Source organism: Drepanopeziza brunnea (assembly GCF_022702325.1).
Source record: "Drepanopeziza brunnea f. sp. 'multigermtubi' strain 214-2 chromosome Unknown ctg1, whole genome shotgun sequence".
Taxonomy (NCBI): domain Eukaryota; kingdom Fungi; phylum Ascomycota; class Leotiomycetes; order Helotiales; family Drepanopezizaceae; genus Drepanopeziza; species Drepanopeziza brunnea.
In genome coordinates this window covers 3,391,701-3,526,397 of record NW_027094064.1, presented here as the reverse complement: position 1 = coordinate 3,526,397, position 134,697 = coordinate 3,391,701, and the positions used below count along the sequence as shown (strand labels likewise).

Below are 134,697 nucleotides of genomic sequence, written 5' to 3'. Positions count from 1 at the left end.
TCCCACGAGTACATGACTATGGCCGCGTTTGAGGTTTTCGAAATAATTTTCGAGGGAATGGCGGATGAGACATCGTCTTCGAAACTTCCTCGCCTTCTAGAAGTCATTTCAGAGCTCCGACCATCTCAAAACGATTCGCAGCTGCTCCCCCCATGGATCGCTGTAATTTCCAGAGGGTATGATGTTTCTGCGCAGATTGAGCCAGAGGAGACTTTTCAAAAACTCCCAGAGTTGTTCAGCATGATTTCTGGATTCTTAGCGTCGCCCGCGCACAACATTCGAGTCTCCGCGTCCGAATGTCTTGTTTCTTTCATGGCGAACTGCATACCAGACTCTGTTCTACTGGACCCCTCGATATTCGATGAGAAGGTTTTGGAAAAGCTAGCGAAGGCAGCGATGGATCTACTGAGCGTCAAATACCAGTCGGCATGGATGGAGACGTTCAATGTCATGGGTGCCATGTTCGACGGCCTGCGATGGCGAGCAGACCCGATTCTGGCCGATGTTGTCAGGACGATCGGCGAGCTTCGTGGAAACGAGTCATTCACCGGCAAGGCAGAGGCAAATGAAATCATTGGCAAGGCCATTCGAGCGATGGGCCCTGAGCGCGTTCTCGAGATCCTGCCCCTGAATCTCGCTAAGCCAAGAGCTGGACAACCAGGACGTGCTTGGATGTTACCTATTCTACGAGACTTCGTTAGCAATACCAACCTCCAACACTTCAGATCCGAGTGCGTTCCTCTCAGTGAGGTCATGTTCTCGAGGGTTCTTGCTCATGGCGAAGCTGAGAAGACCATGGAGATTAAGCTGTTCGAGACGGTTGTGCAGCAGATATGGGCAATTTTGCCAGGGTATTGCGATTTGCCTCTGGATCTAACCGAAGCTTTCGATCAGTCATTTGCCGAGTTATTGGCGAACTTGCTGTACCAACAAGCTGATTTGCGTACCGATATCTGTAAGGGTCTCCAATTATTGGTAGACTCCAACCATGCCATTGTTGCAATTGAGGAAGAGGAGGATCTCGTGCTACAAAGCCGAGTCTCCAAGGCCACGGCTCAAAAGAATCTTGACCACCTATCAAAATTTGCCAGCAACATGCTCTCAGTACTGTTCAATGTCTACAGCAAGACCTTGCCACATCACAGAGGATATATTCTGAGATCTATAAATTCATACCTGAGTATTGTACCATCTGCTGAGCTCATGAATACTTTCGAGTCACTCACAAAGATGCTCGAGAATTCTCTCACGGAAGGTGGAGTACAGACACAGGCCGAAAAACAGAAGCAGAAGCAGCAAAATTCTGCAGATAAGATGCCCCCTACAAGTCACACTCTCATGGATTTGGTCATTACAATCTCGATATACCTACCCAGAGAAAGTTTCGTCCCTCTTTTCAACATCGCCTCCGTAATTATTTCAAAGGATGACGATCCTCAACTGCAGAAGAAGGCCTACAAGCTCATTCCTCGACTTGCTGAATCCCCCGTAGGCCAAGAAGCTCTCAGCGAACGAAATGAAGAGCTCCAACAACTTCTCGTAAACAGCGCTGAACAAGTTTCCGCTCCAGCCAAGCGAGACAGACTCACTGCAATCTCAACTCTCATTCCCTTCCTCCCCAACGACTCGCTCCACTTTATCCCTGGTATCCTCGCCGAAGTCGTCATCTCGTGCAAGGAAGTCAACGAGAAAGCCCGCACAGCCGCTTTCGATCTCCTCGTCCTCATGGGCGAGAAGATCGCCAACGCAACCGGTGCCATGATCCAAAATGACAAGGTAGCACATATGCCCGACGACACGCCTCCCGTTCCCGCCACCCTCGAAGAATACTTCACCATGGTCGGCGCTGGTCTCGGAGGTAGCACGCCGCACATGAACTCGGCTTGTATCACAGCCCTGACCCGAATCCTCTACCATTTCCGTGAATCGCTCCAACAAGAAACAATCGCAGGTCTTGTCGAGACGATGGACCTCTTCCTCACATCCAACAACCGTGAGATCGTACGCAGCGTGCTTGGTTTCGTGAAAGTCTGCATCATCAGTTTGCCCACCGACATGATGGTACCCAGACTCCAGACTCTTGTGCCGAACCTGATGGTATGGAGTCACGAACACAAAGCCCATTTCAGAGCCAAGGTCAAGCACATCCTGGAGCGCATGATCCGCCGCTTTGGCGTTGAAATCGTGAACAAGTACTGCCCCGAAGAAGACAAGAAGCTCATCTCCAACATCCGCAAGACCAAGGAGCGCAACAAGCGTCACAAGGACGCCGCGAAAGCTGCAGGCGAGGGAAACGACGACGAATGTGTAAAGAGAAAGGGGCGCTTCGAGTCCGAGTACGACGAGGCGTTACATGGCAGCGATAACGATTCAGATGGCTCGGATGTCTCTGACAATGAAGTCTTGGGCAAGAGCAGGAAAGCCGCTAAGAAGGGCGGCAACACCTACATCGTGGAAGATGAGGACGAGCCGCTTGATCTTCTAGATCGGAAAGCACTTGCCAACATCTCGTCTACCAAACCGCTTAAACAGCGAGCCATGGTTAGAACGAAGGCGAGGATGGATTTGGATGGCAAACTGTTGCTTGGTGGCGATAGCGACGATGAGGATGACCCGATGGTTCTTATCGCCCCTGGCGAGAAAGTGGATGAGGACGAAGGGGGTGTGGGTGCTTACGTGAAGGCTATCAAGGGACGGGATGCGGTGCAGAGGGGACGTGGTGGCAGACTTAAGTTCTCGAATAAAAGGGCCAAGGATGAGGATGAGGAGATGGACCTTGACGAAGACGAGGTCAAGGCTATCAAGAAGACTATCGGAGGGAGCTCGAGGGGTAGTCTCACGGGTCGAGGAAGAGGAGGCGATAGGGGGAGAGGAGGTCGTGGTGGGATTACGAATGGGAGAAGAGGGCTGGGTGAGGAGAAGAGACATGGGGATGGTAGTGGGTTCTCGAGAGGTGGCTCGAGAGGGGGCTCGAGAGAAGGTAGAGCAGGTGGTCGGGTCATGAAATCACCCAGGGGACGAGGTCGGAGGTAAAACTTGGCTCAGTTACTGGGTAGGAGTAACACATGGCGTTAAAATAAAAGGAGCTTTTCACATAAAACTGGATCTTCCATTTTTCTTATTCATACGACGATGACGCGGACGTAGAACATACAATGAGGATTAGTTGTCGGCTTGCTTGGTAGACTGCACAGTCTGCTCGGTAGGTAAACACTGTAGCACAAAGCTTCCAGGTCATATCGCACCCCATAACTCATTATATTCGTGGCTATCCGAAGTTCCGTGAATCCATGATCTGATTAAGAAAAGTTGGGACTCCTCCTCCCGGGCCTTTCTCGACTTCCGCCTCGAAAGCTTTTCTCCTGCTTGATATAAGCCACTTATGGTCCTGTCTTCCATCAACTGGCGGGACTCGGGGCGATGGCTCAGCGGCTTAGCCGCTCTGCTCCAACCTCCAAGTTCCTGACCAGTTGGTGTAGATTCGCGTGAGACTTTGCCATACCGGAAAACCTATTAAATTAGGTTTGTAAGCTGGAACCTTATATCATCTCCCCTATCCGATGATATGAGCTTCCAGTTGAGTTTTGCCTTTTCTTTTTTTTTACAATTATTTTTCAATTCTTTGAGGGGTTGGGGGGGATTGTTTTTGGTTTTTTTCTTCTATCTTTTACAAGTTTAGAAGTTTAGGGGCCGATAAGTTCGTGTTGCTTTCTGGACGTGATCCAACCATCCCATGCTCACCTCTACCAAACATCACGAGATGCGATCGCATTCAATGCTTGTTTATATTTTGCGACTGCTCATTCGTCTGTCCAGGTTGTCGGAGCTCGCCTGCTCATCTACTTATCTACCTACTACTTATCGTAAAGCTGCGGAGGAGACTCTCTTGGAAAGTCTTTCTAATGTTCGTTACTTCTTACTTTTACCGCAATCAATTTTTATGAGCCTGCTTGCTGTTGCTTTCTTGTATTCATGTCAATCAATAGCTGAGAAGGTCTTGTTTGTTTACAAGGTGGGTTGGATTGTTCATTACCGTACATTCACATTTCTTCCCCCTTTCGAATTGAGCCCCCACCCTCCCCCCCTCCCCCGCTACGGCGAGCTCCATCGAAGCCCTCAACCAGACCAGGGATACTGTTGATTCCGACAGACGCCGCCGCCGGCTGTGGCCCGGTCTTGAATTGAGATATCTAAAGACTAAAGAGAAGAGAAGTCTCCTTTCTTCCGTTCGATATCTGTCCTTTTTCAATTCTCTGCTTTTTCCTCCCGTCTTTTTGTTTACGGGTGGTCGTTGTAGGTAGTCGGCTACAGCTTATGCCAACCGAGAAAGTCGGTCTCGTTGCCCCCATCCGCCTCGTTGATATCATTTCACTCGGATTCTTCCCGATATTTCTGCCTGGCATCCGCTGAATAGATATTCAAAGATCAATAAGAGCTGCCAGCGATCAATCCGAGGCTTTCTCCCCCACCATTTACGATGGCGCCGAGCGCAGTGTTGTCACCAGAACCCGCGGTACCAAACTCCGCCACCTGCTCCCTCTCCTCAGTTACAACCACCTACGACGATACCCTCCGCTTCTACCTTAACGGCACACGAGTAATCCTTGGCGAATTCGACCCCGAAACCACCCTGCTCGAATACCTGCGTGGCATCGGCCTCACAGGCACCAAGCTAGGATGCGCAGAGGGAGGATGCGGAGCCTGCACTGTGGTGGTTTCGCAATACAACCCTACGACAAAGAAAATTTACCATGCCAGCGTAAACGCCTGTCTCGCACCGCTGGTCAGTGTGGACGGCAAGCATGTCATTACGATCGAGGGTATTGGGAACACAAAGAGGCCGCATCCCACACAAGAGCGCATCGCGAGGGGAAATGGTAGCCAGTGTGGATTCTGCACCCCTGGAATCGTCATGAGTCTCTATGCTTTGCTGAGAAACGACTCGAATCCTTCTGAGCACGATGTGGAAGAGGCTTTCGATGGGAATCTGTGCAGATGTACCGGGTACCGCCCTATTCTAGACGCTGCGCAGACATTTAGCGCAAACAAGTCTTGTGGGAAGGCGAAGGCGAATGGTGGTGGTAGTGGGTGCTGTATGGACAAGGGGAGCGGAGCTGGAGCATGCTGTAAGGATGGGTTCAAGGACGACCAGCCTATCAAGCGCTTCACGCCTCCCGGATTCATCGAGTACAACCCAGACACCGAGCTTATTTTCCCACCTTCTCTTACCAGGCACGAGTTCAGACCTTTGGCGCTTGGCAACAAGAGGAAGAAGTGGTATCGGCCTGTCACTTTGGAACAGCTTTTGGAAATCAAAAGCGTCTACCCCTCTGCGAAGATCATAGGCGGCTCTACCGAAACTCAAATCGAGATCAAGTTCAAGGGCATGCAGTATACAGCTTCCGTATTTGTTGGTGATATCCCTGAGTTGCGGCAGTTCACATTCAATGATGATCACTTAGAGATAGGTGGTAATGTCATCCTTACCGATTTGGAGGCCATTGCTCTTAAAGCTGTCGAGCACTATGGCCCAGTGAGAGGCCAGGTTTTCGCTGCAATCCATAAGCAGCTGAAGTACTTTGCTGGTCGTCAAATCAGAAATGTTGGAACGCCAGCTGGTAATCTTGCGACTGCCTCTCCAATCTCGGATCTCAACCCTGTCTTCGTGGCATCTAATGCCACTATATTGGCTAAGTCCCAAGGAGAGGAGACTGAAATCCCGATGTCGCAGTTCTTCAAGGGGTACCGGACGACTGCGCTGCCCCCAACTGCAATCATCGCGAGCATTCGGATCCCTGTGACAAGTGAGAAAGGCGAGTTTTTCCAGGCATACAAGCAGTCGAAGCGCAAAGACGATGATATTGCCATTGTCAATGCTGCCCTTCGGGTTTCGCTTAGCGATTCACATGTAGTAGAGAGTGCCGTTCTCGCTTATGGCGGCATGGCTCCTACAACTGTCGCTGCTGAGAATGCTGGAGCTTACCTCGTGGGTAAGTCTTTCACAGATCCGGCAACGCTTGAGGGAACCATGAATGCGCTGGAACAAGATTTTGATCTCCGCTTTGGCGTTCCAGGTGGCATGGCCACCTATCGCAAGTCTCTCGCTCTTGGTTTTTTCTATCGCTTTTACCAGGAAGTCCTCTCCAAGCTCGACGTCAAAGGTGCGAAGTTGGATCAAGAGGTTATTGCCGAGATTGAGAGATCAATCTCGATGGGCAAGGAGGATGGTGCCGCGACTATCGCGTACCAGCAAAATATACTTGGAAAGGCAAATCCTCATGTTGCGGCTTTGAAGCAGACCACAGGAGAAGCTCAGTACACCGACGACATCCCCGTCCAGAAGAATGAGCTGTATGGCTGCCTCGTCCTATCTACTAAAGCACACGCCAAGATCCTTTCTGTTGATTCAGATTTGGCATTACAGGCTCCTGGTGTCGTAAATTATGTAGATCATACAGACATGCCATCGCCTGAGGCGAATTACTGGGGTGCGCCTGTCTGCGATGAACCATTCTTCGCGGTCGATGAGGTCTTCACTGCTGGCCAACCGATCGGAATCGTGCTTGCTGACAGTGCTGCGCATGCGTCGGCGGGAGCTAGACTTGTGAAGGTTGAGTATGAGGAGTTGCCTGCTATCTTCACCATTGAGGAGGCTATCGAAAAGGAGAGCTTCTTTCAACATTACCGGTACATTAATAAGGGAAACACGGAGGAGGCGTTTGAGAAAGCGGACCATGTATTTACGGGAGTGACCAGGATGGGTGGACAGGAGCATTTCTACCTTGAGACGAATGCCGTCGTTGCCGTGCCGAAACCTGAGGATGGTGAGATGGAGATCTTTGCAAGTACTCAGAACCCTACCGAGACGTGAGCCTTACTTCTGATTGCATATGGTCACTGCTAACATGCACCAGACAAACCTATGTAGCCCAGGTCTGCGACGTTGCTGCTAACAAAGTCGTTTCAAGGGTCAAGCGTCTTGGTGGTGGCTTTGGGGGCAAGGAGACTCGATCTATCCAGCTTACTGGAATTGTGGCTCTTGCTGCCAAGAAAGCTGGTCGCCCTGTTCGTTGCATGCTGAACCGTGACGAGGATATGGTCACGTCTGGTCAGAGACATCCATTCCTCTCCCGCTGGAAGGTTGCGGTCAACAAAGATGGTAAGCTCCAAGCTTTGGATGCTGATGTCTTTTGCAATGGTGGCTGGACTCAAGATCTCAGTGCCGCTGTGTGCGATAGAGCGCTCTCTCATATTGACGGATGCTATCTCATTCCCAACGTCCATGTTCGAGGTAGACTTGCAAAGACGAACACTATGAGTAATACGGCGTTCAGAGGCTTTGGTGGACCACAGGGTATCTTCATCGCCGAGTCATTCATGGAGGAAGTTTCGGATCGTTTGAATATACCCGTGGAGAAGTTACGAGAGATCAACTTCTACAAGCCAGATGAGAAGACGCATTTCAATCAGGTGTGTTACTTTCAACTTCTGCAGCGACTCAATGCGTACTAAGTTGCTTTGACAGAGTCTGAAGGATTGGCACGTTCCCATCATGTACCAGCAAGTCAAGCAAGAGTCGAACTACGCTGAACGGCGAGAGGCCGTCACCAAGTTCAATGCAGAACACAAGTGGAAGAAGCGAGGTCTTGCTCTCATTCCTACCAAATTCGGTATCTCATTCACAGCGCTCTTCCTCAATCAGGCTGGTGCTCTAGTCCACATCTACCACGACGGCTCGGTCCTCGTGGCACATGGTGGAACGGAAATGGGTCAAGGTCTACACACCAAGATGACAATGATCGCTGCCGAAGCTTTGGGTGTACCATTGCAGGATGTGTTTATCTCGGAGACAGCCACCAATACCGTGGCAAATACCTCCTCGACCGCAGCTTCCGCATCATCTGATCTCAATGGTTATGCGATTTTTAACGCCTGCGCCCAGCTCAACGAGCGCCTTGCCCCATACCGCGAGAAATTTGGCAAAGATGCCTCAATGAGCAAGCTCGCCAGCGCCGCTTACTTCGATCGTGTAAACCTCTCTGCGAACGGTTTTTACAAGACGCCCGATATTGGCTATACGTGGGGCCCGAACACAGGCATGATGTTCTACTACTTTACGCAGGGTGTTTCGGCAGCAGAAGTCGAAGTCGACACGCTAACTGGCGACTGGACCTGCCTACGCGCAGATATCAAGATGGATATCGGCCGCTCTATCAACCCGTCTATCGACTACGGACAGATCGAGGGCGCGTTCGTGCAGGGCATGGGCCTCTTCACGACAGAAGAGAGCCTCTGGTTTCGCAATGGACCTATGGCCGGCCAGCTCGCCACGAGGGGGCCTGGTGCCTACAAGATCCCCGGCTTCCGCGACATCCCGCAGGAGTTCAACGTCAGCCTGCTTAAGGACGTCGAGTGGGAGAATCTGCGGACGGTGCAGCGGAGCCGTGGGGTAGGCGAGCCGCCGCTGTTCATGGGGAGCGCGGTGTTCTTTGCCATCCGCGATGCGTTGAAGGCGGCGAGAGCGCAATATGGGGTCAAGGCTACGGTGGGGAGCGATGAGAAGGTAAATGGCGAGGGGGAGCCGGATGGGCTGCTACGGTTAGAGAGTCCGGCGACGCCGGAGAGGATTCGGGTGAGTTGTGTTGATCCTATCATTAAGCGAGCGTTGGTCAAGCCGAGGGAGGGGGAGAAGAGCTTCTTTATTTCGATTTAGTACTAGGAAGGGGGTGTACAAGGAAGGGGGTGTAGGTACTTTTACGCGGGATTCGGGTGTTGAGTGTTGCGTGTTAGGTGGGATTTTACTTATCGTTGAATGAACTATATTCATATTACACTCACCGATCTTTTTTGGGGGGGAGGAAGGGGGGATCTGAGTTGAGTATAGCATAAACCTATTAATTCCAAGGTGGCGAGCCCGCTTGCTTGAAGCTATTGATATAGAGAAGATCGATCACAAAGACCAAAACAAGATGATTGAGGTGTCTGTCTGTGGCTGGGTGGTCCTCCCTACCCTAGTCTAGACCTAGACCTAGAATTCGGTACGGATACGGACACAGACAGACATGGACAGCTCGATAGACGTCATACAAGGCCTCTCAAATGAGTAGAGCAGATGTCGCCGTGATGGATATATTATTTCAAGTCTAGGTATAGGTATATCTTATCTGATGGCAGGTTTATTTACAGTATGTCTGTCTGTCTGACCCTGGAAGGACCTTGGAAGGGACGTGGCAATTTTTCAATTTTTTTTTTCCCAATACGGAGCTGCTTGCCTGCACATACATATATACACACACACATACATACATGCATACATGCATGCATCAAACGGTAAATAAAGTAAAGCTAAGCCCAAATAAACGACATTTTCAAGCCAAGAGGCTTGCTTGCTCCGGCTGTAATTTTTTTAGATTCAGAGTACGCATTTACTTTTACTTGTATTTCATTGGAATTAAGTCAATTTCACTTGGATTGCATTTGATTGAAACTCCTGTGTGAGGGAGTGAGTAAAATACAAAAAAAGTAATACAAATTTCCATATCATTTCCAAACCCTCGCCTCGAATAACAACAACACCAACACGCTGCGGAGAAGATAACCCCCATCTCTTATCATGAACCTTGCTTTGCGCCTGGTCAGCTCTCATCCGTTCAGCCCCTCGGGCCATTTTCAGTCCTCTGTTTGGCCTCCTCCGACTTCCGGGCTGCAGCTGCATCACTAATCGACAGCCTCGGCCTCGAGTTTGCCGCTGGCTTACAACGTTGAAGACGGAATCTTCACGATCCTATCCTAGCATGGGCTACTAAGTGGCCGGAATATTGCTACCCCCCCAGTCCCCTTTTACTCTCGCCCGTATGCAGAATATTGTCTCGGCCACAAGTGAGCACTTCGGTAATTTTGGACGATAGTGTAGGTAGGCTGCAAGCTGAAAACAGACAAGATGTGCCGTTTCGCATCGGTCAGGATTCAGCAGTGCTTTCCTTCGATCCAGCTATTGGATTATTTCCGAGTCCTGACGAGGTTGCCTGTTGCTGTTGTGATGTTTACTCGTGACTTTAATTCCCTTTCTCCTAGTTCCTCCGTGATTTCTTCTCACAGCGGTCTGCTTCTTGATCTCTCTCTCGCTGTCCGCATGACTCGTATCACTAATCAAAAATGAGCGGTCTCAAGAATCTCTTCCTGGTGGCTTTTCCCACTAAGCAGAAGCCAGCACAAGATGTCGAACATGCCCCAACACACCATGGCAATCTGGAGCCACCATCAAATCTCTCGTCTGTTCCAACACATGATGATTTCAGCCGCCCCGACCTTGATCCTAGCGACAGCCTGAACATGTTCCGTCATCTCACGGACATCCTTTCACATACTTCAATGGCTCATAGCGACGGCACATTAGCATCAGGACGTCGTCCCGCGGCGAATCTGGGAATTACTACGCGCGCGTCGTGCTTCCGAGATCACGCACTTCGCTCAACAAGCTCGAGAGGTCGGGAAAGATTTGCAAACGCACAAGGACAGTGCTGTAGAAAGCGTCGCTACTGGCGTGGAGGAGTATAGAGACCGAGCCGAGCGGATGGAACATATGTTTGGCGACAAAGTGAAGGATCTGGCTACCGAGATTGGCCAGAGGGCGCGTATGGCGGAACAGGTTGTCCACGATACGGAAGCGAGGGAGCGCGTCGCGGTGGATGGCGCTGTTAAGGAGGCTAAAGAGCAGTTAGAACGGCTTGAGGAGTCTGCGAGGAGAAAGCTTGGGAGACCGCTTACTATCAATGTGTCGCATACAGGACGGGGCTCAATCTAGGAGCAGATCAAGAGAGGGAAAGCGGGTGGGAATTAATAGGAGAGATTTGGGTTGTTGAAAGGGATAAATATGTTTGGTACATATGGATGACCCCAGGTATTTTGTATGGCGTATAAGGGTAAAGGAGGAAAATCTTGCAGTACGCGGAGGGTGGTAACTGGGTAGTGAGACTTCATTTGGCTGATCTTTATGCAATAGTAGAAGCACTCTCACCGGGAGGACTTCCTTGGTCGAGGAGTCTCAATTCCTCAGCGAGCTGAGGAAACTGTCTTATTACCTTATTCTTAGTACGGTAAAAGTTGTCTGTAAAGTTTTGCGGCGGCTCTCCGCCCTCCGTCGGAGGGCCCATTACCCACCCGGAAGTGCTATACTCGGTCTGCGGATTCATCACGATGCCTGCCTTCTCTGGCATCGCAGCAAGGATAACGTCCGGCCGCAAATGTATATTCTCTGCGAGCATCTGGACGAAAAGCGCGGGGTCGCGACCCTTTTTCTTTTTACGTTTGAGGTGTATTTGTACTTCGACGTTTCGGCGGGCGAGCAAGGTAGCGTAAATCTTCTGCATGTGAAGCTCATAGTATCCGATAGAGGTAGGTACTGACTGTTCCGAGTGTCAATATAGCTTTGAGAATCATGCCGTAGAGCAAATCTTCACATACGATGTGGCATTCATGGGGGGCCTTGTATCCTTTCGCTTTCTTCCTCATAGCAACCTTGTTGTCTAGTCGCAGACTCCGAATCGGCTTCAATGTGTAACATGGTGACGTTGCCTTTTGTTCTGCTGCTTCTTGTCCTACGAGTGATGGTACTGCATCGCCTGTCTTTTCAGCCACGGGATCTCGCAAAGGGACAGCTCTAGGCATGAGCATCCACCCCGACTGTGCGAAGCGCTTCAGATACTCAGCAATAGTCATTATGCCTAGATTTTCTGTTCCCTTCTTATCATGACGTTTCCAAAGCGCCAGGGTAGTGCTTTCGGCTGTGGGATAAAGGGATTGCGCGGGCACGAATTTCAGGATGTCTCTGCTCGTATATCTGGAGGACTTGCCGCCCATGGCTGTGTTCCAGAGGCGTAGGGTTCGGCGCTGAGCAAAGGAATAAGTGCGCTGCGCTCGTAAAGAGCGGAGGATCGTGAACAAAACCGGTGCCATCGCATCGTTTGTGGCGGGATGTGAGCATGAAGGAGAGACCTCGAGGTCGGTTGAAGCTGAGTCTCACCAACTTGTCAGCCTTGCTTACATAAGCATGCCTTGATGTTGTTGTCACCTTGGTAGTTACCCGAGCCCTTTTCCGAAGCTGTGACACTGCTCCGAAGTTCAGCCTAAAAAGGGGCAATGATTTTGCTGTCAACAAGCTATCCAAGATAGCAGCATGATAATGCAACATCATTCAGAAAGCAACTAGCACCTTACAATTTTCGGGATTTTTGAGAGGTATTACGCACGGATAGAGTGAATGTAGCTGCAAAAGTACACGTAGATCTGCTCTGGGATGTGATTTATCTCCGAATGCAAAGCAGAAGCAAAGCAGAAGCAAAGCACAAAAAAAAAACATAAGAAAAGCACGAGAAAAGCATAAGAAAAGCAGAAGCAAAGCAGAAGTAAAGATTTTTACGGAGGTACAGCGTTTAAATAATTCCCTCTTTCTTGACCCACTCCGTAAACTAGCTTAATCAAGCAACACCTACCTTTACGATTCCTCGCTTCGTATCGCTGAGGAAAAAGTCGGCGAATCTGAATTTCAAGCGCTTTTGAAAGCATGCCAGAGCGTTGTCGGGCTATAATCGAGGCTGATAAGAAAGTTATAAAATGTCAGAATAAACTGTTTCTTATTTCTATCGAATATATATATCATATTATCGCGTTCAGCGACACGAAGGGAAGGACCGTAAAGGTATTGCTCGATTAAGCTAGTCTGAGTAGTGGATCAAAACAAAGGGAATTACTTATACGCTGTACCTCCGTAGAGGATCATAGCAAATACAGTATTAAAGAACCGAATACCTTCAAGTATCTCAGTCCCTCCTGTCCCATTCCCAGTCATGCAAATATGATGCCTATCAATCATGAAGAGTACTTAGTACTCTTCTACGATAGAATCTTACTTTTCCATTATTTGTGGTTGAAGTTTGGGTTCTTACTGGTCATCTTGGAATGTAGGGCGTTGGATCCGTGGGACTTGACCGGTTGTCCGTTCGCGGCTAGCTGAATGCCTCGGCGATTCTCTTCCAGTCTGTACATGGACTCTTGAGCTGGAGCTGGATGAGCGCGAGCTCCGTCATATCCTTCAGATAATTGAGCTGCTCGTCAACCCGTCAAGTACCTTGCACAGAAACCTGCCATCTAGGCAGAAGCCTGCACCAAAAGCGGTGCGCTTGACGGGAAATATTTTTTCTCTCCTACAGATCAGAAGAAATCAAGTAAACAGAAACGCCTTCCTCGATATCGAAGCACGGAACTTTGCTACGTAAATATTTATACTCGTGTACGCTGAAAGTTACCGACGCCCTCGCGCCGGTGGGGTATAAGGAACAACCTCATCCATTGTACACTAGAGCTCATCCATAGTTCGCGTAAATATTCAAATCTAAACTTTAACTTTTTATTATTATCGACACCTCTATATGCAATGCATATTCAATTATTACAACTATTAATCAACTCATTGGAATCCGTTAAAGTAACAATTAATCGTACCACTGGTCGGAGACATTGTCAGAGGCAGGAATGCGGTTCTCCGACCAGGGGTACGATTAAAGGATAATACGATTGCTATTAGAGATAAAAAGCTAACACTAGTAATTCATGTGCTTGTAGTAAACATAAGGGGGTGGTGTTCTTAATAAAGGTGGAGATTTACGCGAACTATGGATGAGCTCTAGTGTACTATGGATGAGGTTGTTCCTGCGGTTAACATGGGGTGAATCGAATAAGCTCGGATAGACGGAAGGCAGATCTATTACCTATCTACAATATCGTGATAATCGCCCTGTTTTTATTCAATTCTATCATCGCTGTTAGAGCTATACTGGCTACCTGTCATTTATTCTCTTCGTCAGAGATACATTGAATTATCCGAGCCTTCTTTCCTCGTCATCATTATTCATGCTCATGAGCATAGATACATAATTTTGCACTCAAGCTATTCTTACATTGCGCCCTTAGAGCCTAAAGGTACCCGATCATAGTAGCCCGGAAATTCGGACTTTTTACACATACTCCCTTTCCCTCTATTCTCCAGCTTTGATTCAATTCAGCTCAGCTCAATCCAAGCATCCCTTTCAACTCGTTCCCTACTTATTGACTATCCATGCCGCCACAATCATAATCAAAAGAGAACTCAGCGAAGAGAACAATTCGCTCCATGTTTCTAGGAGCCTTTAATCAGGGAGCATGTTCTGACAAGATTTACAGCCTTTCTTGGTCTCCACCGTGTACTGTGCGGCAATAGAGATAGACGCACACTCTGGCCATGGTCTTGCCGTGCCGGACGCTACGATCCATGCGGTAGTGTCACTTTCCATGTTAATCAAGGAAGGACCCTGGCCACGAAACCACTCCACCAGTCCGCCTTCCTAACGTGCGAGTCGACGGTGTTGAACCCCTTTGGCCGGTACACCCTGCCATTCGGACCCAGGGTCCCCTCCAGCCTCCGGTTGAGGGCTTCGGTCACCGCGCGGAAGTCTCCGTACCTGAGCGGTCGGTTGAGGACGAGCAGCGCCCGCTCCAGCAGCTCGTCGCGTACGAGCCTCTGCGCGGCATCGAGCCTCTGGCGACAGTCTTGGCTCGACTCGCCGGGCTTCTGAGGGGCTGGCTCGATCATCGTTGCCCTGGCCTCAGCGCGTAGGTGTGCGGGCAGATCGTAGAGGTAGGGGAGAGTGGCTTTAGTGACTATCGTGGCTCGGGAGGGCATCGGGTGCGGGCTGTCGTAGGTAGGCGTCATTTGCGGCGGGTGTGGCTCGGTCGGTACTTGTGCGGGTGGCTGCATGTGTTGGCGTGCTGGCTGGATGAAGGGTTGAGAGATTGGCAGGAGATACAGGTGGATAGGACGGCCATGTTGACCAGGTAGTGGTCTCATAAGCCAAGGGTTTGCTTGGAAAGCCGTCGGACTTGTGCTGACAGACTCAGTGCTAGTGCTGTTGATGCCGCCCAAAATCAAGGTAGTAAACATCTCAGGTTCCGGGTACTCGAAAAGGGGGTTGTCGGCGCTCACCACCTTGACCGCAAGGTGCTCGACGCTAGCCACGTCGATTGTCGTAGCTGCGAAGGCGTGGCCTCGATAGACCTAAGAATGTTTTAGTATAGATAGCATAGGGTAATAAAGCTACTACTCACCACCCACAACGGTATCTCCTCAATCGGGTTCCCAACAAAGTGTCGATTGGGCTTATACTTGATAACATATTCCACGGTACCATAAAGTTGGTCCTATAGACTTTGATTTAGTAAAGAAAGGCTTGGAAAAGAACTAGAAAGAGGTAGGATCAGGATCGAAAGGAGTAGATCGAACTTACTGATGGCTCGCTGGTTATCTCATAGACCCAGCCTCGATATTGGATTAAAGCTTCGCCCTGACCAGCGTTCTGATCTCTGAACGTCATCGTAGAATGTTTTTTCAAACTGAAGGGCGAAAGCGTTTGTTGTTTGTTATTTGTGTGTCCCGACTGCTGACTGCTCGGATGAAAGGCGTTGTGCAGAATATATTTTGAGTCTGAAAATATGCTTATCAAGTCCTTGAACCTAACTCTCCAGGTCTCGGGGGGAACAAGCCTCTGAAAAGTTTTAGAGGATGCCTGAGTGCACGAGCTTCCACGCTGACGGTTCTAACCGCCGACTGCACGTGGCGGAAAAAATATATCAGTAACGAGGACTCTGATATCAACAAAGCGCGATTTCAGCTAGTAGCCGCATTTTTCTTTGTCCAGCACCATACTTATGTGTGTCTCAGTATCAAAAACTCTTGCTAGCAAATTTACTTCAGATCTTTTGATTGTTCCCGTGTCACTTCCCAGGGAGAGTTGATAATAATCGTCATTTGCTCTTTTCGCTTACATATCTAGTACCGCATATTATATCATGCGAAGACCTATAATTTTCATCAGAATTAGCAGCGCGCATTCTTACTCTATAGGATAGGGGGTTGAAGTCATTGTAGACAGTTTGGCTTGAAGGTATAGAGGAAATCACGCAGCTTCTTTGGTAACTTTTGAGTGAAGTGAGCTCCTCCGCCGAGGTTCAGTCATGCTTCCCTGAGGGCCCCCCAAGGTTCTTATATGAAACTTCGTCACTCACAATTTGCTGCTTCTGAGCCAAAATGAATTTGCCAGATACGTAGAGCAATCACATCACATCTATTTGCTCTTGCCTGGAGTGTCCTATCCTAGTCATAACCGAGCCGAGTCCAATTTTGCACAGTTTTTCTTGCCCCCCTGATGCTTTCTCAAGCCTCTTGACCCAAACCACCATCAAATCAGAAGATCCAATTACCCTCGAGATCCGTGTTTAGCAAACTGTCAAAGAATAGCGTATCCATCTCCTGTGGCAACCCCCAATCCTGGACCTCTTGCGGCTCTTTGGGTGGCATGGGAGGAAATTGAGAGCCTGTGAATGATACCAGCGGCAGGCTGTGCGGTCTCTGGCTCATTGAGTTCTGTGGAACAGAATTATGGGTTGGCCATCGTTGGTCTCGCGGCGGAGATTGATTGTGATCCATCGTGAGGGTGTGCGGCTGCTGTAGCTGGTGAGGCTGATTTTGGGCCTGGGATTCAGATGGTAAAATGTAGGGGAGAGCCGTGGCAGGTGGGCTCGGTGGGATCGGTATTATTGGATTCGGGCGTACGATGCTGATCGTGCCAAAGTAAGGGATTGTGAGCTTGAGGTTGCCATGACTTTGGTCGGACCTACTATCCACCGCCAACAAACTCTTGATGACGCTGGCGCTCTGAGTAGCAACAAAATCTCTGCCCCTTTGAGATAGCGCTTCCATTGATTCAAGGACCGTTTGAATAAAATTCCTATCACTCTTCCTATCTTGGCTTTCTGGCCCAATGACTGGTTCCAGAAGACCAAGAAAGAGGGTTACTGTCGCGGTTAGTGCAGAGAAATCAACCACCTTACAGCAGGAAGATCTGTTCTCTGCGCTGCGAAGGGCAAGGTAACGCCACATCATCTCGCGAGAGGCCATTAGACAGCTAAACTTGCTGTAGTCATAGCGGCGCCTGACTTTGAGCATGCATGGGAGGTGAAGCAGTGCTTCCAGCTGGAAATACCAGATCTGGGTCATCAGTTTGTCGAATGTGAAAGCTGCTTCGGAAGATCGATCGTTCACGACTTTATCGGGCATCGCCCACCAAGAGACTGGCATCCTTTTGGAGAGATTATCGAGCCCTTAATCAATCTCTTGAGTCATGGCATAAGCATGCGTATGCACTGCTTCGTTCCGGTTGATGATGCGAGTGGAGAGATCGCAAAGCTTTCGGGTAAACAGGAGATCTTTATCGGTATTCGGATTCTCGAATGTCTCTTCTGCCGTGTAATCGGAGTTCTCAGATCCAGCTGGATGCCCCAAGAAAAGCGCTGGAGTCATATTAGAACCTGTCGGTTCCGATGTAATCTATGGCTAATGATAAAAGAATTAAATGCTTACCAAGATACCTGTCCGCTTGAGTGATCTGAAACCACATCTGTCTGCCCCCTGATAAGGTAGGCTCTGATTTGTGATTACCCATTAACTGACCGACACTCATAGCTCTCCAAAGAGTCAACCACGCACGTCGTGGATTTCCGGCATTGATATGGAACACTCCCAAGAGCAACAATGCCTCAAGCCCATGGAGTGTGCTCACTATTTCATCATCCGAAGTCACTAGTCCCTGCACCGTAACAATCATCTTCTCCATTCGCGCTTCCGGAGATGGTATCAAGTGTAACTTTGATGTGTCAAACTCGGGATCAAGTCGTTGTAAGCAAATCGCGATGAAAAGTAAGGATCTTGCAATAGTTGTCGAATGGGTCTTCACGAGATCAGCAAGGTTGAGAGTTGCGGTCGACGCGGTGTCGGACTTTTGTATGGCATGGTTCTCTAGAGCATGCGTCAAGAACCACGAAATGCTTGATTGGATGATCGTGTTCGTCTCGCTTTAGGGTGGTAATAGGCCAACAAGAATTTGGCGAATTCTCTCGATCTTGGGTGGCCTGCACGAGTGGGCTTTTGAAGTTGTCGATTGGGATGTTAAAGTGTGAGAAACCGAGGAAGTGTCTCGGCGGCCAGGCTAGCATCTGTCAGTCATTCCGTGGAGAATGTCTACCTGGCACCATCAAGTGGCAAGTACTTGAAATATATGCGATGCTTACCCCTGGGGAATCACAAAAGGAAATGAGAGGGCTAGTATTCATTATGTTCGACGATGACACTGCAGACGGAGTGAGGACATCATTTCCAATCGACTTAGGTGTCATCATTTTTTGGGCTTCGTCCTCTTCCTTATAGGCTGATATTTTCCCAAGCAGAGTTTCGAGAAGAGCCTCTACCCTACCCAGTCTCTCTCTGACCTGGGCCCTACTCGATGGTTCTCGTTCCTCTGCGTACTCTTGACTGAGAAATGTCGTACCTCGTGATAGACAACCGGAGCAGACTGCTACGTCGTCGGAACATAGTTGGCATCGAACCTTCCTTCGTCTGCCTTTGCTATCGGTTAGAAGATGCTCGAGCAGAGTGAGGACTAGAAATTCAGCTTACATTCCCAGCAACTTCGTGTGCCTTTCCTGACTCTCTTCCGCCGAGGCTCGCCTTCGTCAAGGCTAGGTGGACCAGTGGACATGGTGTGTTCTAGCTTATATTATTCTGTCTCTACGACCTGGGTGAAAACAACGTAGCTACGGTACAAGTGACTGACGATGAAATAAACACGGATGCGCTATTGAAGCCGAACAAGGGAAGCGGAACAAAGTACATTCTTGACTCAATCGTTTTTACCGCTCAGTAACGATTTCCTGAAGGATAAAGAATCACGATACTTGAAGAATGCCAAAAGACATGAGCGACATGCAGAAAGTAAGCAGTAACAGCCTTGCTGACAACTCTCATCCTTCTTGTCCTACTCCGCCGCTTCGGCGGCCGATGCATCCATTGCCATTGTTGTCCTGCGCATTAATGGCAGAGACACGCCTTCAGGTTACTCTGTCGACAACACAAGGTCAGGCAAGCATGGGTGGCACCAGGAGAGGGCTCCAGGAGCAGTCGTGTTTGCCAGGGCAGATATTCTGTCTACACCCGAGCTCGCGTAAGCGAGCGGTTGTTTCAATGAGGAATTGCTGCCAGTGGCAGCTGCGGAGGGAACTGCAAACTGGCCCAACAGCTAAGTCGTCAGCTCGAAGTTGGAAATATATTTTCCAGGTCCGAGATTCGAGTCGGAGTGACGGCTGAAGGCGGAGATATGCTTTACATTGGCAACGGGGCAACGGCCATATATGAGCTAGAAACTGGAAATTTGCCCTGCCTGGCCAGTCGCAAAAAAGCAACGTGCTAAGCTTTCTGGGGTGATGAAGCTTTGGAGATGCAAGTAGAGGTGATTGTCCGCTACTCTAGCAGAACCCACGAAATCTGCATTAGAATGGAATCGAAAGGGTGGGAGAGATTTCTACCATTGTTGAAGCCTGTAACCATGTTTGTTGTACATGTTGTCATCTCAAGCGTTTACATCACGGGGCTTTTCATCATCTAGCACGTGACCAACGAGAGTATTCGCCTCTGATTAGTAATCAACACAGGACCTTCACCATCCCTGTCAATGCATTCAGTCAACTCCCAAAAAAGTTCCTCAGCCTCATCATCATCACTCCGCCGCAAACCAACTATTCAAATTCCGAACGAAACAAACGTAACACAAGTAAAAAGACAATCAACAAAACACCAAGCGGTAGCAGCAACAGCAGCAAGCACATCCAGCAGCAGCACCTCTACCACCACCACAACTCCCGTTAAAAACAATGGCACCCAAGCGCGTCCAGTCCAGCCGCCCAGCACCCAAGGGAGGAGCCTCAGCGGCAGGCTACCTCAGCAGCGCATACGGCGCGCTTACGTCGGCAGAGAACGCGAGTGTGGTGCGCAGCGTTGCTATTTTCGGGGTGCGTGCGATTCCCTCCGTTTCCCATTCCCTCGCTCTTGTTCATGTTCATGTACTCGTTCTGGAGTGCAGCAGTGGAAGGGAGAACGGAGTTTTGAGAGATGAGAGATGAATGAAAGGAAGAAAGAAAGAGTCAAAGGGATGAGAGGGAGGACCTGGCGAGCGAGCCGTTGCCATGAGCAGAGATTCCGGCCGCCGACAAGATGGAGATAGACAGAAAGAGGCTGGACATTGGGATTGAGATTATGCGGCTTTAGCTAACAGGACGGTTTTTAACTCTACAGGTCGCCGTCGCCTTCTTCTCGAGTTCCTGGAGCGAGTACCTTCTTCCCGAGTACGTCGCCCTGTCTCGTTCCCTTACACCACCGTTTCCCTCACACCTCCCTCCCTTCCCCCCCTCACCTCTGATCTCACCACACCTATCTTTCATCCACACAGTCTAGACGAGAAGATCAAACACTGATCAGCTCGGACGCAGGTTGTAAATTTGCAGGGGGCAGAGCATGCGGCCGGCAAATCGATGTGACGAAGGAGGGTGGACGGATGCTCAGTCGTTGATTCATGGTTCGGCAGATCATTATCTAGGCAGGCGGATGTATGTGTATAGACGGATAAGAAAGAGGTGAAGGATGGGATGGACTGACGGACGGAGATTGAGATAGATGTGTGTACTGTACGATACGCGCGATTGGGAATGCGTTCCCGTACTGGGTCATCATCAGAGATGGATGATGGTATAAAGGAATGTGTGTGTATTAAATATGTTCGGGTTGGTGGAGGGCTGGGGATGGATGGATCGTTTGTCGTCAGTATCATCAAATCAATGCCTCTCAAATTTGTCTGCATAGCCTGTCATGGATCCGCAATACAAAGGCTACCTTTCCGATAAAGCAGATGAATGAACTCTTAAATCAGGCCCATTTGTAGTTCCACAGTAGAAGTGGGAAGAACGATCGTTACATACAGGCTTCCATCCAGCCTTGCCACCCAGATATTGCTACAAGTTTCAAGCGCCCAGAGTCCCATAATCTCAGAACGCCGTCGCCAAATCAGTACCTGCCCAGTCATCCCCAACCGCCACATCCAAACCATGAAGGAAAAAAACATATCAGTGTTGGCTCCACTCAATGCTCTCGAGCGGGATGCCCTCCTGCACCAATTCCCACAGCGGGCTCAACTCTCTTAGGAATGTCACGCGCTCTTGGACAGCCTTTACCACATAGTCAATCTCGCTCTCTGTTGTAAAGCGCCCGATGCCGAATCGAATACTGCTGTGGGCGTTCTCGTCACTGCTGCCCAGGGCGCGGAGGACATAGCTGGGTTCTAGGGAGGCGGATGTGCACGCGCTGCCTGAGGAGAGCGCGATGTCTTTGAGAGCCATTAACAAAGATTCGCCTTCGACGTAGGCGAATGAGACGTTAACGCAGCCTGGATAGAATTTCTCTGGGTCTCCATTTTGCGAGGTGTGTTCGAGGGAGAGGAGGCCTTTCAGGAGTCTGTCAGAGAGCATCTTTATTCTCTTCGAATCATACTATTTTCTTTCATTAGCGAATGCACGAGATGGTCGTTTGGCAGTGTGAAGTGGGTGGAGTCTTATCAGAAAAGTAACTGTGTTTCGTCAAGGAAGCCTCAACTTGCAAGCAAGGAAGTCACTAGGAAAGCCATGCATATGTAAAAGTAAATCATCACGCAAGATAAACACAAGAAAACTTAATGACAGTACTCACAGGCATCTCTTCCTTGGCGATACGGCAGGATTCGCCGAACCCAACAACCAATGCAGGAGCAAGGGTTCCACTTCGTAGACCTCTCTCTTGGCCACCTCCACTGATAATAGGGTCGATTCTGACACGGGGTCGTCTGCGCACATAGCATGCTCCCATACCCTTTGGTCCATAGATCTTGTGGGAAGAAATCGACATCAAATCGATGTTCATCTTATTAACATCGATCGGAATCTTTCCCACTGCTTGTGCACCGTCGGTGTGGAAGAAGACCTTCCGCGACCTGCACAGCTTTCCTATCTCTTCTAACGGTTGGATGATACCAATTTCGTTGTTGACTGCCATAATACTGACGATAGCAGTCTCAGGCCGAATAGCTGCCTCGAGCTCTTCCATATTGATCAGTCCGTTGTTTTGCACTGGGAGGTAGGTGACATCGAAACCGTCGTCTTGCAAATGCCTACAGCTGTCCAGTACACATTTGTGCTCAGTCTGGGATGTGATAATGTGGTTCTTTTTTCCACCTCTCTTAAAAAATCTGGCAACACCCTTGACGCTCATGTTATTGCTTTCGGTGGCGCCACTAGTGAAGATAATTTCCTTGGGATCTGCACCAATCAGGTTCGCAACATGTTCTCTGGCCTCTTCCACGGCCTTGTCGGTCTCCCAGCCATAAGCATGCGTTCTCGAGTGAGGATTGCCGTAGAGGCCGGCGTAGAATGGAAGCATGGCGTCGAGCACTCGAGGATCTAAAGGTGTCGTGGCCTGCATATCGAGGTAGATCGGCCGTTGGCCTTCATCCATGATTGTGGCTTGCTTCAGTACACCTGCGAGATGTCAGATTGGAGCTTGATAGTCCGGGCTATTAGAGATGCCTACCAGCTATCGGGCTCATCATGGCATCTGCATTGACATTGGTCCCAGGAACACTCTGGTTTTCTGGAAGCTTGCCCGTCTCTGCAAAGAAGGCCTTCTGCTCTGCCCGGATGGCGGTATCGACATTGACCTGTGCGCTGTCCTTCTTCGTCTCTGAGACGTACCCTCTCCTCACGTTCTTCTGTGCTTTTGTCCCCATCTCCGCAGATCGAAGTTTGCCTGCGCTCCTCATGAGAGCGGATGCGGACGCTGGTTGCCTCAAGCATAAGCGCGAAGCCTGCCGTAATGAAGAGGAAGCTATGGTCGACATTGTGGTGATCTGGCCGTGCCGGTTGGTTGGTGGTATGATGAGATTGAGAAAGATAGCGATATATTTACATGCAGGAGGCGAACATCGGCATTGATTTCAGTATGATTTCTCACTAGGGTATTTTTTGCCTCTCACGAAGCGACGAGCTGTGATTGGCCCCGAATCTCCACCTCATTGTGCATGAGCGGCACAATTTTATGGACTGATCCGGGACGTCACGGGATGTGCATAACGTGGGGCGGGGCGGGGCGGAGCGGGGCGGAAGGTGGCCATCTGACGTAGGAACATCCGAATTCGATCGAAACTCGAACATGAGCATGAACATGAACATTTCTCTATTGTGAATAGCCTCACTTTTCACTTCTTCAGTTCGGGATTCAAGAGAAGCTTTCTTTCTGTACGAGGCTCGGCTCTCATCCCTATCCCCATCCCCGTTCCCGTCCCCGTCCCCGTCCCCATACCCATACGCCACTCAGCCACATCGATCCCTCGTCATCGCAACAGGCCTGTTCTCTGGCCTGGGTTTGCCTGTGAGCCAGCCACAGCCACAGCCAGAGCATAGCCGTCCCGTCGCCATCTTGCAGTTCTGTGCTCCAAGCTACACTAAACACTAAACCCCCTCCACCAACTCTACTCCGAGGTGCCGACGATTCATTCTTCTTTTTACCGGCAGCCGCATCCTACACTCCTATTATTCTTCCCTGGGCACATCGATTACACCCCATCACATCTGCCCGGAAGATGTCCTTCAAAGGTTTCCAGAAGTCGGTGATAAGAGTAAGCAAAAGCATGCCGGCGATGAGATGAGGCGATGGCGGGGTTGTTTGTCGCACCACCATATCATCTCTTACCTACCCAATATCCAATATTCAATACCCAATACCCAATTCCCAATTCCCATCACTGACACGTACGCTAGGCGCCGCAAACTATCAAGGCCAAATTCAACCTAGGCGATAACACCAAAGATGCCGTCTATGTTGATGCAGAGCGGCGCTTCCAGGAGCTGGAGACCGAGACCAAGAAGCTGCACGATGAATCGAAGAAGTACTTTGACGCGATCAACGGCATGATGTCCCATCAGATTGAATTCTCGCAGGCCATCGCTGAGATCTACAAGCCCATCTCAGGACGCATGTCCGACCCAGACTCTGCCCTTCCCGAAGGAAACCCTGACGGCATAAGAGCGTGCGACGAGTACGAGGCAATCTGCCGGGATCTCTTAGCGACCCTTAAACCGGAGCTGGAAATGATCGAGACGAGAGTGATCCGGCCTGCAGACGAGTTGCTGGAGATAGTAAAGGTCATAAGGAAGACCGCGCTGAAAAGGAACCACAAGCAGCTGGATTACGACCGGCATCGCGCCAGTTTGAAGAAGCTTCAGGACAAGAAGGAGAAGACTCTTAAGGACGAGAAGGCCATGTACAAGGCTGAGAACGACGTGGAACAAGCCACGCAGGAATTCAACTATTTCAATGACCTCCTAAAAGACGAGCTACCCAAACTTTTTGCCCTGGAACGCGAATTCATCCGCCCATTATTCCAATCATTCTACTACATGCAGCTGAATGTTTTCTACACGCTTCACGAGAGGATGCAAGGATGTGATATTGGGTATTTCAATCTCCAACTAGACGTCGAAGAGGGATTCGAGGCCGCGAGGGGGGATATTCAAGAACGAGCAGAAGCGTTGAGTATCGTCAAGTTCAGGACAACCGGTGCTAAGCGTCCTCCTGGAAGACCCGGACCAGGTGCCCGACCGGCCCTAGAAGGCAAGACCCCTCCCAAGCTTCTTGGAGCCGCACCGTCGCGGATCTCAACATCTAAAGACGAAGAGAAGCCACCCCCAGCGTACTCGGCAAACGCCGTGTCTCCCACGTACGGTAGTGATCGAAAAACATCACTTGTCCGCGCCAGCTCCGTTGCAGCAAAATTAAAAGGCGCGGCGCCTCCCCCACCGAAGCCCAAGCCCTCGAGATTGAGTGTCGTGCCAGTCGCCGAAAAAGTCACGGCTCTTTATGACTACGAGGCACAAGCCGAAGGCGACTTGAGTTTTACAACTGGGGACGTGATTGATATTGTGACGAGAACCGGCAACGTGAACGAGTGGTGGGTTGGAAAGATCAACGGACGACAGGGGCAATTTCCAGGTCAGTTGACTCCTGGAACGGGTAGTGACAGTTTTAATTTACCTGTCCTTGTACTGACATTGCGACGACAGCGAACTATGTTAGGCTGAATTAGAGCGCAGAAAGGGCAGAATAGAGCGGATATACCATTGGAAAGTACCCGGCTTAGTTTTGAAGGGAGTGGAAGAAGGTAGGGGGGGGGAGCGTCTTCTTCCTCCACCTCTGTAATGGATGCGGTCAGGAGTGGTTTATATGACAGTCCTGCATGGTCTTCGGAGTGAGGATAAAGTAGCATTGATAAATGATTGTACTTAATAAGAAGCATCACCAGCCAGTTTTCCACCTACTTAGAATAAACTCGTGTTTTTTTCCCCCATTACTATTATTGTTATTATTTTGAAAGAGGGAGATGGAACCAGACTTGACCCTCCTCGTCTTTGAATGAGTTTAGGATTTGGGGCCTGTAATATTGGGAGTTCGTCTTGCTAACGACCACCTGAATCACCTCGATCCAAGTCCTCATCCTTCCCGCTGTCTCCAAGAGAATAAAAACTTATGAGTCGTACAGTGTTAGGATCGCGAAGGAGTACGGGCTGTTTGGTGCCCCATCTCTTCAGGACGCAGCTTGCTCTCTTCAGCACCTCTTCTTCCTCTGCCCGTCACGCAACTCAATTCTGCAGAGCAGTCAATGGGCTCAATTCCAGCAGCTCGTGAGCGCCACCATCCATAACTTACTTTAACGGAATGTTACAGGATGTATTGACTAACGAGAAGTCAGAAGATGATGAACCCGTAAAGGACGAAGGAGATCTCAGGGCAATCTGGCCATTTGATTTATGATAGGACCCTCCAGCTGTGACACAATATTTCAAGTTTTATGTGTCACTGTCCAGCTGCCTCTAGCTCAGATATTCAAAGAATTCTAGCTTGAAATGACTCCAGGAATGAAACCAGTGCTGGGGACGACGATGCGTCGCTTGTCCTCCGCACGCCTTCTTTCTTGTTCTGGATGGGAGGTTAAGAGCTTCGAGCAAGAATGCATTCAATGTAAATCTCGACAAGTCGGAGGAAGGATAGAAATGGAGTAAAAATAGCCTAACCTTGAGCTCAGGAATTCTTACAACAAAACTAAACGGGTTGAGTCATAAATGAATAAATAATTTCGAACAGCAATTTGATGGACACTGACATATCTATGGCAAATCAGATTCCACTACCTCTATCATGCGTATCCTTAATCCATTTTTCTAAGCCGAAGGCCACTTACTGTATAGGTATATCTTTTTCCAGCTGGAAGAGCTACGTATAGTGGTTTGGTTTCCCGGCACCACACAAGCCTTTCGAACGTATCTACTCCTCCTTGGCTCCGAGTTTTTTTCTTCTTTCCTTCCAGCCTCTTCTTGTATTGATCTCTGCTGAAAATGAAGCAGGCACTCATTGTCTCGTTCGCGAGTAAATTATCGTTCAAGAAGAGTATTTCATGTCTCTCTCTGGCTATTTGTTTTCTTGCTGTATCTAGAGATTTTCCTCACTAACCTTGAGAATATCCACTATCTACAGAATGTACACACAGATCATAAGCCCATATCCGCCAGGGCCCTTGTTACAAAAAAATCGACGGCCATTATAGAATCAAGGAACATAGGATAGGAGATTCCTCGATATGTAGCAGTTTCAGAAACCCTTTATATTATATCTATTTGACTGCGATTAATACAGCAAATAAAAAGGGGGGGATCGGCCCTATAAAGTCCTACGGAAAGCTGACCACGCCTGGTTCCGCTTCGCAAAACGTCGCCATCGGTAGGTACTTAACGCGATACGCATCTCGCCAATCCACCAAGATTTCAACCGAACGGCATCGTTATGTAAAGCTCAAACAATACAAACAGTGGGGAAAAAAAATCCAACTTCTTTCAATAACAAGGTTGAAGTCAGAGCGGAGATAACACGGAGAGAGGGAAAGAAAGACTCGGAGATAAAATTCTTTCCTACTGACTAATATTGGACCTGCGCTTGAGCCCGAGCGAGAGAGCGCGCTTCTTCTTTTTCCACTCCGAGGAGAAGGAAAGAGGCTAGCCGATACTAGCTAGCCCGGGCAGAAAGGAAAAAAAAAAGAAAAGTCATGACCAAGTCGAGTCGAGTCAAGTCGATGAATCAATCCTCATCAAACTAAGAAAGATGAAAACATATACATGTACAAAAAAAGAGAGCCACCCTTAACAAAAACATCTCGGGAAACCAGATTTCATACCTTCTCTTTTACCTAAGAAACAAAAAACAAAAAACAACAACAAAAAAACATTGCATTGTCGTTCACATAGCAGCAAGCAAGCAGCTTTAGCATTGCTAGCGCTCAAGTAATAAGTAATAAGTGAGTGCCACCAACTCCTTCGCCTCGCCAGCTCGTAAGATGAATAAAACGGAGCAAGTCAAGAAGTACTCCCTCTTCCTCTCTGGGGCGCGGAGGGTCGACGAGAGCACTTCCCCCCATCCCCCTCCCCCTCCTTACCTCCTTCAAGTCCGCTCCTCCAAAACGTTCGTCTTGGCAACGATATGCACAGCGGTGTTTACCGACATATTCCTCTACGGGATCGTCGTGCCCGTCATCCCATTTGCCCTCGCCTCCCGGGCACACGTGCCCCCGTCGTCCGTACAGTCGTACGTCTCGATCCTGCTGGCCGTCTACGGCGCCGCGCTGCTCGTGGCGTCCCCCGTCGCCGGATGGTACGCGGATCGGTCGTCGAGTAGGAGGCTGCCGCTGCTGCTAGGACTGTGGGCGCTGGGCGGCGCGACGGTCATGCTGTGTCTTGCCCGGACGGTAGCGTTACTGGTTGCAGGGAGGATCTTGCAGGGCTGCAGCGCCGCGGTGGTGTGGACGGTCGGTCAGGCGCTTTTGGTGGACACGGTTGGCCAGAAGGATATTGGGCAGACGTTGGGCTATGTGGGGATCAGTATGAGTCTGGGCATCTTGCTCGCCCCGCTGCTAGGGGGCATTGTCTATGAGAAGGCTGGATACTATCCGGTCTTCTATATGGCATTTGGCTTGATTGCAGTCGATATCCTGCTCAGACTGGTCCTGGTTGAAAAGAAGGTGGCTCGGCAATGGCTGGATGACGACGAAAACACTGAATCAGAGAAGACATCTCGAGATCCCGAGAAACTCGTAATCGACAGCAGATCTCGAGAAGGAACGCATTCCGATGAAATTGGACCCCAGCAAGGAGCCGATCAAGCTGGGAAAGCGGCTTCAAGTAGACAAGATTCGGTCGCTCGCCAAAGCCCTGAAACCCAAATACCCACTCCAACACAGCAACCATCCAGCAAATGGCCACCCGTCCTCACCCTCCTCAAATCCCGCCGTCTCCTCACAGCCCTCTGGGGCTGGATCGTCCAAGGCTCGCAAATGACAGCTTTTGACGCCGTCATCCCCCTCTACGTCCAACGAACCTTCCACTGGAACTCCATAGGGGCCGGCCTCATCTTCCTCGCGATTATGATTCCCGGGTTCCTAGCCCCGTTAGTCGGCTGGGCATCCGATAAGTACGGCCCACGCTGGCTGACCGTAACGGGATTCATGCTCGCCGTGCCATTCTGGGTCCTGCTGCGACTGGTTACTTACGATGGTCTTGATCAGAAAGTCCTGCTGTGCGCATTGCTGTTCTTGATTGGGATAACGCTGACGTTGGTGAACGCCCCGCTCATGGCGGAGATCACCTACGTGGTTGAAGCGAAGGAGAAGGAGAAGCCCGGGAGATTTGGGACAAATGGAGCGTATGCTCAAGCATATGGACTTTTCGTGACGGCCTTTGCTGCGGGCTCGCTCATCGGGCCGCTGTGGTCCGGATACGTCGAGGAGAGTGCCGGGTGGGGAACGATGGCCTGGTCCTTGGGTCTTCTTGGGGTGTCGGGTGCTGTTCCTTGTCTGATATGGACGGGGGGCTTGATAACGGAGGAGAACGCGAAGAGCGGGGAGGAGAGAGCGATTGGGAGAGGCGCGTTGGGGGAGATGAGTGAGGCTCAACTCGAGGGTGGTGATGTCTAGCATTTGACCAAATAGCATGTTTGCTTAGATACTATTGTTGTTTAGCGAAACCTCCAAGTTCTAGAACGTGGGTACATATTTTGGTCCATACATATATGCATGTTTCATACATCAGGAGTCGGACTGCAACACATAGAACTGCACATAAACTTATCATACAAGCTTTCATTTGGCTATGTCAAGAACTGGATCAATGTACTAAGCATGTCTTTAGTCCACGTCTGTTCTTCCGAATATTCGTCAATGATATCAAGTTGCTCTGTGAGAGGATTAGTCAGACAGATCATCCAAAATTCATAGGGAACATACCCTGTATCGTGGCCTTCACGACAGACAAACCCTCGTCCCGATCTGCAAGCAGACTCCGGATTTTCGTGTTTGCCCCATCGTCCTCTGCCACTAGCCAAGCAAGAATAACATCGATGGTCTGTAGGCAGAACAAGCCTGCATCCATTCGCCTCTCTAGCCACTCATCCGCCATTTCCTCCCTCTCCTCGGCATCCATCTGGAATTGCTCGATCCTGATCTCCTTCTCCATTGCATCGACCTTCGCTGCATAGACTCTCCTCAACTTAACCAGCTTCTCCAGCTTCTCATAATCCTTCTCCACAAACTTCGCCAACGTGCGTATCCTTCCCGACGAATTCGCCGGGAGTAGCCTTAACAGCGAGGAAAATATACCTAGCAGGTGCTCCATAGTCTCCCCATTTTGTTTCTTCATAAACGTACCAAATAAGACTTTCAATCCTGCAGCCTCCACCAGTTTTTCGCATGCTTCGGCACCGCTTTGCTTCGCGAGAGCATGATCGAGCAACCGCAATGCGCGTGGTTTGCTCATTTTCCCCTCTCTGATCATGATAAGACACAGCTCAATACCTTCCGCCTCGACAAATTTTTGCTTTCCTTCGGGCTCATCAACAAGGCATGTCAGCAAGTCAAAGATATTTTCGACGAACTCTTCTTCGTCGGATCCTGTACAGGGGTTTCGCTTGCGGTACGCAGCCACAATCTGGAGCAACAAGTCCACGCCATTCAACTCGCAAAGTTTCCGCAGAGTGGTTGATGAGCCAAGGACCAGAACGGACAGGACTTCTGCAGAGTATTGCATATTTTGCGACACTGGCGAGTCCTTTTTCTGTATCCGGCTTAATAACCACTCCAGCAATCTTGTATCCTGCCCAATATTCTCCGCAAGTGTTCCCTTCGATACCAGATTGTCCAGTAAACTTAGCGCATGATAAACACCACTACGATCCGATTCGTTGGCCTCATCCAAACGTCCGAAATTCGATAACAGCAGGTCCAGCAGATCAGCCTCGAGCATAGCATCAACGAACTGATCCCACTGATCCTCCTTGACCTCCACATCAATATCCGTCAGCTCGCTCAAAATTTCCGCCACGTCGATCGCTATATCCGTATTCTCATGTGTTAGCAAGCCCACGAGACTCGCAACACAGCCCAACTTCGCAAATTCGCCGTACAGCTGCGGATGCTCGGTCAGGATACTCAGCGCCTTGATATCCGCGTCCAGGTCTGCTTCGCTCCCCATAAACTTCTGCGGATCGTCTTCGAACTTCGCCCGCAGTTCCGCATTCTTCGATATCCGCTTCTCGAAATTCAGAGCCAGTTTCCGCAGCCACGCCGAGTCGATCTTTTCTGGTGCTATTTCTGCCGCTTCCTGCCCTTCCATGTAGTCTAGTATCTCACTCTCTTTCTCTGTGATTCCGCCGCCGAAGAATCGCCCCTCCTCGTCGTCTGGGATGTCTGGTCCGTAGTCTTTTTCATCGTCGGATGGGGCTGAAGGTCCGGCTTCTACATCGTCGTCTTCGTCTTCTGCGACCGCTGGAGCTTTGCCATTGCTTTTGACGTGGCCACTCGAGGATAGCTTCGCAGCTTTGTAGATCTCGTCTGCGGATGTTAAGAGAGCTTGAGCTTTGGGGAGAATCTGGGGAGCTGACTTGGGTCTCGAGCTGCTTCGAGTTTGCGTTTATTGCTCGGCAGGGCTGGTTTCTGAATCCATTGTCAGTTGGAACATGTAGTAGATTCAAATCAGGCTGTCGTACTTTGAACAGATCGTCGAGGCTCGACATGCTGTGCTGGTGGAAGTTGGCAGGCTAAGTATTGATGTTTTAAGCAGTTTGATGATAACCTGATACCGTTTTTGGATTGGACTAGATCGCGTAACAAAAATCAGCTCAACACTGCGCGATGTGACTTTAGTAAACAAGGCTAAACAAATACACCGGCTGACTAAGCTGCCCGACCCACATGATTCCTTATATGATTCGACCCACGACCTCAGTCGGCTTTCAAGCTGTATTATGTAAACTGGGTGTCATTCACTTAGTTTTTCTACCTCATACAGATATAAGTACATTTCCTATATTGCAATATGGACATCACAACCAACAATGGCTGACTCCATCGAACATCTCCCAGGCGGATTTCTGCCCTCGTTGCCATCTCCCTCGCCAAGCACCGTATCGACAGCATCGCCGAGTAACCTACCCCATCCAAGAAGAAACCCCTTGAAAGCTGGCTCCTCAAAAGAAGATGCCCTAAGACGGTACGTCGACCGTCGATTGCTGGTTGTCGGTAGGCGGTACGCGAAAAAATTCCTGCCGTTGGAGGCAGGGGATGAAGTGAAAGGATATGAGGGCTTTGGAGAAGTAGCTAAAGATCTTGGGGAGTTGATAGACGTGATTTGGCTCAGTGGGACGCGTAAGTTCTCTGCATAATCTTCTGTTATCCTCCTCTCGAACAAATTTCAAGTTTTGGTAGCTAAATGTGATATCAGCGAGTCTCCAGATCCCGTATCTGCTGAATGTGGCACTTGCTGTAACATCGTACATCACCGCATTCCCATTCTCGCCAAAGGCAACTTTTGTTTTGCTAGGAAAGTTGGATCATGTATTCTCTAGCTTGCTGAAGGGGGAGGACTGTGTGTCGGGTGAGATTTTGCCGGGTTTCTCTGGGGGTATGAGGGCGGGTTTGAGTCTGACTCATATGGTTCGTTGCAAGGGGCTGGTGGAGGCTACGAGGGTGTTAGTCGTCGAAGTTATGGGGAGGGGTGGAAAGATTGAGACGGAGGGGGAGGATGAGGATGAGGATGACGCTGAGACTGGGGCTGAGTGGGAGATGGAGGCTGCGAGGGTGTATGAGATGACTATCATGCGACTTGGGGACTCGCTTGGGGAGGAGTTTGCGGTTCCAGGGGCTGGGGCTGGGGTTTAACGGTAGGACATCTGGCTACATGGCGCAAGGGTTGAAGTGCCTTTCATATACTCAGACGGGTTCGGATATCATGGAAATTCAGTGCTTACAATGTGGAGCAGGACTCGGCTGGAGGTCGAATATGAGAATCTCGCAGCATTCAGCAAACCAAGTTAAGGCAGAGCGAGCTTCTATCGAATTCCGACCTTCAGGGTTGTGTAAGGGGCACCCAAAGGAAAGTATACTTGAAGGCTTTCAGAACTTGAGAAGGTGTATGTGATGTTGTAATGTTTCTAAGACGATGAGCCATCTTTATGTCTTTTTATTATCATTGCATTACTTTGTTTTGGCTCTTAGTCGACGAATCATCCCATGCCGTATTCCGGTTTCTTCTAGGGGGAACCCTCGGTGGAGTACAATATACATATGTATATTTGGTCGCTGGTCGTGGTTGTGGTCGTGGTCGTGATTGCCGAACGGGTCGAATTGAAGCCAAGATTTTCGAGTTCAGTTCACGAGCCTCACTCTCTCATACAACTCGCCTTCGAACCGTGGAGCCTCACCACCCGCAACCTCTCTCTCTCTCTCTCTCTCTCTCTCTCTCTCTCTCTCTCTCTCATACTCTCATACTCTCATACTCTCTCTCACACACACACATCGCGCTCCAGCTCCTCTTCTCCTTCACCCAATCTTTCCTTGATCCTTGATCACTGAATCTTACACTTCGAACTCCTATCTGTCAATCTGTCACTCGGTCTCGCCCCGCCCTTTGCCGTCGCTTTTATGAGCCGACTCGCCTTCTCAACGCCTCAATAAAATGCCGACATACGGGCCTCGGTCCACGACAGTCGGCTTGTATTGCTGGGACCCGATACCAAAGCAGAAATCAACCATGGCAGCAAATATCTCTAATGGGTACAAAGTCGTGCGAATCCGCGAGGAGCGATTTGACGGCGGTAGAGGCGTTGATTTTCTAGGTTCCAGCACTGCCCCCTTCTATCTCGTGAACGCTGGTCAAAATCTCTTCTATGGCGAGGGTACTGTCAACTCGGGTGGCGATGGCTGTGATCCATCCGGTGTCGACGGCAAGAAAAGGCCGAGAGCCTCAACTAATAGAAAGTCGATTCGGGGCCTCGAGGACCCTGGACTCCCTCCAGGCGAAGATTCACCGCCCCGGCAGACACCAAAACAAGGCCCAGATACCGATCTCGATTCCAACCTCTCTAGCATCTCGTCATCTCAATTTACCGAAGATGATCTTGCGTCCGATTTGGAAGGCCCCGGTGACAATAGAGAGGAAGAAACAGGTACCTCTTCCTATCTGGCACATTTTCTCTCGAAAGACCAACTGACAATTCCTCCAGTAACTCCAAGCAAGAGGGAACAAAATAGCATCCGTCCTGCGCCGCCAAATATCATTGACAATTCCATCATAAAGCCCATACAAATTCCGAAACCCATCAAGATCCATATTGACTTCAGCCGCAACTCCTCCTTCAATCCATCAACTAGATCCCGCCAAGATGTGTGCGTCAATGTGTTTGTCAACGGAGAGTTTGTGTACTCCAAACTGTTTCGTGCGCAGTCTTTGCGCGGATCCAGAGAGAATGCCTACCCAAAGATCGCGATTGGTGGTCGGCGGGTCAGTAAAACACTAGAGGTCCCATGGATTGTCCTACCAATACGCGCAGAATCCCCAACTGCTGGTGTTGTAGGACAAGAGGAGACAGGAGATACACTGCAACCCAGCGTAAACGTGGCTCAGGGCAAACCCGTGGAATTGAATGTGCCGGCTCTCGAGAGCTATAATGGAGATTTGATAGCTGAGTATAAGAGATGTAGCCCGGCCGCTACCACCTTCGCTATACCTAAGCCAATCTCAGAAGAAGCATCTCCAATACCTCCGTCTCAGAGCATTTCGAGCGCAGAATCCAGATGGGATGAGATCAATCAGAATCTACTTACGGAGGCTGAGAAATGGGGCAGAGACGGCGAATTTGACGTCTTTCGAGACCCTGTAGGAGAATACCTCGTTGAATTATCGAAGTTGAAATTCCCGAAGAATGCAAAGCTGGCTGATGCCAATAGTCGGAACATTGGCGTAATGGATGTAAGTTGCGACTCCACAATCCCAACCTCGCTCGGTCTTGGAATCTGATGTGGTCATAGGTTGTGATCTCCCTAGGCCGATCGCAGGCCTTCACGGAGCATCAAAGCATCTTAGAACCCCAAAGAAATCTCACAGAGGCTCATTGGGGCAATCAGTTGTTCAGGGCTCCAAACGAGTCCTCCTTTCGGGGGTCCAGTGCACCAAGTGCAGCGAGTACTGCGAACTCCTCAACCGAGAATCACCATCGTAATACCACTGGTGGGTCAAATAGCAGAGCCGCAGGAGCAGAGGCGGCCCAGACAGGTAAGAAATGCTCCCCGACCTCTGTTTTTAGTAGTACGTTTGGTGATTCTCTCATTCCAGAAACTCAAGAGGGGCTTTCCATGAGCAGTATGCCACCACCTGCCTCAGCAGTGTCAGCTATCTCATTGATTGCTCAGCGTGGTCATATGATGAGCACTGATCCCCAAATTGGTCATCACCCGAAGACATCCAGGAATGTTCCGCAGAAAACATACAGAGGTCTGAAATCCAGTCAGGAAGAAGAATCCGAATGGCCAAGCCGCTCAACCCGTTCTAGAGTATCCATGGGTAGCCCTCCTGCACCACAGAGTAGCCAAGGAACAACAGACAGTATTCTAAAAACAAGCAGACAAACAACCAGGCCCCAGCGATCTGCTGCATCAGGGTCACGAACAGCATCATTATCAAAAGACGGATCTTCCGATAAAGTAGACGAGTGGCGGCGCCAACCTGCTAGGTTCTCTGGCTATTTGTACACCATCATTCGAAATTTTGTGCCCTCTGAGCCGAAAAAATGGACAAGAGAAAGTACCGACAGAAATGGCTACGATGGTATTGGTGGGGATGGCAAGACTCCGATGAGAAAGAGACGCTCATCTGATGTCCCGGACGATGCTCCTGAAGCAAAAGTTGCACGGCTCGATACCGAGTTCATGAAAGTCAATGCACCAAACAACTCTGAGTCTCCTATGGCACTGGAAATAGGTACAGCGAGCAGTGGGATGCAAAGATCCGAAGTTGATTTGATTTCACCCACGATCGACGAACCTGAGCGACAGCCGAGTGAAGAGACCCCCAAGAGGAAGAGGTCGCAAGTGTCTGTGTCTAATCGAGAGCTCAGTTCCCTTTTATCACCACACAAGGCTTCGAAGATTGTTGATGGTTCCTTTGGGGAAACTTTTGATAAGAGCTTTCGCAGACCAACCAGAAATGCGGCCGCCAACCTCAAGCAAAGGCGAGTTACTGCCAAAGTTGAAGGTCAAATGTTGATAGCCAAAGGGCTTCGGCAAGATGAAATATCCACGTGTAGCCCCAATACGCCGACTGAGCATTCTTCTACTGAGAAACGCGTCAAGGAGGACTCATTTGGAATTGAGCTCAAGAGCCATCCTAATTTTGTTGGCTCAGTGCCTCCACATTCGCAAGGCTCATTTTCCAAGACCTTGGAGACTTTGCCTTCCGATCCTGAATCTGAAAGGACCCGACCTGTGGGCCACGAGGAGAATTATCACTCTACCCAGGGTTTCGCAGCTTCCCGCCAGTTGAAGCGTCCTTCCATGGATCTTCGACAAGGTCAGGCTTCAAAATCCAAGACCAATTTGGCTAAAGGCTCCAAGCCACGGCAACCAGAGCTGGAAGCTAGAAAAAGTCCTGAGTTCCATCCGTTTATCGCTCAAAGTCTTTTAGAGAAACCCAAGAATACGGCAATAGCCTCGAGCTATGTTTCTAAAGCGATCCTGCCAGCCAAATCTGGAAAAGTATCTGCAGGCTCTAGAGCAAAGGCCTTTCCAGGTACAACAGGATCTCGGGCTCTAACTCAGAGCCAGGCGGGACCTAACACCAATGACTCTTTACGCTGTACTGAATCTCAAGATACATCACAGACTGAGGCGACCGCTAGCCCCAGGGAACTTCTAGATCCAGCCAGATCTCCAATTATGAACAAGCAGGCTTCTGAAACCAGAACCATCGAGGTCCTCGATGCTAAGGCAGAGCGAGCAGCCGCTTCTATCGGCTGGCGACCGACAGTTCTTTGCCAGGATTCCGTTCTGTCGTATGTTGGCGACGAGAAAACGGCCAAGCTGTTGGGAATAGATTTCAAAAAGAAAGAAGGCAATTTCTGCAGGAAGACTGGTGCAGATCGAATGAAAGTGTTCCGAGCTTGCACGATACTGATGGGTGTACGATACGTATTTGGACTGGAGTCAACGGCGGAGAAGAAGTAATGCTATTTTGCTTGTGCTAGCTTAGGGTTGCTTGCTGTCTTGTACATTAGCCTGTTTGCCATGTACGAGCACAGACACCAAGAAATGCCTTGGTTTATGAGTATATGCGTGGCATTGGTTTGGCTCGATTCCAAATCGCTTATAAGTTGTGTGAAATGGATCCGGTAGGTCCATCACATTTTGCAGCTGGCAATTGACTCATCTCCGCCTATAACTATCGTCTCTCCTATATTCTCTATCCGCACCACCCCGCCTGTCCCTGTCGTCCCTAACCCCACTGTGCTTTTCATCAACCCTCCTTTTACCTCTCCCATCAAAACCTCTTTCCCTCTCCCTCTCCACTCTAGGGCTTCTACTCCGACTCCGACTCCTCTCCATTCCCTGCCTCTCCCCTCGTCTCCTCAGTTCATCCTCGTCATACACCATCCCATACCGATCCCTCCTCTCCTTACCCCCGACCTTGTACTGCCTCTTCTTCTCCAGCCCACTCACGCCTCCGAATCCACCCCCTCCGTTCCTGCGTTTCGAATTCGTCGCCGTCCTCCACGTGTCCGAAAGCTTGGACACGGACTGCGAGAAGTCGACGTGGATGCGGTGGTCATCGATGAGCACGCCTTGCATCTTGAAGTAGGCTTGCTCGCAGGAGGTCTGCTCGCTGTACTCGATAAAGGCGTATTGGAGGGAGTCGTTGGTGCGCTTGTCACGGATGACTTCGCAAGAGAGGATGGTTCCGAAGCGGGAGAAGATTAGTTCGAGGTCTTCGTCTGCATGGTAGTTATATATTAGCTTGTGCCCAAGCGCTCGAAATGTGGATTCATTCTTCGGACCAGGTTACAGGGACGAAGAAACGTACCAGTTGTGACAGGATTGAGCTTGCATACAAACAAGACGTTTTCTGGCGGTTTGACTTCGGCAAAAGGTAGATCGCCGACCATCTCCAGCGTCAGCGCCTGGGCCCTCGCTTCTCTCTCCCGCCTCTGCTTCTCCACAGCCTCAGGATCCAGCTCCTCATCTAGATTATCATCTTCTCCGATCCTGACGGTTGCAAGTTGTGACTTTGACGGCAGAGGGCTCTCAGGCGGCTCTATCAACCCGGCAGGATCGTCATACGGATCATCCAGAATAACCGTATGCTTAATCCTGATATCCACCATCGGGCGCCCCTTGTCATCACAGAACGCCCCGTTGATCTTCTCCAGCGCATCAAACCCCTCCACCACCTTCCCAAACACTGCCGCTTTTCCATCCAGGTAGTCGAGGTCGTCGCCGAGCGTGATTATAAACTGCGAGCCTGCGACCCTCTCTTCGGGATCTCGCGGTGACTGCGCTGTCGCGAAACTCACAGTCCCCCGCTCAGCGTGCTTGAGCTTTGGGTGGAAGGCGGCGGGGAACGTGCGTTTGGAGGGTTCTTTGGACAGGACGCCCCATATTGAGGAGCCGCCGTCGGATTCGGAGGAGGAGGGCCCGAGGGGGTCGCCGGTCTGGAACGAGAAGTCTTTTTGAATACTGTGGACCGGGGAAAAGTTGTAGTATTTTACTTTGCAGAGCTTGAGGAAGCTACAGGACACCTTAGCATATGTTTTTTTGAAACATGTGGGTGTGGAGATATGGGCGGAGGTGTTCTGTTGGGAGTTATTGGGGTGGGTGAGGCATGGTGCGATGGAGGAGAGCTTACTTTTCGCAAAGCTTGGGGGAGTAGTCTGTAAGGAGGTCGATGACAATGTCGCCAGCGGAAGTTTCGAGGAGGACGCTCATGTTCTCGGGGGGTAGAGCTTGAACTTTTAGTTTGGGCAGAGTAGGAGGTTGATTGTTGTGGCTGTGATCGTGGTTGTGGTTATGTGGTTGTCTGTCTGCAAGGACGTCGAGGTCACGGGTCTCGGCTGGAGAATCAAGTACAATAGGTACCGGTAAGTATCGTGACTTTAAGGTTTGGCTAGCGGGTGTCGATCCCGCCCCTACGTTAGTCTTCGAGATCCTGCTCCTGTTCCTGTTCCTGTCCCTATTCCCGTTCCTACTCCATTCCCGTTCCTATTCCCGTCATCATCCTCTTCCTCGTCCTCGTCGTCTTTTCCTTTCGTTCTTTGTGCGACACTTAAATATCTATCCATTGTTACAGTCATTCAACTTCTGACCACAATTCCCGCATTCATCTGCTGAAGCTGGTTATGTCCTGCCATATATCAAGACAAGACTTCCATATCTACCCAGTGTTTTCATACCTCTCTTTCTTCCCGGCGAGTACGGCCCAGAACCTACAGAAGAAGAGCTTCAGATCATCTCCTCAAGTACATCTATCTATCTACCTTGCACTTTTGCATAACCCTCAAGGTTCTTTCATCACGTTATGTCAATCACACCGTCTGTCAAAGTCACGGGATCGATATATATCTCTGTATCTCTCGGGGTCATGATCATCAGGCGGGCACTACGCTTCAGCAAGGCCCCGATCCTCGTTGCAACCATCATCCCTGGGGAAATCTCCCGAGATCTCAAGCCCTGCCTGTATGTATGCCATCTGCTCGCTCGCTCGCTCGCTCTCTGGCTGCCAGGGAAATTCTCAGGATGATGATGAAATTGTGCCACGGCGGCCACTTCGTGGTGTGACATGGACTCTTTGCATAACATACCTAGCACTTTCTTCATTTGCAAATCGGCTCTCTACGCTCCCTTTCCTTTGCCTGCAACCTTCGATCGACTGCATTCTTTCCCATCGACACCGCTTTTCTGTCTGCCATGCCATCTGTAATATCCGTAGATTGTTCTCGACCCTCCCTCCGCTGTGCATACCGTATCTCGAAGACAGATGCTGATATTTCTGCAGGCCTCCTTAACACAGCAGCGTCGTTTTCCCCCACACCCCCAATCGAATACCGGGTCTTCGGAGCTTTACGGCCAATGGTTTGAGCACTTCATCGGGCTGTACGGGAGGCTGCATGCTTTAAAGAAGGCTAGAGACGTCTCCCCTTTGTCAGATAGCAGCCAAGTGCAAGCAATCTGAGCTGAGCATGGATCTGCCACGTGCGTGCCAACATAATCACAGATATGACTTGGAGCAATTGCATGAAATATGGCTCAGGGAACGGGGAAGGCGGATCAGTTGGAGGCCTGTAGGCTGTCGGGGACCCATCCCCTATCTACCACTTCCCATCTCCAGGCGGCTCTCGATTCAATGCGATTCAATGCGATCCATCCGAATCAGACACTGCATTTGGCATCGCACACGAAGATCAAGAATGGGCCGAAAAGAGCCCGTAATACTTATCTCATCAAGCTCGTCTCGATACGGAGATTCAGGGCTTCCTGCGGACTAGGATCAGACTCTCTCTCAGCCATTAGTCTCTCTGCGACTTCGGAATCTTCGGACACTTTCACTCATTCCCATATTTCTTGACAGCTCCTTGATAGGCTTTCACGCTCACACTGGCTGCTCGAAGTTTGGCACTATGAGAGTTGAGCCGGAGCTTGTTCCAGAAGGGCTTTAGAAGCTCATGCCTCAAGCTTTAACCTGTTGGCGAGCTCGAGGTAGAGCGGTACCTGTGCCACCTCGGGCATCTAATCGGATTCGCGGTACCAAAGGTACCTCTCGGCATAGCGAACATCAACAGCTCATCGTCTTTTTCTAAGATGAAAGGACTGCAAACGTTCTGCCGTGGAACCAGACTGCAGCGGTGTATGACAGGCTCTAGGGCTCTGAGGGAAGATCCGAAGGAATTTCTCGTCACACTAAAGGTACACAAGAGTCATGAAAAATTGCTCGACCTATACTGGGTTTCGGGGTGGAAAAATCCATGAAGATCATCCTGTAACTGACATTGGGCATCATTCGTTGAGCAGGGTCCGTAGTTCCTTGAAACAGCTACCGGCATTCAATTTCTGGGACGCAAATGGTTGAGAAGACTGTTGTGATCTCCGTGGAACATCGTAACTGGGGGTTACTCGCACTGCCTCTGCAGTTAGGTGTGGACCTATGCAACTGCCGCCAGCTCCGCTGCAGAATCTCTGTGGTTGACCTCATAATAGATGTCCACAAACAGCGCGCTCATCATATTAGTCTCGATTCCTCTCGGTACGACGCTTTGCATTGGATTCAAACGTGCAAGAAATCAATCTGTGCCGCTCAGATGGCGGACCTTATTTGATTTCAACAATAGCATATCATAAAAATCTTCCCTCCATACAATCGCCTTCTCATAAGGCAGATGACTGGCCATTTCCAGCTGGTGGCACAACATTTGTCCTCCTTGTTCGACATTCAATGAGAACAAATTTTGGGGGGATGTACGGCTCGTTTGGCCTCGTAAAGTTTCCTGCAAACACAAAGTGATCTGGTTTCATGGGGACGATAATTGGCTGGTTGGTTGTTGAAATATGATAGGGCAGAGTTTGCTCGACTGATTGCATGAGGCACTCAGACCGGGGTTTTCTGATCAAGTACGCGTCACGAAACTGAATCCTGTGACCGTTGGCATGGTGCGCGAAGCGGTCAACAATAAATCAAAACTTGCATCCGAGAGGGTGGTAATGGTTTGGTTTAAATAACACTTGGAAGAGCTGAGGCAAGGATCTATTCCTGCTAGCTTTGCATCAGCGATGCTTCGCTACATGCACTGAAGATTGCTTGCACAGCTGCAACATTATCGAGGCAATCCCCAGCGATCCGGTTTTTTTACGGTCAAGGTTAAAATGATTTTTGATCATTGATCATTTGTGTGTTATGGATGGAGTGGCACAGAATACGTTTGCTGTGCCCGTTGTACGATCACCGTTGAGAGAGCCTCTGCGAGTTTGTTTGCTATGTACCTCATGCTACTGGATGCCCGTCAGTTTTCTGTCACATCATGTCGCTCGCATACTGTATCTTTGGTCAGAACAAGCAAAGCTTCTCGGGCTTATTTTCCGGCTAGTGGAGAAGTGCTGTAAGTGCTGTCAGACTCTCAGAAGAAGGCCAAGTGTGGTCAAGTGTCAACTATTTGCAGGCGGGCTTCAGTCCCAAAGCGTAAAAATAAGCTTAGACCGGATTTTGTTTTGGAATGGTAGCCGATTGTTGTTTTGAGACTTGAGGCTTGGGGCTTGAGGCTTGAGGATCGCAGGCCGCTGCCCTGGCACAACTCCATTACTCTTTGTCTGCTGTATCCAAGTTTCATGGCAAAGACAGTCTCAGGATCTCCAACAGTCGGAACTCCACTCGATAGGGTGTATCTTTTATCAGTCTCAGTCGACCCCAGGAAAGAGGGAGAGGGGATACTTGGGCCTGGGGGGTCTCATAGAGAACTTCAGCTGGTGTACCCTGGATCTCGTTTGCCATATCTGCCGGCCATGGCGAAGATCGCACTGGTGGCCTGATCGGTAGCAATGTAGCTATGAGGGTCCACCTCTTTATGCAGCCATCCGTCTGCACTGTTCTAGTATCAGAGGCTTGTGGGCTTGCAAATGCATCCTCACTCTCACTCTGGATATGCGAGAGGTAGCGAGACTTGACAAAAGTTGAATTCCTACAAAAATCCATCACATTCATTTTGAAATGATTGAAACGAGTTAGGTCTTTCGTTGGCGAACGAAGCAAACTTTTGGAGGCGGGGCAGTCGTTCCGTTTCACAGCGTCCTATAACAGCGCAACCTCCCTCCTTCACTTCACTGATATCACAAGATCCCATGATCTCTGACCTCGTCTCTCCAGATTCTTCCGATTCCTCGATCTCTCTTCACAACAAGACGCTCGTTAATTACAGACTCTTGATTCTCACGACTGGTCCAAACCCCTTTTCTATCCACGACAGCTGAGAGAAGTCGCAAAGGTATGTCGATGTCTATCTACTTCGAGCTTTTCTGTCACTAGAAAATCCTAACCCACTTCGCTCTTAGATGGTTCGAGTAGCTTCTCCGTACGGAAGCTATCAAGGGAATGAAGAGGAGGCTACCTTTCGCCGATACAGTAACCGTGGGCTTGAGTATCCTATCAGCCACGATCGAGATTACAGTTCGGCCCCAAGTCAAAGAGTCTACCCGGGCTCGCGAAGTCATCACCCTTCTCCCCACGAGCCTCGAACCACTGGGCGATCCCCCGAGAGCGATTCAAGCTCCCGGCCCAGAAGCAGAATCCAGATTGCCGTGAGTCCTCACGAACACCATCCCAGCAGAATACTGATACAATTCAAAGTGTGGTCGATGCCGAAAGCGAAAGATCCGTTGCAGTGGCGACGCAGGCAATGGCGAGCCATGTACCAACTGCAAGAACTCGGGCAATGAACATTGCCAATTCTTGAGGGTAACCATCTTCTTCCGACTCCTCTGCAGAAACACACTTCAACAAGCTGACATTTTGATGTAGGTCACGGCCGAGGAAGTTTTATTAAAAACTGAAGGATGCACGGCGTACAAATACAACGATGCTTCGGGTGGTTCAGCTTCCCGAGTGAATTGCCGCATGCCTTCAGGTCCTCAGTACGGACCTCAAAACACCCCTCTTCCTCTTGATGGATACCATCAATACCGACAAGTTTCTGCACCTAACTATCAACAATTCGCGGTCAAGCCGTACTTCCCAATAGCACCTTTTGGCGACTTCAACGGGGATGAGCTGGGCTACAACATCCAGGGGCAACTGATTGGGAATGAAGACCTCGGAGTTGCTCCCAACTATATCACTTCTACATCCACGAGAGGCTGGCCTGCAACTCCACAGTTGCCCAAGACCCCGCTCTACATTGAACAATCAGATACAACCTTCAGCCATGACCAGATTCCAATGCCTCTCCACCACGGGGTCAGCTTCCCTTCCCGTCCCAACTCGGGTCACAGGAATATGTCGCTGGACGGAATGAGCGCATCACTCCCTCCACCTGTCGGCGCAAACGGGGAGCGCTTGTTGCCATTCCCGACGGGGAATCCAGGTCGACAAGCACACATAGGAGGACCGTATCGATATTCCGATGGTCTTCCTTCAGCTCCAAGTCTTCAATCCCAGTCTTTCGATACCAACTGTAACTACATCCGGAACATCAAGCATAATATCAACGCGACGAGCGAAAACGCCTCCTTGTCTTCAAACTCGTACATCACGAACTCCAGTACGAGCCCAGAGTCCCTCTCTTCCTCGCAAATGGCTTACGGATCACAGCCATCGGCTTCTATGAGCCAGCAGAGTAGCGAGATCTACACGCCTTCCAGCCAAGACTTGTGCCCATCCGACTCCGAGCCATCGTACGGCCACAACCCCAGCATAGGCTCCAAGCAACCATCCATCGGCAGCCAAGGTTCGAACGCGGAAGGTTCACTCCCATCGGTGTCTGACCATCCTGGTCGGCTGACCAACGGTCAAGAGTACCGCTACGTTCCGACGATGGGCAACTACAACCAGGGATACCCTATGCCTCCCATACTCCACCACCCGGTACCACTCTCGCGGACTTCGCTCTCTGTTGGCGCGGACCACGATTGAGGCACACTTGCCTTCTACGACTACGATTCATAACTTTTTCCAACCTGTTTTCGGCTTACCTTACACACACAAACACACATTCCTTAATTCGGATACCCTAAATTCAAGCTCTTCTTTTGCGCTCCAGCATCGGCAGGCTGGGTGTTTAGGGCTACAGGTAACGGCCCGGCATGGCGTCTCTCTCTCTCTCTCTCTCTCTCTCTCTCTCTCGTTCTCTCTCTCTCACACCTTCCCTCTCTCTCTGGCTCTCAGGTGAAAAACGAGCCCGAGGCGTGGGCTGGGCTGGGCTGGGTTTTGGTCAAGACCCCCCCCCCCTCACCCTCCAAAAAAGAGAGATATTTTTTTTCCTTATTCTGCAAAATTAAAAAAAAGTTTAAGAGGGGCGAGAATAAAAGGGGGGAGTGAGGTTCTTCTTTCTCGTCAGATCTATTGTACCAGTTTTCATGTTTCTACTTGTTGTTGCGAGACTAGGGACGGTTGTATGTATCATAAAAAAAATTGGGTGTTTTGTTTTTTCTCTTACTTTTTCCTCTTTTCTCGTTTCTTCTTCGGTAGATGGATGGAATTGACTGGACGTTCAACACGGGTAAAGGCCAATGGTAATCAAACCAGATCGGTCGGGCGATGGGTATGAGAGACTATCGGTTGGGGGTGAAAGGGGGTTTGGGGGATTGCGGGCGTACTAGATGGCAGGATCATACTGGTTTGTCCAACTGGTCGATTGGGATAGATAGATGAGATATGGCGTGTGAGATGGAGACTGGAGAGATTTGTCGCGATTGCGATGTGAGCCGGGACAGAGAGGGGGTCTTAGATTTTTTATTTCTGGACTTTCTTTTTTTGTCTTGTGGTGTTTGAAAATAGGTGTGGTTACAAGAAAAGTGGACAAGTCTAATATCGAGTATCAATTGAATTGATCCCCTATAGATCTGAATTCCTATATTCTATTTTATTGAAGCTATTCTCTAATTGAAAAGGCTGTTGGTTGATTGGTCATGGACTCATGGTATTGCGATTTCTCTTTCAGGAGTTCATCAAGAATGATTCGGGGCTTTATTTATTTATTTGCCCATTTATTCACTCACGCCTCTCCTCTCCTCTGCTCTCCTCTCCTTCACGGTATATATAATCTTAATTTTTCCCCATCAGACCAGTTATAATTAGCGCTAGCCTCAAGACATGAATAATTTATCGAGCATGACCCGTCTTACTAAACGCCTCGCTTAAAATCTACGAACCGCTTTCGTCAATAGTAAGATCATCCTCCAAAAAATTCAAAACCGCAACATGTTTTGCAATATAAACAAATTCACAACGCATAAGTCGGACAATCAAATTCATCGTGTCTTCACATCGACTAATTCTATTCTGAACTTCGCAGCCGCCAAATTCCCCAAACCAAAAACCTCGCCGCGAAAACTCCCTTCTAAATATTACAGCCATCTATAGATTGAAGAATGGTGATCTCTCTATAAAAACAAAAATGAAAAGATCTCGAGGCCCGCGGGCCCTCTTGATTTCTCATGTTGTGCTGTCCTAGAGGGGCGTAGCTACCTATAGAAGGTAGTTATGAATAATATATATTGCTGTCGCGAAGTTGATTGGTGCTGAGTAAGCGACCAGAAAAAAAAATGGAGGTTGGCGGAATCTTCGCGTAGTAGGGCGTTGCATTGCGAAGGGGATCTGGATGCTTTCGGAATCAGGTGTGTGGTTATAATCATAGGGCAAGTGCCTACCTTGTTGATTTTTGCAGCAACAACGGAAGTTGCAGGAGTGGGGAGCTTGAGAGAAAAAGGGAAGTCCAAACTAAGGTCTCCTGGGGGTGGATTATATGCATCTCGATTCCCGCTCGTTCATATATACAGAAGTCCCAAGTACACGAGCAGCACTTACAATACCAATAATCATAATAGGCTACTACCAAGCCAGACAAGCCAATGCTGAAGAACCCATATTCTATGGCTTTCTTGTATCCATGTCTTTTCACCTGCTTCAAAAACCACCACAATCGAGATAGAGGGGCACAGCGCGCACTGCAATCGATGTCCCCAGCCCTCATGCAAACAGAGATAATAAACTTGCATCTCAACCTCCTCCCATGCACCTCCCCAGTATCATAGCTTCCTATCTCCCATCCTTCCCCAAGAAGCCTGGGGCGCCGACGTCTCAACAGCCCTCTTCGTCTTTACACCTCCCACAGTCCCCGGAATACTTCCCAGCCCGATCGTGCCCACCCCAGGCGTAGGCCCCAATTCCCAAGTCCCCAGCGCCGTCGTCGCAAATGTCTGCACGAAAAGCGTCCACGTCGCGCTCGTCACCCCATTAATCGTGAACAGGCTCCCAGCCGTACTCGCAATCGGGTATTGACTGGCCGCGAGCGTGGTGGCGGCCACACCGCCCCCCGCTGCTAGTTGTCTTTCCTCGAGCTTGGCAGCTTCGACTTCGCGTTTTGCCTGCTCGACTTCGGAGAGCTGGATGGAAGAGGAGACGCTTTGTGTTGGATCGTGGTTCTGGAATGGCGGCGCGTTTGGGGAGAGGAGCCTAACATATTCTTGATGAAGGTGTTCGGGGTTGACGTTTAAGCTCGCGGTAGCTATAGAGCTCAGGGCGAGGAGGAAGAGTGATTGAAGTTGCATTTTATTTGGGTTTGGGAGGGTTGTTGATTCAGCAGGATCAGTATCGCATAGTCTACTGAACGAAATCCAGTCTTCAATTCAGCATCCGTTTCGCTCGTGTCTGGATCTTGCGATTTTGAATTGACGGTGGTGGTGTTGGTGTTGGTGTTGGTGTTGGCTTGGAAAGAAACAAGGAGACGACGACTATCGTCTGAAGTCTTGAACGATAATCGTCGGCTCGCTTAGGTGGGCCTCCTTTCAGCCTTTCAGTCTTAGTCGGTATAAGCGACTGCGGATCGGAAGCGAGTGCGGATTTTTCGAATGTATTAGAAATTCTTATATACTATAGCAATTACTATTATAATCAACTAAGGAATATTTATATACATAATTAATTTACAAGCATATCTTTTTCCGAAACATTTAAAATCGTATTATTAATCGATAACAAGCTTGCTATTAAGCAGCAAGGTAAAGAAAATCTTGAATCTGTTGCAAAATAATAACGCGTCGATAAGATTTAAAAAGAAGAAAAAGATACTAAATATCGTAGAAGAATCGCATAATTAAGCGCGAGCGTAAAAGTATTATACGAAAACGCTTTGTTATAAGCTTAATTATTAAAGACGACGATATAATGCTCATTCTAATTCTCGATTCGAAAGAGATTTGATAGATGCAACAACTTCTTAAAGGTCAAATTTTGCGGCCTCGTAAAAAAGGTATTCCTCGACCAACTCTTTCTCAACTCGAACTTTCTTACGATAACGATGATCTGATAATTATAACCGATACTATTAAAGACCCTTTTTTAAAGCAAGATGTTTTCCTTTTTCTAATATTAATATCGATAGCGATAGTTTCAATTTTATAATAGTAGAGATTCAAACGATTCGTTGCGTAAAGTAAAAGACGAATCAGATTTTGAAAATAACAATCGATAATCAAATGTTTTATCAAATGATACGATTTCGGATGTTTCGAAAGAAGATATAATCGCAGACTAATTATTTATATAAATATTTTTAAGTTGTAATAGTAATTAATTGCTATAGTATATAAAAATTTCTAACACATTCGAAAAATCCGCACTCGCTTCCGATCCGCAGTCGCTTATACCGACTAAGACTGAAAGGCTGAAAGGAGGCCCACCTAAGCGAGCCGACGATTATTGGCATTCGCTTATCTGGCAGGTCAGGGGTAAAGGAGGCTTGATCCACACAAGAGATAGGGTGGGTCTGGGCGGATATGGCACCTGACTCGCCCCGAGACCGGATATCACGAGGATATCACGAGGAGCACATAGAACTGCCTTATTGACAATGTCTTCTTGCATTACTGCATCTTCAATTTAACCCTATAGCTCTGCAAGCGCAAGCTTAATTAAAACTATCATCTGATAAGATCCAGCGCCGCTAGCAAATAAGCGATACAAGACAGTAATCCAGACCTATTTGCAATGCACACAGAAGAGATATCGATATCTTCAACTTCCAAGGAAAAAGTTGGTTTGCACCTACGATGACTCCACCATGCTCCCAAGTTTTCGGCAGACATAAAGTTCTGAGATGGCGACGATGGAACGGTTTTGTGCGAGCTTTCCGGAATCCCGAAATGCCGAGCCAACTTTCTAGATTCTCGTCCGGGTCTGAGAGGAGTTGGGAAGGGTGCGTGTACGCATACGCATATGCCAGCCCTAGCAGCGCACAGCTGTTGGCACACAGTGCAGAGCGGTGTTAAGAACATAGGTAGAGTGCGCGAGGCAATGTAGCAGTGGTATTGTGATTTCAGACCGTTCGGTAGCTGCGGTTCCGTGGTTCCTTCCAGCTGTATAGCTGGTAGGGGCTCGGCGTGTTGATTAACAGTAGATATACTATAGCCATGTAGAGGTTGGCCCGTCGCACCCCACGGCTTTATCGCACGTGGCGAATTGCTGCGATCAAAACAAACTCAAGATCTGTGTCAAAGATTAGAAAGCCCTGATCTAGGACACACTAGGCAAGAAATCGGCATGAAATCAAGCTTGATTTTGGGAGAGGCTTGTTCAGGGGAAATACAGTCTTGTGAACACCTTCTTGTCGACTGTGCTCGTCAGGATCCCTAGAAAGCAATCCATACGGCACCCAAGAAGTGCTTGTAACTATTTTAGTGTGCGTTTTTGAGCTTTGAATCCGTACATTGACAAGAAGGCGGGGGTAGGTGTGATCTTTTGCGGCATGGCGATTCTGTTCCGTCCAGGATATAGCCCATTATAGTCTCGAACGATCGGGCGCATCCGGCCATACAGGCAGTACAAATCTTCATGATCCCGGCCATATGAATGCCGAGAGGCCGTCCAGTACATAACTTGACGATTTTAGGGTCCAGGCCAGGTGTTTCTACCGGGCTCCGGAGTATCATGACGGCGAAGTTGTGGGCATACCAGAGGCCTGATTTCGCAACTGGACTCAGGATATGCAGTCCTACGCATTTGGCCCCGCGTCACTGGCTGCTGCTTCCTGCTCCAGCTTCAATCTTCGTTCCATTTCCACCCTCTCCTCCCACAGTGGCTGCAGACCCCCCATGAGCCTCGGCGTCTTACTCCGCTGCTTCACAACCTCTTCGCGTTTCGCAGACCACACATTGCTGATCGGTGTCCCATCAGGATCATACCGTAACGACTTCTGCTCCTCAGGAGAAAGCACTTCTTCAACACGATATGCACTCTTTTCCGTATCCCAGTCCACCAACCCCTCGGACCAGTTTGAATCAGGCACCGTCTTTTTCAGAGTATGAGCTATATATGAGGATCGTTTGGGTAGAGGGCCGTATGGTCCGTGGCAGGGATTTTGTCGGGGAGACACCAAGAAGGCGTTGTGGTTGTAGTTTGTTTCGGAGGCGTATAGAGAAAAGACCTTTGAAGTTTCGGCATCTGAGTTATCTGTTCTCTCTGTAGATTCGGCCACCAGGCGGTAGCGGACAGGGGAAACGTTTCGGAGATCCTGCGCGGAGGACTCCCAGGTGTACACCGAGAGGAAGCTGTTGTGGACTGGTTTCTTAGGGTCATACTTTGGCGTAGATCAGTATAGTTCTTGTGGTTAACCTCAAGCCCTGCGCAACCGAGAGAATAATAAGATAATTCTACCTTATGCGATTTGAACATAGCAACTTCCCCAAACCGTTCGATCACTCGCAGCACTTCGCGGCGCTCGGCGAAGGTCTCTGGTGTTGGGTAGACTTTCAGATGGAGGGTTCTGGCGGCGAGGGTCCGCATGGCGGATGAAGCCATCTTGGTGCCGGAGATTGACGACATGTTGATGCAGTTGCCAATATTCCTCCAGTCAATTGATCAGGCTGGTTGGCATTGGATCGGGTGTTGTTGGAATAAGAAGGGTCGAAAAATTCTTCCTACCTGGCGAGTAGCCGAGACCGAAGTCCTATCCGAATTTGTAGGGCGGGCCTGAACACACTACTTCCGCAAGTTGCACTCTCTTGGCATCAACTCAACGAACGACCATCCATCCACTCGTGAGGTCACTAGAGTTACCACCTTCATTATCTTAATTTATTTCAGTTGATTACCAAATTCTATTATATCTTCCCAGATCTGCTTCTATTCTCATATGGCGATGCCCTCGGCACGTTTATATGTACATTGCTCAGAAGCTTGGCGGTATTCTATTTCAATGCGAACAGTACATCTCACCATCTCAGGGTGCTTTGTTATATTTCTCTTTAATTCAACTTCTACAGTTCTTATTTTGTAGATCTTCTGCGTCGAAGCTTGCTGCCGCTTTATTTCGGCTGGAAATCAGCTTTCACGGTTCCCTAAGTAATGTTTACGGTATCGATGAAACACTTTTGCGTCAATATTATAGTCGTCCCGGATAAGGGAGTCTGTGAGCTGCTTGCTCATCGACTCAGCCAGCCCACAGGCTGATGAATTAGTAACCAATTGTGCTCTTAGCAGACGCCAGTCACCCAAATTGTGATTTATGTTCAAGTATCCCTGGCCAACTGCGAGTGTAAAGCAGATCCTTGTTTCTAGTTCAGCCAAATCCTATCACTTGGCTCAGTCCAAACTCAGCTCAATCTGACTGACCGAATTTAGCTCAGACTAACTGACTCCTGGCTGACTCCTGACTGACTCCTGACTGACTCATGACTGACTCCTGACTGACTCCTGGCTGACCCTTGACTGACCCCGGACTGACTCGGCTCAGACTGACTGAATTTGGCCCAGACTGGATTGGTCCAGACTGGCCGATTGCGACGCGCAACAAAACCTCGAGATGCTACAGAATGATTGGTCGAGGGAGTGTCGATCGATCCGTTAAGTGAACGAATAAGACTCGAGGTCCTGATATTTTGTTGCACGTCGTACAACGTATTTTATTAATTAGTGAGTTAGTCGGTGTCGCATTTTAAGAATTTCCCGGAAAATACATATCCCGTAAATGATTACCATTATCAAGAAAATGTCGCACGCTCTGGCGAAGGGGGAAAGCCATTGCTTCAGGCAGTCAGCCAGGAATTCAAGTTGCATGCAGAAGAGTCCTGATTTCTACCGAAATTCCGACTTGGACTCACAAACACGTCCAAATGTCACCCGGAACCAGGCTGGGCTTATCATAAGTACGTTACGAGCCAGAACCTCCTTGATGTTCTGGGAAATTCGTACAGCTTTGATGGATTTCCAGACAAGTTTGTGTCAATGACTAAAGTCTGAAGTTCTTGAAATCAAGTGCCTTTGATAGAGAATATACGGTGCTGGACTATGAAATCACGTGCAGATTCAAACCGAAGGGCGTCAGCCTCGTGAGGCCGAACTATCTGTTGTGAACCAGGCCAACAATCTTCGTGCCTGAGCAATTAACATTGACATCCCCTTCCCAAGAAATCAGACACGTTCCATCTCTCATCAATTCCTATCCACCTCCCTCAACCCCAACAATTTCCTGTGCAATGACTATCGATCGATCGTCCGAAAGGGCAGTACAAAGCCAGACCTCTCCCCTATAGGCCTCCCCTCCCGTCACTATAACAATCCAGCAAGGCTGATGCACCAATCCTCCCCCACTCAGCCGCCCTACTACGCCTTCTATCTTCACACCGATGCTTCTCTGCACACCGTCCGGCTTTTTGGGCCGCTGTCAATCCCAAGAAATGGTCTTGTCGGAGGTGGTCTTGACCCCGATGGCCCCCACCGTCACTTGAGGCCATTGGTGAGAAGTGGGAGGCGGAGTATGTGTAGGTACTATATGTGTCTATAAAACGGCGGCATTTTGAAGTTCTCAAAATAGTCTGGATTCGAGCTGAAGCCTGGAAGTTGATGTTTTTGTTGAATTACCATATATTCCTCTCTTATCCTATATTCCTTTCTTGCGAATTCATCAGCGTCAAGGCACGCCCTGGAAATTTCGTTATTATACGGCAGTTATCGTCTTCAACTCTGCGCTTCGTGCCTACTGGCGATTGCTCTTATCCCAGTCGGTAATAGCAAAAAAATATGTACTGTTGCCGCTGTCGCAGGTTGTCCTGTCGGGTTTGTTGCTGGGTGCTCTGAATTATGCAGAGGAGAGTCTATCTAGGCCAATGAGTCCCGTTCATATCCTCAGTCAACTATGAAAACAGTGTCTCTGTACGGTTTATGGCGGAGGAACTTCTCAAGCGGTCAGTTCATTGTAGCTGATGCAGCGTTATCCTTTCTATATCGATGAGACTTCGAATACTGACTTGGAGGCAAAAGATTCGGAAGACAGTTCCATCCAGCTCGATACGATGCAACGCATTTTACTTCTGGCAAAATTCCACGGTCACAGATCGACGCAGTTTGCCACGGGCTTCCGGTCGCATGTATGCACATCGATCTTTGGAAAAACCCTCGCCACTTCGGTGCCAAGCCTGGTTCTAGCGTGCCATTCTCAGCATCCCGAAGAAAGATTTCCCCCAATTTCCAGATGAAAATATCCAATCCTTGAAAAAAATCTGGTGCATGAATCTCCCGGCTCCAATGCCTACTCGGTTCGGCTGGTTATTCGAGTGGTCCGGAGGCAGAAATCCAATGAACACAACTGTAAGTTACAAGCGATCCATCTCCTCGTCTTTTGGATCTGTTTTCGTATCTACTGACTCCATTGTTCTAGTGGCCTTGAGGCGACGTTACGACCTCTGTTGGTATAATGGGGCGTCTGCTGGATATCCGTCATGCTTCGCGATCTCAGTATCTCCATGTCATCTCGGAATCCGTACAAGGTTGAGCATGATCTCGATACTAGTGCGTCCTCGGATAAAACATACTCTCCTCATTGGGTGGAAAAATATGGTATGTTGTGGTGGTGCTGTTCTAATTCACCTCCCCAGCACAGTGGTATTCACTTTGCCTCGCTATCGGATCTGGCTCTCGCCTCTTCACCACGCCACACATTTATTTCGGTTCTCAGCAGGAGCAACGTCTTCATACATCAAGCAAGAGGCCAACCCCCTCCGTTCCAGCTGCTACATACTAATACGGCGTGACTACTGCTGAGAGGGCAAACCGACCAGCGCAGTCATGTTCCCATGGTCATCAGCCCATCAAAGGAATGAGAACCTTGTTCCAGGGGCCTCGAATCCTCGCCGACTCCACACTCAATTGCAACAGGCAGACACGCCGTGGAACACTGCTACGGGTGAGTCATCCTGGCCTATTTCAGGCGACTCGGGCAGGTCTATCGTAGACTTGCAGAACCACGTGACTGAACTGACTACAACTTACAGTCACGAACGCGGTATCAGCTGAAGCCTGCTACGATCCACATACAAATACAGGCGGCATGTCTGGTCCCGAATTCCATGCCCAAGTAAACATCGAAAAACATGCCGCCAAGACTCACGCTAGCACTAGTTTAGCCGAAGATCACTCGACGTTGCCACCTCAGGTTTTCAAGGCACAACTCATCAACCATCACCACCTTCAAGCAAGCCCGAATCCGACGCAGCAGGCCTCCGCCCAACAGCAGTACGGGTCCTCTCGCCACAGTTATCAACATCTTTATTACGTCGCCGCCGCTGCTGCTGGTGCCTCCCATCTTGAAGTCTCAAACTACAGCGATCACTTCGATCCAGGCACCATGTCGCTCTACGAATCTCGACAATTCCCCGACTACCCGCATTCTACCATGATGCACGATCCTCATCAAGAGCAAGACGACAATAATATGCAGCAAAATCGATATCCCAGCCCTCCCCCGCCGATGAGCGAGAGCCCATACCATCCTCAAGCAATGGACGCGGCGGCTTTGGGCTTAGAAGATATGACAGAGTTGCCGACGAAGGACGAGGAGGATGCGCTAAGCCCTGGCAGATCCAAGGCCATTCCGAAGCCAGATCGAGAGGTGACAAAGGGTGGGGACGGGCGCTTTGTTTGTACTTGGGTGGGATGCACAGAAGAGGTGCAGTCTTTCACTAGGAAGTGTGAGTGGTCAAAGGTACATACCCGTCCATTCTCATGCTATTCTTAGGGTAGGATCCTCAATTTCAAGATTCGTAGCTGATTTTCTAATCTTCTAGCATATGGATAAGCACGACCGGCCGTACAAATGTCCATCCGAAGGCTGTGAGAAGCTCCCTGGATTTACCTACTCGGGCGGACTGCTGCGCCATCAACGAGAAGTACATAATTTACATGGAGGACCTCGGAAACAACTCAACTGCCCACATCCTACTTGCAAGCGGTTTTCGGGCAAAGGATTTTCGCGGCAAGAGAATTTGAATGAGCATTTGCGCCGGGTACACACGGACACTAGTGAGACCATAAATGCAGAAGAAACCGAGGACGATGGTAGCGAGAGGGCAGGAATGAAGAGAAAGCGGGCCCATGATGAAGGGGCGGAGCTGAGGGCGGAGATGGCTCAGCTTCGAAGTGAGAACGAGGAGCTACGGAGGCAAGCAGAGTTGCAGACAGCGCAAACGAACGAAGTAATGAGACAGCTCCAACATCTGCAAGCATTGGTTGGCGGCAATATGGGGGGTCACCAGCCACGTCAGGCTCCGCAAGCACCGATGATCTGATGAGGGACGATTTGAACATTACTGGCGAGCAGGTTTCCGCTCTTATAGGCATGGGCGTTGGTGGTGGGCGGTTGGGTGGAGTTTGGGCCACGGTTCAGCAGTGGCATGGAGGCGTTATGGCTACTGCGGGTATGCAGGCAGGTTTGAGGTTAGTATGGCCTCATATCGTGCCATAGCCGGGCTTCCACTAAGACTGTCATGTCGATTGTTCACATACTAGATAAAGCTCACTTTTTTCAACAGCTCTGCTTCAACTCCCATCATGAGAGTACCGGCGTTTTGGCTTAAGGCCCATTCTGGTAAGTCTAGGAAAAGATTCGGAAGTTTCAGACAAGACAATTTTAGATCTGTTCCCAAGCCCAAAGCTTCTGCCCGACTCATGGTCCGTGGAGTACTCTCAAGTAAACGAACGGGCTGGGTATTTCCATCCAAGATGCTCTCATCTCTTTGGCCTCGTTTACAGTGTTCTGGCAGGCTAGCTAGTCCTTTCCTCGATTTCTGCATAAATCCATACATAAGCCTAGCTCCAGCACCAAACAAACTGCTCGGGCCATGTTCGAACAATAAAAATCGCTTGGGGACCGCCAAAGCCTCTGAATACCGTGTTGCTGTGAGTGTTCGTCTTACAGCAGTGCTCACGGATCGAGACGTTAGGAATCTCATAGCAATTATCGAGATGGTATAGCAGCGATCCGTGACTGCTCCGGACATGTCCTGTCAAAAGCCACCGTTATCGTAGACGTCCGCTTCAAAAGCGATGAGCTTTCCGTCGAGTATGCGCCAACTTTTCATCGACATTAGACCAGGTGCCGTTGCCCTGAGGTTATCATGTGTTCGTCACGATTAAGCATGTATCGAACGGGGCGCCATGTTTTCTTTGCTGCTACGGCAAGCATATCTGCCAGCTGGGCGGACCGCGATTCTTTGCCTCCGGAAGCGCCACCTATGCGTTTTACGCGGACGTTGACTTTGTTGCTGGGGATAGCACGAACTTGGGACACGAATTCTTAGGGCCCCATACTACGGAGTCGTTAGCTGCGCTGCAAGGGAGCTGTGGAAGAAAGGCGTGCGTATTCTGGGTCGAGGATCACACTTCGAAACACTTATCTTCCTTGTTGGGGATGAGCATAGCGGCGTGAGTCTCCAGGTAGAAATGCTCCTGTCCAGCTATCTATCCGAACCACCCCCTCGAGGACTTGATCGCATTTCGACCATATACCGCCCATCTTGTCATCTAATGCTTCTCTCAGATTCAACATCTTGCCATGCTGCACGATCGCCTTGATCCGCTCAGACTAGGTCAAGAGCGGAGGGGGTATCGAGTGGTGATGGCATGATTGCGGCGATATTGAGGCAATAAAATACGCAAAGGATGGGGTGCGGCTGATAACTCCGGAACGACGTCTGCATGGATCGAGATAGTATCACCGGGTAGGGTTCTTTCCGTGCCGGGATATTGGACAGACACCGCTTGAGGGGGCCAGTCCTGAAAGCAGCTAGCAATAAACGTGATCTCGAGGAGAAGGCAGTGAGGTGGAGGGTCATGTTCTCTATAATCTCCTGATCTGATTAATCTGTTTCTTTTCATCAGATCAGACCGATTACAATTAGCGCCATTAACTTCTTGGCTACTGTACTTTTCTGCTTCGCTGCGTTCCAGCGGCGGGCTGTATCAGCGGAGAGTCCGCCGGCCGAGGAAGAGCCAGTGGAGCGGGACAACACAACAAGTAAGCCATGCTAGCATCGTGGGAATTGCGCGCAGATATAATTTGTATATCACAATCGATCTAGAACTGCTGCAATATGAGTTCCTCTTGCGTTGAATGCGACTTTCCCTTATATGACTTTCAATAATTCTTTAGGCAAGATGCGGTCCGTCCAGCTAGCTGTTCGTATACCAGCCACCGTGCCACAGGGCCCATATATATGATCGGTCGACTCATATGCTACAAGCGTTATATTATGTGAGAAGGTGATATACTACGTACGTAGTATCTGCTTTGACTAACTCTACTAAAGCTTGATATAAGATTGAATCATTTTATAGTCATACGTAAGCTATTATTCGTTATTAAAAGATTTATACCTAGCTTCTGTTTACCTTTGAAAGCTTGTGGTTATAGAAAGTTCAAGCTGTCGAATCCCTGTCAACTCAATTGCACAGACTAAATGCTGACCTAAAGCTTCTTACTTAACAACCTCATCCATTGTACACTAGAGCTCATCCATGGTTCGCGTAAATCTCCACCTTTACTAAAAACAACCCCCCCCCCCAAGTTAACTAGAAGCGCGTGTGCATGAACTAAGCATCGCATATGCATTACACGCGCGCAAATGGATAAAGAGACTTACGGTTTGATAGTTGATGGTTGTTATTGTTATTATAGCAGATTATGGTTGTTATAGTTACTATAGTTGTTATAGTTGGAAAGGTAAAAAGAAAATAAAAGAAAAGCGATATGAGTATTACAGTAGTAAAGGAAGCCGAGTCTTAATCAGGTGTCGCTTAGAATTGTATCATGGACGATGATGCGCCGATGAAGACGTCAGCGCATGCGGCGTATCTGGAAATAGTGAATCTGGCAGCCAGCGGGCTTTGGAAGATGCCCAAGATCGGTTACGTTTGGGGAGAGTAAGATATGAACACCGTGGAGCCTATGTACTACTACTTCACCCAGGCGTGTTAGACCCTATCCCCCTTCACAATTAACAAGCCTAACACGGAACAGGGAGCAGCAAAATCCGAGGTTGAGCTTGATATTCTCACTGGCTCGCACACCACCGTCCTTTGCACCGATATCAAAATGGACATAGTCGCTCCAACGTCTTCGAAGGGGGTAGGAGAGCCTCCGTTGTTTCTAGGGGCGACGGTCTTATTCTCGTTGAGGGAGCCGGTAGAGAGTGCGAGGGAGGATGAAGATATGAGGGAGGAGAGATGGGTCAACGCTGAGAGGCTGCGGTATAGTGTTGGAGACGGGATCCTGAAGCAGGGGACGGTGGTGCCGATGGAGGGCGAGAGGAACTTTTTCGTGAGTGTTGCTTAAGTGGGGGCCGGTCCGTCATGGATAGACATTGGTGGAAGCAAATAAAAGAAAGGCCCCGTCTTACTAGTTAGGGATGGAATCAATCCAGCATGGAATTCTTCTAGATGCTTTCTATAAAATATATTGGATTTTGTCATTATCTGTGAGCTTAGGATTACGAATACTCTTCCAATCAGGCTTATTTGATTTACTCGCTGAAATTATGCCAACATGCCAGGCTGATTTAGCATACAGCATGCTGGGCTGCGATCTCTCGGATCAGTGGGGGGGGGGGGGGGGGGGGGGGGGGGGGCAAAGCAATAGGAGACTTCAGACAAAGCCATGCCAGACCCAATCAAGAGAGAGTAGCGTTATGCGACGCAGTCAATGGTGCCTGCATGTAAGGCTTTCGTAGTAAAGATCAGGATCGCCAAGCTTTGAGACCTGAACTCTTTGAAACTAGCTAGGAGGAGCTACCGATTTTCTTTGGCTTCATTAGAAAGAGACTATCCCAATCTACCAAACCATTGAGTCGTGAATTCTTAGGGTGGTTGATATATAGGTAGGAAATTCGGAAGAGTAGAGGGGAGGAGAGAGACTTGTTTTGTTCATAGGGGCTCGCTTCGAGCCCCTTTTGTTGTCTCGCTTCCGACGCTTATCTCAGCACTCACTACACCTGGGCACTACGCCTAGACTTTGGCGTGATTTGGATTATATTAGTTGGATCCGAGATATAAAGGAGAAAAAAATCCCCCTAATGTCTCCACCAAACCTTAAATTAATGCCGAACTTTTTACTCTAGCAATAAGGGTACTGAGCTATCCCAATGCTCGAAGCGAGTTTGAAAGGGGGCTCGCTTCGATCACCCAACATCAATACCACGACATTTCGAGTGGTACATTTCTCTCTGCACCACCACGTTCGACTATCACTTGTCGGGTCTTCGACATAAGAGATATGATCATAATGAAGCTAAGCTATTTCAACCTAGCTCAACGAATAGCCGCTTCAATTGACGCGGCGGCCCCACAGTAAAGTCCCCTGCTCTTGACGCGCACAACAACACACCCACGAACTTCACCATTGCAGCAGCAACCTCTTCTTCTCACACACGAAACTTCGAAGAACTCGATCAACCATCCGCATCAACAAGGTACGCCCCCCTCAGCTCTCAAATACTGGCTGAGTCTTGATTAAACTCGGGCCAAGCGCGCTGACCTACCGCAAGTACACCTCACGATAACTGTCGCGGGGTTCCTTCTTCGCACACCTGAACTCATAGAACCTGACCTCAGATCTACATCATCGCAAAGGTACAATACACCCGATCTTCGAAGCTTTCTATAGTAAGCTCTCATTGAGTGTACTTGGCTAACGTGCTACAGATGCCTCGCCGAGCCGGAGGCAACGATAAACAAGCTGATAAACAAGCTGCAAAGCCAGTTACTGGCAGTACCTTCGACGCAATCGCTCCCTCCCTCCCAGCCACGTCCCGCAAGTCCCAGGCGGCAGAACTCGTCGAGAGCGAGTCGGAGGGATCGGGCCACCCTGCTCCAAAGACAACCACTGGCCCGAAGACTGCGAAGGCAGCAGAAAACCAACGAAAACACGAGGAAGCGATGAAGGAGAAGGCTTTGAAGAAGGCGCAGGAGAACGAGGCCAAGAAGGCCGACGATAGAGCCTTGGCCCAGGGCATCGCCATGGCACAGAAGGAGAGAGCAAATTTGGAGAAGCAACGTCAGCAGGAAGAGCTGAAGAAGCAGCAGGAAGAGCAGGAAGAGCAGAAGGCCCTTGCGGCGAAGAGATATCTCCAGGAGCAAGAAGATCTTGCAGAGTGGGAGAAGATTAAAAAGTGTTTCGATATTGAGCTCAGCGACGATGGCAATTTCAAGAAGATGCATGAGCTAGAAGTCAGAGAAGCCATCCGCGAGTGCCTTGATCTAGATATCGAGGATTACGCGACTGAGGAGGGCGCTCCAACTCTCGATCACTCCGGTAAGTTCTTCTTGATTCGATTGACTGAGGGGTTGAAAAGCTGACTACGAATTTGAAAAGTCCCGTGGCCACCCTTCGAAGTACGTCCGTCCTCGACTCACGGCACGGGCATATTCGCCACGCGCTTCATCAAGGCTGGTACCGAGTTCTTGCGTGAGAATGCTATTATGAAAGGCAACTGCCGGGACTTCGCGCAGGAGGCCCTCTTCAAAGTCCTGCCTGCGGAGAAGCAAGCCCGTATCCTGACATTGCACTCCACATGCAGCTGCGACGACCCAACTCAATGCAAAGAGACTCCGCTCATGAAGATCTTGAGATCCAGCACCTTCAAAGTCTCCCACGCAGCTCCTGGAGACGAGTATCTGGGTCCCTTCATATACGAGATTGCAGGCCGCTTCAACCATAGCTGTACTCCGAACGCTGCTCGCGGCTTCTCGGATGTTGGGGAGCTGATCGTACTTCGAGCATTCGTGGATATCCAGGAGGGTATGTACATCATTCCACCTAGCCCCGTGACTCTGTGTCCAGGTCTCCAGCTTCTCCCCTTGAAGTGATCATGGACTATGCAGACTACTAATACCACACAGGCGAGGAGATCACCATCGAGTACTTCAGCGATGGCGGCACCACCACCGAGAGACGCCAGCACCTGTACAAGCAGTACAGATTCAACTGCGACTGCCGAGCCTGCATCGCAGGCCTGAGTACCCGAACCGACGACGAGTACAAGATCTTCCTCGAATCCACGCGCAGCACCACCTCTCCTATCCTCAACACCCGCACCGCCGAAGAGAGCGCCATGCATAAGGCGGTAGACCAGTGGTATCGGGTAGTTGCAGCACAGATCAAGAGGAATCAAGTCAGACTTACGATGTTCTTCAGGGAGATGGAACTCGAGGGTACGAGCTCGCCTGCGCGACGCCAGCTCGAGCTTGATGAGTGCTTGAAGGAGACCATGAAGTACGTGAGGAGGGTCAACAAGTACGGCGTCGGGGAAGATGCTTTGGCGGCGTACGAGGCCGAGGTCAAGGCCATGCTGGATGGGCTGGCTGCGAAGCTTACCACGGAGGTCCTGAAGTCTGCCGAGAAGGTCTTCAAAGGCATGCAGTTGTAGAGGGTGGACAAAATGATAGGAATAGGCGTAGCCTTTGCTTACAGCAGATTCTCCAATCCATGCGGTGACCCGAAACTGCTTGTCGGTTTGAAACTAAACTTATGGATTGAGCTCTTTGATAGGAATGCTCCTAGGGATTGATGCGGCCATTATCGTAGCAGCGACACAGTCTGAGTCCGGACCTCGTTTTGATTCGTAAGCAGACTATACGAGCCAGAGAAAATGGGCCCTTCTAGAAGAAGAGATCTTCATATTTCTCAATCCATCCTTTCCTCTTTGAAACCTTGCCTAAAAGTGCCGTCAGGACCTAATATTCAGGTTCGAAGCGAACAAGGGCTTTGATAATGGTATTACTCATGTTCGAGATGAGGATTTGTCCGATACTGGCTGTCCCTTTGTAGACCAGCACCTCGTTTCAAATGCCACGTTAAGGCGGTGCTGAAAGGACTCTCCATGGGACTTAAAAGCTTGCAATGGCCATCTACTTGTACCATGAGGCTTTAAAACGATCACGGACACCAAGTATCTCTTACGACCATGACGGTAGTCGGAAGAGGTCAAAAAGCGAGCAGGGCCTTCCCCAATCGACGCGAGAAGCAGAGGAACAAGTGCAGAAAAGCAGAGGCGAGAACGAGATTAGAGGAGGAAGTGCATAGATCCAGTAACAGCAACGCGAGGGGTTTGACGATGGAAAGGAAACAGCGCGCTGGGAATGCTGGGATGGGAAAGTTGGAGATGGAGGATGGCGATGAGAGATTGAAAGGACGACGAGCTGGTACCCAGACTCAGGGAGAGGAAGATTGGGCCAACGACGATGAAGCTCTAGGCGACGCAGCAAATGCTCTTGCGAGCGAGAAAGTTCGCGATTCCAGAACCCCAGATCCGGAAGCCAAGAGCAGCTGCGATACCACGGTCACGGGTCCAATGATTATCCAGGAGCCGATCATCGCGTCCAGATCAGACCAAGACGCCGAAGAAGAAGAAGAAGAAGACGAACCCACCGAGATGCCGGACCTCGAGTTGGTCAACACAGAGAAGAAAACAGGTTCGTTCGGGGGCAGGATTTCCATTCCCGTTTTCGCGTAAGGAAGGGCTCGCTAATTCGTGAAGAGATAATTCCTCACCAAGACGCATCAGATCGGAGCCGCGCCAAGCTACTGGCCTCACCTCAACCCAGCTCCAAAGTTCACCTCGTCGCCTCCCGCATCCAGGCCGTCAGGGCCACCAGCGGAATCATCTTGGAAGAGGGCCCCATCTTCAAAGCGTCACCTCGTGGATCCAAGCTCGCCAGCGCGGCCCTCTTCGCGCACCTCTCGCCACCGCAAAAAGCCTCTTTTCTGGCCTTGCACGGCGAGCGCGTGAGCTACTTTTTGCAGAACCGCGAAGAGGAGTCTCTAATCACTGATATCACGGGGAGAGAGTCGAATGGCTCCGACTTAGCCGTGGCGCAGTCTGGGGACGGGGGGTCGGATGGCTATGCAAGTGAGCTCGCTTCAGGGCTTGACCACGATTGTAAGCTGAATGCCAGTCGGGGCTTGACGAGCGGCAGCCACATTGACGATGATGTGCTTGAAGGGGAGGAGAGTGAGAGCAAGAGGGAGAGAGAGATTGGAGCTCAAGGTATAAGAAGCAACAGTGGCGCAGAGGTTGGAGTCTCGGGACCGGCTGGTGGTCAAGAGACAGACTCCAGTCGGAATATCGGTAAGACGCATTCTCATTACCCAGATTATATAGATAAAGTAGATGAGATCCAACAAGCTGACCCCCATCCCGATACCCTAGCACTAGCACCACTACCAGCCGGTCTGCAATTCGAGATCCGACCCTCTTCACCCGGCCGAGGCCTCGGCGCATTCGCACTCGCCAACGTCGCCTCCGGAACTGAGATACTGGTCGAGCAAGCCGCCATCCCGCCCTCCGAGTACGCCTGGATCCTAGACGAGGCCTACTTCGCCGCCCTCTCCCCGGACAGGAAGCAGCGCCTCCTTGCCCTCCTCCCCCAGCCCACGACGACTCCTCCCTGCGGCGACAGCGACATGGCGCGGATCATGGAAGCCAGCGGCTTCGAGTGCAACGACGGGTTCGCCGTCTACGAGGTCGCGGCCCGCTTCAACCACGACTGTCGCCCCAACGTCAGACGCGGCTTCACGAAGGAGAACTGCATTGCGTTTGTGACCGCGAGGGAGATCACCCGCGGAGAGGAACTCACGATTAGCTATCTGAACATGGCGGGCATGTCCGTGGCCCGGCGGAAGGAGTTGACGCGGTGGTGGGGGTTCGAGTGCAAGTGTGACGCCTGTGTGAACAAGGTGACCATCAGCAGGGCCGAGATTTCTGCGGCGTACTTGGGCGACGACTACAGATGCCGAGGTCTGGTTGTTGGGAAGCTCACGGAGCGGGAGCTCCAGGCTCGCGCGGACGTCGAGGCCTGGTGGGAGGACGTGCATGGCAGTATTGAAGTCGCGTTTGCGCCGTACTATCACACCTTGAATGTCAACAAGAGGAGGAAGGGTCGCTTTGAAACGACATCTCAGCGAGCGGTGATGGTGGAAGAGCTTGCGCAAGAGGTGCTTCGGGCTATCAAGGAGAAGAACCAGTTCAGGCTTGACGATACCATCATCGACGCTAAGCTGCTCGACATTGCCCACTGGGTCGATCTCAACCTCGAAAATTATGTGAAGGAGTTGAAGCTGCCAAAAGCGCTTAGGAATCTCAAGGTCCGTATTGAATAGTAGACTGTAGCAAGGGCGGTGGTTTCTTTTGGTGAGAAGGCATGGAATACTACGCAGGAAGCTTACAGAACCCTTCATACCGACAGAATGAACAGCTGGTATGGAGGTAGGGAGGTAGAAGGCTTCACTTCCTCGAATCAGAACCTTTGTTCGAGGCAACTGCTGATAGTCACAATTCGGTGCCCATATCAGAACACGTACATCAGAGCTTTGCATAACCATGCCATCAACCTCTGACCCATCTCCGAATTGATCGATCATGAAGTTGCGAGCACGAAAATTGATAAATGGAAGTTTCCACACATCGTAGGAAGTCTCGTAGTCCAGGGTCACTCATTAAGCTGCTGCTTGGCTTGGGAGGAGATTACTAGATTGTCTATACTAATCATCAGGGCATCTCAAACATCTCTATCTATTGCCTCTGGCACCCGCAGGCGCATCGGTTCTTCTCCTCTTTATCGAAGTCCCAATAGCATCTCTGACTTCTGGATCGCTCTGGATAGTGTTTTGCACAAGCCACTCCTTTATTTTGCCTTTCGCGTATCCAAGAGCTTTCTCATCGCCCATGAATGGAGTCAGCTCTAACTGGACAGCCCTCGAGGCATCTGTATCCATATTCTTCGCCGATGCCGCTAGCCTATCTAATTGCTGCGCCAGCTGTGCCTCCGGCGTCGTGTTCGCAGGTGCTTGTGTGGCTGGCTCGAGATGTGGCCCTATCTGGGAGAAGGCGATGTAGAGTGTAATACTAATTTTACGCCCGAGTTGTATGAGTTGGAATGGTAGGTATGGTGGGTGCCTGGTAAAGGTCATCAGGAGAGGGTTGAGGATGTTAACGGCGAAGGCAGGAAAATGTGGGCGCGAAATCGTGTGAAGTTCAAAGACACAGAACCCAACGAGTGTGAGCCAGCGCCAGTATTTGCCCCATTCCAAAAAGCCAAATGTTCCGAGAATATACATGACTATCGCCGCTGCGCCGTAGTATGGGAGGATGGCCTGCAGGCCAAGGACCACGTAGTCGCGAATTCCGGAACAGCGCTGCCACTGTGTTACTTCAGGGCCGAATCTCTCGTATGCAAATCTCTTTGCCGGGTTGAGGAGGGTGTCTTGGGCGAGTTTGAGGTGCACAAAGTATCCTTCAGAGCTGGGGGATGTGGAGGACACTTTGTCTGGGTGGTAGATGGCCGCCAGTCGCCGAAACCTAGACTTAATTTCTCTTTCTGTCGCCGTGTATGGTATCCCCAAGTCCTGGTAATAGTCGCTGGCACGCCGTATCTCCCAGTCTGCTTCGTATATCGTGTAGAGGAGGTAGGCTGACACAACTATCATGTGTATGCGTCGCCTATGGGCGATCCAGCGCTGAGAGCCTGGCTGAGGTTTTGGATCGCCGGCACGGATCATGATGCCGTAGTATATCGTTTGAACCCATCCTGTGACAAACTGATCGTCTTGTCAGTATGCGCTGGAAATAGATATGACATCTGTCCAGTTGGCGCTTACGTTTGGCAGGAAAGTCCAGCCTGCAAGCGAAAGTAGATTACCAGAAGACATAATACTTCAGTCGCTAGCGGAGGAAACCGAAGCGTATCATGAAGTAGGAATACTGCCGTTGTGCGTTATGGAGAAAAGCGAGTGATGGGTGCGACAGCGAGCATGCAGATAGAGTAATTGAAGGCGAGGCTCTACCTGTCCACAACGCCTCGGAACCCCATGTGGTGCTAGCGAGCCACGCTAAAAAGCGGCCGCTCAGCCTTGAGGAAAAAAGTTTAACCTTAAGCCGGTCGATCATGAGAAGAGGATGAGGATCCCCCAAGTCAATCCGTATCATCTCCAAGATGTCAAATGAGACAGCGCCCCCGTCGCATATAGCTACGATGGGTTCCGAAAAACATAAATCGAAGTCGGACAAGAAATCCAAATCCAAATCGAAATCGAAATCGAAATCTTCACCGGGCGAAAAGAAGCGGAAACGAGACCACGGAGAGGACGCACCCAAGTCCAAGTCGAAGAGACAAAAGTCCGACAAGATAGCTGCGGAAACAGAAAGCCTCGACGCCCCGTCGACGATCTCGCCATTCCACTTGCAGACGTCGTCGCTGTATCTGCCATTAGCACCGGTTTCGCAAAAGTTCCCGCTCGAGGGCATTTGCGCCGAGCATCTCTCTCCGCTCCTCCTCACATACTACCCGCCATTCAATGGCGTGCTGCTCTCGTACAGCAACCCGCGACTATCCGAGAAACCGTTTGGGAACGATGGACACGAACTGTTATTGCAGAACCATGACGAGTATTCTGTGAGCTGGTCATGGCTTACTGCTGAGTTTTTGCTGTTCAAGCCCGAGACAGGAGCGTGGTTGGAGGGATACGTCAATCTACAAAATGAAGGTCATTTGGGACTGGTGTGTTGGAACTTGTTTAATGCGAGTATCGAGCGCAAACGCCTACCGAGCGATTGGGAATGGAGGTATGTCAGTGATGCGCGGGAGGGGCTTGAGGGGCAGGAAGAGACGTATGCGGAGGAAGACGCGGGCTACTTTGTTGATGGAGAGGGAAAGAAGATCGAGGGGTTGGTCAAGTTCAGGGTCAGGGAGACTGAATCAAGTCATGATCGCGAGAGAGGTTTCTTGAGCATCGAGGGAACAATGTTGGGTGAGGAGGCTGAGAAAAGGCTCGCAGTTGCAGAGAGTGAGAAGTTCAAGGCGGAGAAAAGCAGAGATACTGCAGGACGAAGGCTTGGGGGCTCGCGAGCTTTGGGAGCGACAAATCTTGGTGTGACGGTCGAGCCAGCTTGAATACAGAGTAATGTCTCTCATGTAGTAACGTCTCTCATGTCGGGATTTCCCGAGCCTTGTACGAACTTGCGCTTTGGAAAAGCAATTCTACAGGTACTGAATTCGCTTCTCGTTTTCTCACGGCCCCCAGTCCTTGGCTCGACTTGCAAAAAATGCTCCTGTAAACCAAATCACCATTCGATCCCGAAATGTTGAGTCTTATATCCCCACGGCTGACCCCCTTCTCCCTTCTCGTCGCCCCCTTTCTGAAACCAAGCTCGTCATGTCACGTGCACCATCTTCTACAAAAACAGTTTTAGACCCGGCGTAGTGATACATTCATTCATTCTGCTCACTCCGATATCGCAAAAGCTCCGGCATACATTTTACTGAGCATCATGGTACGTTCAGAATGGACTCAAGCTGTGAACTCGAGGGGTTTCGGCTAACGATGGCCAGGTTCACGCCGATGCTTCGACTTTCGCGTCAGATTTGACGAAACAGGAGGCATATGCGCAGGTATTAGAACAGGCCGAGGCGCTGTTCGAGGGACAGAGGAACTGGGTATCTTCCCATCCATTTTTGCATCCGCCCATCTATCCATCTTGATCTTGGCCAGAGGCAATCACATCACTAATGCATGTCAGGTCTGGTACGCATCCTGCACTCGCCACGTGGATAACCAAAACCCCTGCTGAGCATCATTTCCGAACAGCAACCTCGCAAACGCAGCTTCGCTGCTATGGCACGCCTACAAATCCCTGGGGATGCCCTCGTCGGAGGTCAACTGGGCCGGTACGCGTCTCCTACACGAAGTGTTCTCGAGGCGAGGCTGCTGACCACTGCCAGGTTTCTACGTCCTGGACCCTGGATCCCCGCCTGCGCACCCGCGACTCGTTCTCGGTCCGTTCCATGGCAAGGTGGCGTGTCAGCTGATCCCCTTTGGGAAGGGCGTGTGCGGTGCGGCTGCCAGTACGAGGACGACGCTGGTGGTCGACGATGTGGAACAGTTCCCCGGCCGTGAGTAGCTTGCATCGTCCCTCGGCTTCGCTTAAAATCCGTCTGCTGTCGGTGAGCGCCGAAAAGTTGGACTGGATGCTGATCCGGGTGCCCAGATATCGCTTGTGATGGAGCCTCGAAGAGCGAGATCGTGGTGCCGATTTTGAAGGACGGCAAGCTGGTGGCGATCATTGACGTTGATTGTGCGGTAGAGAGCGCTTTTGAGGAAGTCGACAAGCTGTGGCTGGAGAAACTGGCACGTCTACTAGGCGATGCATGCGAATGGTAGCGGGCTGTCATTCAGAGTCTTACGTATAAGGATAATGCTGGAGACGTAGGTGAGCCTCTGCACAGTGTCAAAATACCTTATTGTCATCTAAAATATGTACGCTCACTCTGTTGCGTCCGGTTGATACGGGAGGCGTGGCTGCTAGGCTTCCGGCCTTGGACTTGCCTTGACTTTCCACAGGCCAATCGGAATATCCGTGCGCAGTACTGTATCAAAATCGCATACTTTGTATTTCTCTGTGCAGTTCTAGGACTCAGCTTTTCTAAATACCTTCCTTTGAAATCTTTAACCGATAGCGGTATCTATCTTGGCAGCAGATACCCACACACGACGGACGCATGCGTTCTCGCTTAGCAGAAGCGAGGCTGAGGAAATGAATATCCGCAAACAAACTGAATCTCGGATACGAGCTCGAGCGTGGACGTAAGTCCTCACTCGCGGTTCTGTTTTCCGGTCGGCCGATAAGATCGAAATACCCAGCAAACGAAGACACTACTAGTCGTGCCTTGCGGCAAGCAATGTTCGACGACCACTGGAGCTCAAAAACCTCAGGCTGCTGAATTGGTGTCCACGTTCGAGCAACTTAGCAGCTTGCTCCAGGGACTGGAGTGAGCAACTGCGCTTCACATCCATCGAGCAGCCGCTCCACCTGGATCCGCCCACCCGGCCACTTGTCCGTGAGACCCTCGCTCACTACGAAGCTGGAGTCGGCCCTGCACGAAATGGCACCTGGTCTCAGCTGCAGACCAAAAGTTCTACATCGGAGATGCAGGGTCGAGTGGTTACCCCCTCGGTCCCTCTCCTCTCCCATCCTCGTCGAAGGTTCCTGAGAAGAGAGTCAGATCACAGGCCTGACCAGCGGCACCCGAAAGACATACCGCCGTCTCTCAACACCGACCACAGCAACCAGTCCGGTATCTCGAGCCCTGGGCTAGCGCTCCAGGAGTCCACGGCGCCGTTGACGGATCCTCGAGCGCCACGAGCTCGCAGAAAGCTACGCGGTTTCCGCCGACGTCTAGCGCGTCCCGTTTGAGTCCGCTCCCTAAGAAGAAGAAGGAGGCGGCATTTCTAGCTCTAGCTTGAAGTCTGCGAGCTCCCAGCTCCGTGCGTGTCCCAATGGGGAAGGGAAGAAGGGGCGCAGAAGCGATCAAGTCTGCCGTGATGACGGGGGACTGGCTGTATTGCTGTCAGATTGGAAAGCTTGCAACTGGAAGTGATCGGTTCCCCACCGGTGACTCCCAGGGGACTCCTGGATGCGAAGCTACATAAATATATTCGTTCGCCCTCGGTGCGTATGTGTTACGGGGGAAACGGGACGGCTAGGTGGCAGACAGCCTAGGCTGGCTGGCTAGGTAGGTACCGGTAGGCCTACAGCCCAACCGAGCGGGCGCCCCTGCGATGGCTCTTTCTATTCGGCAAGTCAGACCAAGACTGTATTGCTCCGGGGCAGAGCCGTGCTACCCACGCATCGACAGTCGCGAACAATACATCTATCTATCTATCTATCTATCTATCTATCTATCTATCTATCTATCTATCTATCTATCAACCAGCTTCATATCCGCATGCCAGCTCAGGTCGATTTGGTCATCGCGGTCGAGACTCTTGCTGCTGTCGTGCGACACGCGGAGTTACTGGCAAATACGCCAATCCACCCACCACACACCTAACAAAACAAACAAAACAAACAAAACAAAACAGACAAACCCATTCGACAGAAGCGGCCGTAGGAAGAGATGGGGGAATCATGAAATATAGTCAGAAGACGGCACGTGAAATCGTATCGGGACATGTGATTTGGATCCGATGACTGAACTTCTGCCGATGTTCTGTTCACGTCCGGCTGGCTGGCTGGCTATCCGTGTCACCGCCGCCCTCGGATACCCAACACTCCGAGAGTGAGCAGGAAAAAAGAAGAAAAAAAAATCACATCATCCTCTTTATATAGTCTCCGTTAAGGGAAAAGAGTGTCCGCGATTTTTCCTCTCCCTCTCAAGTCCCGGGAGCCATTTTCCGAGTATCTGTAAGGATGTCCGAAACTTAGGTACCCGGCCGGGACGTCCTGGCGGCTGCCAACCGTACCTGGCAGCGAGAGATCCATTCGCCGCCGCTGCAGACGTTGCGCTCTTTTCATTTTTCTTCTTTTTTTTTTTTTTTTTTTTTTTTTTTGTTTTCGAAAAAAGCATCAAGGGGTTCTGTCCGTGCTAGGTTGATGCGAAGCGATGATGGGTACCCGGTACCGGTACCGGTACTTGTACTTGTAGGTACTACTATCTGATAGCCAGCAAGCCTGCTACCATCCCACAGCTCGCAGTAGGTAGGTAGTAAATAGGTAGGTACCGGTACTCGCTCCCTCCGGGACTCACTCAACCACGCGAGAAAGCAGGGCCCCTAGCGGAGATAGGGTATGCACGGTCCCGGCGGGCCACTGCTCGCTCCTCTTGGGGCGTACGGCCAGTTGCATCACTAGGTACGTAGTAGGTACAGACAGGCGCCACCCAACAGACGTTCGTGATCGACGGGGGACCGGTGGGTATGGGTATGGGTATGGGTATGGGTATGGGTATGCGAGCTAGGCTGGCTGGATGTGTTTTATTGGCTGTTTGGCTGTCTTCTGGATCCCGCTGTCCTTTGTACAAATACAGAGCGGCTGTTTATTGGGAAGGGATTACTGCTACTTGTCGGTGTATATGCTTTCTTCTTCTTTTTTCACTATCATTCGAGATGCTAAAGTCGACGAGCATAGGGATAGGGATAGGGATAGGGATGGGGATGGGGATGGGGATGGTCCTCCAGAGTCCTGACCCCGCTTCCAGCAAACTCTAATTCATACCTACTGTAGGGAGCTGCGAGCTGGGATCTGGGATCTGGGATCTGGCATCTGGGATCTGGCATCTGGGATCTGGGATCTGGGATCTGGGATCTGGGATCTGGGATCTGGCATCTGGCATCTGGGATCTGGCATCTGGCATCTGGCATCTGGCCACTCCATTCCGGTAGTAGGCGGTCTAGGAGCGGGGAGGGCTAAGTACGTAAGAGTAGGTACTACGTACAACTAGTACAACGACGTAAGTAAACCCACGTAAGAAGAAATCATCGTCGCCATCTACCAATCCGGACAATACTGTCTGTCTATAATGCCGAAAGATAGGTAGTGTTGGCCCCTTTGTTGATTTGGTCCGCCGAGTTCCCGGGCTGTGTGTGTTTGGGCGACGATGGTGCTGGGCTCAGACGCGGTGAGACCGCCACGGAGCAGGGGATGGATGGATGGATGGATGGATGGATGGATGAGGCTGCCGAAGAAGACTCGGCGGAGAAGAGGAAGAGGAAGGCCGAGTCGAGAGGGCGGAGTCGAGTGAGACCTGGCCCAGCCCAGCCGAGCCGAGCCCACTTGGCTTGGGTGGTGTGTTGTTGGTTTTTGGCTGCCTTGCCGACTTCGTACGGGGCGTTGTTCCATCGCATATCATAGTACCGGTACAGCCAGCTACCGCTATCTACTAACTACTACGGAGGTTGGGAGCAAGGCGCTTCTGCTCGCTGGGTCAGGACAGACGTACGGTAGTACCTCGCGTGATGTGTCTTGGATCGGAGGAGCCTAGGTATCTCGACCATATAGTAAGTAGTAGTACCGGTAGTAGAGAGTACGAGGTTGAAGTCTGAAATGCGCATCCGGACATACGGAAAGATGTCATCGGGACCAAGCAAAGCAGCCAGCGTCTTCCCGTTGCTGAAATATGGGTCTGGGCCCGATGATGACAGGAGATGACAGGAGACTACGGTACCGGTAGAGTACCTCCTCCTACTACTACCGGTACTACTACTACTACTACTACGACTACTACTTGACTGCCTCGTCGTCCATGCGCCCGCTCGTCATAGCGCCAGCTGCGGCAAGCCGTAACGTACAAAGTATATCTTATCCGAGGGCTCGGGCCATGGTTGAGACGGAGAACGGGGCTGACCTTGGAATAGCTACCCTCACCTGGTTACGAAGCAGAGCGACACGGGATGCATCGCGTTTCAGTCAAGAGTTGTAAAGTAAAATAAAGTTCGTTTGGTATGGGAGAGTCATGAGACGAGAGAAGCGAGAGGGAGAGAGAGAGAGAGAGAAGGATTTCCCCCCCCCCCCCCACCCAAGATGTCGGTTACTGGTACTTGGTCGCATCGCGATCTGTGACACTGAGTTGCACTGGGAAAGGAATCCTGGGCCGGCCGGCAGATGCCCGATGGAGCTCAAGTGATCTCTTGGCCGGAATCTCGAGCGCCGGGCTTTCACGGCGAAGCGAAGAGACACCGGAGGATCCGTGCCCAGGGCGTTTGCACGGCGTCTGAACTTCGGATGATGATCTGCTCCGGAGAGTCAGTGGCTGCAGCTGCTTGAAGTATCCCTGCGACCGGACTTCGTTCTTGCTTTGCCATCGGCGTACGGAGGTCGCCCGCTTTCCCCGTCCGCACCATCATCATATCATCCCTCGCCTCTTCCCAGCCGCAATATCAACAAACACCACCACGTCGAGGGCGACATACCGTACGACAACACTTCACCACCACCAGTCTCTACGCAACCAGATCAACCATAGAACCATAGACACTTCCCCGGTGCAGCTGCAACGCATAGATCAACCAGGCGCAAACGCGACGGCGTTCCAGAAACCTCGGATCCCGCCTCCGCAACCCCCTCGCTCACCTACCTCACCGATGAGTCTCTCCAGCTAGAGCCATCGACATTCATCCGAGACGCGACCAGATTCCCCCCCGGGGTCCACCACCACCATCATGTTCGAGTACTTTACCTTCGGCGCGCACCCGCAAACGCGCTTCTTCGAGACAGGGGGGCCCAACGACACCGATGACCACGACGACGGCTGTGCCTCGCCAACAGACACCTCATTCTCGCTCCCGCCGCCGAAATCTCCGACGTGCGTCCTCCCCGCCCACCGCAAGGGCGGGATCCACGACATCATCACGGCCTTCTCGCAGCAGAGTCTCGGGTCCGATGACGCGGAATCGGCGAGGCCATCATCCGGCTGCAGCACCGGGTTCAGCACCAGGGCCAGTTTCTCCCTCGCTTCGAGCCCTTTGACCGACTACGAGGAGGAGGAAGGTGCTTCCTACAAGTCCGCGCGCCCGGCTGGTTCGGGACCGGGGACGGGCGCCTGCAGCAGACGGCTGCAGCGACAGCTGGATGTGCAGCTCCAGAGCTGCGAGAGGCATGTGAGGGACATCAGCTCGCTGGTAGAGGACATGATCAGCAGCAAGTCGCAGTGTCGGCTACGCTCCTCCGTATCTGCGCGTCGCCCTCGCGGGTCGGCGGCTGCTTCGTCGTCGCAACCTCCGTCCGGCCATCCGGAGCTGGAGTGCGACGAAGAGGACTATAAGCGCGGCAGGGCGGCGGGGGTCGGGGCGCATCGCGACGCGGAGCTGCTGGATATCGACGAGGGCTTCCACGAGATGGAAAGTCCGGAGGAGCCGTATGGGAGAAGTGAGGATGAGAGTGAGATGAAGATGGCGCCGGGAGGAGGAGAGATGACGCTGCGAGAGGCGAGTACGCCTCGTGGTATTCGGAAGGGGAGATGTGGGCGGGGGAGGTGGAGGGGGCGGGAGGGTATGATGGTGCTCAGGGCGTGGCGATGATGGTGCTCAGGGCGTGGCGATGATGTCGCGCGCGGCGCGCGAAAGTCATGAACTTGCCGCGAAGGAGGCAGTACCAGCTTGCCCGGCTGGTCGAGTCAGCGGGTGAGTGAAGAGACCATTTTTCGACTGGGGAAGCTGGGATGTATTAGTCTCGGTCTTGGATGTCTGAAAAGATCGGTGTCGATGTGGAAATGGGGAGCTGGCTGGGTATCATCGGGCACGGGGGAACCTGGAACCATGAAGGGGCTGGATGGGCGGGTTTGCAAATCACGGCGTGGTGCTACCGAGGGACAAAGGAAGCGCGGCTTGGGACTGGAGCACAGCACAGCATAGCATAGTTGCCGGCATCGGGCCACGGATATCAATAATGTCTCCATGCCATTACTGTGCGATTGCCCTTGATTCTTTCTTTGCTGAGCCAAAGAAGAAGAAGAAGAAGAAGAAGAAGAAGAAGAAGAAGAAGAAGAACACGTTCTGGGTATCCCGCCCCCCCGCTCTCATTCATTCCTATTCGAGTCTTCAGAGGCCCGCCGAAAGAGAGTGTCGCCGTGGTATTTATTTATTTATTTATCTATCTATCCATCTATTTATCTACGAATCTACAGCTCTCCGCCCTCGCCTTGTTGAATCCTATACCGTACGCCGTACGCCGTACGAACTAAAGTCTGATGATGCTGATGATGCTGATGATGGTGATGATGATGATGCTGATGCTGGTTCTTTGAACGTTTCCATGTTCTCGAAGTAGTAGGTAATACAGCCCATGTATTCTCACTTGCAAATAGAGAAATTATTTTTTTTGGGGGGGGGGGGGGGGGGGGGTTTAGCTTGAAACTTGCGCTCTATAATTGTGTAGCCAGTTTTTTTTTTTTTTTTTTTTTTTTTTTTTTTTTTTTTTCAGAACTCGATCTGTTTGGCTTATTATATATATATACCTTGCTCGTGACAGTCGCATAGATTAGCTATGTGGTCAAGGCGATCGATGAAAAAAAGGCGAAGGAGAGCAAGATTATCGGTCTTGTGTTTTTTCATTGTCTGTTTTGCTTTTCCTTTTCCGGTGCGATAGATAGATAAGTGTTTCTAGGACGCAAAGATTTGGCGGTACGATCAAAGGCTTTCGGATCTTGGCGTCTGGAATGATGTACCGTATGTGCTGGACACCCTCGATTTCGCATTTACGACGACTACCTTATGCGGAGATTTTTTGGGAGGGGAGGGTTTGAATTCTTGTTCTCTTTCGCGTCGCGTCTTTAGACCAAGCTGTTCGAACTCTTGGGGATGGGAGAAGGAAGACAACTTGACAGTCGGGGTAGAGATCGCAGCAGCAGTCCTGCAGTTATACATATATACATATACATATACATATACATATACATATATATATTCAATCTCGGTGCATCTTACCTCATTCGAGAACTGAATGCTCTTACTGAATTCATCCAGACATGCATGAATATTCCGCGGGACCAGGGAACAACTGTATTGACTACGTACCAGTTTTCTCTCACGTTATCAGACACCGACTAGACTTGGTTCCCGGGGATCTTATAATGCAGGGCTGCCGTCTTGCCTTGATCATTATGCATTCCTACTGTGAATAAGCCATAGTGAATTCTTTTTTCTCCTTCCAAAGAGATAAGAAAGACAAAAAAGTCTATCGACTTAATCTCGAGTGAATCGATCTGATGGGATTGAAGCTTGTGTCGCGGCTGAAGGCCGGCATACTACGGAGGTACCTACGTAGTACTTACAGCGGTTAAGTCTGCCGACCCACTTTGGAAACTAGCTTAATCAAGCAATACCTTTACGGTCCTTCGCTTTTGTATCACTGAGCGCGATGCGCGTTCGGATCTTTGTTTTTTCGTATACTCTACCTCGTACGGCATGTTATCCTCCATAGGCTGCCATCGAGGCCGATGGGAAATGTATAAAACATTAAAGAAGTAATCCTTTTCTACAGATTATATATTGTAGTATCGCGTTCAGCGACACGAAGCGGGGGATCTGCTCTTTAGCTCATGCATAAAAAGACTGGTTCAGAAGCCCAGGTTACTCTTATATACATACAGCCTTAACTGAAGTGATACGGCCGCGATTACTCTGAAGCATGACTGTCTTTAAAATTTGGTTTTTATTTCCTCTAAAAAGAGCCCAGCAATTTAATCAAATGATTGCTTCGCTTTCTCCATGAGCCGTCCCACTGATTACCATTTGGAAGCCGAGAGCGTGTCTACGCTCGAGTCGACACTAGTTGATAGAATAAAACTGCGCAAAAGCCGGATTACAAAGTGAATAAGCGCTAAGCTCCGAGCGTATCTATCACGGTGGATTCTGCACAGAATACCGGTATCAGCACATGCTAAGGTCTGAAGCAGATAGCACGATCTACACCGACTCCGCAAGCAGTCCAAGAATGGATTTCCGCGTTATGGGCGACCGAATGGCGAGCGTTGAGCAATCACCTTCCACCATCAGATCAATCGAAGTGGAAAAGAAGATAAGAAAGGTTGCAAATCAACAAAAAACCGCATTCCATAATCAGGGTTCTAAACGACAGCAACATCTCTCTTGACAATATCAACACTCCCGATTATCGCTTCAAAAACCACATCTACAGACCCCAACGCCATGACATCTGCAAATCAGCAATTCAAAAGGACGGAAGACTCGCTCGGTATCACATCAGATCCGACTTGCGTTACCATGTAGCCTTCACGAAGTTGATTTTCCTCGCTCTTGTAAGATTCCAGCGCGCTACCTACCACCGAGGCGCTCTTTATATTCTTTTCCGAAGCCACCACGACGTGCCGTGCCGTGCCGAGCCGAGCCGAGCATGAGCATGAGCTTCACCGCAGGCTCAACGAACATTCCTGATAGAAATCTTGACCGATTCACACAAAATTCACGAACGAAAAAAAATAAAGGCATTTGGCAATTGGAAGAAGACCTTGGTAAAGCTCGTGGGTTTTGAGAGGGAAGCCGCTAGGGCTGAACGTGGCCTGGAAGAGGTGGATCGGGGGCGAATCGCAAATCGTAAATACTTTTACGTAGTTGACCTCGACATAGTAGATTTACCATTGCTTGAGAGTACCGGTACCTCCATCCAGCTCTCGCATTACAAAAGTCGTCGTGCAATATTTCTTCACGTTGAAAGTCACCTGCTAGTTTTCTACAACCCTAAAAGGTACTAAATCGGTAGCAGAAGTGCAACCGGATAGCTAAATATCGGTCGACGATAGTGATTAAGGTGTGCAGCCAATCGATTCGTACGCTTTTACAATCATCCCATCGGCCTTGGTAAGGTCGTCCGTCAGAGAGTTAGCGATCCCAACCTGGCGAGAACGGCCTACTCGTTCTATCGTCTTGGGTGACGGCAGGATCTACTGTATCTATCTTCAAGCACCTCGTTCTGATACCGCGCACGCACGACATACGTGTGGTTCCCGTGCCATCCGGTCGTGAATCTCTATTCGTAGGTTACGAGCATCCACCTCTCAAGACATTCCGATTGATTGTCACTTTCACACTTACGAGACTCTCTCGTCCTTTGTGATGTTACAGGTGATACCTCGCAGAGTCCGCCCCGCCAGCGTCCATCGTTTGGACTCTGCGGAAGAATTTCGTACACGATGTAAAAAACCTATCTTCTTCTATCTCGTTACACGGAGCACATACAGGGTTCGATATGTTCGCAATCGTGTAACTCCTAGAATATTTTGAGCATCGATGATAGTGAGAATGTCGAAGACTGCCCATCTGGTTAGCTACCGCTTGCGGACTACGAATAAAGACGGAGTCGCCTTCTGCTTAAGTATATCCAATACTCAATTAGGGGAAGGGAATGACAATTCATGATTATATAGCCTGGGATATCTCGAACTTCTAAAGCTTTCCCACTCCGGATACGCCAAACACGCTCAAAAAACCAGAATTGAATATAAACAAAAAGGCGCAGGAGTTTTCTTTCGCCTTAAGAAGCCTCAGGAAACCTCATCAACTCCTATCCAGGTCTGCCTTCCTGAAGAACTCCATGACCTTCTGGCCTTTCGTTTGCCCCTCCCGGGCCTGCCCATTTCCAACCTTCTTCACCGCTGGTTGCGGGTAGACTGGCAATTGCTTTCCCCCATCTTCTTGAATAGGCGGCAAACTCTTCCTCTTAATAGTATTCTTTCTCTTCCCATTCTCTTCCTTGATATCGACCTGCAAGCTGCTTCTCCTTTCCTCAATCGGCAAGGCCGGCTGTCGATTATCCACCCCCTTCCCAAGTAACGTCTTCGGCAACAACGGCACGTTCTTCCAGTGCCTCTTGATCTCCTCATTCTCCTTCTCCTCCTTCTCCTCCTCCATCCGCCTCCTCACCTCCGGGCTGATTTCTCCCCTAGCTTCTGCGTCTTTAAGCTGCCGTCTCGTGATTCCCTCGATGGCTTCCGCGGTAAGCTCTTGCCGCATCAGGCGCTCTATAACTTCATGCTTGCGGGTGCGTTTGTCGCCTTTGGAGATTAGGATGCCGGCTGTAATATTGGCGGTGATGCTGAAGCAGAGGATGACGGTCGTGAGGGCGAAGGGGCGGGTTTTGTAATTTATGCCCCAAGTGCAAGCACCGAGACTTATCTGGAGACAGGAATGCAGATCTAGAAGCAGTACGACCGCCACCAGGAATTTGAGGGGGAATGCGTAGTGGGTTTCTGTTTCGTGAGGCTTGTAGAAGGTGTGGCTCTTGGAGAATTTGCGCTCGTGGTACTCTAGTTTGGTTTGTTGCTCGTCGGTCAACACTGAGTATTCGAAGGCTGGGTCCCGTTGTTTACTTTTGCTGTGAGCGACGTACTTGTCGGCGTACTTCTTTGGGATCATGGGTGCGACCTTTCGAGCAATACCGCGGGGCATACGCTTTGCCACCAAGCTTTCAATGTCGATCCGAGTGTGCGCAGCGTCTTCTTCGCGCTGCTCAGGGAGGTCGTTGCGGTCTACCAGGTCAGGGAGGCCGAGTTCTTGGCGGAGCTTCCAGGAGACGCGGTGGTAGTGCGCGATGTATATCATATGGTAGGTATCGACTGCTCTGAAAGGTGCTAGGCCGTCTCCAATGATTGCGAATAACGCGACCAAGATGTTGTCAACTACGTTTACGATGTAGCTTTGCTTTGAACCCAGAGAAATCCAGCCGATGAGGAAGAACACCCAGGCTGCGCCAAAAAGAGTAATGAGTGTAGCGTAGACCGTGATGAAAAGTCCCATAGCTACAAGATAATTAGTCGGGAGACCGAGTAGCGAGGGTACCAGGCTAACTTGCGTCGGCGAACATATTGCCTAAACCCTTTCAATCCGCGCTTTATTTTGGCTCTTCTGGAATGAAGCTGGTGCCTGACCAGGTCATCCAATTCCTCCTTCTCGGCATCTGACCATCCAGTAAGCTTCTCGCCGTTCGGCAGAACAGCGTACTCGAGTTTAGCCTGAGCAGTTGTGGAGCTCTTATGACGCGAAAGCGGATTCCTCAGCTCCTTCGAGATCCTCTTGACCTTACTCATAGTGCGAACATCCTCTGGGCTTTCTGAAACTTGATAGGCTGGTCGCCGGTTGATAATCTTGCCTAGGGATGGTATGAATAGGGAGTTTTGGACATTGGTCAGGGTGGACAGTGTTGCAACTTCGGGGTCTGCAGTATGTTAGTCTCATCACTTTAAATCTTGATGGCTGAACATACCAATGACATCTAGCATGTCCACCATGGAATTGTCATATTCGTTCCTCGAAGCGGCAGATTCCTCGGTATGGCCATCGTCGTCGCTGAAGATCGACTTGAAGCGACCAAAGAATGATTTTTCTTTACTCGTGGCTTTATTGTGAGAAGCTGATTCCTCCGCATTGCCTTTATCTAGGGGCTCTCCGTTTGCGCGCTGGATCCGAATGCTGGGCTGTTGACTTGAGGTCAAGGCCGACTTCACCCTCCGTCCAACCGCTGCGATCGGGTTCTCTGCTGTCGTAGTTGGCGGAAGTTGCGGTGCGGAATGGGACATGATCGCGATAGCACTTGCGAATTTGATGAGTTGACGAGACTTGCGACGTGATAAACAAACGCGCGATGAAGTAATTCCAAGTGCAAAAACACACACTATTCAAACGCAAGCGATTATCGTTTGACGCGGAGCCGTTAAACAAGAGAAGAAAGCCATGATCGAGACGCACGCAACAAGACGGTGAGAATTATACAGGCGGTCGAGGAGGAGGCCGAAGATAAGGTCTCGATGCTTCGTAGACTAGTACTGTCAAGGGTAGTGACCCAGTTTTTGCCCAAGTATTTAACTTCCTCACTCCACCGATGTAATGACGCAGCTACGGAGAGACTTACTACGTACTTACTACTACTTGATTGCAAATAAATACCTAGTGGTCCATGCTGGATTAAAGATTTCAGGGCCATCTGCCAAAGAGTCACAAGCGATGCGATCTGATTATTTCAAAACGCTTTTCGTCTGGTTGTGATTCATTTTGATTTACATCTGGAAAAGAAAAGGAAGATAAAGCTGAAAGCGATCCGAAGTGCTTGTTGAAGGAAGGTTAACTGCGCCACGCTAGCTACTCAGGAAGCGGAGAAGGATTTTTTACTTTCTCGATATCGTTCGCAAGGGAGGTGTTGGTAACACAGGTATTGGTTTGATGGTCAGACTAGTCTCGTATCAAGGGGTTTGGTTGTTGTGTTGGTAATGTCTGGTATTGCTATACCTACGTAGTACTTGGTAGAAGGTTGTGGCGGTTCCTTATGTGAACCACGGGTGCACGTGCCATCGTCACGTGCCATTTGCTAAGGCTATCTACCTAGTAGCTCTACAGTACTAGTAGTACCTTCCATTCCCGATCAAGCCATAATGGCCTATCGTATTCCGACAGAAAGAGTAGGGAGGCTCGCTTGGCCTGCTGAAGCTTTTTTTAACCCCTTTCTTTCGTTCTTACTGTACTACAGTGCTATTTCCCCCTGGTTTCTGAAGGCTCAAAGCCTTGTCAACTCTATTGCACAGACTAAATACTTGTCTAAAGTTACTTTTCAGGGCTGAATCCTTATACGTAGTACGTACTACCGGTAGTACAGTAAGTTGGTCGGATCAAGCCCTGGTAAGAGCCCCTGCACAATTATACTTTTCCATAAGCATCTACCAACTATTCAAAATTAACCAACCAACCATTATCACAAAACCAGGCCTTTCTCTCTCGCGCTCTCTCTCTATCTCTATCTCTATCCCATCACCAATATGGCCACCCGAAACCTCTTCCGAAAGCTTTTCCGTAATAGAGTACGACAGCGACCGCTTCGCTAAGGAGAAACGCGGTCTCTCCGATCTCTCCGATCTCCCGCCCTCCTCGACATCTTTCTCACGATGCAGCAAGAGAGCCAGCTAGCAGCCGTCGCGAGAACACCTTTAAGGCTCGCCTTTCGCGATTCCTGAATTGAACATCGATAAGTACAACAACAATAACAGCAATACCCATAGCCACCCATTACAGAGGCTATAAAGTCGTCACTTACAAAGCCCGTAAAGACATTTATCGCGGGCACTTTGAAATCATCACCTCGCGAGGACCAGTCACCGTATACCATGTACTATGACTGGGCTGCTAGGGAGACGGGGTGGTTATTAGCAGGGTTCTTACTAGCCTTGTCTTTTGTATTCTTTTTTTGTTGTTGGTTCGCTTTTTATCAGGATTTAAAGCGGCGGACTAGGTATGTTAGCGAAGAGTCCGTCGGTCGAGGAAGGGGCAGTGGAGTGGGACAATGTAGCAACTGGGCTATGCTACCATCCTAGGTGCTTAGAGATGGAATTGCGCGCAGACATCATTTGTAGGCGGCAATGCGATCAATGTCTTTTCTATCATCGATATTGGTTTAGCTGGTATTCGCTCTAACTTCCAATGGGTTGAAGCCTAGGGTTCGGGGGCAGTGTTGCGGGCCTATTCGTCTTTCCTGGGAGAGGGTTCTTGGGAGATAATATCTGAAAGAGAATATTTAAGAAGGAATATCTGGAAGAGGATCGTTATAAGGGAATAGCCGAGAGAGAATTCTGGGAAGAAAATAATTGATTTTTTTTCTTCTTTTTTTAAATATTGCGATAAAGTAAATCTCAACGGAGATCAGAAGATCGGTTTTCAATTCAATGAAATACCGTCCCACCCCATCACGATACTTCCTTTACTTTATCCCAGTTTTTCGTCTCCAGAACCCAAAGAAACCCATCTAGTCACTTCACCAGTAGTTGAATCTCCACTCTCCCTTAACACGATCGATCGACCATCCAAGACGCCTTTTCGAATCTGTCTGACAACCTCACGGGTACGTACGTACGTACGTACCTACAAGTCCCAAGAGACCAACCCTCCAAGAGATACGTACCTACCTAGATCACTCACTTCCTTCAGGCAAGGCAAAGCAAAAAGCAACCAACGGCCCCGCCTTGAGCCTTCCCTCACCTTTTCGCCCCTTCGTCCCATCTCCTCCTACCCCAGACTCGCATTTTCACCATCTCGATATCCCACTCATTTCAATTCGATTCATCGCCACCACTGCTACTGCTCATGTATGGCATAGATCCTCGGCTTTGGAGCGGAGATCGCGACCTTTGAAGATTAAGCGAGCGAGCGCACCGTCACGCTTTCGCGTTTCCCATGCAAGACGCGAGCCCGCGAGCCCATACCTACTCACACCTATAACCCCTATTTCGAGGTATCGCCGGGTCGCTTGTGATGTTAAATGGTGAGTTGGGTTGAGGCCTTTGTCGCGCTTCTTTTGAAAAGGTCCAGCGGGGGGGGGATGGGGGTGTGAGGTCCGCGATGCCATATCCGATAATGGCCATGGGGCCTGTTTATTGGCAAGTCTGGCAGGTTTAGATGAGGCTGGAGGAAGCAAAGTCGGCGTCTTGGTGGATTTGAAATGGATTTGAAAGGGTAAGGGGGGGGAGGATATGGGGCATTGGATTTCTCTGTTCCTAACTCTAGCTCACAATATCAAACCTTGATAGAGAGAGAGAGACGATTTCTTTTCTGCAATTTTTTTAGGAAATAATAATTTGATTGTGGGATCTTCGTGGCTATAGGCTTTCTTCACTCTTCTCTATAGGTACGGTATGTGTTTGTCAGATGGTATTACAGTACGAATCAGATCGTAGTGACATTGTTTACCGAGTCTTTCTGGGTCGTAGTTGCTTGCTTACCGAGGTCGGCAAATGCTACATGTTGATTGGAATGGTTTGCGCCGGATTGAATCCACTACAACCAAAGGTGAATATCAACACCGGTTTGTATGTGACTGAGTCACGTTTTGGAATGGATATGTGACTTCAGCAACTGCTTCGTTGTTTGAAGACCCAACCGAATACTTAGTGGGGCTTCTGGTCATATTGCCGCGTCGGGGCTTCCAAGATTGTTTTGAATCTTTTAGATCGAGTGCACGATCAATAAATCATTTGACGATGAGAGTCAACACTTTTACAAATCCGAAGCAGAGATGGCCCCTCGTCCCAAGATCTTCCTGATGCGACACGCAGAGGTAAGTCTCTTTTCCCTCTTCCCTTCCCCCTCTTCCCTCCACGCCGCGCATCCGCAGCGACGTAGCCAGTCTGATCTTACAGGCCAAGTCCAAAGTTTGGGACTACAAACTGCACGAATGCATCAAGCGCGAAAAACTGATCGACCCGAAGCTCACGAAGCGGGGACGGAAGCAGTGCAGACACCTCGCTAGGCACTCCAGACGCGGATACTGCGACGCCGTGACGCACATATTCTCGTCACCGCTGTCTCGCGCGCTCACCACGGCCTGCTTGACGTTCACGAACGCGACGGCGAGGGGGGTGCGCATCGTTGCGCTTCCGGAGTTGCAGACGATGGGCACGAAGCCCAATGGGATGGGCCTCTGCTTGCGGGAGCTGGAGGCGAAATACGGCGATGGTGGTCACGATGATAATGGTGATAATTGTGGTGATGATGGTGGTGATGGTGGTGATGGTGGTGAATGTGGTGATGTGCCGGCGGAGGGGGCGGACATGTTGTCGACGTCAGCCACGCATAGGTTCCGGGGCCGAGTCGACTTCGCGTCCGTGCCGACGGACTGGAATGATGCCGCGCAAAAGACTCCGCTTTCGGGAGGCCGCTACGCGTCGGTGGAGGAGAATATTCGCGTCGTGAAGGAGAGGTTGGCGAGCCTGCGTGCTGGATCCGGCGATGGCGACGGCGACGGCGATGGCGATGGCGATGGGGATGCCATCGTGGTTGCGGTGGTTGGGCATTCGAGCTTTCTGAAGCATTGGGAGGCGGATGGTGAGTCGTCACGTTCTCTCCCTGTTAGTATGTGGTGTGTACGTTCTTCGATCTGATATGCTGTAGTGGGATGGGATACCTTTTATATCAGGCCGTGGTTCGCGGCAGCTGAAGAGGAAAAGCCGGCGAGGGCGATAGATACCAAGGAGGTCGTGAAGGAAATTCCTGAGGGCTCGAGGTTGTTCCTCTGAAAGCTAGATTGAACAGGAGGAAGTAGAAAGTCCGGAGTTTTGAAAGGGTTTATTTAGTAAATCGGAGAAGAAAATAAATTAATAACAATGGAAGTTGGTCAGGTCAGGTCAGGTCAGTCGGTTGGTCAACTTTGCTTACCAAGCAAGCTCTCGCTTAATAGTAATCGACGACCTTCAAATCAAGTTCAGGCCCTACTACCAGTATTAGGTGACCCACTATCGATGTTAGCGGCAAGTCACATGCTGATTAGTGCGATAACAAACCGACCGGGACATGTTGCCCCGCGTTCCGTTTCGAAAATCCAACCAAAGTGCGTGTCGATACAAACACCTACAACACCACGGACCACAGACCATACCACCGCCGCCTCTCCCCAGAACACCATCGTTTTCTCTCGAAATCTGGACGGCGAATAAAGAAGAAGACACGAAACTACCCGCGCAACTGCGATTCACTCATATCTCTAGAAGAGAGTAGCATCCAAGTCTCTAAGACGCAGACACAGACGCAGACGCCTTTGCTCTTATCACCCCAACCAGAGCTATGGAGGGGGTCGACGTCGACAGCAAGCCTAGCCAGCACGACAGCGTGTTGGGCTGGTATGACCGGACGAGACCCATGTGGATCGACCTCATCGGCGACTATGCCGGGAAAGAATTATTTCTCGTGGAGGGCGACTCGCTGCTGAGAGAATGCTTCGAAGACGAGAGAATTGATTTCAATGGTGGGTGATTTGCCCCTCCATTATGTTGGACCCTTCACTTTACCCCTCCTTCCTATTCTAGCCCCCGGCTGGACTTAAGGCGGCATGGCCACGGTGGTCTCACAGTAATCACCACTATATACAAGTTTTCGGGCTTCAGATCTGGTAGTATTGATGGTGGTGGGAAGGGAAGCCTCTTGGACGGATTGCCCATCATATATGTTGGGAGAAGGTGGGATAGTATCGTTCAATGCCCGAATCGTGATTTCTTCGGCAAACAATCACATGATTCGGCTATCAGGAACCCGGCTCGCACATTAGTCAATGATCCAGCGCGTACCAGAGTAGCAAACAAAAAAAAAGAGAAAAAAAGATCTGTACATTGCTAACTACTTGATAGATGGTTTCCAAGTTTTACATGCAGTCTATGTCGTTGAGCGGTTCCTTGGGGACCTGCTCAAGAGACATTGCCAATTTCACATTGCCTTCTTTGAAGGTCAGTTGACAACCCACCCCAATTCTTTTGTCTGCTATTAGCTAGCTGACTACTACGGAACACCAGAAAACGCACAACTATGCATACCTCCTGGTGTGAATGCGGAGCATGAACCTCGTTACTTGCTTGCGCGATCCATCATCAAGCGCCATCTCACTCGGCATCTACCCTCCGCCTGCGCAGTGGTAATCAACACTTTCCCGGGTCTTGATTCCGAAGAGTTCGCCAACTATCTGGATATCTCCCCCGTCCACTTTGTTATGAGCCATGATGGATCTCGGAGAGAAGCCAAGGCCGACACCAGTGGCCGCGGCACCAATCGCAGTGAGAAGGTTTCCAAGGTTGCATTACGGAACATAATCTGGTGGTTCAATACTCACAAGCTGAACGTTGCTCTGATCAACCGTATCGAATTTCGAGACTCAAAAGTGTTCACGATGATTGTCGAGAGTTTTACTGCATCGAGCAAGCTCAAGCTTACAATGGCCACTAACCTAATCAATCGAGAGAAGGATGCCAAGAAGCTGGCTGGCAGTTCAAATGCCACTGAGGCTTTGGATGCGAAGTCATCGCTACAGCCACAGGTACTGGAAAAGCTGAGTGACGCCTTTTCGGACAAAGATTTGAGCGAAAGTTATTTCTTGGCGATATATGGTGTTTCGAAAATGTTGAAGCTAGAAGATTGCGAAACGTTCATGGCATCCGCGTTTATCCTACACAGCATATTTCTCAAGCATATTCCTTTATCTCAACGAAGACTTCCTCTCATCACGTTCGATCCAGCATTCGAAGAGGAGGTCGACGAGTTTATCACGCAGATTTCGAATATCTTCAGATTTGCGGTTGAGAATCCAAAGTGGAACGAGTTGATGGACGAGGAAGAGATCGAGACGGATGCCATCGATCTAATTGATGGTCGATTGTTCAGAGCTGTGATACAGGCCATGTCTGAAGACATGTTCCGCGATGTTGTGCCAAAGGCCGCCCTTCCAGATTGGGAGGCTCTAACTGCGTTGGTGAAGGAGCTTACAAACGAAACTTTGTCTTTGGTAGGAACTGACGGCCCCGAATTTACACATAGTACTGCTTCGAAAGGCGATTTCGACTCCGTCGTCGATGACCTGGCTGTGTTAAAATTCTCCAACCCCGTGTTTGACAAGCACTTGGAGTGCATTCATGTCGAAGCAGATGCTTCACTTTCCGCCCGCATGGATGAGCTGAAAGTCTACCGAGAGACGTCTCATTGGCACAACCACAGAAAGCCTCTCAATCCCAAATACGCTCCTGCAGCTAAGGTCTCGAAATGGCGGTAAGTCGCTTTGTAAAATCCCGGTTTGCCCCAAATCATCCACGGCAGTAGCTAATATTTTGCAGCAACCCTCTGCGAACGAACCAGTTCTACATGAACGAGATGACTGCTTATGCTGCGAGTCTCACGGGAACCAAAGGAAAGGCTCTCGACGCCGAAACGATCACCGTTGGTCCGAAGAAGTTGATCAAGCTGGCAGATGAAAAGCCGGAAAAGTCAGAGAAGTCACCTGCTGCCAAGTCTAAAAAGGAAGAGGCGCAAGACCCCAAAGCAGCGAACAAAAACACCGCTGGAAAGAAGGGAACCAAGACCGCGGCGGCTGGAATGTCCAAGAAGGAGCAGATGATCGCTGACAACATGGCGCGCAAGGGGGGCAATGAGGCAGATAAGGCGTTCAATGCTTGGTCTATGGTCATGAAGTCCTTGGATGTCATCTCCGATGACCAAGACCGCTACATCAAATCTATAGAGTACCTTAACGGCCTGGATTCAGCCAAGACGTCGTACCTTGAGGCGGAGATCTACACATACATTCTGCAGTCCTTGCTTACCTGGTGGTCCAGTTACTGCAAAGCAGACAAAAAGTCGGAGGGATACCACGTCGTCGCATTGATCTGGACTACCATTCGGTCTCTTTGCACAACGAAATCTCCCATTTCGAAGGAGACTGTTCAAAACATGGCCAAGATATGTACTCTTTTGGGCATCACAGATGCGTTGACATCCTTCAACCCCACCCCTGTCGATCGGAAGCTGTCATTCACCTTCAAGTACCCGATGCAAGCCCAAAATTTGCGCATCGTGGGTACACAGGCTGAATTCCAGCTGAACTATTGCGGACCATACATGGACAGAATGTTGGATGCCAAGCCAGACCCTCGAGTTTCTAGCTTTGTTCCTGATGGGTGGCAGCGCGATGTTCTTGATCAACTCGATGCCAACAATAGTGTTTTTGTTGTCGCTCCTACTTCTGCCGGAAAGACTTTCATATCTTTCTATGCCATGGAGCAGATATTGAGAGCCGACAACGATGGTGTACTTGTTTATGTTGCGCCCACCAAGGCACTGGTCAATCAGATTGCCGCAGAAGTGCAAGGTCAGTTGTGCTGCACGTTTGAGATCATTTACGCTAACATCTACCTTAGCACGATTCTCAAAGAAATTCCTCCTCCCCGGTAAAGGTGTATGGGCTATCCATACCCGTGATTACCGTGTCAACAATTCCACCGGATGCCAGATCTTGGTTACTGTGCCTCATATATTGCAGATTATGCTTATGTCCCCGTCTAATGCAAAGTCGTGGGCAACAAGAGTGAAGAGAATTATTTTCGATGAGATCCATTCCATTGGACAGGCGGAGGATGGCGTTGTTTGGGAGCAGCTTCTGCTTCTTGCCCCATGCCCAATCGTTGCGCTTTCCGCCACGGTTGGAAACCCAGCCCAGTTTAACGACTGGCTCACCGAGACACAAAAGTCAAACGGAACTGAGATGAAGATGATCCAACATGCTACGCGTTACTCTGATCTCCGCAAGTACATGTACGAACCCCCTAAGAACTTCAAATTCTCGGGACTTGGCAAGTCGTTTGGTGTCGGACTTGGTCTCGATGGCTTAGTCGGATTCAAGGCCTTCCATCCAGTGGCTAGTCTCGTAGATAAATCTCGAGGTATGCCTGACGACTTGGCGCTCGAGCCTCGCGATTGTTTGACTCTGTGGAAGGCGATGGTGAAGTTCCAGACTGCCGACTTCAAGGTGCCTGATTCTCTACACCCCGAAAAAGCTTTACCCCCGTGTGTGCGCAAGGCCGACATTTTTGCCTGGGAGAAGAGTCTGAAGAAAGTTCTCTTGCAATGGATGGCCGATCGCAAGTCTCCTTTCGACAAGGTCATCGAAGAATTGAGCGTTCCCTCCTCGATTGATCCAGCGGACCAGGTTCCATCCTCAACTGCCTCGTCTGTTACCGATTCGGACCCTATGGACCCTGCGGACCTGAATAGCACCACACTACCGCTACTGTACCAACTTCACAAGCGTCGTGCGCTCCCGGCCATCTTCTTCAACTACGACCGTAATCAATGTGAGCAGATTGCCACAACAGTTCTGAACCAGCTCGTTGAGGCAGAAACACGTTGGAAGGAAGGTCCAGCCTGGAAAAAACTGATGGAGGGATACGAGAAGTGGAAAGAAATGAAGGATAAGAAGGGTAGGAAACCTCCAAAGCCTTCCAAGAAGGCCAAGGGCGACGATGACGAGGGAGGATCCAAGATGGATCGTATGCGAGACGAATCATCTGAGGGTGCCTCTTTTTACGACCTGTTCGACCCTGAGGCTCCTCAAGCAGATTTCTCATTCGCAAACCCCAAGCAGCTTCAGAAGGCTGAGTTGGACGAGTATATCCGCTCGCTTCGGAGAAAGAACATTCGAGAGGACTTGATTGCACTTCTGACCAGAGGCATTGGTGTCCACCACGCTGGTATGAACAGAAAGTACCGCCAATGTGTTGAGATGCTGTTTCGCAAAGGTTTCCTCCGAGCCATCATCGCCACGGGAACTCTTGCTCTTGGCATCAACATGCCTTGTTCAACGGTAGTATTCAGTGGCGATTCGGTGTTCTTAACCGCCCTTAACTTCCGCCAAGCTGCGGGTCGTGCCGGTCGTCGTGGATTCGATTTGCTCGGAAACGTCGTTTTCCAGGGCATTTCGGAAGCGCGTGCGAGCCGTTTGTTGAGTTCCAGACTTCCCGACATGACTGGACACTTCCCCATCACTACTACATTGGTTCTTCGGTTGTTCACCCTGTTGAACGATTCGAAGAGTGCCCCCTACGCGGTCAAGGCCATCAACTCTCTGCTGTCGCAGCCCAGACTTTACTTGGGTGGTCAGAGCTTCAAAGAACAGGTCCTCCATCATTTGCGATTCTCAATTGAGTATCTCCGTAGAAACGAACTCCTGGGACCCAAGGGACAGCCAGTTAACTTCACAGGCTGCGTGTCACATCTCTACTTCACCGAGAACTCGAGTTTTGCATTCCATGGTATACCACTCTCTCTGCTACTCATTTTCTGGCTAACATTCAACCTAGCTCTGCTCAAGGGAGGCTACTTCCACGTTCTCTGCGCTGACATCGATACCAAGCCCGAGCCTATTATGCTTGAGATGATGCTTGTACTGAGTCATCTCTTCGGACGTCGCGTAACCCGCGAAGTTGACGATCCCGAGGAAGCGGAAAAGATCAAGCGTTCTCCATCCAACGTTTACCTCGATCCGATGCCAGAAGCCGCCTCCAAGATTCTTCGCAAACATAACAAGGACACTCTGGACGTCTTCACAACTTACGTCAAGACCTTTGCCGCCCAGCACGTTAAGGAAGACGAGCGCTACCTGCCATTGACCCACACCCCAGTTGGTCTCGCCCCTCCACCTGCCAACGGAAAGCCTGCGAATGCCAACGCAGTCGCCAATGGAAGTGCCAAAATTGGTGTCAAGGATGATCACTCGCTTGCAGGCTATCTCCCGAGCTTGCCAACTCCACACGCACGCTCCGCCTTTGTTGCGCTGTCCGGCAAGGGAGACGAGTTCACGACCATTGAGGATCTCTGCACCTCTACCCGCGAAGGTATCTTCCTCGAGTCTGCCGTCATCCCGCATCTGGAGTTGTACCCGGATGAAACCAGAACCCCCCTGAACGCATATCTGCTTGACTTCTACAAGCATGGCGCTGTTGAGCCTTTAGATGAAGCTAATGGTATTCGCAAGTCTGATGTAAGCCTCTCCTCCAAATTCTAAGCCCTCTCATCATCATTGCGAGTGAAGCCGTGCTGATTGATCACTCCTAGGTCTGGTTTGTCCTCAACGACTTCTCGATGATTCTGGCCACTATTGTCACATCCCTCGCGCTGCACCTGGGCCTACAATCGGACGCTGACCCCGAGATGCTCGACGTTATGGGCTCCGGTGACGTAGCCGAAAATGACGCCGACGCTGAAGTCGCTGCCGCTCTCGTCCCCGAGCCCACCAGCGACGGGAAGTTCTCCGCTCCGATCCCACCCCCGGTCGTGAAGAAGAAGAAGAAGGTGGTTGATGACTGGGACGCGGGCGAAGACGCGATCCAGGCGGAAGAGGAGTTTTTGAAAAGCGAGGGCATGGGGAAGGAGGGGATCGGCAAGACGGATGATGAGGAGTATGAGAAGTTGGTTGATGTTTACAAGGGTTTCCGGATGCTGAAGACGGCGTTTGACGAAAAGTTCTTTTTGATTTTTGCTTAGATGGAGGGTGGAGTTGGCTTTATTGTGGTTGGCGGGCGGGCGGGAAGCTGGGGAGGATATTTAGAGTCTTGCATAGGTAGATGTGCGTTGTTGTGGCCAAGAGGAACTTGGAAAATTGGTTACGGAGATTTACCTGTAAGCAGGTGAATAAATAAGTACATGGATAGAAAAAGGGCACGACTTCCTTCCCTCTGTTTCTCTCTAGTGAGTGATTTAAGTAGCCCCTTTCAAAAAATTTCCCCGCTTGAAACAATGTCAGTCTCCTAATACGGATTGGACATACGGGACGAGTATTGCGCAAAGGGGGGCCAGGAAAGCTACATATAGTACTCGGGGATTTTTTTTCCTTTTCAAGAAAAGTCTGAATGAACCAACCACGCACGGCACGGAAAAAAAAAGGTCGGTTTTTGACAAGGCGGACAGCCAAACCAACCCAACCCAACCAGCAAAGAGGAGAGCGGAGATCCTCCGTATCAATCAAACAAGAAGTAAGCAAAGAGAAATTACCGGCAAGATGTCTCTCTCTCTCTCTCTCTCTCCTCTTTCTCTCCTCTTTCTCTTCCCGTGATTCCCCGTTCAGACTTTGAGAAAATTACCGAGTATCCCCGTACCATTTATTTATTTTATTCATTTATTTATTAGTGGTATTCTAAGATGTCGGTAGGCTCAGCTCTCTCTTGTCTTGTTTCATCTATTTGTTTTTCTTTTGTTTTGTCGTGTCTGGTAAAGTGAGCTTTTTCGGGGCGAGAGGGGGGCGGGGATGGTTGGGAAGCGGGTTCAGTTCGGATTTTTTTTTGAAGAAATTGAAAAGCTGGAAAACTGAGGAGGAGGAGGAGAAGAAGAAGAGGAGAAGAGGAGGAGAAGGGGGTGGGTGTTTGTACTGATTGGTGCGTAGGTAGGGTAGGTAGGGTAGGTAGGTAGGTACTTCGTGCGCGTTGTTGGGCTCTTCTCGGGGCGGGGATTTATATGACTTGTATACGCCGTGCGGCGGGCGGGCGTGTATTTGATAGGATAGGTAGGTGGAGTATATCCGTAGGAGTTATGAAATACCACGGGATACAAGAGTTTTCTTGGGTTTTTTTTCTGGATTGGTTGTTTGCTACTTACTTAGGGTAGGTAGCTAGCTAGAGGGGGGTACCGAAGCTACTGCTACTGCGTACGTAGTTGTATGTTTTATTTTTACTATTATCGGTAGTTCATTACTTCGTATAGTTTTGACATTTTCGTTTTCCTTGCTATAAGAGAGTTTGCGAGGGGTGGGTGGGTGAGGCGCCCCCTGAAGGCGTGAGGCATGCATATACGGAAAGGATAGGCAGGATAGAAAGGTTGGGTGGGTGGGCTCTTAAGCGAGGTCGAACCTTACTTAGCGAGGCTTAATCCGATCGAGGTCGACATCGATACCGGTAGGTATCGATGAATCAGGGAGGGAGCTGACATTAAAAAAAGAAAGAAAGAAAAATCAATCACTATATACTCTGTAGAAACCAGCGTTCCACGCTGATACCAAAGCTCAGATATGTAACGAGGCAATATTCGCATAGACGTATTCGTAGCTGCGCTGTCGGAAGTCGTCCGCCAGCAGACCATTACTCGACTTCTCGAAATGCATCAGCTGCTTAGCCTCGCGCCACTGCGGCCAGTGGGCCAAGCCGGTCGTCGCCGCCGTCCCGCCGTTCGGATCCAGCGTGTTGATGAAGGAGAGGTAGAAGGCCTGGATGCTCGCGCTGGGGAAGCCGGGCGTCGTGCCGTAGCTGGGTAGGATGTCGGAGCCGTGGCACGTGCCCAGGACGGGGGTGCCGTACAGGTAGGACGAGAGGTAGGACCAGGTCGGCACGCCCGGGTTGAGGTCGGCCGCGACCTGGAGGAGCACGCGCCGCGTCAGCGTGAAGACAATGTCGCCTAGGACGGCAGCCAGCCGCTTGTACTGCGGGTAGATGTTGTTCTCGGTGCCAGTGCGGAAGGGCGAGCCGGCAGCGGGGTCATCCGGGTAGGTGGCGACGAGGTCTTCGATCTGGGCCCGCGTGGCCGTCTTGAAAAAGATGTTGTTCAGATATGTCACGAGGTCGGCCGTCGTGCTCATGTTCCCCTGGACGAGAGAGAAGAAGGTGCCCTCGTCTTCCTGGTCGCCGATGATGAAGGGGACCTTGGCGTACTTGCCTTTCGTGGCGAGGATCTCGGGGGACTCGGTCAGGACGGTGCCGTCCGGGCGGGGGACGTATGAGAGGGATATGGATTGGTAGTCGAAGATCCCTGGGACCGACGAAGTCGCTCGGAGGAACTTCTCGTAGGGGAGGCTGCGGAGACAGGCGAGCGTGTCCGGTTTGCCGGAGCAGCCGGCGGACTCGACAACGGCATCGTAGATTTCTTGAGCCTGAAACCCGTCCACGGGGTCGGCAGGGACCAAGCCACCGCTGCTCATGATGCTGCCTCTGAAGAGGGGCTTCCCCTTGTAGGTGTGGTCGCCGTTGTAGATGGACATTTGTCCAAAGACGGAGATGCTACCGGCGGACTCTCCCCATAACGTCACCTTGTCGGGGTCTCCTCCGAAGGCAGCAATGTTGTCGGCTACCCATTGTAATCCAGCTCGTTGGTCCAGGTATCCAAGATTAGATGCACCATCTTTCTTGATTTCGGAACCACCCAGAAATCCGAAGCCCCCGACTCGGTAGTTGACGCCGACGTAGATGATATCTTTCTTTTGGGCAACAGAGGTGCGGACAAGGTCGCTGCCATCGTAGATTTGGCTAGATCCTAGTGCAAACGCTCCGCCGAAAATCCAGAACAGCACAGGCAGTTTGTCTCCCGCTTTGGCAGACGATGGTCTCTGCACGGACACCGTCAAGCAGTCCTCACCGGCATTCGAGATGGCCTGGAAAATGCCGGTGTTGACAATATCGGTAATGACATCCTGTGGAAGAAAATCTGTGTTGGTCGAAGTTAAGAATTGGGGGCATGCTCGAGGAAGTCCCCTCGCGAACACGGTACCCAGGTTGGAGGTGATGGGCTGCGGAGGCTTGAGACGGAGGTTGCCCACCGGTGGTTGAGCGAAGGGGATGCCTTTGAAGGAGTCGACTCCGAGGAAGCTGGATCCGATGACCTTGGCATTTGCAAGTTCGACTATTGGGATCAGATCTCGCTTATCCTTTTCAGCTGGTGCAGCCAGTACGAAAGGGAGGAGGTATGTTGCCACAGTAATGAGAGACTTCATTCTGTTGAAAAAGGAGCTGAAATGAGGAATAGGTCATGAACGAAGGGTAGAAGATCGAGCTGGGGACGGCTGGCTGGCATCGTGAGACCTGGGTGGAGGTGATGGGGTTTATAGTGAATGTCGGAATAACATTCCTGGCTGCGGAGTACATGGCGGAATTGAACAGTTTCTCCAGACTATCTCTCGGTCTCCTCTGGGCAGCATGCCTGATACAAAATACGAGGTGTAGACGGTGTAGACCCTTACATTCCCAATTGGGGCAAGCCTTTTGGCTGCCCCTGTTGTGTATAGCTCTCAGCTTTTCTTGTCCACTTAAATGAACTTCTGAACCTCTTATTCCACTTCTTTACAGGCCAACTATCCACACCTGAGGATCATAAACAGGGTACTATGCAAGGGAATATGAATTTTTCTATGAGCCTCGAGGTATACTTGTGTGGCCTATGACGAGGTATCATAACAGCAATCTAATACAAACAATGAAAACCCTTCAAAATAATCAGTATTTGTCAATCGATCGATTGATAATCAAGTAACAACTCTTTTACGGCCTGCGAATTGAACTAAGTTAATTTTTTAATACAGCAAAAATGCAACGTGTTATTTCCAACATAACAATCACAAGAACTATCAATAATATGACAAATTCCTATTTAACCGGCGATAATGAAACGCTGTGAAACGGTTTACGACGACTATCATTTGGGGAAACAGTAAGGCAGTTAAAGAGCTAATAATCAAAACGTATTATAGAATGAGGTGTTCAGCCTTATTCCAGCTCAGTGACACACATCCGTTCGAAGAAGAACCGTCGACGCATACTTTTTTTTCTTTCCGCTTGCGAACTTGGCCTTTGACGCTGGTTGAAAGAAAGTTTAATGCGAAAATATATGCCTCTGCTCCGGAGAAAAGAATGTCTTACTACTACGTACTATAGCTTCGCAAAAGCTACCTGGTTAATCTATCGATTTGATTGGATCTGATTAATTAATCAATTACTACGTCCCAGGCGTAAGTATTACCCCTCGAGGGTAGGGTAGCCAGGGGGTTTAAGTAGAAAGTAAACTTTTGAGGCACCCTCGAGGGGTAATACTTAGGCCTGTGCCGTGGTAGCTGGTCAGTGCCAATTTAGCTAGACCAAGGAAGACAAGATAACTAAAAATAGAAGGTGGTAAACCTTTTATTTCCCCACTGGGGTCCCACTGGGGCTAGACTTCTGCCTATTTGTATTGCAATTAGCTTTCAGTTCTTCCTGTCTAGAACGCATACTTTCCCAATCCCTTGATTCAATCACTTGGTACCTTCCGGTATCATACTGGATCAAGAGAGAGATCGACAAAGCTATTCCCATGGTTGCTGGCGCTTGCACGGTAGGGAATCCGACGGACCAGAATTTGCCCGCAACTACGGCGTGAATAATTCCACTACAGCTGCACGCGGCAGAGAAGGTGCTCGCAGATCGTAAGAGGTAACGAGAAACGACGAGCTGGGGACCGCAAATAGTGCTAGACGAGCAATCATCCTCTAACCAATGCGCACAGTCAACCCAGACAAGACGGCAATGAGGAGCAAAAGAACGAGGACAGGCAGTACAATAGTAAAAAGCGTGAGAGAGATTTTCCGGAGTGCGGCATTGGATCGTCGGGTCGAGCCCGGCGAGGTGATTCCCCGCATTCTTGTCGAGTTGTCGAATATTCCTGATCCTCGCCCCTCTTTCCTCTCTGGGGTCTTCCGGCCAGGGATTGGGGAATTCAAGGATGGGAAAAGGGAAAAGGCGAGGACGAGGCGTGAGGTTGATAGCGGGTTCCGAGGTACGATGGCTAGAGAAAAGCATCTAAAAGAGGCATTGAGCCGTCAGTCATCTTTAGCCCAACTAACCGTCTCTCAAAACAGCAAACGTTCCGACGGAAGAATTTTATCTCTCCTGACACCAATATTATGATACTAATATTGCACGGAAAAAAAAGTGCCGGTTCGGTAGGTATTCCGACTTTTTCGCATGAGATGAAAGTCTTCATGACAGCGATCCGGCAAAACCAGTCACCCACCTCTTTGAGCGCCTGGACGGGGAATTTTACCATCCAGTGTATAATCTCACAGATCAGAGCTGAGGGGAGTCAGTGTTGTTAACTTGGGTAGGGGAAGAGAGAGCATTTTGACGAGGTTGGTACCGATGAGCTTGAGGCGAAGCAATATTGAGATTTGGGGAGACTTGGGGAGATCCGGCTTTATATACGCATGGAAGAACTTATCAATTGCTTTTGGTTTTGAAGTCAATAATCAAGATCACGATTTCAAGCCGTCTCTGGAGGGGGGGAGGCTCTACAGCGCCAGCCATTCAAGCAGGTATAAGTAGCCGGCACCACAGGATTTTCGTGGTGATCAGACCACGATGTCTCTTCATTGATCATGCATGCTCAATATGGATTCCCGTCCATCTTCATGAAAGCCGTAGATCTGGTATATCGTGTATCGTAAGGTCCGAATTGGAGACGGGTGATGTTGATGATTCGCACGAGGCGGATGTGGTAAGGAAGAAAGGAATCGTATATTGCGAGTGCGTCGATAAGAAAGGCTCTTCGCTAAGAGCTATTCTTGGTAAGTTGATTGCTATCTCGTCAAAATGCATCTCCTTGTGTTATATAGTCGCTTGGGCACTTGCCTTGTATCCCAAAGCGGGTCAGAAAGAAGCCAGAGATAGGACATTAAAGAAAGTAACAGAGATAAGGCCATGCTCTGTTTGACCACTGTTGCTAGCCCCAAAGTGAGGACAGACACTCAGAGCAAGGGAATGTTAGTATTAGCATGTATGTTCGTCGCTTGGATCTCATCAAACTTGAGCGGACGTCACGTGAGCTAAGAAGGTTGGTGGTAGATACAATACCGATCTTTCGTATAACCTGCTTCTTTCCTAGTACGACCTCCTTCTCTCCCATCAACCTCATTTCGCTATCTCCTAGGGCTGGCATCTCATGCCTTCGTTGAAGTATCCCATGAGAGCTATAATTTGAAGTAGTAGTATTTCCAGTTCGCTGCGTCGCTATCGATAAGGTGCGGCGAGTTCAAGTTCCCTTCAAGTTGTTGTACAACGATCCTGATGCAAAGCAGATCTTCGAGTCGCCCTTGAGTACATCGCCGCCGTGGTCGAAGCCGCACACCCCGTTCGTCATTCGTTCGTGCCAATTCTCTACTGGCTTGGAGTCCATTACGGCAAATCAACGAACGATCTTGCGCCCGATGAGTACAGCCCTGCTCGAATCATTCATGGCGATTCTCATCGATGGCCTGTCATGATGCCACGCTGTTGGCAAAATCCCAAGGACCTCGCTTCTGGGAAAGTTGGGATGACATGACCGTATACCAAGCCAGTGTGCATGGAGACCTGGACCAAGATGGCGGTGACAGGAATGGCCAGCGAGCTAATTATTATCAGCTTCAAGGGGTGATCAGATCTTGAACATGCCGAGAGCGAGAGGACATTTTTGAGAAGCGCCTGCGACTGCGATAAAGAGTCACACCGATCTCGATCCACTGGGGCTCGCAAACCCTTTAAAAATAATATACGGAGTGCAATAAATAGCCGTTTGTCCCAAAGGCTTTCGGCTTTCTTGCCGTTTTGCTCGGGGATCGATCGTTTTTCGCAAGCCCAGGAGCGCTTATTTTGAAACATTTCATCTTATATCTGACGACACCCCCACAAGCCCATCCCAGCACATGGCCTCGAAACACTTTATTTGAGAATTCCGCGAAGTTTGGCCCCGCAACAACTACAGCGCATTTCACTGCGCCAAATTCATGGCGATGCGGTGTAATTAGAGCTCAGGTCGATGCGCCCTTGGCGCGGCATCTCTCCATCATCATGGTAAATCGACAACTAAGCTTCTACCGCCCGAGCGTCAGGGGCAGCATCTACAACTACTATATATGATGGCCGTCTCTCCTCTTCACCTCATTTACCTTTTATCCTCCCCACCCATTGCAGCCAGCCTGATTCCGTCTTCACCAAACCTTCCTTTCTTTTGGTCTGGCACCACCACCACGTTCCTTACTCATCGCCATCACTCAATCGTTCCTTTCAACCAAGCAAACTAAGCCGATCAAAACAAACAGACTATACATTCCTTCAAGATGCCTTCTACGCTCAGCACCTCTGTTTTGGCTCTGGCCTCTGCCGCCGCAGTCTCGGCCCACGGGTTTGTCAAGGGAATCACCGTCGATGGAGTCTACACCACTGGATGGCTGGTCGACTACGCCTACAACCCAAACCCACCAAAATCCATTGGTGTATGTACATCTTTTGACCTTTTTCTTCAGTCATCTCGGAACTCTGGGGATATCTTATCCCCGGAAACAGATTGGGATGAAGGGCTAACTTGAATCAGTGGTCTGAAGCGGCCCTGGATCATGGGTTCGTCCCTTCCGACAAGGCGGGTCACCCCGACATCATCTGTCACTTGAATGGTACCAATGCCGAGCTCTCCGCCACTGTCGCTGCCGGTACCACCATCGATCTCCACTGGAGTGGATGGCCCGACTCTCACAGAGGTCCCATCTGCAACTACATGGCGAACTGCCATGGTGACTGTGCGACCGTCGACAAGACCACTCTCGAGTAATTATCCCGCACCCGCCAACACCTCGATATCAAAACTGACAGCGTACAGGTGGTTCAAAGTCGACGAGAAGGGATACGAGAACGGAGTATGGGCTTCCGACGAGCTCATTGCCAAAGATGCGATCTGGCCATTCCCCGTCCCTGCCAGCATCGCTCCCGGCAACTATGTCATTCGTCATGAGATCTTCGGTCTGCACGGTGCCATCTCTGAAGGCGGCACTCAGGTCTACCCCTTCTGCATCAACCTGGAGGTGACCGGCTCTGGAACCGAGAACCCGCCCGGAACCCTTGGAACCGAGCTCTACACCCCAACTCACCCTGGGATCTTGCTCAACATCTACGTCGACGACCTCGTTTACCGTAAGTCATTCCGAGAATGCCCCTATCGCTTCCCTGAAACCATCCCCAGCCATGCAACCACCCAACTAACTCTCCCGTGCCACATAGCCATCCCCGGACCCCCTGTGTGGTCCCCAGGCTCTCCCGCTACACCAGCCACCGACCGACCTGCCACACCGCCTGCAGATGCCCCTGTCGTCCCCGACCCCGTCCGACCTGTTGCTGACCCGACCACTCTCCAGAGGGTCCAGACACCCACACCAAAAACTCGTCCTTCCGATCCTCCTTCCAAGCAAGAAGAGGTTTCCACTCCTCCACAGGGAGAGGAGAAGGAGTCTGGTACTACTCCCAAGGGGGAGGGGAAGGAGTCTGGTACTACTCCGTCCGGCACAGAAAACTCCGAATCTCCACTCACCGACGAGGAAGACGAGGAATGCGATTAAGCGTCAGCTGTTTCTCTTCACTTGCCTACCGCAACCCTTACTGGAAAATGACCACCGACCTCAGAAGATCTCTCCCAAAAGACTCTACTGAAGGAGACCGGCTTCCCCTCACCGTGGTTGCGTTCTTGTATATATTTGGCGCTAGCCGCCTCCGTGTCCTAAGAAGAGTCTCTGAATGAATATGCTCCTATGTACTACTCATTCCCTCTCCCCTGCCTTTTCTCTTGCATCTTTTTCATGTGAAAGAGGAGGATATCTATCATAAACAGATATATTGTTGCTGGTAATACTATCAGAGAAATAGTAGTGATGGTTTCACGAGGAAGCAATCGAGTGTGGGTTGATTGACTTGTATTATCCAGGACTAGGAATTGAGGCGAGGTTGTAGTAGGACTCGTGTCAAGGATGAGGTCCGTGCGCTGCTGCTGGTAGGCCAGTGTACCCTCCTCTCCTTACACCTTACCTAACAACATATATATATAAATACAAATCATGATCTAAGATCTAGTGGTTGTTCAAAATTTGTGTGCCTCTTTCCTTTCTTATTTGCTCTGAATCTATCCAAGACTGTGTCATTCCCCTCCCGACACTGGTAGGGAGGAGGAGGAGGAGGAGGAGGAGGAGGAGGAGGAGGAGGAGGAAGACTGTTAGACCTGATCTCCCTAGCCGTGAAGAGCTCTTTCTGATTGCCTTTTCTGCAGGATTCAATGAGGATTCAGAATACTACGTTTCGATGTATATATCTACAAGTTCTTGTAACAGTAGTAGGGAGGAGGAGGGAGGCTGAGCAGGATCCTTTTTTGTGGAATCGAATCGCGATTTGATTTGATTTGATTCGATTCCACCAATGCTGACAGAATCAAGAGTGTAGAGGGTGTTAATTTTAATATGAGAGTGCTGAGAGCTATATACGTGGGAGTAGCCAAGAGGCTAGTAGTCCATACAGAGGTTTCACCTACGCACGACGGCGAGAGTCAAGGCCGGACCGAGAGTCCAGCCAGATGTAAGTCCGAAGACTATAAGAAGTGAAAAGAAAAGGAAAGCAAACAAGCGAGTGAACGAAATTCAGACCGAACTCCAAATATCGTATACATTCTATCCTACACCACAGTACTAGGTAACTGCTAATGCATGAGACCACTTTTCGCACCAAAATAAGGGTCAAAACTAATATATAATAGTGGGCCTTGACGTCGCAACTTTTGGGGCCCTTCCCTAAAGTAGGCGAAAAAATTATGTCCCGCGAAAAAATTATGTCCCGCTTCAACGCCAAAAATCGCGGGGAACGTAGACACTTTAACAACACTTCAACACAACATTTTCCATCAAACATTGACTTACGTACCCAAATAAAAATGAGCAAAAAACGCGCGCGCGCTCTTGCACCTCCTGATCTTAATTCTGAATACTAGAAGCTCTTAAAAGCTTCTCAACATGAGCGAATACAGCTAGCATTCGAATGGCTCCTCGAAAACCCTTCCGAAACACCTCTTACTGCGAGTCGCATTCATATGATAGAGAAGCCTGATACTTTAAAGCGAAGATGGAATAAGTATCAAGCTAAACAAGCTCGATTGAAAGAAGGGAAAGCGCTACAAGTAGAGAGGCTTATGGTTCTATTAGCAGCACAGCACAAAGCTGTTTTGATCTACGCCGCAAATCAAGCAACTAAAGGAGGGAAAGGAGCTACTAAGCGTATGCTTTATCGATGCATTTGCTACCTTAAAATACAAGAAAATAAGCCAGAACCTTCTTGGCGTTGGTTTCAATCTTAGTTGAGAAATACAGCAGAACTCTATGCTATACGGACCAAACCAATCGCATCTTATCGCGTCGATATGCATATCGAGAAATCTCTTTCCAACTGGTTCCATACCGAGCTTATTCCTGCTATCCAGTTCTGCGGAATTAAGCCTAAAGATAAGCATAGAATCGCAAATATAAATGAGAAAGGCGCGCGGATTTGTATGCCAGCCGGAGAAGAAGTTATCGTACTTATCGGAATCAAAGAGATATATACAAGAATCTGTGAAAATCGACTATCCGTAACTATGATCGAAGCTATTCTTGCCGATGGAAAAGCTATTCCTCTAATGATTATTGTGCCCGGAAAGCAAATTATAGCGTCTTAGTTTTCCGAAAAGATGACTAGACATGAAGTTGTTACTGTTTCCGAATCCGGTTATACGAACGATAAGATTACTATAGAGTGGCTTAAGCACTTTATTAAGCATACCGATCAAAGACCCGATAAACCGTGGATGATATTATTACTTAATAGTCAGCTTTGCTACGAAGCTTTAAATTTCATTCTACTAGCTAAACAAAATCGTATATAGCTTATCAAATTCCCTTCTCATCAAACTCATCTTTTACAACCTCTCGATGTCGGCTGCTTTCGCACTTGGAAACATAATCAATAATATGCTATCATGGATGCTATTCGAAGCTTCGAAGCTGAATATATTATCTTATCGTTTATGCGAGACCTTCTTCAAATTCGCGAGCAAACCTTTACAACTCGGAATATCAAACACGCTTTTCGAGATGTAAGAATGTGGCCGATCAGCTTTTCTCAAATTCAACGCAAATTGAAAGAGTATAGTAAAAAGAGTAAGAAAGAGGCGGGATTGCATATACTCGAGTACGGAGAAACGTCTGATCTTAAAGAAAATGAATATTCTTTTTCAATCGATAAGCAACTTGACGAATTACCTCTTCTTGCGCTACCTCGACCTCCTTAATCTTTTCAAGATTGCGTAAAGCAACTCGACGATCTGAACGATAAGATCAAAATAGCTCTTTCTTCTCTTAGCCGCTAACGCTTCGATATCGCGAAACAAGGTACCGAGACTTGGTTGTTACGAAGAAGCCTTAATCAAGCAGAACTCGATAAAAATCAAAAGCTTCAGCGCGATACACATCGGAAAAAGCTGATTAGAAAGTCGAGTTTGCAAACGGGAAAGAATATACTAGCTTTTAAAGCACTCGAAAAAGTCAAGGCTATAGAGATAAAAAAGCAAAAAGCTAGTCTTAAGATAGCGAACGCTAAACTCAAGTTAGCAACGATTAAAATTCGAAACGATCGTTATAATCAAAGAGTTCTTAATCGGAAAGCCGAAAAAGAGCGAAAGAAATGATTAAACGAAGCGTATAAGCAACAAGGTCGAAGGATTCTTATACACATTCCACTCGAACGAGAAGTCCTTATTCGAGACTGCGAAAAGCAACTTACAGTAAAAGAACTAGAAGCTGATAATATTGATTTGATTTCTTTTCGAAACGCAATTGCAAACGAAGAAGCTGCGTTAAAAGAAGTTCAAGAAAGAGATCTTGCTACATTCGCGGACCCTTCGTATTCAATCGATCCTCAAATCCTTACAAAAGAAAAACGCTTTCGAATCAAACAAAACCTATTATCTTGCATTCAAATTAGCGATAACGACGAAGATGAAAGATTAAATACCTTACCTTCGTCTCCTTTAGCAAAAATGATGCTTACTAAATAGGAAGAGCTTGAAAAAGAGCTTGAAGAGAAAGAAGATTCGATATCGATTCGATCTGTAGCATCTCTTAATTCAATTCAAAAGACACGCGGTGAAATAATTTTTTCGTAGCTTAATTGAGAATGAATAACATTATTAAATATATATATATATATATTATTGCAACGTTGTGAGCAATGTTATGAGCAATATAAGTGTCTACGTTCCCCGCGATTTTTGGCGTTGAAGCGGGACATAATTTTTTCGCGGGACATAATTTTTTCGCCCACTTTAGGGAAGGGCCCCAAAAGTTGCGACGTCAAGGCCCACTATTATATCAGCCGGTGTTTAATAATTATATCTTCGGGGAAGTGATTAATTGAAACCGTCAAGCTCAAATTTGCTTGTTTACTAGACCTAAATACAAAAGATAAAGCTAGAGTCGCTCCTTTAATCAAGACTTTGAAAATCAAGCGAAAGCCAACGTTCTTCTATATTTGTGCTTTAATCAACTCTTTTAAGTAATGATATAACATAAAATCGTCATACTTATATATATCATCTCTATAAGCTTTTCCTTGTTACGTATGAAAAGGCTTATAATTTTCATTAGCCTTTCAGTGCTTGTGGTTGTCGAAAGTCTAAGCTGTCAAATGGGTGCGAAATAAAAGTTTACGCATTAGCAGTCGGGGGTGGCTGTAAGTGGATAGCCCCCCTCCATGTTACAAGCCTGGATACGAGAAACCGTACAAGTCAGACCATCTGATCTGTGGACTGATTACAATACTACGCAAGGCCCCAGCTCAGGCCTTTAATCTTTCTACAAACTCTTTCCCTCTTGAACTTGATTTGTTTTGGTCGCTTAGCAGCGGCGGCCACCCAAACCCCCCCACCTTTTTTTTGTTACGTACCACGAGCGGGGGAACTCGTTAGTTTTGATTCCCGAAACAATGGCGACCCCTCCCACCTATCGAGAGAGACCGGAGCTACCGGTACACCCAGGTCTGGAACTTACTCCGGAGACTTTAACTTCAAGATTATATAACCCCAACAGCTAAGCTGCATGTCATCGATTGAGATAAATGCTTCTCATGCGGAGCTTGAGACGATCTTCCCCCAAATCATTGTGGCATCTCCTGAGCCCATAATTTTTTTTTCCCTTGAATTTCTAAACCGTTCGACGGATTGAAGCACAGGATAGTCTCGATTGACTTTTACGAGGTCATAATAACCCTCAAGAAAAATCACCTTCATAAGCAGGCCTTCAGGATCGAGAGCGAAAAAGATGGCCGAGTTGTTCATCGAGGACGCGGACCTGGTGAACCTCAAGGGCAAGGTTGTCATTGTCACAGGTACGCAGATCATTTTTCAAACGCACGCATGCTTTCTTTACCAGACCACTTTCTACCTTACCACTATTGCGTAAACTAACCTTGACATACGGATCGCTTCCTATTACAGGTGGTTCATCCGGCATCGGTCTCGCAACCGTCAACCTGCTCTTATCCCACGGCGCATCCGTCGTGAGCGCAGACATCAACTCGCCCCCCGAGCAAGCCGCTACCACGTCGGGAGGAGGCGCATTCCTCTTCGTCAAGACCGACGTCGCCAGCTGGCGGGACCTGTGCGCCCTGTTCGCCGCGGCGCAAGCCCAGTACAGCCGCATCGACGGCGTCTTCGCCAACGCAGGCATCGGACCCCGTGCGAACTACCTCGCCCTCGAGACGAGCGACGACGACGGGGAGCTGATCGAGCCCAGCACCCAAGCCCTGGACGTCATGCTGCGAGGCGTGATCAACACGGCGTGTCTGGCCGCCCACTACATGAAGCAGCAGCAGCCGCCGGCGGGAAGCATTGTGCTGATGGGCTCCAGCACGGGTCTGCAGCCCCTGCGCATCCCGGATTACTGCAAGTCGAGAAATCCTACCTCATCCCCGAGGAGTCCTTTTTTCTTTTTTCCTTTTTCCTTTTCCTTTTTTTTCCAATTTATTTATATTTATATATATATATTTTTTTTCCCTTATCATGGGCTGTTTGAGTTGTACCAAAAGCTCACCATCTAACCCACCACCAGCCACCGCCAAACACGGCGTCCTCGGCTTCGGCCGCGGCTTCTCCCGCCTCATGTCCGTCACAGGTCTCCCCATCCGCGTCAACACGCTGATGCCCTCGTGGACCGCCACCAACCTCCTGCCTGACATCAGTGGCATCGCACCCGGCGTCAGCAACACCGGAGCGGTGCAGGACGGGCCGATCGTCGCGCGCGCGGCCGCCTTTCTCCTCGTCGATGAGGCGCGACAGGGAGACGTCGTGTTCGTCCACCGAGGGAAGTATACGGAGATCGAGAAGGCGGTGCTGGCGCCCGCGCGTGAGGCTATCCAGGGCGGGCCGGCGGAACTTAGCGATGATGAGGTTGTGGAGCGGATCTTGGCGAGGAATGCATCGGTGGAGGGGTGAGCTGATCAATGCTACAGGTATTGCAATTGGTGCTGCTAAAGGGGTTTGTCTATTCGCGCGAAGTAGAAACAAGGTTACGAGATGTGGAAAGCTTGCGCCTTCCATTCTCGAATTCACTTATCCGTCGTGGCGAAGAGTGAATTCAACAGACTAACAGATAGAAATCAGCTTTGCTTTATTCAAATCCCCCCTCATCAAAAAAAAAAATATTACATCATCACAATCCTATCGTCTCGTAATTGTAGGAAAGCAGTTGGGTAATATCGTCTACACACATCCTCACTCTCCAAACTTGGCTTGAAATTTCGCGACCCTGTCAAGAACTATCGTTCTGCTCCTGATTTCATTCATGTACTCCGTACAGTAAAGAATAGATAATACCACGAAGATGGCCGAAGAAAAACGGCAACGGTGACGCTTCACGGAGACGAAAAAGGAAACCATTTTTCGACTCGAGCAGATAGATCACTAGAAGAAGAAGAAGAAGAAGAAGAAAAGCACGGGAGGAGAGGATTCATCTACTATTGAAAGGACCAGAATGAAATGTGTAGAAAGGGAATTTGTATTGGGTTTTTCGCCAAAAAAAAAAAAAAAAAAAAAAAAAAAACGAAGAAAAAAAAAAGGAAAAAAGGGGGGGGGGGGAATCTTTTTGAAAATTAAAATATAGGATTACTTCTATACAATGCATACATTACTCGGGAAGAATCCAGATTCCCTCCGGGATTTACTCATATATTTACCCCCTCCCCACCCCCCAATCCCCCCCCGCCCAACTCCGTACAAGTGGCTCTCATTAAAAAAACAATATTACAAAACTACTATAGCTAAAGCACTACCAATGATGTGCAAATCAATCTACGGAGAGAGGAAGAAGTGTAGTCCGAGAACAGAGAAACGGGAACACCTTAGTTCTGCTTGGCGATGGCGCGGGCGAAGCGGCGCTTGCTGAGGTTGTGCTCGATGGCACGCTTCTTGGCGGCGGTAGATTGCGTGAAGGCGCAAGAACCTCCGAAGGGGCCGGTGACGGCGGCGTTCATGAGCTTGGCGATGCAGACGTTGGTTGCGCCTCCGACGGAGCCGGAGCAGGTCATACCGGCCGGCATGGCCATCACGACAGGGAAGTCCATGGTGGAAGCCGCGGAGAGACCGCCGATGCCGATACCGGGAACGTTGGTGGTGACATCGGCCTTCTTGAAAGCGGCGGGGTCGGTTCCGCCCGAGGTACCGTCGACCATGGCGGTCAGCGGGCCAGCACCGTCCTGGTTGACTTGGTGGAAGGTCATCGTGATGGTGCCGTCATCGGCGGTGGTTGGGAGCCCAGAGTTGGCTCCGGTACCAGCTGCAGCCGCGACACCAGTCTCCTTGGTGCCCTTTGGCGTCTTGGTGCCACCGTTGGCCTGACGCTCACCGAGAGATCGGCGGAGTACGTTGGCGGCATGGATCTCGCGGGCGGCAACTGTATCGGTCGTGTTTCCTCCAGTTCCCATGAAGAGAGCGATCATTGCAGCTGGGTCGACTGGGCCATTGGCAGTACGTCCGAGAGCACTAGCCTTAGCAGTTCCGGCCTCCTTATCGCGGATAACTGACGTGTCGACTTCAGAGCCACACTTTGGGGTAGCGCAATCACGAGGAGTTCCATCGACAACTGGATATGTTAGATGGATTAGGCGACTGCAAGGCTACCAGGGATGCTTACCAGAGAGACCGGGCATTGTCACGCCGTTGGCACCCTGAACTGAGTCGATAACACCGTGGGCAAAGACGTTGGTGGCAGCGAAGGCCACAAGGAGGATTGCTGATGAGTATTGCATATTGAAGACTGTTTGGGGGATTATGATATTGAGATCAAAAAATTATTATCAAAAGATGGTAGGGAATTGTTATGCGACCGGCGCCTGGCTGGTGATTGTTATAAGGGAAAGCTGGAAGTGAAAATAGACGAAGATGCTGAAGGTGCTGAAGATGCTGAAGATGCTGATGATTGAAAAAAAGGCACTCTGGCTGGATGGTGAGATCTACTTATACAAGATCGCCGGGAGGAGCAGGGCGAATTCTGGTCCAAGGAAATATTGGATGTCAACAAAACCAGCCGCCTTGGTTACAGCCCGGAACCGCTCTCGGAAGCTTACTCCAACTCGAGAGATTTCTGACAGAGTCGCCGAAGTCTCCGACTTGTTTGAAAAGCCCTGTGCTGTCACGAATGTTGTGATACTCTTCCCGCGCTGTACCCGTCCGAGAGAGACTTGACAACGCCAGATTCGGCTTAATCAGGCGAGAGAATTTGCATCTTCCAATGATGTAACAAAAGAGCCCGAGCTCTACGATTGGATGTTCGAGTGACATGACTGATGGGCATGATCAGTGGAGGTCCAAGGAAGAGTTGTGAGAGATGTACAGGGACTGTCTGTAAATGCCCAGACCACCCAATAGGAACCTTCATTTTTGGTTTTTAGCCGAGTGCCACGTTTTGGTGATTCATGACTAAAGGGTTAAGGGAAATAATTGCGGATCAGGGGATATCCGTTGTAGCTGACTCCAAGGTCCCGGATGCTGAAGCTGAGGCTCTACGCTTTTGCGTATTGGCTGAATATTGACAGCTGGAACTACTACCGGTACGCGTAGAAAGAGTAGAGATGGCTGTGTCAGTTGCCATAAAGAGGTCCAAACGTGGGAGAAATCCTCAAACATTCTGCATTTCATATTCCAAAGCTCGGACTCGAAACAACGGCTCTCCCTCCATACAAGACGCATAGACGCATAAGACACGATGGAAAAGCAGCATATCAAACCACAACGTCTTTTTCAGCCAGGATGTCATGAGTACCAGATCAAAGTAGAAGCCGAAAGGGGCAATTCGCCACCTTGACCTTTGGCATTGATATGTGTCAATTCAGTTTTGGCTTGATAATGGGGACGACGGCACTACCCCTAGAGTAGGCAGCTTGACGAGTTGGCAAGTTTCGACCAGATGATGTGGACGTGGAGGCGAACCGGATGTCATCTGATCGAGTCGCCCGATACCATGACAGCGGGCTTCACTGCCAGCTCCAGGAGATCGGTTAACGCGTAGAGCGCCTGAGAAAGAGCGCTGATGGGCTATGCTGAGGCTATTCGGGACGTTTGATGTCTGTTCTGCGCCGTGTATTGCTTTGCACAGAGTGTACGGCATGCATAGAAGGCGTGGAGTAGAAACAGTTCTGCAAGAGTGCTTGAAGTTGAGGTTGGAGCCGGTGGTTTCATGTCGTTGTGGTTGGATTGATCGCTCCCGTGCTCGCTTATCCGATCACAAAACGTGACGTTGGATGTTGAGTTTTTTCTCTCCAGCAATCAGGTCTAGTTGGAAACACGTATAGCTTCAATCTATTTCTGTTTCTCCTTATTCTCTCACTTTCCAATCTACATGTCACTTGCAGAGTTGCCGCTTCAGCACATCTCTTCCACAGACTCATGAGATCCCACGAAGAGCCCACTTCTTATCCTCGTAGATATATCTCCATCTCCATCTCTTCTCTTAGTTATACAGCTAGTTGGATCATACCAAACAGATTGATGCCCCAGTTCCCTCCAGACCCAAATCACCATTATCAGTATCGAAGTAAGAAATCTCTGGAGCACCGCCTGCGTTTCCACAATGCAAATGCACTCAATTCTACCCGTCCAGCCCCTAACTCCACTCCGCTGTATGTAACTCTGCTCGTTATGTATTCCACTTCTCCTCCTCCGCGCTAGGCGTGGCTGATAACCTTTCACGAACCTGCCGAAACACCATTTATTCACTCACCACCTCAGTATCATCAATGCCAGCACATATCAAAACACATATCCACAACGTATGGCTTGGCTTAGCTTTCACCCTTACCTCACCCCAAGCCCCTCCCCTTCATCTTTCATTCTCTCCCTTTCTCTTTCCGTGATATAGTCAATCACGCAGTTATCTCATCCTCCGATCCGACTCCTTGCACGCCACGCAAACCCCCCCTCCAAAGACGTTCGTATGGCGTCTCCAACCCCCAGCCATCACCACGACCTCTCCTTGAACCTCCACATCCTCAAGCGTGGTCTCCGTATAGCTTCTCCTCTTAGGCCAGTCCACCATCCCGCGAGCAGCAGCTTCAAAAGACTCCGTGGCGGAAACGACCGGGGGCCAGGTCGGCGACTCGTAGTCCGGAACTTGATTTCGAACACCGAGGTCCTGTGTAGCAATCACAGGAAGAGAAGGCAGGGAGGATGGCGGTCGTGAGCTTTGCGGATAACCATACGAAGAAGAAGAAGAAGAAGAGGAAGAAGGAGACGGTAACACCCTCTCTTGGTCTCCAATCTGAGAGATCCCCGACTCTTTCTCTTCAGAGAATACGGAGGTTTGAGTAGTAGGGGTGCGAGAGGATGTGGCGCCGGGGGCAATAGTTGTATATCTTCTCCAGATAAGCGACCCGAGACTTAGCACTGCGAAGGCCAGCAAGAGATACGCAGCACCTATCGCCGCGTGGGGGTAGCTTTCGGCAAGCACGGGCATGGCGAGGATACCGAGGGGGGTGTATTAATTAGGCCGAGGAGAGTACTTGGGTTGTGGTGGTGAGCGAGAAATGATGAGGTGAGTCGAAATCAGGGCCTTCGAGAGCTGCGAGGAGTTTAAATCGAGGGGGATCTTGACTCGCTTATATAGAACCGGAATGGAAATGTAAACAAGTGAGAGAAGCAGTCAATCAATCAATCAATCAGCCCTGTCTGTCTGTCTGGTATCTTCCGCGCGAAGGGAGGCAAAGCAAAGCACATCCATCGATCACCTGCATCAATTCATCGAGATAAGAGTCGAGTCGAAAGTCGAGAATTCGACGATCGGGGCGGCTTTTACTTTTCAGCTGAAATTGGAGAGAGAGCTCGCCTGTGCTACTAAGTACGGAAGCTTTCTCAGTGGTTTAAAGGCTTTAAAGTGCTGCACCAGCAGGGGGTTTTTCAGCTCGCTAGGGTCGAGTCGAGGCGAGGCCAGATCTAGACCCAGATCCATCCATCCATCCGCGATTACCATTACATTACATTACATTACATTATCCGTAAGATGCGCGCGTCGCCATCACGATTGCTATACAACGTGACATGCATCCCGCCAGTACGGTTTGATGCATGCGTATATACGAACATACGAATGTATATCTGAATATACGAATTTATATCCATTTCGGAGGCGAGAATGGATATATGCACGCATGCATGCGTGAAAGGGGTGCTCACATGACATGATTGATGTATTACGGAGCTACGCAAAAAGTATACAAGAAAAACAAAAAAGAAAACAAAAAAGTATGCAAGGTAAAAAAAAGAAGAAGAAAAAACAAAACAAGAAAAAAAAGAAAAGAAAAAGAAAAAAAAGGAAAAAAAGAAAAAAAGAAGTAAAAAAAAAGGGAAAAAAAAAAGAAGAAACAAAAAGAAGAAGAAAAAAAAAGGAAAAAAAAGGGGGGGGGGGAAAGAGAGAGAGAGAGAGAGAAAAAAAAAAAAAAAAAAAAAAAAAAAAAAAAAAAATAAAAGGAATAAAAGGAATAAAAGGAATAAAAGGAAAAAGAGGAAAAAAAAAAAAACCAACCTCGCGTCAAGATCACAATCCCAATACCAATCCTATCGTCCAACAACAATTGACGCCCTACCCGTTCGTACCTCGTACCCGCACCAGCTGCAAAGAGTCGAGTCGTCCGCCCCCCTCCCCTCTCCCCCCTCCCCCCATCTCCCCAACAGTAACTGGATGTAGTAGCTGGACAAACAAAAATGCCTTGCTTCTGTATACAAATTCCCTGTCTTTCCATGACTCGTCACTCGAGTCCGTCCCTTCCCCCTCTCCCTTTGCAGGCCTGCTCCCTTCCCCCAACGAATGGCATAATGTACATATTCGTTCTCCGACTCCCGGGGGAAAAAACAAACATATCATCGAAATGTGAATCTTAAAGAAGAGAGGAGTAGTAGTAGGCCCGCTAATGAGACGTACGAAAGACAAAAATTCCTCCTATCCCTCCCTCCCATCACGAAGCCCCCCCCGCCCCCTCCTAATCAATAGCGCTGACGTTCTTCTCCACCCCGGCCAACCGCTGGTTCCGAACCGCCTTCTCCTGACTCTCCACGAATTTCATCCATCCCTCAGGGTCCTGCTCCTGCAACTGCCGCCTCAGCACAGACGCCTCGTTGTTCAGCTCCTCCAGCACGGCCTCGTCGCCTCGACTCAGGATGTGGTTCTTAATCTCCTCGCCGCCGAAGCCGTCCACCATCGCCCGTAGCCACTGCAGATGCCGAGGCTTTTCCTCTAGGTCCACCGTGCCGTGGTCCGGGTCTCCCGTCTCGGGCTTGAGGATTTCGCGGCGGAACTGTTGGCCGAAGCGATGCATGCGGCCTTCTTCCTGCGCAAGGGCGCGGTTCGCGAGCGAGACGTCCGAATTGTGTCGCGAGAGAACGGGTCGGATGGGGTGGTATTCGTCATCGGAAATCTGCGTGGTTTCTGGGAAGGAGGGGTCGCCGTCAGCAGTGTCGCCGCCGCTCGTAGGGGCCTCGATGCTCAGAGATGGACTTGATGGGTCCAATGCGGGGGAGAATGCAACTGTCGTCGAATCTTGTAGGCGGGTTTCGGGATATTCGTCTTCGAACCGTTTGATCATGCCGTCTAGGGTTTGGTCCAGAAACTGGAGACGCACTGGGGGACTGTTAGTTTGGTTAGGTGTGGGATATGAATGAGTTGGCTTACTGTAGTTGATACTATTGGCAGACCGCGACTCCTTGACAAGTGCAGGCTGTAACCTTGCTCTAATCTTACGAGCGCTTCCAAGAAGATTCTTGGACATGTCCTTGGCCTTTCCTGCTCCCACAGCTGTACTCGGCGCTACCGGACGGCTATCACCTTCCTTTGAATCGAACAGACTATCAGATGATGGTCGTCTCGATTCATTTCCTTTGTTCCGTAGGCAGATACCCAATGCCTTGACTACGCCGGTGCCACCAATAACATAATCATCATCAGGCGCTGGCTCGTCTTCGTCATGGTCATGCTCGCCTTCGATGTCACCTACGAGATGTACTAGGACGTCCGGCACAGAAACCTCCTTTTCGCCGCAATGAGGTTCTGTTATCGCCACGGCAGTCTCATCAATCTCAGCCACCGGCCCATGCTCCATATTCCACAAGCAGTAAGCAACAACTTGCTTGGCTAGGGCCTTGACGACCTCACACGACTCAGGGGATGGAACCTCAATATCGATACAGATGATTGTTTTCGAGACACGGACGGCGGCCATGAGGGAGGCGTATAGGGCGCACGCCTCTTCTTGGTTGGCTTCGCCCTTGGCACTGGCTAGAGCTGCCAGACCTGGGTTCTCCATAATGTTGACATGCGCTAGGTTCGGGCTCTCTGGTAGGATCTCTGCCAGCGCGATGGCTTGTTCAGAGGTCATGGATACATCGGCGAGGTGTATTCGCTTCAGTGATGGGATCCTGGGTAAGTATCTAAGACATGATCAGCATGTCGAAGAGACACAGAGGGGTTATTGGAATAGCCATGAAAGAATGGGCTGAGGACGGACAAGAGACTGTTGCATGAGAGACGTCACGTACCTTCGGAGAAGCGAAAGTGCAGTCGCCTCCGAATCAAATAACCCATGGTTCTGCGATAGATCAATGAACCGGAAATTCGTGAGCTTCGCCAATGCTGGGAACAAGCTCCAAAGCGAGTCCGGGGTAAGCCTGCAGTCCGCAAGACTCAACGCGTAAAGCTCGGATCCGGTCTCATGCTCGCCTAGCGCTGTTGCTATCACACCCAGCTGATCTTTCAGATCATTACCACCCAGATCTAAACCTTCACACTTGCCGTCTCGGATGAACCGAGCAACATGCTGCATCCCCTCGGAAGTGATGTTGTTCCCGGCGAGGCCGAGACGCCGCAGCCCAGACTTGATGGTCCCGTCGATGACAGTCCCCAGCTGTTCCGTGCTTATCCCGCATTCAGCCAAGTTCAGTAGCTCGAATTCTCGGCCAGCAAGGCGTTCGCCAATCGCCTTGCCAAGAAGGCAGGAAATATCAGGATTGGTGGCTACCGAGCTCGTCGTCCCTGTTGAGCTTGCAGTTCGATTAATATGGGAATTGACGCCATGCGCATGTACACTCGGCGTGCTGGGTGGCGAAACTTGCTTAGGGAAAGGGACCTTGGATAAGTCCATCGACTTCAACGTCCGACACATAGCGATAAAGGTCGATATGTACCTCCAGCCATCTCTACCAATCTTCGCATTGTTCTTAAACACGATTCTCTCCACGAATCCACCCTGAGGTACCTCACCCCATTTCCCCTTCTTATGCGCTCTTCTTTCCCAATCCGGACATTTTGCCGCTAAGAGACCAGCTAGGAGAACCCGGACACCCTCATCAGTCAGTCCGCAATTCTCCATGATCAGCTCTTTGACGGGAACAACGGCGAAGTAATCCCCAAGGGTGACAAGATCGGGAAGTTGGAGCCAGTATCCGGTGAGATCTAATTTGGCCACCACACCGGGTACCCCAGGTTGCCCGCCAGGATCCATCAACTGCTCCGTTATCCTCTTCAATATAGGCGTTTCCCTCAGTTGACAGCATCGTCGGTATATCCGTGCTGGGTCGGTCGTGGGCGAGGCCTGAGTCTTTGATTTTCCATTTCCTGTAGGGACTGCTCTCCCAGAGCTATCGCTAGGATTCCTAACCAGTTCGACCGGTACGGTCCCATTAGCCTCTGCCAATTTCCGTTTCCTCTCTTTCCTGGCTTTCCTCTCCTCCTCACTCCGTTTCTTCTTTTCCCTCTTCTTCGTGTTATCAGCCGCCGGAGCATCGTCCTTCACATTCGTAGTCGTAGTATCCAGCCCTGTACTCTCCGTAGGATGCACCTCTCCCGTTCCCTCCCCAGCAGGAGTCACAAACCCACAAGCTTCCTTATCACTCGTAACCTCCTCAGGATTCTTCAGCGCTTCGGCCTCCCCTTTCTCAACAACGCTCTTCTCTTCACCCTCCTCATCCTTCACACCTTCTTCCTCATCCAAGTACTTCGGTCCACTCGCAATCTCAACATCTACGCAGAAAGCTACCCTACGCAGTTTCGACTGATCCAGCTCCAAAATGTGGCATCTCTCCCGACTCTTATCCACGTTCAGAACCTTTCTCTCACAGATCCCGTTATTCAGTCCTTTGCTAGGTGTTTGTAATTGCCCCGCAGAGCTCGACAGTCGCCTCAGAGCGCTCTGCAGGAAATTCGGCCCTGTAGATTTCGGAGGCGCCGGCGTGTACGGTACATCGCCCGCAGGCTTCACAGCATGTGGCAGTACAGCATTTTTCGGGGACTGAGGACCTGTAGGTATCGTTGGCTCATCCTGGATATTCGGACTTGCCTGTGAGGACGGCGTAGAGGGAGAAGCATGTGGATGTAGGCTGACAGACGAGGAGAACTTGGACGAGATGCTGGAGAGCCAGGAGTTCCGCCGCGAGGGGGTCGAGGGGGACACGGATCTTGAGAGGATGCCGTTCAGCGTTGTTGCCTTGTCGCTCGAAGTGCTGCGAGCGTAGTTTGGTCTGGCTGGTATGGGCTTCGGGGCCGTCGGCTGGGAGTCTGCAGGATGGCCATGATGTACTGTTTTTGGCTTTTCGGAGGAAGAGGCGACGGCAGCGCGGGCATCTGGAGGAGTGGGATATGTTAGCTATCCTCGTTGCATTGGAGCCAGAGCCAGAGCCAGAAATGGCGTACATGCCTTTGGAGCTGCCTCCATGCTTGCTCATCCAGCTCACGTCGACGCCGTGAACACTCTCCATAGCTGCGATTGTGATCTGGCTGTTGTCCTGCTTTCCGTCCCCGAAATGATGGAAACCCGGGGGACCTGGCGTTTGTTTTCTTCGGGGCGACTCCGCTGGGAATAAGCAGCTCGCTGCGACTATCAATGCATACTTGACTGATGCTTCTTTGAATGCTGAACCTGCTCTTGGTGATGCCAATATTTTTGAGCCGCTGTAGACAGTCAGCACGGAAATTTGAGTGGCAGGTTGGCTCGAGTTCGGTGCGAGTTCAATCGTATTCGATGGAGGGAAAGGCCCGACCGAGCGTGATTTGAGGGGACAGGGCGACGGGGAGCTAGCCTGTTTGAGGACCGAAGGATGAGTGACGAAGGAAGTGTAAAAGATACGTCTACCGGTATAATATTATAGTTGTAGTATATAGTATATATTGAGAGAGACACTGTGGCAAGCAAAGGGTATAGAATATTTCACACATTTCATGTATTTCACAGAGTTACCTACCTATGTTACCTGACTGACATAACATCCAAAGCAAAGGCGAAAAGTACCTCCGTACTGACTTGACGTAGCAACCTTGTCTTTCTCCCCGCCTTGCCGATCAAAGTACCGATGGCGCGTGGGGTAAGCAGGTAAATGCCGTTCCTCGCCTCCCCCTCTCGGTAACGAAACCAAGCAAACGGGCCAAACAGCGGCAAGCTCCATCATGATTGACTGATTACATACGGAGAGATGGAGTATTGCGAAGGCCCGGAGAAAATCAGCCCACAAGTAACCAATTACAAGAGCAATAACAACAAAACAACCGCGACATATCCGCCTCCTCCGCGCTCGCTTATGATTCCGCCTATGACTTCTGACTTACCTAGATCTCCCGCGGCCCGGACGGTCACCAGAGCAGTCCTGAAACCTTCTCTTGCGCCATGTTTAGTGATTTGCGCAGTACCCTTTCAAATCTGCACATGGAAAATTGCTTGGTTGGTCACGATACGCGGAAAGCCTTGATTGATCGTTGCCGTTCACATCGTGGGTGGGGGTGGGGTGGGGGTCGAGGAAGTGCGCTATCGTGGCGAGGCTGGCTTAGAAAATATGTACAGGGAGACATTGAATCAAGTCAAGTTGATCTGCCGTTGGGCTGATGGTGAAGTACTTGATTCGGTTCTCTTCTTGGGTTTAGTAATCTCACGATTAGAGAGCAATGGTCACAATAGCAGGAAGAGATTATAAAGATCACTCGGGCGTAATTCATTGCATTTTCAGGTATTCTTTCCTGCCAGACTTCAACTCCGCATGGACACGCGCATGCTTGTAGGAGCTGATTCCGAAACGCGATAGCGAGGAGCCAGAGTAGCAGGTGAGAACCAGCGCGAGGCGAGCTTATTACTTGAGCTCGGCGATCTTGGCCTTGACTCTCTCGACCTTCTCCTCCTTGGAAAGCTTGCGCCCCTTGAACTTGAGACCCTCCTTCTTCCACTCCTCCTTGGTCTTCTTCTCGCCGGCAGCGTCAACCTTCTTGAAAGGGTCCGCGCGGATGGCCTTGTGAGCCTCCTGGTACAGCTCCTCCAATCCATCAGCCTCAATCTCGTCATCGATGTAGCCCTGGAATTGGGACTTGTAGCGCTCCTCATCGTCGTCGGCAAGGGTCTCCATGTACTCGGCAACGTGGCCACCGAGGATGTACTTGCGGAGAGTCTCAACGTCGAGCTCCTTGGTCTCCATGTCGTAACCAGGGAAGCGGTTCTCGGAGTGTGGGACGAGAATGCCTCCGTCAGAAGCACCCTTCATGGCACCGAACACGCGGGCACCGGTAGATGTGCGGGCAAGACCAACATCAAGGAAGGCCTTGAATGGACGGCGGGCGTCCTCGTCCTCTGCAGCCTCGGTGAGCTTGTACTCTCCATCAGCCTCCTCGACACCGGTGAAGTCCTCGTCCATGCCGAGCTTCTTGAGAACGCGGCGAGCGATCAGGAGACCAGTGCAGTATGCGGCAGCCCAGTTGGTGAGACCGTGCTCGATACCGTATGCGCGGAGCTCGTGGGAGTAGGCGGCGCAGAAGACCTTGTCCCCGGTGATCTCGGAGGTGACGATCTGCATGACGATGTCCCGGTTGGTGAAGCGGACGACGAGGCGGTACTTGGGCGCATTGTACTTGTTCTTGGCTTGAGTGATGAGGCGCTTCCGCGCATAGTAATCGGTCTTTCCGACGCGGCGGCGCTTGTACTTGGTCTGGTAGCGACTGCAGCAAGTTAGCAGATTGTTGAAAAGGTGAGGGCATTCGCAGAGCAGGAGTCAAGTCATACCTGTAGTACGCCGAGTTCTTCTGCAGCTTTGTGAAAGGCTGTAAAGATGGTAATTAGCCCATTATCCTGTCCTCGAATCCGCAGTTTGCATTTCAGATCAATATCCGAACATTCTGCAATGACTCTCGGTTTTCCTTTCGCATTTCTGCTACTCAAAAAAACTTGTTGCGCACGCTGTCCTTTGCAAAGCATGGTATGCATGATCAGCCATCCGGATCAGATCATCGGTGACTTACCATCTTGAGGGATTGGCCGCACTGCTGCTATGTTGTCGTGGTGTTGGAGGGAGATTGAAAGTCTCGCGGGTGGGAGGATTTGTAGAATTCGTTTGTGGGCTTTTCGCTTAGCGCCAAAAGTTCACGCCAGCCTCGGAAATTTTGGGGCAGAGAAGGGTCGTCGACGAGCATGGGTCACGGGTCTGTGCTTTCAAATACCATCAACTTTTTCCAATTAAATTGAGTTGGATCGAAGTCATCATATTGCAATGTATTTCTCCCTTTCATAGACAGAAAGCGACTTTTCATGCACATGCCAGCTTGTTGATTTTCATGCTCGATGTGTGGGACAGCACGTGACCATGTTGGCGGTCAAACATAGCAGTATTTTTTCATGATATGTAATTCTGCCGAAGTTCAAGAAGCCTCGGCTGGTAGCGACCGACCTCACCTATGACCCGACTTACAGCTGGGAGATCTATTCACCAACTCTCCCTCTCATATCCCCAATTGCCCATGTCTCAAGAAGACTACCCTACAGATTTTGTACTGGACAGTATAGAAGCAATCATGACAAAATCAAAGAAGCCAAAAGTCCTGTTAGTATATCTATCTACTGGTCCAATTTTCCCCACATCTCGATACACATGGCCTCGGCTGACGAATGCATATATATATATATATATATATAGACTCTTTGATATTGGGGGAGTTTGCGTAAGAAAAAATTTGCCTTGTCTTTCAGTAACGTACTCTTTGAATCTGGCACCTATTCGTTTAATTTAGTTTTGCTTTTTGTCTGGAATTATTCAATTGTATTCAAACTTCAAGTTGAGGTATTGCTGTCAAGGCTCCATTGCCCCTCCACTTCTCGCAATGTTTACATCTATTCCTCGTTTATTGGACTGAGAAGCCGATATCCAGTCACCTGCAGCTGTTGCGTCAAATCAAGTCTGTCTTTGACATTCAAGTCGAGACTTAGTTATTGGAGGCTTAAGTCTCGGGTTTCACTACTTTGAGTGTTCTCCTCCGTGTCTATTTGTCAGGACAGAAATACCTTGACTCAGTTAACGCATCGCCCGTTTCTTATGTAGGCGTGCTCTCTCTATATCTCTTATGTTGTGTTTCTGCTTTACAGCTGCTTATCTATATAATGCCAGTCCTTGATACTCACCTGCCGAAGCCAGAGACAGAACCTCTCCCCACTATGCTCTGTTCAGCCCTGTAGTCTACGCACTTCTTCTCACATACGTCTACTCCTCATTTACATACTATCACTCATCTCAAATACCCTTTCCTCTAACACCCACCCAGGTTCTCTCTCCTATGCAAGCAATTCTTGACTATGAGCTTTCCCACTCCATCCCCCCCGGCTGGATAAACACCAGCATCTCTGCCGCCTCGCCCCACGGGTACTGGCACCGCCTGGAGCGCGGCGAGCTCCCCCTCGACAACACCTTCTTCGAAGGTTTCAGCTCAGACCTACACAACCCTTCTGTCTGGTCCTCCTTCTATAAAAACAAGGCCCGGAAAGCAAACCCCAGTCTCACTGCAGAAGTCGTAAGCGCACCCCCTCATCGTCCGAATTGGGGTTGTGGAAGCCAGGATATTTAATGGCATGCAAATCCGCTGATACGTAACCTCTGACAGCCGCCTGTTCCCAAAGTCGACGCCTCATTTCTCTTCTGGGAAATGATGTCCCACAGTCGCGCCTTCGATCCCTGGATGGCCCCCGCCCTTCACACCCTTAAAAAGAACGCATCCGAAACCTATATTCTCGCCGCCCTCTCCAACACTGTAATATTTCCCCCGGGCCACCCCTATGCCAACCCGCCCCCAGAGAGCGACATCCGGGCCCTCTTCGACGTCTTCGTATCTAGTGCGCATGTCGGGTAAGTCCTATCGTCAAAACAGAAATCGCAAGCAGAAAATACCGGAAAGAAAGAGAGAGAGAGAAGGGTCTTCGTAACTTAGGACTCAAATCGAAAAAAAACACTGACGCGAAAAATGAACCAAATCACAGAATGAGAAAACCCGACCCGGCAATCTACGCCCATACGCTGCAGACCCTCAACGCGTGGGCCCGATCCAACGCCTCCACTGCCCGCGGCCAGGCCCTCAACCTCTCTTCCGGCATCATAGCCGAGGATGTCCTCTTCCTGGACGACATCGGCGAGAACCTCAAGGTGAGTAAAATGGAACCAAGCCAGGCAGGCAGGCAACACCCTCTGTGGATCCATCCCTCTTCTCCCTCTTTCGCTCCCTCTCTTGGCCATTCTATCCGAGAGCCACAATCCATACACAACAGAATGGAAAATTGAATGCAAACTCATATTCCACCGCGAATACATCTCGGAAAAATTATTACATATAACACAAACAAAGTCCAATGCTAACACTCTCACCTCCCGACAGGCAGCCCACGCCTTCGGCTTCCACACCATCAAGGTCCCCCTCGGGCGCGCCTACGAGGCCGTCGCCGAGCTGGAATCCATCACCGGAATGGAGCTAGCAGGGAGCCATCCCCGGATCCCGTTGATCACCCCTCACATGCTCCAATCTGATCAGAAGGCTGGGAATCGGAAGAAGGCGGCGGCGGCGGCGGCGAAGTTGTGATTATATTTGATTTGATTTATGTGCTTCTGATCTGATCGTTGGATTCTAGCTGGAATTTTGGAACATTTGGAATTGGAGATTGAGATTAAGATTGAGATTCGACGTGGAAGTGGAAGTGCAGGTGCGAAAACAAAGTTTGAAAATGGAGAGAGAGGGTGGAAATTAATAGATAGTACAAATACGAATACATGTAAGAAATCAAAATATCTTAAAACCAAGACTTAATCCAGGATCTGGATGATTACAATGGGGGGTCTCTCTCTCTCTCTCTCTCTCTCTCTCTCTCTCTCTCTCTCTTATAATACACATAGTATACACAAACAGCTCAATTCGAATCCGAAGCAAGGTCAGGATATGGAATTGATGCATTGAATATATAGAATTTCTAAGCTCATATCTCCAGACAAATCCAGTCCAGTCCAGTCCAATATACATCACTTGCTCACTTACTAGACCTCCCTCTAACTACCCAACTACCCAACTACCCCAGCCGTAAAAAAACCATACAATCCCAGAAAACAACACCATACCCCCCTACCCCCAAAAAGATCATCACAAATTTCAAAAGACACACCCACACCCACGATCCACTCACCCATCCATGACGATGGTATTATGTATTAAGTAGGTAAACGAGTACGTATCCGAAATCCCATCATCCCCATGCCATGCCATCATGCATAATCCAGTCAAGGTAGGTAGGTAGGTACCCAAGAAAACCTACCTGACCTTTACCTGATTTAGCGCACAGTAGGTAGTACAATAGACGTCTAAACCCATCATGATCAAAACCACCCAGATCCCCGAACCCCCCCAAGCCCCAAAGCCCAAAGACCAGAGCCCCAAAAACCTAACCCGCAAGAAAAAAAGAAAAGACCTCCCGCCCCCAATCCTTTCCCCCCTCCCATTCTTCTATCTTCAATACACAACCCTCACCCATCCGATCCAATCCGATCTCATGCCCTCATCTGACATCTCCCATCTCACTTCCCAGGACTCACCCCCGCGCCCGCTCCGCCCAAGATCAAACTCTCAAGTTCCCACGGACTCAACGTACTCCTCCTCCTGCTGGCGCGTCCCTTGCCCACATCCCGCGCCTTCCGCTTCCGAGTACTCCGGGCATCACTGAATTTCGCATTCGCATTTGCATTCGAATTCGCGTTTTCCGCTCCCTCTCCCTCTCCCTCTCCCTCTCCTTCCCTCTCCTCTCTTCTTCTTCTCCCCGTACCGTTCCCTGCCGCTCCACTCTCATCCAGCATAACATCCTGCTTGGGCGTCGGAGGAGGCGGCATAAGTCTCTTGTCCTCCTTCTCCCTACTACTGCTGTTTTCTCGAGAAGTGGAATGAGGCGGCACGCTCGCAACACCAGCACCAACACCGGCTCTCCCTGCCCTCGCAGCCTTGATCTTGGCCCTTACCCTCGCAGCGTCGGCTTCGCGCTCGCTAGCAGCCAGCTTGGCGGCGATACTCGCCATCGTCAGCGGGCTCTGCATGGGCTGCTGCTCGCGCGGTCTAGGGAGACGAGAGCTAGGCGGTATTTCCCCACTGCCTCCGAGGCCGTGTCGGAGTCGTGGTGTGGCTTGAGCGGACAGTTTGGGGGCTGGACGCGAGGACTTTGTTGGGGAGGCAGAGGCTGAGCGCGAGTTGGCCGGGGGGAGAGTGGGCGGCGGAAATGAAGTTTCAAGCAGGGAGATTTCATCTGGTGGTGTTGATAGATTGCTCGCGGTAGGATTAGGCGTGGTAGGACGGCGCGTATTCTGCTGTGGCGTTAACTTTACAGAGGTAGGCTTCTTGGGAGAAGCTAATTGCAGGAGGTCGTAGGTGTTTTCTTCGATGATTGTCGAGAATCCGTCATCTTCCTTCTCCGTTCTATACTGTGGTGGGCTTGGGGCCACAGCCCGGATATTGCCACTGGTTTCTCTCAGGGGTGATAACTGTGGTGCCGGTCCTGGAGATATTGAGGACACAGTATGAATCGTGTAGTTCGCTTCTTCGTCTCCCCCATCCAGCTGCTCATCCTCTTCAATCGGCTCGTCCTCAAAGAGACTCGACTCGGACACCTCGTCATCTTCGTCAAAGTCACATTCCTCGTGACCAGGAATCCCAGAATCATCCATAGCATCGATATCCGCCTGGGTATCACCCTCGCCATCCTCCTCCTCCATGACCATACTCAGCTGGAACCCCTGCTCATAGTCCTCATCCTTGACCTTCAGCGGACTAAGCATAAGCCCCATTTTGAGTTCCTCCAGATTGACAGTCTGCCCATTCCGCGCCATGCGTTGGCGCCAGCCCTCCATCATGGACACGGCATCTTTCCAGCGACTTTCCATTCTCTCCCAGCCCTGCCGCAAGCGAATGATCTCCTCCTCTCTGACCTCGACCTCCTCCAGCGGAACGAAGGATGGATTCGTCAGGAGCGTGCGGACGTGATCTAACACGCCCTCTGTCTCCTGCGCAAGATTATCATACCCGCTCTCCATCTGCACCACCATGCCACGACCCGCCTCCGCATCTCTCTCCCCAGAATACCCGCTCAGCGTCCTCAGAGTCTCAAGCGTCCTCCTCGCCAACGCAGCCAAGTTCTCGTTCTCCTCGCTCAGGCCCCTTGCGAGCTCAGTCAGGAACTCATTCGTCTCGCTCCTCAAATCGTACCCTTCCTCCCCAACACCCACACTTCCCATCCCTCCTTGGACGTCCCCTCCCACCCCCGCCACAACCGTGATTTCCCTACTCCCCACACCCTTTCCGCCCCCCCTTTGCCTCCCATCCCCAGCATGCTTCTTCAGCCCCTCGAGCGTGCGTTCTCGCTTCCGGACCTCAACTGCGCACTGCGACCGGGTTTGCTGGACCAGCACCTTCATCCGCGCCATCTCTTCCTTCAGCACGCGGTTCGCCTGTTCAGCTCCCTTAAGTTGCTGTCTCAACGCGCGCTCGGCACTCTCCGCAATACCCAGCTTCCGCTGCGCCTCGGCGTGCTTGGTCTGCAATCTTTCCATGTCGGTAGTGTGTCGCAGCGTGTCGGCGCGTAGGCTGCGTAGGGTCGAGGATAGGGTTTCGCGCTGGGTAGCATCGCGCTGTTGAAGTTTCTTCGCATCAGCATACTATACTATTCGCTCCCTCCTTCCTCCTCCTCCTTCTACCCTCGCCCTTACTTTGAGTGTACATACAACCTCAAAGCGCCCTCCCCCGCGAAAAGGAAAGCAAGCAGCAGGGAAAGGAGGGGAATCTCAGAGTGTGTGTGAGCATGCTTACATCCCGCCTCAAGATCAAATCGTTAACCACGCCCATCACCCTCCCCATCGTCGCCTCAGCACCGCCATCCCCCCTCTCCGGCCGTGCAAAGTCGATAGTTTGCCCATTGCGTAGCAGGCCGCGCGACAGCAGCTGGTTGTTGATGTACAGCGACGCGGTGCGCAGGTTGTCTAAGTCCATGTTGACCTCCTCAATCGTGAATGCTCAGAATCCGCGACGTTCAGTCGCAATTCCGCACGCTAGAGAAAATTTCGCGGGGAAGAGTTGAGGTATTTGCTGTCGAGGAGGATAGCTGTGTTTGCGTTCGAGGTCCGTCGTCTCGTCTCCGGTCGTGGCGCAAGGTCTTCTGCAGAATATCCCTTCCTTCGTGCTTCGTTCCGTTCATGCGTTCTTCAGTTCAACAAATACCCAATACCCAGATCCAAGATCCCAAATCCCATGCATAGGGCGACGTGTGTACGGTGGTTGATCCGGGGTTGATCCGGGGGCAGAGAAATTTCGTATCGTAGGTAAACCAACACGTCCAGGGAAGAGTGCAATGCGATGAAATGCGTTCAAATGTTGTAATGAAATGAAAAAAATATTGTGGATTGTGCTGGCTCCGTCGCTCCCAGCGTTCCCCGGTTGCCATGGCGATTAATGAGCAAGGGTACCTGGATAGATAGACTCCGTGGTACGTGGATAGATACACTCCGTATTTAGCGAGCGGAAATATACGGTCACGTGTGGCGCCCTTTCCAGCATTGAAGCGCTTGAGTGCCGAGGCGAAGATTTATATGGCTGTGCCCGTTACTCGGACGTGGAAAGTTGTTTGTTCATTCTCCTCCTTAGCCAGAAGATTGCCATGGGAGAAATCCTTCAATTCACTTGTCCGTGACTCCGTGTGGCTTCTCCCCTCACACAATGCTACCTACCTACCTGCGCATCTATTTACGCAACATCCAGATTCTTCTCTCCCAACCCCTTTCACCTCCCCCCTTTCGTTGCAATGCAACAGTTTATTATACATTCGTCAATCGCAGTCATTCACGCATTTTTCTGCCAGGCCCGCATTGCAAGCCGGTCAATGAATCAATCGTCTCTCCTCTATGCTTGTTTGTACGCTCCAACGCCCCCTAGAAAATACCAACCATGGAATCATCACCTCCCTCCCAGAATAGTGAAAGACACCCACCCCGCTTCTTCGTGCGACCCGGTCGAAGCAGAGGACTGCCACAGCCGCCACATAAATGAAATAGTAAGGGAAAGGGTATGGCGAGCTGAACATGCACGCTTGCTCAAGCATCTATATGATCCCGTCGAATGCCTACTTTGTGTACCAGAGCAAGCTCGTAGCGCCATCCCTCATCGTTTACCCATCGCAATGGAAGCCCCGACGGATGCCATTCCAGCCACATGGTCGATCCTCCCGCTCGTGCTTCTCGTTACCCGGGGTAAGCCACTGTTGCCAGTGGTCAAGACGACCCCTGTGCTTGTACGTTTGCTTCCGGCTGTAGCTAGTCCGCTGGCGGTCGATTGTCGGCGTGCGGTTGCGGTGGATTTGGTGGGGCTAGAGCCGGAGGGCTCGCGCGGTCTAACTGCGGTGCCATTCTTGAAGCTCGTTGCTGGTGGTTCGGGAAGAGGACGGTTGCTGCCAGATGACGCGGGCACTATGGCGCTGCTTCGTTTGATAGGGGATTCATTTCGCCCAGCCATGCGGGGGAGTGGAGCGGCCGATTTTTGACCTGAAAGAAATTCATGTCGGATGGCTTCTTCGGGTTTCATACGGGTGTCGGGATCCCAGCGAAGGCAACGAGTGAGGAAGTCGAGGAATACCTCGTCGTTGCACTTGAGGACTTGTTCCAACGACTTTGAAGACGGTCTGCGTCTACGTCCCTTGGAGGAGACTGTAAGACGCGGCTTGCCCATCGAGTCGAAGAAAAGCTTCTTCCGGGTACTCTTGTCGACAAGGTGCTTCCCTGGAGGGCCGAAGACTTCCATGATGCAGGCCAACTGCTCCTGTTCGTTTTCACCAGGAAATATGGGAACACCAGTGAACAACTCGGCCAAAATGCAACCTAAACTCCACATATCAATGGGCATCCCATAGGTCATGCCAAGAATGACTTCCGGGGATCTGTAGAAACGTGATTGGATGTATGTGTACACTTTTTCGTTTTCGAAGCAACTGGATCCAAAATCGATGACCTTAATCTCAGAGTGCAGCGGATGCGTAAGAAGAATGTTTTCTGGCTTCAAGTCACAATGGATAACCTTGTGCTGCTTGAGCAACACCAGACTGGTCAGCATCTGCTTCGTGAAACGTCGCACGAGCTTAAGACTGAAGCCTTTGAAACTGTTCGCCTTGATGAACTCGTAGAGATTCATGTCAAGGAGCTCGGTAGAGATGCAAAGATGGCCGCGGAAGTAGAAGCTCTGGGTGAAGCTGACCATGCTATGCCGGTTCTTGGGGTCCTGTGAACTGTTAGCTATGCTCTGGCGTGTGAGAGCTAGGCTCGCTTACCCATTCGCGCAGCTTTTGCAAGATGTTGACTTCGACTAAAGCTTGCTGATGGAACCTCTTCTTGTTGCGAATGATCTTTACGGCTACCAGTCCTCCCAGCTTGTGGTCAACGCACCGAACAACTTGACCAAAACTCCCCTTCCCCAGAACATCAACAATCTCATATCTATATGAAAGGTGATCACCGGTGACGATATTGTAGTCTCCTCTCTCGTCATCGTACCCAAAGTTGGCACTATCAGCTCCGAGCTCCCCAACATGCTTCGCAGCTGTTGGTGTTCCGGTAAAGTAGATATCCTTGTAGTCGATTATTTCACCGCGCTCGAAGATATTGAGGTCGCACCTTTGCAAAGCTTGTTGAGGCGAGACACCATCCTGCGGGTTGGCGCGTTGATACAAAGCATCAAGGATTGCCGCAGCATGTTCGGTGTCCTTGCGCCTCAGACCGAGCTTTTTGACCTCGGCCTCGGCAGTCAAGTCATCTTTATCAAGATCCATTGTCCAGCGGTCTGCAATTTTCGTAGTGCTAGTGGTACTGCTTGAATTCTTGGAGCTCAACATCTTGTGCATAGTAGAAGTCGAACGGGCTGAAGAAAGCTGTCTATCCGCTGGAGGGGTTGGCTTTTCTTTCTGGGGGTTTCCGTTGAGACCCCATGAGTCGCTTCTGGTTCTATCATGGCCACCAAACACAGTCATGCTTGAAATGGAGCTCTTGCGCCGTTTCGAGTCCAGGTAGGTTGTTGACTTGACAGAGGGACTCGGGCTGGGGACGTTTGCATTGTTTAGAGAATTGACAGTGGCGGAAGCAGGGAGACGAGGTGGCGGCATATCGTGTCTGGGTGGCTGTGGAGGGTATTCCGAGCATCTTTCATTAGCTGCATGGGACGTACCGATATTATTTTTTGATGTGGTCCTCTTCCAACCCAGGCTAAGCTTCCGGCGTAGAGATGTACCTGAAGATGGAGTGCTAATGTCTTCAGGGCTGGAAATGCGCGTTGGAGTCTCAGTCTTGATTGGTTTGAGTAATTTCTGAGCACGAGGTCCGGTCAATCTTGCTGGCCGTGAGGGTTCAGAGGCGACTGTTTCTTGCGTTGAAAGATCGCCACTGGTCTTTGATCTTGGCATGAAGGAATGCTCTTCACTGTTCTTTGGTAGAGAGGATGAGATGAACGGCGACACGGTTTGCCTTTTTTGTCGGCTATTCATGGGGATAGGCTTGGAAGATTCAGAGCTGCTCGCACCGTGTTGAGACGAGGATTCCGATCGCAGGAAGTGAATAGAGCTGCTGCTTCTCATATGTGCTAGATGATTTTCAGCCTTCGATTCGTTACGTTTCCGCGAGAAGAACGAGGCCTTCGACGCAGTCATGGGACTACTAGGAGTTTTGGCATTGCTCCGGCGTGGTGGCGGCGTTGTTTGTCCATCAGAGTGTACGGGATCTTTTTCTAATGCCGCAATCTTCGCAGCCGTGGGAGTACTCAAAGGTAGTAGATTCAAAGGCGGCAATCGGAGAGGCTGCAAATTCTTCTTAACGGGTGCGGCGATCTGCTGATCGTCTGGAGTTGAAGTAGGGCCATGATGGCGATTTCTTGGCTCTCGATCGTTCTTTGGTGGATCTCGAATATGCCCTTTCCCAGATTGACTGTTTGTCAACGTACTATTGATACTGTTCGCATCCAATGGCATGCTTGACATCGGCTTAACGAAGAATGGCGGCTCCACGGGCGAATCCTTTGGCGACTCGTACGCCTTTGGGATAGCTGGGACAGGTGGTACCTCCTCCTCCTCATGGTTCCCAGCTGAGCTATGAGTATTTCTTGGCTTTGGCGTGGGTAATCTAGAAGACGAAGCAGGAAGCGACATTCGAGGTTGTAGCGATCCCGTCGAAGTACGACAAGTTCCATTGTGGCTCTGATTCGAAGCATTTGATAGACCAGAACTGTAAGACTTGCGATTAAGATCTGGAGTAGTCCTTGAGGACGAAGGTGTCGACACTTTTCTCGGTAACATGGAGGGTGATCTCGAAGAAGTTCGTATAGTTGAAGTTTCGGGCTGAGGAGTAGGTGGTGTGTTTGGCATTGGCGGGGGGCCTTGTAAAACAGATAATCGCCTTGCTCTCCGAGCGTCCGTAGGGCTGACAGTTCGAGCTCCCAGGCCTGTAGCGTGGGAGGAAGAGGTGGGCATACCGGGAATAACTGACATTCTCTTCGCTGTCGAGGAGGGAGTTGTGGTGACTCTTCCATTGGGACGTCCTGGGGATCTCCCAGCGTAGGAGGATGATCTCATGTGGTCCGGAGTCACCCTCTTTGCCGCCCACTGTGTCTGAGTTTGCCTTGAAGGCGGCTGGAGGGATTTCGTCTTTGCAGCCCTCGACGCCGTCAGTCCCCGAGCCCCATCCGTGTATGTCGGCGCACCTCCGATATGTACCCGCGTAGAAGCCCCTGCAGCTTCCGATTGTCCTTGTGAAGATACGCTCAAAGCCAGACTTGGTCGCCTCCTCTGTGTTGCACGCGTATGATCCGATTCTACCACTCCTGGTCCTATCGATTTTCGGGGGGCTTTGGCCGCGTTCAACGTAGCACTCCCAGATATGGGAGGATATTGGCTTTGCCGTCGGTTCCTGGTGAAGAGAGGGGCGCTTGGGGGATCCATAGATCCTGGTACTGCGGACGCGGTTGAGGTCGAGGAAGCGCTACTTTGCCGCGTAGATGTGCTCTGCCGCCTCACTATTGATCCTGTCCTTGCTGGTCTTGGTCCAGATACTGGCCCACGGGTTGTGCCATTGCTCCGCACTTCTGGGGTCGATGTGCTGGTATTCATCTTTTCGGTTGGGCGCTTTGCTCCTACTACGCTGCTCCCTATTTCACTAAGTCTTTCAAAGTCGAACTCATTTGACGAGGAAGTTATGCTTGAGTGGAGGTCATCAAAGCTGGGGGAGGGTAGGAATTCGTATGAACCACCCAGATTTTCGTCCGCGTGTCCGCCAAAAGAAATGCGTGACAGGTTGTTGCGCGAGGAGGATTTCAGGGTCGGCTCTCGCACCGCCTTCAGATCGTAGTTCTCCTGCCTGTCCCCAGATCAGTCAGTAAGGCTGGTCGATAGAATCAGCAGATAGGAATTAGCCTACGCCTTGAATGGTCTATAGTCTGGCCTTGGACCTGAGGGCGGTTTCTTATCTCGCAGCATTGGAAGTTCCTGGCTGGTCGCACGGCTGGAGAGCGCGAGGGAGAGGAATAAGGAGAGAGCGATGTCGGGGTCGAAGTCGCAGGTCGGGGTCGAAGTCGCAGGAGAGAATAAACAAGGAGAAGACGACAAGCTGGATCGTGCTCAATTCAGGCTCTCCCGTTCGTGTGCTTGTAGTGAGTGAAGCTCAGTCCGTCCAAGGGCCGAGGCGGTGGCGGGGCTATCTCATTTCCAAAATAATCGGTCGGAAAAGGTGCGCAGGTTCTCTTCCAGTGGAATCGATCAAGGCCAGACAGGATAGAAGAAAGCCCGGGTATGCTGGCGAACCTGGTCTGGTCTGGTTTGCACTGTGCTGAGGTCAGGACGGGGAGGTGTGATGTCGGTCAAAGCAGTTGCGGCGTTGCTCAGGCAAGCATCGGAGATAAAACTCAAAGAAAGTACATGTCAAGGTCAATGTCAATATAAATATAAGTACGAACTTACCAGCGCAGCCAACCAGACTCTCCTTGGGTATGGGGTGAATTTAATGTGATACGAATGGGGAATGGAATGCGATGCGATTAACAAGGAGGATAGGATTGGAAAGGTAGGTAGGTAGTGGCTGTAAGGTGGAATATCCGTTCCTGCAGTCGGCCATCCAAACTAAACACTGCGACAGGCAGGGGTCGCAAGTGAGTAAGATAGAGAATACAATAAGTAGCTAATATAATGAGAAATTATCATATAATAAAATCAGTATGAGCTACAGGTTGTAAATGAAGTAAACAAGGGTCCCAGGACTACCATCACCTCCTCCGTACATTGAAATCACATTTCTCTTGTTCTCTTGGATAATAGACCACAGTAGATCCATCCATTGTATATGCACGGAGTACACATACATATAGATAAGTAGGTTGCTACGCCGCCTGCTCGTCCCTCCCTGCCCCGAGTCCCGTAAGTGGTATGTATATAAAGAAGCCCATCCATCCTCTCCCCCTTTCTGTAGACGAGGTCAGAACGCAGTGACCCCTGGTACCCGCAGCTCCAACGACCTAGATCTGTGGGGGAAGAGAAGCGAATCCGGAAACCCTCGCATCCAAATGATATCAAATGCAACAAGAAAACCGCCAACCGTGCGTTGTGTCGTGGGAGATGAACAAGTAAACACACAAAACCGCGTTCATGGGCACAGACACTACGAAGACGGTGACTTCGGCAATACCCCGGCTTCATAGAAGCCGAGGTGGTGGGCTTCAGCCTCATTCCCATCCATCATACCGGTATGCATTTGCATCCATTCCTGTCCTATTACCTACGTCCGTACATCCACGACACGACTACGGTAAGTATTCATCTACATTTATGCTTTACTTCTACGCAGTCCCAAGAAGCTTTTGCAAACCTCCCAACTGCAACCAGCCAGGAGAATGATGCAGTGAATATTTACATACATCCTCTCTATTGCTTGCACTATACAACTCTGCAGACAACGCCTCTCGATATCAACTGCCTGGTATCACTTCGGTTCAATCAGCGGGGGCGAGAATCCCCAGGACAGACGCCGTACGAGACATATTCGAAGATCTGGCACTGCTGTGCTCAAGCCAGGCAGGCGCCTTGATCAGCGTTCAAGCTCTATTGCCCCTCCTGTCCTCGAAACAGTCTGCGAAGTATCCAAAACCATGGACGAATTCACACACGATGCTTTCGCCAACAGAGATAGTCCCATTCCGGTCATAAGATTTGATGCACTGAATGATTTGTCCGAGGAGGTCGATGATAGGACCGACGACGTGGAAAGCAAGAGGGATCAAATCCACAGACATGGGAAGGATGTGAAGGAGAATATGAAGAAGGTCCAGCAGAAAACATCCGAGAAAGGATCAAGTATGCAGGACCGGCTGCTTGAGAAGTACACTTCAGAATTTCCCATTACATTTGCCAAGGCTAACGTACTGTCAGACTACTCCAGCAAGTAATCCCATCCGAGGACCTCTCTTCTTCCCGCGCCGAAGCCTCCTCTACCCAAGGCTTCTCGACCAGACCGTCATTCTCCCTCCCTGCAATGTCTGCAAACTTCCGTCGCTTCAATGCCCGCATCGGAGTGGTATTTGTCTTTCAAGCGAAAGTTATTCGCCTGCTATCCTGGAACACACCTACCCATACCCTTTCCTTCCTAGCGATCTACACCTTCATATGTCTAGACCCCTACCTCCTCACTGTCCTCCCCTTCGCTGTGATCCTCCTTGCCCTCCTCATCCCTGCCTTCATCGCCCGTCATCCTGCACCACCACCTGCCATAACCACCTCGTCGCACACCGCATCTTTCGGTTACAGCGCTTCCGGGCCTCCTCTCGCCCCGGCACCGACCGTGAAGCCAGTAAAAGAGCTTTCCAAAGACTTCTTTCGCAACATGCGCGACCTCCAAAATAGTATGGAAGACTTCTCTCGCGCCCACGACAAACTCATCGCAATCCTTACACCACCCACAAACTTCTCCAACGAGCCCCTCTCCTCGACACTCTTCCTCTTCGCCTTCTTCGTAGCACTAACCCTCTTCATCGCCTCCCACCTCCTTCCCTGGCGCTTCCTTTTCCTAGCCATAGGTTGGACAGTCACCTGCTCCGGCCACCCCACCATCCAGCGCCAGCTCGTCACAACGCACAAACAGCACGTGGCACCGCGTGAAAAAGAAGCAAAGTCTTACCTCGAATCTTGGATCGCCCGAGACATAATCCTCGACTCCGCGCCTGAGACGCGCGAAGTCGAGATTTTCGAGCTCCAACGACTATCCTCAGCTGGCGAATGGGAAAACTGGCTTTTCAGCTCGTCGCCCTACGACCCGCTTAGCGAAACTCGGCTAAGCTCTGACCGCCCCAAAGGCACGCGATTCTTTGAGGATGTGCAGCCGCCGCCAGGATGGGAGTGGAGCGAGAAAAAGTGGGCGCTGGATTTGTGGTCCAGAGAGTGGGTAGAGGAGCGCATTATCACCGGCGTGGAGGTGGAGACGGAGGGGGAGAGGTGGGTGTACGATATCCGGTACGAGTATGAGAAGTCCGCTGCGTTTGGGGAGGAGGGCTGTGGGTTGGGGACGCCGGTGAATTTGAGTGGCAATGGGAAGAAGAAAGCGTTGCCTAGTTGGGAGGAGGGGAGTGATGCTGAGGGCAAGAGAAGAGGGCGGAGAGGTGAGTGGAGGCGACGGAGATGGGTGAGGATGGTAAAGAGGAGGTGGCAGCCTCGGAGGCCTGTTTCTGAAGGGGGTTGATGCGTGTTATTATCATGGCCTGGAACTAGGATGAGAGTAGCTTGCCATTGCGGCTGGGATGGGATCGAATGAACAAATAAACTCCCAGTTCGTTTGCAGAAGCGCTATCGTGGGATTTGACGTCGCAACATTTGGGGCATGTGGACCCCGAACTTGTCTTCTTCTTCATCTTCATCTTAATCATCCGACATTTACGCATGTTATGATACATAGTCTACCTTGTATATACATATCCTAACAGGTCTAGCTGGACCGAATTGGCCCAGTTCGCCTGATGGCACGGGACTTGGTGAATGAGGCGCGCTAGGTGCATGGACTACTACGTATTCTGGGGTATACCCCCAACTTCTTGTCAGTTGCAACAATCCATCTCTCTCCGGATCCCAATCCCAATCTCACAGTCAGAACTATCAACTGGCGGCCAACGCAGGGAAGCTCCTTGCACCTCTTGATTCAGATCAAAACACGCTTCCAAAATTCATTAACACCAGATCCATTCCCCTCTGAAAGGTGAACTCAGCTACGGAAATACAACCCCCCAATCGCACCCACCAACACGAGATCAACCTTTACGAGGGAACCAAAACACGAATCTGAAACCTCAGTGACCATCCTGATACACCAGCTTGGGGATCGGATGCCTGAGGATCTAGCCAAACCTTGTGAGTTGGAATCGCTCAAAGTTAATATCCTGGCTGGCCCTATTTTTAATTCATTCGCCGCCAGTGGGTGGAGGGATTAGTTTAGGATGGGGCAGTAGATCGGAGAGTGGTGTACAGCGGTATTTATTTAGGCGCACGGTTTGGATGCGTTTATTTATAGCCAACTTATCTCCATTTTTTTCAAGAGTTGTGACGTATTTCAAAAGGACACCAGATGTCTGGGTATATATTCTGCCCGATCAGTCTAAGCGAATTTTTTTATTGGCAAGTGCAGAAATTCAAGTAATGCACGACCAGTATTTACGGGAGCAGCGAGGACGTCTTAGGACTTGAGGAGTTTGTCAATTCACTCATGACGGGGAGGACGATATTACATTTTAAATTATTTATTGCTCTTGATCTAAGATTCTGAGCGCCTGTGACATGCTAGAACAAGCCTGTTCGGGGTATGCGCGAGCGTCAACAGAACTTGCTCGAGTTGTTTAAGGAATATCAACCATCAACTCAGCAAGTTCTAAGTGTGAACTGCTTAAGGCAGTGATGAACGTTCTCTACAAAGTAATTCATCTAAATTTTGAGTGCGTTAATAAAGACAACTCTAGTGCATTGGGAAAGTTATAGGTATATCGAAATTTTAGGCGAAAGATATTTCGAAAAGTTGAGTTGGTTTTTAGTCTTGTCATCTCTTTCGTATCTGATGCTGTTATTCTTTTTGCTTTGCTTTTCACTTCTCACATCTCTGTTCTTGTTCATGTATTTGTGGCATCTGTCTTAAACTCATGCGGAAGATTTCTTGGTAGGGTATTCTTGGAACACCTATGTTTATAGGTCCATATCATAGATATTCAACGCTCAGATGGATGTTCCTACTTCTTCTCAGGCTCCCATGTGAATTGAGGTACTGTGTCTGCCTTTTCTCCCCATGATTGTATCCATCTGGGGTTATATATACACCCCTCTCCCTTTCCCGAGAATTCAACACTAAGAATTTGAGTCAGACTTCCTTCCGCCTGATGATTGATTGGAGTTCGAATTCCGCAATTGGGACTTGTCACGTGGAGATGTGAGTCTTCTATATAAGAGCAAGAATGCAGCTTTGTCTATATCTTTTGTGATTTTTCTCTACATCCAATGCCATTTCGTGCGTGCAGCGTAGTAAGATGGCGTGAGACGGACTGGCTCCGCCATGCCCAATGAGAAAAACCAGGGGGAGACATCCATTCAGCGATGGAAATTGCGAACCTACTAATCTCATCTGGAACAAGAAGATTAGATAAAGCAATAGAATAGATTCCTCTCACTTTCAATTTTCTTCTTTTCCTATCCATTCCTTTCTTTTACTCGTCTCGTTCTCATTTACAAAAATGCTGTCGTCGCCCAAATTATTTTCGAAGTCAATTAGGGGTTAGAAAGCTTGTAAAAAAAAAAGGATCTCAGATTTAGATAGGAAAGGGCTATTAAAATTAACGCAAACTCGATCGAAACAGAACTCTGAACTACGTAGGCGATACCACTCGTACTGGAGTCCTGGGGGCTTTTCTGGACTGAGCTCTCTGGCGCAGCGCATCAAAAGATGTCGTACAGACTTTGTCCTCTGCTGCCCTAGTCACACACCATACGCATTTGAGACTTTATGCATTTTAAATCTGGGAGTGGAAGCTCATTCATTCGGTCCGGAGTGTTTCATAGCGAGGTGATTGCAGCTGTTCGCTTAAGTAGCTTGTTTACGAATTCTAGACTTGAGGATGCGGTGTCCGTGTACTTTTGCCGATCGTCAGGTTATGAATTTAGGATATCCACCTTATCGTTCTTTTGAAAGACTCAAGCAGCTACTTCTCATAAGGTACGACTTTTATGGCGGTGCCAAAACTTATACTTCATTGTCAGACAGACCTCGGAATCCCA

General features: G+C 50.1%; 40 protein-coding genes across 42 annotated transcripts in view; 22 read left to right on the top strand and 18 right to left on the bottom strand.

The window, feature by feature from the left end:
- The window catches only part of L3040_000561 (uncharacterized protein), a gene marked incomplete at both ends in the record, with an annotated part of 3,878 nt that extends 845 nt beyond the window's left edge, over positions 1–3,033 (top strand). The window contains one exon of the mRNA XM_007288343.1: positions 1–3,033. This exon is cut by the window's left edge and continues 699 nt beyond it. Coding sequence (XP_007288405.1) covers positions 1–3,033 — 3,033 coding nt within the window.
- Positions 3,034–4,477: 1,444 nt separating this feature from the next.
- Positions 4,478–8,713, top strand: L3040_000560 (uncharacterized protein; the record flags this gene model as incomplete). Its single annotated transcript, XM_007288344.1, has 3 exons — positions 4,478–6,867; positions 6,915–7,470; positions 7,526–8,713. The coding sequence occupies 3 exons, from the start codon at positions 4,478–4,480 to the stop codon at positions 8,711–8,713; spliced, it is 4,134 nt and encodes a 1,377-aa protein (XP_007288406.1).
- Positions 8,714–10,697: 1,984 nt separating this feature from the next.
- On the bottom strand, positions 10,698–11,955 carry L3040_000559 (uncharacterized protein; the record flags this gene model as incomplete). Its single annotated transcript, XM_007288346.2, has 4 exons — positions 10,698–10,706; positions 10,768–10,800; positions 11,082–11,405; positions 11,464–11,955. The coding sequence occupies 4 exons, from the start codon at positions 11,953–11,955 to the stop codon at positions 10,698–10,700; spliced, it is 858 nt and encodes a 285-aa protein (XP_007288408.2).
- A 2,377-nt stretch (positions 11,956–14,332) lies between these two features.
- Positions 14,333–15,404, bottom strand: L3040_000558 (uncharacterized protein; the record flags this gene model as incomplete). The annotated part of the gene is made up of 3 exons (XM_007288347.1): positions 14,333–15,088; positions 15,139–15,231; positions 15,318–15,404. 3 exons carry the CDS (start codon positions 15,402–15,404, stop codon positions 14,333–14,335), a joined length of 936 nt encoding a protein of 311 aa, XP_007288409.1.
- An 869-nt stretch (positions 15,405–16,273) lies between these two features.
- L3040_000557 (uncharacterized protein) lies at positions 16,274–17,167 on the bottom strand (the record flags this gene model as incomplete). Its single annotated transcript, XM_066155214.1, has 1 exon — positions 16,274–17,167. The coding sequence occupies one exon, from the start codon at positions 17,165–17,167 to the stop codon at positions 16,274–16,276; it is 894 nt and encodes a 297-aa protein (XP_066013255.1).
- Positions 17,168–17,191: 24 nt separating this feature from the next.
- Positions 17,192–17,702, bottom strand: L3040_000556 (uncharacterized protein; the record flags this gene model as incomplete). The annotated part of the gene is made up of 2 exons (XM_066155213.1): positions 17,192–17,379; positions 17,450–17,702. The coding sequence occupies 2 exons, from the start codon at positions 17,700–17,702 to the stop codon at positions 17,192–17,194; spliced, it is 441 nt and encodes a 146-aa protein (XP_066013254.1).
- Positions 17,703–21,036: 3,334 nt separating this feature from the next.
- Positions 21,037–22,838, bottom strand: L3040_000555 (uncharacterized protein; the record flags this gene model as incomplete). Its single annotated transcript, XM_007288350.1, has 3 exons — positions 21,037–21,459; positions 21,656–22,479; positions 22,532–22,838. 3 exons carry the CDS (start codon positions 22,836–22,838, stop codon positions 21,037–21,039), a joined length of 1,554 nt encoding a protein of 517 aa, XP_007288412.1.
- Positions 22,839–23,579: 741 nt separating this feature from the next.
- Positions 23,580–25,082, top strand: L3040_000554 (uncharacterized protein; the record flags this gene model as incomplete). Its single annotated transcript, XM_007288351.1, has 3 exons — positions 23,580–23,615; positions 23,758–24,988; positions 25,060–25,082. 3 exons carry the CDS (start codon positions 23,580–23,582, stop codon positions 25,080–25,082), a joined length of 1,290 nt encoding a protein of 429 aa, XP_007288413.1.
- Positions 25,083–27,380: 2,298 nt separating this feature from the next.
- L3040_000553 (uncharacterized protein) lies at positions 27,381–29,012 on the top strand (the record flags this gene model as incomplete). 2 transcript variants are annotated; one of them, XM_007288352.1, is made up of 1 exon in its annotated part: positions 27,381–29,012. In XM_007288352.1, one exon carries the CDS (start codon positions 27,381–27,383, stop codon positions 29,010–29,012), a length of 1,632 nt encoding a protein of 543 aa, XP_007288414.1. The 2 variants fall into 2 exon arrangements, with proteins under 2 accessions (XP_007288414.1, XP_066013253.1); XM_066155212.1 differs by having other exon boundaries at positions 28,374–29,012.
- Positions 29,013–29,185: 173 nt separating this feature from the next.
- L3040_000552 (uncharacterized protein) lies at positions 29,186–31,105 on the bottom strand (the record flags this gene model as incomplete). The annotated part of the gene is made up of 4 exons (XM_007288353.1): positions 29,186–29,271; positions 29,322–30,923; positions 30,974–31,025; positions 31,079–31,105. The coding sequence occupies 4 exons, from the start codon at positions 31,103–31,105 to the stop codon at positions 29,186–29,188; spliced, it is 1,767 nt and encodes a 588-aa protein (XP_007288415.1).
- Positions 31,106–31,426: 321 nt separating this feature from the next.
- L3040_000551 (uncharacterized protein) lies at positions 31,427–32,249 on the top strand (the record flags this gene model as incomplete). The annotated part of the gene is made up of 2 exons (XM_007288354.1): positions 31,427–31,736; positions 31,813–32,249. The coding sequence occupies 2 exons, from the start codon at positions 31,427–31,429 to the stop codon at positions 32,247–32,249; spliced, it is 747 nt and encodes a 248-aa protein (XP_007288416.1).
- An 871-nt stretch (positions 32,250–33,120) lies between these two features.
- L3040_000550 (uncharacterized protein) lies at positions 33,121–36,587 on the top strand (the record flags this gene model as incomplete). The annotated part of the gene is made up of 4 exons (XM_066155210.1): positions 33,121–33,535; positions 33,593–34,338; positions 34,398–34,641; positions 34,702–36,587. 4 exons carry the CDS (start codon positions 33,121–33,123, stop codon positions 36,585–36,587), a joined length of 3,291 nt encoding a protein of 1,096 aa, XP_066013252.1.
- A 2-nt stretch (positions 36,588–36,589) lies between these two features.
- L3040_000549 (uncharacterized protein) lies at positions 36,590–38,342 on the bottom strand (the record flags this gene model as incomplete). The annotated part of the gene is made up of 4 exons (XM_007289993.2): positions 36,590–36,621; positions 37,040–37,351; positions 37,441–38,144; positions 38,263–38,342. 4 exons carry the CDS (start codon positions 38,340–38,342, stop codon positions 36,590–36,592), a joined length of 1,128 nt encoding a protein of 375 aa, XP_007290055.2.
- A 3,897-nt stretch (positions 38,343–42,239) lies between these two features.
- On the top strand, positions 42,240–44,025 carry L3040_000548 (uncharacterized protein; the record flags this gene model as incomplete). Its single annotated transcript, XM_007289994.2, has 5 exons — positions 42,240–42,305; positions 42,365–42,382; positions 42,450–42,695; positions 42,745–42,852; positions 42,916–44,025. 5 exons carry the CDS (start codon positions 42,240–42,242, stop codon positions 44,023–44,025), a joined length of 1,548 nt encoding a protein of 515 aa, XP_007290056.2.
- Positions 44,026–46,139: 2,114 nt separating this feature from the next.
- On the bottom strand, positions 46,140–46,661 carry L3040_000547 (uncharacterized protein; the record flags this gene model as incomplete). Its single annotated transcript, XM_007289995.1, has 1 exon — positions 46,140–46,661. The coding sequence occupies one exon, from the start codon at positions 46,659–46,661 to the stop codon at positions 46,140–46,142; it is 522 nt and encodes a 173-aa protein (XP_007290057.1).
- Positions 46,662–49,102: 2,441 nt separating this feature from the next.
- Positions 49,103–49,932, bottom strand: L3040_000546 (uncharacterized protein; the record flags this gene model as incomplete). The annotated part of the gene is made up of 2 exons (XM_007289996.2): positions 49,103–49,687; positions 49,765–49,932. 2 exons carry the CDS (start codon positions 49,930–49,932, stop codon positions 49,103–49,105), a joined length of 753 nt encoding a protein of 250 aa, XP_007290058.2.
- Positions 49,933–52,243: 2,311 nt separating this feature from the next.
- L3040_000545 (uncharacterized protein) lies at positions 52,244–52,774 on the top strand (the record flags this gene model as incomplete). Its single annotated transcript, XM_066155209.1, has 4 exons — positions 52,244–52,292; positions 52,369–52,475; positions 52,534–52,695; positions 52,766–52,774. The coding sequence occupies 4 exons, from the start codon at positions 52,244–52,246 to the stop codon at positions 52,772–52,774; spliced, it is 327 nt and encodes a 108-aa protein (XP_066013251.1).
- Positions 52,775–53,172: 398 nt separating this feature from the next.
- On the top strand, positions 53,173–54,671 carry L3040_000544 (uncharacterized protein; the record flags this gene model as incomplete). Its single annotated transcript, XM_007289997.2, has 3 exons — positions 53,173–53,290; positions 53,379–54,088; positions 54,171–54,671. The coding sequence occupies 3 exons, from the start codon at positions 53,173–53,175 to the stop codon at positions 54,669–54,671; spliced, it is 1,329 nt and encodes a 442-aa protein (XP_007290059.2).
- A 2,639-nt stretch (positions 54,672–57,310) lies between these two features.
- On the top strand, positions 57,311–57,715 carry L3040_000543 (uncharacterized protein; the record flags this gene model as incomplete). The annotated part of the gene is made up of 2 exons (XM_066155208.1): positions 57,311–57,349; positions 57,401–57,715. 2 exons carry the CDS (start codon positions 57,311–57,313, stop codon positions 57,713–57,715), a joined length of 354 nt encoding a protein of 117 aa, XP_066013250.1.
- Positions 57,716–59,079: 1,364 nt separating this feature from the next.
- Positions 59,080–60,803, top strand: L3040_000542 (uncharacterized protein; the record flags this gene model as incomplete). Its single annotated transcript, XM_007289998.2, has 3 exons — positions 59,080–59,689; positions 59,750–60,175; positions 60,277–60,803. The coding sequence occupies 3 exons, from the start codon at positions 59,080–59,082 to the stop codon at positions 60,801–60,803; spliced, it is 1,563 nt and encodes a 520-aa protein (XP_007290060.2).
- A 537-nt stretch (positions 60,804–61,340) lies between these two features.
- L3040_000541 (uncharacterized protein) lies at positions 61,341–63,535 on the top strand (the record flags this gene model as incomplete). The annotated part of the gene is made up of 3 exons (XM_066155206.1): positions 61,341–61,848; positions 61,914–62,504; positions 62,586–63,535. 3 exons carry the CDS (start codon positions 61,341–61,343, stop codon positions 63,533–63,535), a joined length of 2,049 nt encoding a protein of 682 aa, XP_066013249.1.
- A 408-nt stretch (positions 63,536–63,943) lies between these two features.
- L3040_000540 (uncharacterized protein) lies at positions 63,944–65,083 on the bottom strand (the record flags this gene model as incomplete). The annotated part of the gene is made up of 2 exons (XM_007290000.1): positions 63,944–64,972; positions 65,033–65,083. The coding sequence occupies 2 exons, from the start codon at positions 65,081–65,083 to the stop codon at positions 63,944–63,946; spliced, it is 1,080 nt and encodes a 359-aa protein (XP_007290062.1).
- A 284-nt stretch (positions 65,084–65,367) lies between these two features.
- L3040_000539 (uncharacterized protein) lies at positions 65,368–66,324 on the top strand (the record flags this gene model as incomplete). The annotated part of the gene is made up of 1 exon (XM_007290001.1): positions 65,368–66,324. One exon carries the CDS (start codon positions 65,368–65,370, stop codon positions 66,322–66,324), a length of 957 nt encoding a protein of 318 aa, XP_007290063.1.
- A 377-nt stretch (positions 66,325–66,701) lies between these two features.
- L3040_000538 (uncharacterized protein) lies at positions 66,702–67,591 on the top strand (the record flags this gene model as incomplete). The annotated part of the gene is made up of 6 exons (XM_066155205.1): positions 66,702–66,704; positions 66,763–66,867; positions 66,951–66,955; positions 67,019–67,098; positions 67,153–67,323; positions 67,419–67,591. The coding sequence occupies 6 exons, from the start codon at positions 66,702–66,704 to the stop codon at positions 67,589–67,591; spliced, it is 537 nt and encodes a 178-aa protein (XP_066013248.1).
- A 4,776-nt stretch (positions 67,592–72,367) lies between these two features.
- Positions 72,368–73,558, top strand: L3040_000537 (uncharacterized protein; the record flags this gene model as incomplete). Its single annotated transcript, XM_066155204.1, has 3 exons — positions 72,368–73,136; positions 73,213–73,327; positions 73,375–73,558. The coding sequence occupies 3 exons, from the start codon at positions 72,368–72,370 to the stop codon at positions 73,556–73,558; spliced, it is 1,068 nt and encodes a 355-aa protein (XP_066013247.1).
- A 3,660-nt stretch (positions 73,559–77,218) lies between these two features.
- L3040_000536 (uncharacterized protein) lies at positions 77,219–79,236 on the bottom strand (the record flags this gene model as incomplete). The annotated part of the gene is made up of 3 exons (XM_066155203.1): positions 77,219–78,459; positions 78,513–78,875; positions 78,924–79,236. 3 exons carry the CDS (start codon positions 79,234–79,236, stop codon positions 77,219–77,221), a joined length of 1,917 nt encoding a protein of 638 aa, XP_066013246.1.
- Positions 79,237–82,712: 3,476 nt separating this feature from the next.
- Positions 82,713–83,712, top strand: L3040_000535 (uncharacterized protein; the record flags this gene model as incomplete). The annotated part of the gene is made up of 3 exons (XM_007290007.1): positions 82,713–82,754; positions 82,837–83,521; positions 83,588–83,712. The coding sequence occupies 3 exons, from the start codon at positions 82,713–82,715 to the stop codon at positions 83,710–83,712; spliced, it is 852 nt and encodes a 283-aa protein (XP_007290069.1).
- A 544-nt stretch (positions 83,713–84,256) lies between these two features.
- L3040_000534 (uncharacterized protein) lies at positions 84,257–90,487 on the top strand (the record flags this gene model as incomplete). The annotated part of the gene is made up of 7 exons (XM_007290008.1): positions 84,257–84,437; positions 84,817–84,912; positions 84,979–86,221; positions 86,287–87,317; positions 87,367–89,256; positions 89,305–89,984; positions 90,059–90,487. 7 exons carry the CDS (start codon positions 84,257–84,259, stop codon positions 90,485–90,487), a joined length of 5,550 nt encoding a protein of 1,849 aa, XP_007290070.1.
- A 1,510-nt stretch (positions 90,488–91,997) lies between these two features.
- Positions 91,998–93,695, bottom strand: L3040_000533 (uncharacterized protein; the record flags this gene model as incomplete). The annotated part of the gene is made up of 1 exon (XM_007290009.1): positions 91,998–93,695. The coding sequence occupies one exon, from the start codon at positions 93,693–93,695 to the stop codon at positions 91,998–92,000; it is 1,698 nt and encodes a 565-aa protein (XP_007290071.1).
- A 2,791-nt stretch (positions 93,696–96,486) lies between these two features.
- On the top strand, positions 96,487–96,989 carry L3040_000532 (uncharacterized protein; the record flags this gene model as incomplete). The annotated part of the gene is made up of 3 exons (XM_066155202.1): positions 96,487–96,502; positions 96,715–96,746; positions 96,804–96,989. 3 exons carry the CDS (start codon positions 96,487–96,489, stop codon positions 96,987–96,989), a joined length of 234 nt encoding a protein of 77 aa, XP_066013245.1.
- Positions 96,990–97,823: 834 nt separating this feature from the next.
- Positions 97,824–99,092, top strand: L3040_000531 (uncharacterized protein; the record flags this gene model as incomplete). The annotated part of the gene is made up of 4 exons (XM_007290010.2): positions 97,824–97,979; positions 98,078–98,307; positions 98,360–98,670; positions 98,758–99,092. 4 exons carry the CDS (start codon positions 97,824–97,826, stop codon positions 99,090–99,092), a joined length of 1,032 nt encoding a protein of 343 aa, XP_007290072.2.
- A 4,770-nt stretch (positions 99,093–103,862) lies between these two features.
- On the top strand, positions 103,863–105,034 carry L3040_000530 (uncharacterized protein; the record flags this gene model as incomplete). The annotated part of the gene is made up of 3 exons (XM_066155200.1): positions 103,863–103,929; positions 104,039–104,485; positions 104,652–105,034. 3 exons carry the CDS (start codon positions 103,863–103,865, stop codon positions 105,032–105,034), a joined length of 897 nt encoding a protein of 298 aa, XP_066013244.1.
- A 905-nt stretch (positions 105,035–105,939) lies between these two features.
- Positions 105,940–106,845, bottom strand: L3040_000529 (uncharacterized protein; the record flags this gene model as incomplete). Its single annotated transcript, XM_007290013.2, has 2 exons — positions 105,940–106,679; positions 106,731–106,845. 2 exons carry the CDS (start codon positions 106,843–106,845, stop codon positions 105,940–105,942), a joined length of 855 nt encoding a protein of 284 aa, XP_007290075.2.
- A 4,221-nt stretch (positions 106,846–111,066) lies between these two features.
- L3040_000528 (uncharacterized protein) lies at positions 111,067–114,832 on the bottom strand (the record flags this gene model as incomplete). Of its 2 annotated transcripts, none has more annotated exons than XM_066155198.1 (4): positions 111,067–111,704; positions 111,756–112,510; positions 112,619–114,698; positions 114,772–114,832. In XM_066155198.1, 4 exons carry the CDS (start codon positions 114,830–114,832, stop codon positions 111,067–111,069), a joined length of 3,534 nt encoding a protein of 1,177 aa, XP_066013242.1. The 2 variants fall into 2 exon arrangements, with proteins under 2 accessions (XP_066013242.1, XP_066013243.1); XM_066155199.1 differs by having other exon boundaries at positions 114,768–114,789.
- A 1,359-nt stretch (positions 114,833–116,191) lies between these two features.
- On the bottom strand, positions 116,192–117,350 carry L3040_000527 (uncharacterized protein; the record flags this gene model as incomplete). Its single annotated transcript, XM_066155197.1, has 3 exons — positions 116,192–117,047; positions 117,112–117,149; positions 117,348–117,350. The coding sequence occupies 3 exons, from the start codon at positions 117,348–117,350 to the stop codon at positions 116,192–116,194; spliced, it is 897 nt and encodes a 298-aa protein (XP_066013241.1).
- A 492-nt stretch (positions 117,351–117,842) lies between these two features.
- Positions 117,843–119,942, top strand: L3040_000526 (uncharacterized protein; the record flags this gene model as incomplete). Its single annotated transcript, XM_066155196.1, has 6 exons — positions 117,843–117,925; positions 118,019–118,043; positions 118,641–118,886; positions 118,977–119,218; positions 119,350–119,512; positions 119,742–119,942. The coding sequence occupies 6 exons, from the start codon at positions 117,843–117,845 to the stop codon at positions 119,940–119,942; spliced, it is 960 nt and encodes a 319-aa protein (XP_066013240.1).
- Positions 119,943–120,974: 1,032 nt separating this feature from the next.
- L3040_000525 (uncharacterized protein) lies at positions 120,975–123,377 on the bottom strand (the record flags this gene model as incomplete). The annotated part of the gene is made up of 3 exons (XM_066155195.1): positions 120,975–121,045; positions 121,171–123,019; positions 123,198–123,377. 3 exons carry the CDS (start codon positions 123,375–123,377, stop codon positions 120,975–120,977), a joined length of 2,100 nt encoding a protein of 699 aa, XP_066013239.1.
- Positions 123,378–124,541: 1,164 nt separating this feature from the next.
- Positions 124,542–127,563, bottom strand: L3040_000524 (uncharacterized protein; the record flags this gene model as incomplete). The annotated part of the gene is made up of 2 exons (XM_007290019.2): positions 124,542–125,651; positions 125,701–127,563. The coding sequence occupies 2 exons, from the start codon at positions 127,561–127,563 to the stop codon at positions 124,542–124,544; spliced, it is 2,973 nt and encodes a 990-aa protein (XP_007290081.2).
- A 91-nt stretch (positions 127,564–127,654) lies between these two features.
- On the bottom strand, positions 127,655–128,886 carry L3040_000523 (uncharacterized protein; the record flags this gene model as incomplete). The annotated part of the gene is made up of 3 exons (XM_066155194.1): positions 127,655–128,320; positions 128,428–128,767; positions 128,828–128,886. The coding sequence occupies 3 exons, from the start codon at positions 128,884–128,886 to the stop codon at positions 127,655–127,657; spliced, it is 1,065 nt and encodes a 354-aa protein (XP_066013238.1).
- A 1,661-nt stretch (positions 128,887–130,547) lies between these two features.
- L3040_000522 (uncharacterized protein) lies at positions 130,548–132,130 on the top strand (the record flags this gene model as incomplete). The annotated part of the gene is made up of 2 exons (XM_007290020.2): positions 130,548–130,777; positions 130,828–132,130. 2 exons carry the CDS (start codon positions 130,548–130,550, stop codon positions 132,128–132,130), a joined length of 1,533 nt encoding a protein of 510 aa, XP_007290082.2.
- Between the last annotated feature and the right edge of the window lie 2,567 nt (positions 132,131–134,697).